Genomic DNA, 124,752 nt, shown 5'->3' with positions numbered 1-124,752 from the left:
TGACCAAGATGGTCAAGGGTCTGGAAACTAAGCCTTATGAGGAACGGTTGAAGGACCTGGGTGTGTTTAGCCTGGAAAAGAGGAGACTGAGAAGAGATGATAATAATAATAATAACAATAACAACAACCACAAAAACCACAAAAACAACAACAACAACAACTTTTATTTAACAATGGCGGATTCCCTCTAACTCAGAGGGAGACAGCTCCGCGGAAATCGGGTCCTACCGCTGCAGCGAAGCGGGGACCCTTTAAAAACCGCAGGCGGAAGAAGCCTGCGGACCTGGGACTCGGCGGGCACCGTTTGCGCCCCCCCGTTTGGCAAAGGAACCCTATAAAGGGCTCCAGAGGGAGACGGGGGTTGGTGTGGTGCTGAGAGTCAATCGCTATCTCTGTGGAGCGAAGCTGCACAGCTGTTGTCGGAGAGCGCTGTCCTTCTTCCTATGACAATTCGGATTCTAAACAACAACCCGTGAGTAGGACAATTGAAAATTTTGCATTAAAATACAGCCTGGAATTTGACCTGAAACGGGAAGGTGTAAAAAGGAAGTCCACCTCCCGTCCTTTGTATAAAGATCAAAGCAAAGATTTTACAAGCTAAAAGCCGGGAAAACAGATAGCCTGAAGGTTCCTGCACTTTTAACCATCAAAACCCCCCTTGACAGCAGGAGGAAAGGGGGGGAAATTTGACTTTTTAAGCCTGCAGAGAGAAAGTTAAGAAAATAAGTTTCCACTGTCCCTAACCTGGGGACGGAATGACAGGAAAGAAACGGTCGGTGATATTTACAATTTGAAAATAGAAAAATTGATATTTAGAACTGGAAAAGGGAAAAATAATTCCAAAGCCACTTTCTGCCTGTTTGTTTTATATTGAAAGGAAATAAACTATCTGGAAATCGAAAGGAATTTTTCCTTGTTGGATACAATTTAAGATGGATGCCAAAAAGTAACTACACCCCCTAGAGGAAACCAGCCAGTGTGTCTGTTTTTCAGTTATAAAGAGAACATTGTATCAGGGAAAACTAGACTGTGGGACCAGCTCCCTGACCTTGACAGAAATGAATAGAGAGGAAGTCTTATCTGCTCTGAACAAAATATATGATGGGCTGCGACAGCTGGAGGAGAAAATGATTCTGATGAATCAAAAGAGGGACAATACAGCAGTTAAAGTTAGTAAAGAGGCGCCAATGGAAAATGCAGCTACAGAAACTGTACAACAATCTTTGCAGGAGACAGATTCAACAGGGCAACTGCAAGGTCAGAGAAAGATGGATGGGATTGTGAATGTATTTCAAAAGACACAGAGGATGGAATTTGGAGGACACTGGCCAAACTTTGGAGTTAAGAAAATTTTTATCTTTGGTGGGACTGTGAAACGAGTGGAAGAATTTTTTCGGAACAATTACTTTTTGGATTACAAACTAAACACTGGGGAGTGCAACACCGGGGAATTGGACAATTGGAGAAAAGGAAAGGAAGAATGTTACTGTACGGAATCACCCGGTGATTGGACCCCCAAGGAGAAAGAGAAGGAAAGGCGAAAGAACTCAACAGGGACCAAGGATGTATGTAGCTATAAACAGGAACAAGAAAACTCGCAGAAGGGGCTTGGAAATGATTTGAGAGCCTCGGACATTAGGACACCTGACTGATATGGATATAATGATATATGGACTGACATTGCTGTGAACCAGGAAAAGGGGCACTGGACTAACCTAGAATGAGAAATGTCTTGTATAATTAACCTATATTTATGGAATTAGTTCAATACTAATGAAATATTAAAAGATGTTGGGAAGGATGTAATTGGCTTTAGCAAAATTTAGTCTAAATTTTGAAAGTTTAATGATTTGAAGACAAGATAAAATTAATGAAATTAATGAAATTATTGTAAAAAAGAAGTGGTTTGAGTAATAAGGTGAAATAAGAATTGGTAAGAACGGTTTGATTATAAATGAAAATATGAGGATATTATATGGGGATATATAATCAAGGGTAAGATAAGAGGTATGAATTTGCTGAACATATCATTAATTGGAATACAAAGAGGGAGGTGGGAGGGAGTCAGGAAAATAAGTTAAAAAGGGGAAAATGGTGAGAAATTGAAAAGAGAGATTTCTGATTTTCTTGTTTTTTCTTCTTCTTTTGTTTTTTTTTCTATGTTTTTTCTATGTTTTTTGGGTTGAATTTATTGTTTAAGATTTTGCAAATTTTTTTTCCTGTTTTGTTAAAATCCAATAAAATATCATTAAAAAAAAAAACAACTTTTATTTATACCCCGCCCTCCCCGGCCAGAGCTGGGCTCAGAGTGGCTAACACCAATAAAATCACAGTAAAAACATAAGGGGGGGGACCAATTTAAAATACAGGTAAGAATGCAATTTAAAATGCAGCCTCATTTTAAGAGTAGCCAATAGATCAAGACCATAAGGGGAGGGAAACATAAGGGTCAGACTGAGTCCAAACCAAAGGCCAGGCGGAACAGCTCTGTCTTGCAGGCCCTGCGGAAAGATGTCAAGTCCCGCAGGGCCCTAGTCTCTTGTGACAGAGCGTTCCACCAAGTTGGGGCCAGTACTGAAAAGGCCCTGGCCCTAGTTGAGACCAATCTAACCATCTTGCAACTTGGGACCTCCAAAGTGTTGTCATTTGTGGACCTTAAGGTCCTCCGTGGGGCATACCAGGAGAGGCGGTCCCATAGGTACATGGGTCCCAGGCCGTATAGATGCAATAGCCATCTTCAAATATCAGAAGGGCTGTGACACAGACGATGGAGCAAGCTTGTTTTCTCTTGCTCCAGAGAGTAGGACTTGAACCAATGGATTCAAGTTACAAGAAAGCATATTCTGACTAAACATCAGGAAGAACTTTCTGACAGTAAGAGCTGTTCAACAGTGGATGCAGTCTCCTTCGGGAGGTTGTGGACTCTCTTTCCTTGGCAGTTTTTAAGCAGAGGTTGGGTGGCCATCAGTCATGGGTGCTTTAACTGAGATTCCTGTCTTGCAGGGAGTTGGACTAGATGACCCTTGGGTCCATTATGATTCTATGGTTATCTGCTCAAATTTGAGGGCACTGAAAACTGAAATGCATGTTTCACCTCTTGAGACATCTGCCTTTGTCCTGCACTGCCTCCCAGTTGTAACGTATCTCAATAAACTTCTACAACGCTGAGTTTAGTATAGGAGGAGGTGGGGCTACAAGTGGAAACTCCCAAGAAATAGCAGAGGAAGGAAGAAAAGAAGGAAGGAAGAAAATGGTTTTTTAAAAAGAGTTCTTACCCCATTGTTCCATTTTGTTCCCACTGAGCATACTCTGTCCTTGTTGGGCTATTTGGGCATCTGTCGCCCTCCATTGTACTTGTACTTTGTACTTGTACAAAGGCTGAGGTTCTCCCATGCCCACTGATATGTTCCTCCTTCTTGTGATGGGTGCTATAAACAGACACTAAGAGAACCATTATTGGTATATATCAGGTTTCCTAAACTTGGGTCTCCAGCCGGTTTTGGAATACCACTCCCATCACCCCTGGCTAGCAGGACCAGTGGTCAGGGATGATGGGAATTGTAGTCCCAAAACAGCTGGAGACCCAAGTTTGGGGAACCCTGGTATATATGAGAAGAAGCTGCAGAATGCTCAGAGTTAATTCTGTAAATGTAGTGGCCAAGAATTATATATTGAGGTTTTATGTGAACTCACAAGATCCCAAATAACTAATTCTGAATATTTTTGTCCATAAAGGAGCTTTTGTACATGACACCTTCCTCCCCCCCCCCCCGACTCTCCAGTCTTTAGCCACTGTTGTGGCTGCACATCTCTCTTGTCTATGGGCTTCTAAAGCCCTCTATTTAATTAAACTTATTTTTAAAAATCTTATTGTTTGCTTTTTATCTTCCTGCTATGCTGATCTGCAGCTCGACCGAGCCTTCTCAAAAATCATGCTTACTCTTTTAATATTCATACGAAATAGATTGATGAATAATTTAATTAGCAGAAATAGGAGAGCCAAATGTTGTTGTATTTATTTATTTAGACCTGTTTGCCCCACTTTTCTTTACAAATAAATTCAAAGCAGCTTACAAAATTACTAAAAACGCATTGAGACAAAAATAAATAAATACAATTAACGTAATCGAAAGAAGTTCAGCACAACTCAGCACACACTCAGACACACTTCCCTCTTCTTCTGCAAGCAAAATGGGCTCCAAAATGTTCCCAAGGAGTGAGAGGGAAAGATACCAGCAAAAGCAGTATATTGTGGGTGGGCCTCCAGCTTCTTGGGGAAGGATCATGTTCCCAATGAGGACAGCAAAGGGACTACATGTCACAGGGTGTCCATTGGGAATGTAATACGTCCATTTCCACCAAGAAGGAAAGGATCAAGTCTCTTTGGGGGTCCATATGTCTCCACAGACAGCAACGGCACTTGTCCCTGAACCTTAAGGATGGGGGACGGATTCAGCTAACAAGTCCTGCTAGCAGAAGCCCACACCAGGACTTCCACTAACACAATGGGACTTTCCCTCTCTCCTGGGGGATGAGAACCCCCAGAATAGTACACAGAGGAGGAGAGAGGGGATAGTTCTCTCTGGCAAATGTAACTGCTTGCACTGAGGGAAGGATTGCCATAGTGCTGTGCTGTGACTATGGGTGACCATCAACTATGTTTGTACACAGAGTGGACCTATTGAAATTGATGGACTTAACTTAAAAGGTATTTATCTACTTGCACTTTGATGTGCTTTCGAACCGCTAGGTTGGCAGGAGCAGGGACCGAGCAACGGGAGCTCACCCCATTATGGGGATTTGAACTGCCGACCTAGGCTCTGTGGTTTAACCCACAGCGCCACCCGTGTCCCGGACTTAACTTAGTCATGTTCATTAACTGCAGTGGGTCTACTCAGTGGTGAAGCTGATGCACAGAGGAGGAATAGGCCCCCCTCTACCTGGAGAGGCTGGGAACTGAATCTCACACCTTCTTCTTGCAAGGCAGATGCTCTGTCACTGAGCTACAGCCCTTCCTGAGCAACAGTTGACTACCAACCTATGGCTTGGATCCTAAGCTAACTTTATTCCAGAATGCTCATGGAAGGAAAGATTTCTGTCTTCTCCTCCCGCTGCAGCTACCACTCAGGAATGCAAAAGCCTCTCTGGGCTGCTGGGGGACCCACCTGAACAATGTGGAATGAGGCTTGAGGGACTGTGGGACATGGGGGAACTGTCTCATATTGTACTTGCATCCTATGATCATTTAACTGGAGGACGTTGCATTCACAGTACGAGCATTTGCTGGGCTCTTCTCCACCTGCAACCTCCTCCTTCTGATTTCACATTGTTCAGGAGCTCCCCCTGCCCCCCAATACTCCAGAGATGCTTTTCGGGAGTTTCATGTGGTGTAGTGTTTAAGAGTGGTAGTCTCGTAATCTGGTGAACTGGGTTCGCTTCCTCGCTCCTCCACATGCAACTGCTGGGTGGCCTTGGGCTAGTCACACTTCTCTGAAGTCTCTCAGCCCCACTCACCTCACAGAGTATTTGTTGTGGGGGAGGAAGAGAAAGGAGAATGTTAGCCACTTTGAGACTCCTTCGGGTAGTGATAAAGCGGGATATCAAATCCAAACTCTTCTTCTTCTTCTTAAGGGAGTTGAGGATGAGAACTTCTTTAAGTCAGATTATTTTAGGATACAAGTCAATGGGCTGGGCCCAGAACAAAGTTAGTTGAGCTAAATTTCTCCTGGTATCAATGAGACTTCGGGTTATGTCATGGTTAACTTGTATCATTGATGTTAGGGGTCGGGGAGTACAACTAACTTAGTCTGGACTGGAGCTACAAACCCATTATTATTTATGACGTATCTGAGGTACCCCTGCCCGTGCGGGCCAGTCGTGTCCGACTCTAGAGTTGTGCGCCCATCTCACTTAAGAGGCCGGGGGCCAGCGCTGTCCAGAGACACTTCTGGGTCACGTGGCCAGCGTGACGAAGCTGCTCTGGCGAGCCGGCACCAGCGCAGCACACGGAAATGCCGTTTACCTTCCCGCTATAAAGCGGTACCTATTTATCTACTTGCACTTAAGGGTGCTTTCGAACTGCTAGGTGGGCAGGAGCTGGGACCGAAAGACGGGAGCTCATCCCGCTGCGGGGATTCGAACCGCCGACCATGCGATCGGCAAGCCCTAGGTGCTGAGGTTTTACCCACGGCGCCACCCGCGTCCCTTATGATGTATCTAAGACGTTTCAAAAAATTCAGCTTAAATTAATCATCTCCTCTTAAGAAAACCTGGTTGGGTTGACATGACCTGTTTTTTAAAGTCACCTAGCAATCTCTTCGCTTCAAAAGTACCCTCTGAAACGTCAGTTGTTGGCTAATCTCTCTCCATGCGACCTCCCTTTTTTTTTTTTTGAAAGATAAATGATAGACTTTGATCTCTCAAGGGCTTCCTCTTGCAGGAAAAGATAGCAGAGCTGCTCATGGATACCACAATGAGAGTGGACAGGCAGAAGAAAAGTCTTCAACAGATAGATTAGAACAGAATGGAAATGTCAAGTGAGCAAAAGGGTACTTGTCCTTTTGATTGTCTACTTTGTACCGTATGCTAAAGGTCCATGATTTAATATCTATCTTCTTCCTTCCCCACCCCCACCCCAATATGCCAATCTTTTCCATGTATGAGCATAACGAAAAGTTGCCGCTTAACCTTATGTTGCTGTCCTTTCTTTTTTAAAAACAGCATTTGCAAAAAAAAAATATTGCATATTTTTAACCTCTTAATCCTCAAAAAGCAGTGGGGGGAGAGAGACAGACAGACCGACAATTTGTATCCAGCTCTTCAGCCAACAGGGACGCGGGGTGGCACTGTGGGTTAAACCAAAGAGCCTAGGACTTGCCAATCAGAAGGTCCGCGGTTCGAATCCCCGCAACGGGGTGAGCTCCTGTTGCTCAGTCCCTGCTCCTGCCAACCTAGCAGTTCGAAAGCACGTCAAAGTCAAGTAGATAAATAGGTACCGCTCCAGTGGATAGGTAAACGGCATTTCCATGCGCTGCTCTGGTTTGCCAGAAGCGGCTTAGTCATGCTGGCCACATGACCCAGAAGCTGTACACCGGCTCCCTCGGCCAATAAAGTGAGATGAGCGCCGCAATCCTAGAGTCGTTCATGACTGGACCTAACAGTCAGGGGTCCCTCCTTACCTTCAGCCAACAAGGATACCAGAGCAGCTTACATGAAATCAAAACAAGACACTCTCTACCTGCGGGCTTACACTTAAATAAATAAATAATATTTTTAAAAAAGAAAAATACAGCACACAATGGAAAAAGGACGGGGGGGGGGGGAGAGAGAGGAAAATAAAACTCAACACTCATTCACCAATTTCTAGACAGTTGTTTCTGTATTGACCAGCTGACATAGCACAGAGGCAGTAGACCCCTACAGATACGGATCTAGATACAGATACAGATATATAGATATGGATATACTCAGCTCAAAGTTATATCAGATGGCTGGGCAGCTTGAGACTTTGGCAATATCTGGCAGCTGGACACCACCAGGGCTGTTTGTAGGCAATGGGAACTTCAGGCTTAGTTCCTGTTGTTGATCTGCAGCAGCAGCAACGCTGAAAATGTACTACAGCCTCCAAATATTGTGGGCCAATAAGCAGCCAATAAGGCCCGATCTGGTGTTGTCTAGCAGCTACAAATGAGCCAGATGTTTGCCTACTGCTTCCAGTTTGCTGCTAGCCCTGAAAATGACGCACTTAGGCTGCAATCCTAACCATGTCTACTCGGAAATAAGCCCTGTTGAATTCAATGGAGCTTGGTACCAGATAAGCAGGGTTAGGGGTCACAGCCTTAGATGGCAACGTGCTTCTTGCCTTGATATCCAGGGAGCATGACTTAAGGATCGCTCCTTCAGCCCTTCTGCCAAAGCCAACTGATGTTGAAATAAGGAGAGCTGAACTGATGACTGGAAAAATGAGAAATGGCGAGAAACCAGAACTGACACATTTGCCCATCCCTAATCTAACCCAGTAGAGGGACGCGGGTGGCGCTGTGGGTTAAACCACAGAGCCTAGGACTTGCTGATCAGAAGGTCGGCGGTTCGAATCCCGCGATGGGGTGAGCTCCCATTGCTCGGTCCCTGCTCCTGCCAACCTAGCAGTTCGAAAGCATGTCAAAGTGCAAGTAGATAAATAGGTACCGCTCCAGCGGGAAGGTAAACGGTGTTTCCGTGCGCTGCTCTGGTTCGCCAGAAGTGTCTTAGTCCTGCTGGCCACATGACCCGGAAGCTGTACGCCGGCTCCCTCGGCTGATAAAGCGAGATGAGCGCCGCAACCCCAGAGTCGGCCATGACTGGACCTAATGGTCAGGGGTCCCTTTACCTTTACCTTTAATCTAACCCAGTACTATCAATTCTGTTTTCCTAGTGTTTGCCTAACCCAGTGGCTTTTGAATCAGTGGATGACAGGTTACTACAGAGTAGGGTTGCCATATTTCAAAAAGTAAAATTCCTGACACCCGCAAAGTTGTTGAACTTTTTAAAGCATTTTTTAAAAAGCAAATCCAAATAGTTCCGCTTTTGGGGGGAAACCTAACCCCAAAACAGTGATTTATTTAGCTGTTTACACTGCTTTTTTCATCATGTTGATACACATCCAAGTCGGTGGCCCTCACAGCCTCTTGCAAGAGCAAGTTCCATAGTTTGGCATGCACAAGGCTGAGTAGCAGCATAGTTCTTCTGCAACGTGAAATGCAGGAAAGACACAAGCCCAGACCAGTGAACCTTAGTGTGATGACTGCGAATGTTGCAAGTTGGCTATTTTCAGCTGCAAAATTGTTGGAGGGTATGACATGCTCCCACTGCTCCTTTTTTTGGACGGAGGGGGAGGAAGCACAAGCTGCTGCAATACAAGTGACACTGTAAAAGACTGAAAGCCCACAAATGCATCAGATAAAAAGGCAGGTTTTATGACACTTTTTATAACCAGCATCTTCTGGGTGACCTGATGCTTCGTATCTAATTCCATCTCCTCAAGCCAAACAGCTTTGTTTAACATGGAAATATTTGGCTACAAGAGTGCCATCCTGCTTAACATAACTTGGGTCTTGTTGCTCCCAAAATGTGTCTCCTAGGAGATGGAAGCCTTCTGTCACAGTAGGGGGGGGGATTAAAAATCCAGATCATCTGCTGAGATACAAGAAACTGAGCACCAAAATGTGGAACAACTAATTGTCCGTTTTCCACTTGCTGGTATACATTAGGGAAGGGACGCGGTTGGCGCTGTGGGTTAAACCACAGAGCCAAGGACTTGCTGATCAGAAGGTCGGCGGTTCGAATCCCCGCGACGGGGTGAGCTCTCGTTGCTCGGTCCCTGCTCCTGCCAACCTAGCAGTTCGAAAGCACGTCAAAGTGCAAGTAGATAAATAAGTACCACTCCGGCGGGAAGGTAAACGACGTTTCCCTGCACTGCTCTGGTTTGCCAGAAGCGGCTTAGTCATGCTGACCACATGACCCGGAAGCTGTACGCCGGCTCCCTCGGCCAATAAAGCGAGATGAGCGCCGCAACACCAGAGTCAGCCACGACTGGATCTAACGGTCAGGGGTCCCTTTACCTTTATACATTAGGGAGGTGTGTCCAAAATTCTTTGTGTACCATGGAAAGCAGTGATAAATTCAGTGTTGCAATCTGTATTAACACTATTTTAAATTGTGGGGGGGGAGAGGGAAGCAGATGGTGTTGGACGGGAGAAAGTTAACGGGGCCAGAATGACTATGGCTTGCTGCAAAGTTGCCAGGGACATCTTCAGCTAGGGAAATTACAGGTAAATAGCCCAGGTAGGCCAGGACATGGTTGTATATGAACCATCTTTATTCTCCCACTGACCTCTCTTCCAGCACAAGGAAGGAGGCAAGCTAGGTGTGAATTGGGGAGACAGAGTACAGTTGCAGTTCTTTGAGAAAGACAGAAAAATATACACTGGGAGGGAGCAAGCTTGGAGTTCTGAAAGTGCCTTTGGGAAATGAGGCCCTTTCTCTCTGGAGGTCTGATGTGGGGCAGTGGCTTTGTGAGAAGTGTAGCCATATAAATGTGGGACTGTAACTGTGATCAGCCCCAGCCAGTAAGGCCAATGGTCACGGAGGATAGGAGTTGTAGTCTAGCAATATCTGGGGTCATAGGCATGCTCACTGGGTGTGCCAGGTGTGGTTAATTAAAAACAAAACAAAAACAAGGGGGATCTCAGTGAGAATAAGAAAATTCGGAGCAGTGACGCAGCTCCCTCAGCTGCCATGGCCCATGGGGAAGTGGTGGGGGGAGAGAGAGAGAGAAAGGGGGAAGGGAGGAGGGAAGCAGACGGAGGGAGACACAGACAGAATTAGAAGGAATACATATGCAGCTTCTGCCTGTGTCTGTCTCTGGAAGCAGCACAGATCCATTCCAGCCTTTTTCTTCTGCCTGTGTCTATCTCTGCCTCTCAGCTCTGTCTCCGTCTGAGCATCACATGCCACCTTTTGCTCACACCTGATGAGCGTCATTTTATGCAGTATTTTGTGTCCCATTTTTTAAGTTTGTACTTTTAAAATAAAGTTTAGCTGCTAATAAAAGGTTGAGTTTTAGATTCAGTTTGTTTGATAAATAAAAATAATGTCACTTATGATTTAGTATGAGTCATAGCTGTCAACGTTTCCCATTTTTTAAGGGAAATTCCCTTATTCCGAATAGGATTCCTCGCAAGAAAAGGGAAAAGTTGACAGCTGTGGTATGAGTATGTAGTCAATAAATGTTTGCCTTTAAAAAACAACAACCCTAGGTGCACACCCTAAGGAAATGTACTGTTCAGGCCTATATCTGGAGTTGTGGTGGGGAACTGGATCCATCTGGCAGGCCCAATCATGTTCTCCCCAACAACCCCCACAAAGCCAGGTCTGACAGGTGGGCAGTGCCATTTACCTGTCAATCACCTGGAAAAACAATAATATTAGGCAACCTGCTTTTGTCCATGTGGTTAGCATCATGGACCAAATGGGGATGAGCTGGATGGGGGCTGGATGTTCCCCAGGTTTTCCACCTCTGGTTTAAGCATGTGTCTCCAGCTATGTTCAACCTGTATGTTTGTACATTAAAAAAAATCAAAGAGAACCAAACCCAGGAAAAAGCTGCACCTGTGGAACTTCTTACCGCCCTCAGGGAAATGGAGCAAGTCCAAGAATACTGTCCTGGAAAATATCCATGCAGAGAAATGGTCTCTAATAATAGTCTTTTGGGGCATAAAATTAAAGGGGGGGGGGAGAGAAAAATACATACAAATGCAAGTAATAATTAGATCCATACCTTTTATAAACACATCAGTCATCCCAGCTGATTGTCAGTTTGATCTGAATTAAAGGCATTTATCAGCAGCCTCTCAAACAGCTTTCTGTAGATTTAAGAGTGAAAACGAAATGGGATTGCAGCTAGATGGCTAATCAAAACAAGATTGGGCATGGTGCTAGCATAGCAATTAGTGGAAATTGTAGATATGTTAAAGGAGAAGCCATTAATATTCAGAGTAGTTTTGCATCGACAATCAGTTGATTTGTTATAATGTGCCTCCCATTACTTTATGCTATTTGTGCAAATATGTTTTCATCTGTGCAGTCTCCAGGAAATGCTTCCTGAACAGTTACATAAACACTAGAAATGCAGCGTGGTGCAGTCCTGATTAACCTCTGTGTGACATACCTCTGCTCGCTCTAATGAGATTACACGGGTTCAGATACAAATCTATTAATTTCAGCCCACCAGCAGGGCTTTACAATGGGCACATTAACAAAGACATATGTCCTGGTGGGTAGTTCAGTTGACAGAGCGTGAGACTCTTAATCTCGGGTTCGAGCCTCATGCTGGGTGAAAGATTCCTGCATTGCAGTTGGTTGGATTAGAGGATCCTCATAGCTCCTTCCAACTCTTCAGTTCTGTGATTTTGTGACTATAATGTTATGAATCTCATGAACTAAGTGTCAGGAGTTCAGCCTACACTCAAGTAGGACCCTGGCAGAGACACACGCCCGACTGGCATGTTCCCTCCCTCCTGGTCGATCGTTCGGGAGCTTCATAAGCTTTCTTCAGCCCAAACATCATAGTGACCGATGCCAACCGACATTGGCACACTTAGGGATCCGCAGAGTTTGTGCATCATGCACGTAACAGACCTCAGCAACTCAGCATTTTGGCTAATCTACTTTATTTACATATAAATACACACGGAGCACTGCAACATGGCTCCCTCTCTCTCAAGCATCAGACAGCAAAGAAGAAAAGAACAAAGGACAATAGTCCCACTTCATGGAACACAGTAACACAAACATCCTGTTTCCGTCACTTCCCACTTTGTGGAGTCAAAACATATATCGTCATGTGATAGACAAAAATCCCACGACTGCAATCACGGAGCAGGAATTCTAACAGTAAGACCAGCGAGTTAGGTGAAAAAGGCGGCAGGTCTCAACCTGAGAGCCATTGGATTTAGCATCACTTTTATAGGCAGCGTTGGCCAAATTACTATCCCCGTCTCTGTTGTCTGGATTTGTTAAATGGGGATAGTGGCCTTTCTCGCAGGTGTATTATGAAGATGAAATACGCAACTTTTAGGGGTGTTTTCCATAATCGTGCCATATAGCAGTTCTGTTGCTGCAATCCGATCCAAGGTTTCCGATTGTCAGCAGGGCATTTCTCCTCAGGTGCCGAAATGCCTGGGAAAATGGTTCCCAGGATTCTTTGGGGTGGAATATGGTTTAAATGTACGGTGAAGAACTGACCTCCCTTTTCTCTCCACTCCACTTGTGAGTTTTTAGTTTGTAAAGCAGGGTGGCACGACCTATCTATCTATCTCGCCCTCTTAATTGATGCGAGCAGTTTTGATGAATTATAATGGTTTGAAAAATGGAATAAAAAGATAGCCCATAAATCTACAGAACACACACAGGGAGATCCTGTTTCAAGGGACACAGATCGTTTGAGCAGAACTAGGGGATCTTGATGGGGGCAAGAAAATGAGACAGCATAAAGGTGGACCTTTAACAAGGAATCCCCTCTTCCCTGCGCCCCCTCTCTGAAACCTTGCCTTCTCCCTTGGGCTGAATCAGTTAAGTGTACTCACGGGAAAGTGAGTTTTGGACTTTATATACTTCATTGATTCCTGGCTAGGTCTGTGAACTATCTCTTGTATTGCCTTTTTATTTTATCTTACTTTTTAAAAAAATCCAAAGCAGTACCAAGGAAATCTGATGCCATGCATCCCGAGGACAGTTCCCGAGTGAGTATATATGGCTGATCTGTGACAGTTTCCAAGCGCGTGCAATGCCTGGCTACAATTCATAATGCTCCTGCAGCTCTGCGAGTACCAGAGATTACAGGAATAAGGTGACACTCTCCGTTCAGTGTATAAATAGCTCCCTTGCTCATCTGCTGTGTCCATTGCACAACAGCAACAGAACAGGCTATGTGTGATGCCTCCCAGCCTCTTTGCCTCCTCCACACTGGGAACAGCTTTCCTTTCCACCAGCAACAGCTTTTCCCGATTGCCATGGCAAAAAGTACCAATGCAAAAAAGGGGCAGCTACTCCCCCCAACACACACACTTTGTTGCCTCTCCCTCTGGAGAAAAGACTCTGCAGCCTGGGTGACAGCATCAACTGCTAGGGACCAGAGATCAACAGAACGTCTGTTTCCTCCGAGCTGACATTTGTGCCATCAGCCAGCCCTGACTCCCATCTGCAACTCCTTCTGCCGCTGGAGGGAAGATGCTGGAACCTGGATAATGCCTCAGCTGCCAGGTGCTAGAGGAGGCGGCCATCAACACCTCTACATATTCCGAACACAGTGTTACTCATCTGTGGGTTTTTTAACTGCAAGCTACATTAGGAGAACCCATCTACTTATTTGGTTTTAAGATGCACACCTTGTCTTTTGATCAAATTACAGTGGTACCTCGGGTTACAGACGCTTCAGGTTACAGACTCCACTAACCCAGAAATAGTTGTTGTTGTTTAGTCGTTTAGTCGTGTCCGACTCTTCGTGACCCCATGGACCAGAGCACGCCAGGCACTTCTGTCTTCCTCTGCCTTCCACAGTTTGGTCAAACTCATGCTGGTAGCTTCAAGAACACTGTCCAACCATCTCGTCCTCTGTCGTCCCCTTCTCCTTGTGCCCTCCATCTTTCCCAGCATCAGGGTCTTTTCCAGGGAGTCTTCTCTTCTCAGAAATAATACCTCGGGTTAAGAACTTTGCTTCAGGATGAGAACAGGAATCGCGTGGTGGCGGCAGTGGGAAGCCCCATTAGCTAAAGTGGTGCTTCAGGATAAGAACAGTTTCAGGTTAAGAACGGACCTCCAGAACGAATTAAGTACTTAACCCGAGGTACCACTGTATTCTCAGGGCAACCTGCAAGGAACAGGATGTAAGGGGAGGAACTGAAGCTCATTGGAAGAGGCAGAAGCTCTAGGGGTACCTAGGGGAAGGCGAAACTAGCCCCTGCATGGGGCGCAAGCCTAGGATACGTGCCCAATAATCTAAGGTTACCAGATTTTTTTCAATGAATCTGGGGACACTTTAATTAATTAATTAATTAAATGCTACGTTGATGCTGCAGCGATGGTGGTGGCAGAGGGGCGGCCGCCACCTTGACCTCAACCGCCACGTTTCCCCTTCCTCTGAGGCTTCTATCTCCTTTCTCCATGAGCCTGGGCAGCCCCTGGGTTGTTGGTTCTTTGGTGGTGGAGGTGGGGAAGCGGTGCACGATGGGTCAGGCATGGAAGGCGGAGAAGGAGGGCCGAGAGCGGCGGTGGCAGCGAGGCTCGGGCAGCGAGATGCCTCCCTTCCCATTGGAGTAGCCCCAATCCCATTCCTACTTGCGTGCAAGCAGGAGGGGACGGGGATCCCTCAGCTGGGAAGGGAGAAATCCCTGCCCCGCTCCTGCTTGCACGCAAGTAGGAGTTGGGAGGCTGCTCCGATAGGCAGCGTGAAGCCTCCCTTCACAGCTTAGTTGCTGGGGTCAGGGAAGGTGGAGGCAGCCCGGAAGCTGCATCCTAGAGCCCCTGCACCACCATCATATGGGGACTTCCGAGCAGCTCCTGAAGCCAGCCGGAGCCAACTGCTCCGGGCTGCTGAGACTGCCGCCGCTGCATTTCCCGGGGACATTAAATGAAATCTGGGGATGGAATTTGTCCGGGGACTTATTCGCAAATCCAGGAACTGTCCCCGGGAAACGGGGACGTCTGGTAACCCTACAATAATCACCTATCAGACTATGGAGTGTATGACGCTGTCAGGGACTGGAAACCAGAAGAACAGGAATGGTGGAGCTCGCCTCCCCCTTCTCTTGTAGCTGACAGGGTGGAGGGAGGCCAGTTTGAATTACAGCTGAGCTATGAGATAACTGGCAAGGCAGAGACTAATGGCTAAGTTACGAAGTGTTAGAAGAAGCACTGGGGGAGATAGCCCCATCAGCGGACACTTCATTAGACAGCATAGATGATCCGCCGTCCCCTAGAACGCAGCGTTCATTAAGGGTGCAAGAGCAACGAATGCAAAGACAATTGACTACAGGGGGGCTTCCGTAGGGTGAAGTGCTGCTGGGAAAGAAGGAAGGGGGAGGAGCCAGAGTGGGCAACCCCATCATGGGGAAAGGACTGAATCCTTTGTCTTCTACCATAATGACTGAATAAATCATAAGTAAGAGCTTTCTTGTTTCTTCCCTGATTCTGGAAACCGTGGGGGGGGGGGAATTCCTCAAGCCTGACAGACTCATATGTTTGTGGTGCCACATCACCGCTATCGTGGTGAGATCAAATGCAAGAGGAGCTTCCCATCCTTCTTGCACTGCGGCTCAAAAATGTGCGGCAAAGGGGTTGTTGTTTTTTACAGGGTGCCAGTACAGCTCCTTGCCACACACACATGGACATTTTATGCGAATCTGCCCCCTTTTTGTCCCCTGCTATTTATTTATTGCCTTTGTCCATGGAGTTTTCTTGGCAGGGATACTGGAGTGGCTTGCCAGTTCCTGCTCCAGGTGGATCATGTGGTCTCTTCCAACTCTATGATTCTATGATTCTATGATTCTATGTTTGGTCAAAACTCTTCACTATGACCTGTCCATCTTGGGTGGCTCTGCACGGCATAGCTCATAGCTTCTCTGAGTTATTCAAGCCCCTTCGCCACGCCAAGGCAGTGATCCATGAAGGGGAGGCAGTGATCTTGCCAACAAAGGTCCATATAGTTAAAGCTATGGTTTTCCCAGTAGTGATGTATGGAAGTGAGAGCTGGACCATAAAGAAGGCTGATTGCCGAAGTATTGATGCTTTTGAATTATGGTGCTGGAGGAGACTCTTGAGAGTCCCATGGACTGCAAGAAGATCAAACCTCTCCATTCTGAAGGAAATCAGCCCTGAGTGCTCACTGGAAGGACAGATCGTGAAGCTGAGGCTCCAATACTCTGGCCACCTCATGAGAAGACAAGACTCCCTGGAAAAGAACCTGATGTTGGGAAAGATGGAGGGCACAAGGAGAAGGGGACGACAGAGGACGAGATGGTTGGACAGTGATCTCGAAGCTACCAGCATGAGTTTGACCAAACTGCGGGAGGCAGTGGAAGACAGGAGTGCCTGGCGTGCTCTGGTCCATGGGGTCACGAAGAGTCGGACACGGCTAAACGACTAAACAACAACAAAATTTATTTATTTACACCCTGCCTTTTTCCTTAGCAGGACTCAAGGGAGCTTACAGATAAAAACTAGAATTGCTAAAAACACAGGGCAGAAACGATCATAAAAAAGTTAAACAGTGATAGAATTAAAACTATATACTGTACGTATATGAGACCTGTTTAATACATGCCGTCCATCTTGCTAGGTTTTCTGAGTTCCAACATCGTTTCCTCTGTTGTTTCATGCCTGTAGTGGTTGGCACTTCAGTAGTGTTTCTGATACCTCAGTGGTTCTCATGTGCTCTGGGAACATGTGCGCAAGAGGCAGATGGGGCATTCTTGTGCTGCCACACTCCCCTGACAACGTTTGTGCCAACTCTCCCCTCTCCCCAGCACCTACAGCACAAATACCTGCCAAATGGGTTTTTTCTAAATATATTCCATGGACAGACTTTCGCTCACCTGCCTGGATTGGCTGGTCTTTAAGAAAAAGGACCAGGAACAAGCAGCCTAAGGAGTGCGGCTGCATCCGCACCACCCATTTAAGGCACATTGAAAGCGGATGGCTTCCTCCAGCAACTCCCAGGAGCTGCCATTTAACCCTCATTGAGCTATAATTCTCATCAGCACCCGTAGCAAACTACAGCTCCCGGGATTCTCTGGGGGAAGTCACGTGCTTTAAATGCACTGCAAATGTGTGGTGTGTTGATTAGACATACACATTGGCTTTTCACAGAGAACTCGGTTTGGAAACGGTGCAGCGAATGAGAAAAATATATAGCAGGAGAGAAACTAATGGAAGTGTAAGGCTGTATTTGCAATGAGCATTTTCCAGAAGGCAATGGCTGGAGCGCAGGGATTTATGTGGAGTCACCTTACAATCCTGCTAGTGTAATAAATGGATTGATGGGGTTGTGAGAACAAGAGAAAAAGGCCCATATCTGTTCCGGGAGGGGGGGGAAGGATATCTACACTTTCTGCTCAATAGGCTGGGGTGGTGATGGAGGAAATGGGGCCATTCTTGACATCTGCTTCAATCTGCAAATTACAAGGGATGTTGGCTCATGCAACACAGAGATGAAAACTGCAAAGAGTAGATTATCCAGAGTTCAATCTAAGCAACTAAGCAGGGAGGGAGCACTATTTAAAAAACACGCGCACACATTTTGAGTAGAATTATAGAAGTTGTAGGAAGGGGGCTTGAAAGTCTTGCTGTCAAAACTGCTACTCAAAGGAGGGAATCCAGTGATCCTGCAGCCCTGGAACTGGTTTGTGTTATTTATATTTTTCATTTCTATCCCAACTTTTGCTCCAATGAGCTCAGGGCATGCATGGTTCTACCCCTCCTCAATTGAACCTCCACAACAACCCTGTGAATAGGCTGAGAGGCAGTGATCAGCCCAAGATCACCCAGTGAGCTTTATCACCAAATGAGATTTGAACCCTAGTCCCCCAGATCCTAGACTGATACTCTAACCACCAAGGAAGTTCCTTTAGTGATAAATCAAAATCTACCCTCTTCTGACTCCTGTTAGATCTAGTTTTGCCCTTTGGCGAAGCAGATGATCAGCACCAGCCCACCCATGAGGTAGACTGAAGCAGCTGCCTCAGGTGGCAGAATCCCATGGGGATTCCACGCACCCCTACCACCACCAGGGTTCTGTGGTGATATCTTGCCAGAAGTTGCCACCACAGGAGCCATGTGACTCCAGTAAGTGAGGCTCTGGCAGCAGGGCAGGGAGGCAGTGTCTTCTCACTTTGCCTCAGGTGGCGAAATGGGATGGGCCGCCGTTGCAGAAGACAAGTCTTTGCCCCCCAGAGGCGTTCCCAGCTACTAAAAGGGCTCAGGGCACAGGCCCATGACACAAAGTCACAGAATATTTGTGTCAGGAGATGGCAGAATACAACACCACTCTCCATGCTTCGCCTTCAATGGCCCTACTAGGTAGAAGAAGAAGAAGAGTTTGGATTTGATATCCCGCTTTATCACTACCCGAAGGTGTCTCCAAGCGGCTAACATTCTCCTTTCCCTTCCTCCCCAACAAACACTCTGTGAGGTGAGTGGGGCTGAGAGACTTCAAAGAAGTGTGACTAGCCCAAGGTCACCCAGCAGCTGCATGTGGAGGAGCAGAGACGTGAACCCGATTCACCAGATTACGAGTCTACCGCTCTTAACCACTACACCACGCTGGCTCTCCAGGTAATGAGATGGGTGGATCAGAGAGAGACCCTGAGGACCCTGAAGACTTGGGGTGGCGATGGGGAACTTGCCACAATTTGGTAATTGCATCGTATGGGAATTTATATGCATAGATGCCTCTGGGAAATTAGAAAGAAAGGTGGTTGGGGTGTCACCAACACTGCTTTGTAGTGCGCCCATCTCAACTTTTCTAAGTTAAAAAAAGGAGGAAGGGCAGAGAATCCAGGTTGCAGACGAACCAGGGCTAACTATGTCCCATTGCCACCACCACCCGGCCCCATCCATCAGCCAGAGGACAAAGGGCTACTGTGTGGTATATTTGGGGTGTTTGTTTCTCATTGTATTATTGCCATCTATTTTAAGCCACCTTGCAAATCTTTTGAATCTTCAGGTTAAATAGGTCCGATCTCTATTTTAAAAGAAAGAAAGCTGTGTTCTACACTATCTGCCAGGAAAATGGAAATAAGAACTGGGGTCATTTATTACGATCACCATTGTTTTCATAAAACAAAATAAAAAACCACTCAAATAGCTACTGTCACTACACTGAAGGTTGTTCATAGCTTATAAAGTTCACGTGGAAAAAAAATCTTGACAGGAGGGTGGACATTAATTAATCTAAATTGCAACAGAGAACCTGGTATTTCAAATGCTCCAAAACAAAATGAATTCTTCCTCATTATTATTGATATCATGAATGTCAAAGGGATTAATAATTGTTAGCCAGCTGTCACTGGTGTCAAGTGAAATTTCTTCTAGGACATTTGAATTATTAACTATTTCTTCAAGCAGATTGCTTTGGTTTAAGGGGACCCATGCACCAGGAATCTTCAAATAATCAAGTAAGTATTCTGAGAGAGATCGTACAAAGAGGCAAAGACCCTGATGTGAAGTCCTTTGGCAGATCCCCACTATGGCCCATTGGCACCCTGAAGTACTCTGAAAATTTCAATCATGGTCAAGATCTGGAAGCCAAACCACTAAGTAGGCAAAGGTCCAATATATACCAGTACATGATTGTTAGACATGATTGGGTGGGAAATCTGGCTTCCCAATTCAATTGAGCTCAATACCATAATGAGCTAAAACCTTAAGCCTTAAGCCATGGTCATTCATGCTTCAGGTACCATCAAGGATGGATGACTTAGTTTCTCTACACAATAGTGTCTTTGAAAAACATCTGCAAATTTAAACCAATGCACAGTTTTTAGAGCATGTGACTCCTTATCGATTTCACCAGATGCTGGTCGACTTCTGAGCTCAATTCTATGTTCTGGTTATTATTATCTATATAACCCTAAACATCTTGGGACTCTTTCTCCTTGGGACCGCCTCCCCTCACATGATCCTGTCTATCTCCTTAAGTCAGCTGGAGAGGTGGTTTTGCATGTTCCACCTCCATCTGAGGTGCAGTTGGTGGAACATGTGGTGAACTGGCAGAATCAATGCAGTACTTCTGCGGGTACAAATTTTGTACCATGCCAAACTCGGTGCCATTTCTTACAGTGGTTATTTAAATTTATATACCTTCATCAAAAAGGCTGCAGGGCCATTTACAACATAGTGTAGACCAGGCATAGGCAAACTCGGCCCTCCAGATGTTTTGGGACTACAACTCCCATCATCCCTGACCACTAGTCCTGTTAGCTAGGGATGATGGGAGTTGTAGTCCCAAAACATCTGGAGGGCCAAGTTTGCCTATGCCTGGCGTAGACCTTGGGCTAGAAAAATTCTATAAACTGTTCTGCGGCGTCTATGAAAGAATGGTCATATTTCCAATATCATACATACAAAGTAATCCTTTTTTTTAATGATATTTATTAAAGTTTCAGAAAAGATTACAAAAATAAGAAAAAGAAACAAAAAAGAAACAAAAAATACAAAAAACAGAAAAATAAGAACAATTAAAAACAAATCAATCTTTCCATGTCTTGTCTTTCATTTGCTTGTTTCCCTGACCTCCTCACACCTCCCTTTTTTGTATTCCAGTTCAGTTAGTTAATTCAGCAAATCCTTTCCCTCTTTGTTTTTATCTTAATCCTTTATCTTAATATATTATAACTTTACATTCTCACCTGTTAACAATCCATTTTTACATACTCCTTTGTAGCATTACTGCTAAAACCACTTAACTTCATTCCAACATCATTCTAACATTCATTAATTTTGCAGTATTTCTGTAAATAGTCTTTAAATTTCTTCCAATTTTCTTCCACCGACTCTTCTCCCTGGTCTCGGATTCTGCCAGTCATTTCCGCCAGTTCCATATAGTCCATCACCTTCATCTGCCATTCTTCCAGTGTGGGTAGATCTTGTGTCTTCCAATACTTTGCAATAAGTATTCTTGCTGCTGTTGTGGCATACATAAAGAAAGTTCTATCCTTCTTTGGCACCAATTGGCCAACCATGTCCAGGAGAAAGGCCTCTGGTTTCTTCAGAAAGGTATATTTAAATACCATTTTCATTTCATTATAGATCATCTCCCAGAAAGCCTTAATCCTTGGGCACGTCCACCAAAGGTTAATAGAATGTACCTTCAGTTTCTTTACATTTCCAACATTTATTATCGGGCAAATGATAGATTTTTGCAAGCTTGACTGGTGTCATGTACCACCTGTATATCATTTTCATAATATTCTCTCTTAAGGCATTACATGCCGTAAATTTCATACCTGTGGTCCACAACTGTTCCCAGTCAGCAAACATAATGTTATCTCCAACATCTTGTGCCCATTTTATCATAGCAGATTTCACAGTTTCATCCTGAGTATTCCATTTCAACAGCAAGTTATACATTCTTGATAATATCTTAGTTTTGGGATCTAACAGTTCTGTTTCCAATTTTGATTTTTCCACCTGGAAGCCAATTATCTTGTCCAGATTATAAGCCTCCCTTATTTGATAATAATGAAGCCAATCTCGCACTTTATCTTTTAGTTTCTCAAAACTCTGAAATTTCAATTTATCTCCTTCTTGTTCCAAAATCTCCCAATATTTCGGCCATTTGGCCTCCATATTGAGCTTTTTCTGAGCCTTCGCTTCCATCGGTGATAACCACCTTGGAGTTTTATTTTCAAGTAAGTCTTTATATCTTATCCAGACATTGAACAATGCTTTCCTGACAATATGGTTTTTAAATGCTTTATGTGCTTTAACCTTGTCATACCACAGATATGCATGCCACCCAAAAACGTTATTGAAACCTTCTAAATCCAAAACGTCTGTGTTCTCAAGAAGCAGCCATTCTTTCAGCCAGCAAAATGCTGCTGATTCATAGTAAAGTTTAAGGTCTGGCAGGGCAAATCCACCTCTTTCCTTTGCATCGGTTAATATTTTAAATTTTATTCTGGGCTTCTTGCCCTGCCAGACAAATCTAGAAATATCTCTCTGCCACTTCTTGAAACAGTCCATTTTGTCCAAAATTTGCAATGATTGGAACAAAAACAACATTCTTGGCAATACATTCATCTTTATAGCAGCAATACGGCCTAGCACATACAAAGTAATCCAATCAGGCAAATCAGTTAAGCTTGTGTTCAGATAGACGGGAGCAAACTCGAGTCATTGATGACAGTTCTTTTGATCAAATTGCAGCTTAAGAGCTAATTAATTGATTGAGCGGTTGCAAGAAATTGAGTTTGATGGCGGTGTTGACAGACTCAGGGAAACGGATTGATTTGACTTTAAATAATATTTATGAGGATGACAGCATGGGTATAGTATAGGTTGTCACAGCCCTCATCAATTGCCCCATTCTCTTATCCACCCTCATCATTCTGTCTCTGATACCTGTTATGTATTAGCTTCTAATAATAGGTGATAGGCCAGCTACTTCCAGGTAAATATATACAGTCATACCTCGGGTTACAGATGCATCAGGTTGCATTTTTTCAGGTTACGGACGCTCCGAAACCCAGAAGTACCGGAATGGGTTACTTCCGGGTTTCGAAGGTCATGCATGCGCAGAAGCTCTAAATCGTGCTTTGCACATGCACAGAAGCACCAAATTGCAACCTGCGCATGCGCAGACACGCCGCTGTGGGTTGCAAACGTGCATCCTGCACAGATCACGTTTGCAACCTGAGCACCCACTGTATATATAGCAATCTTAGTCATACTCAGTGTGGATCCACTGAAATCAATGGACTCTACTCTGCGTATGACTAACATTAGCTATCACCCAATGATTCTGTAGTCTTACATTTATATATATTCTTATTTCTTTTCTTAAATCAAGCTGTGTACAAGTCTGTCTTTCAGCTTCTCACCCACACCAGAGGTGTGAGAAATGATGAGATCAGGATCTTCCAAAACCTGCTTAGGAACTGTCAAGGACTGGGCAGAGGAGGAATGGTGGAAACCACCTCCCCAACTTGACCGTTTCAGGGAGGTGGAAGACGAAGACAGTTTAGATTTACAACAAGGGTTTGAGGGAGGGAAACTTGGGAAATAATGGAAGAGGAGGGAGAGGAAGAGGAAGCACCAGGGGGGGTGACAGCTGACGGACCCAGTGTCTTTAGAAAGCATTCCAGACCCACCCCCAAGAACCAGGAAAGCCTTGAAAGTAGGAGAGCAAAGAGCTCAAAGACAGAGGGAATATAGCAGCACCCATAAAAGAGACCATGTGAATGACGAATGAGAAAGTGGGAGAGATGGGGAGTGGAGATTCACTTGGGGCAACGCTATTATCCAAGACGCTGGGTTCTATAGCCTCTCTCTGTAAATACTGAATAATAAGAGGACAGTAAGAAACTTCTCCATGTCTATGTACGTTCCTGGGCAACCAGCCGGGAGTCGCTGGCAGCAGCCTGACAGGAATGATCGCTCAAATTCAAAATGGCTATTTTTAAACACAGTGGAGAGCTTTGGGCTTTCAAATTTTAGCATTGTGGAATGCTAAAATTCGGCACCCCCTGCCTCCCACACTCCGTCCGATAGCATTGTTGTGGCACCCAGTGCATCTGAGCTGGTCACACTACCCTAAAACCACCTCTGCTAAACATATTCACAAGTTGAAGTGGAAGGAGGAGCATGTTGCTTGTGAAGAGGGGGACCATCACACAGGAAACTGCATTCACTTTTTTCAGATGATTGGGACTCCTTAAAGGTCTGCTTCAGGTTCTGCCAAGTGTAAGGAATCAATCTTTCGCTGTGGCAACACCTACCTACCCTGTGACTCAGGCGGCACTCAGACAGAACTTCATTCCATTTTTCCAATGTTAATTTTCATGGTTTTTTGGGGGGGAGTTGATCTTTCACATGACAGAAAAGTCACTTCTGGAAACCTAGCGGAAGTTTGCCACTCATTTTTGTGTTAATTTCCTTCAGGGGGGATTACAACCCTGTTAACTCAGAAAATCATGGTGGTTTGGGGCTGTCCCCGCCCCCCCGCTCTTTTCACGGATCACACCACTGTTGTGATGCAATCCATGCAGTTATTTATCAACATTTTCATGGGAGAACAGAAGGGCACATGCACATCAAGGTGTGTGTGTATGTGTGACATGTCTGATGACACCCACTGTCGTGTCACACCGCAGCCACTGGTATGAATGACATTAATAATAAGAATAAGAAGAATAAGAATAAGACTAATTTATTCTTTATACCCCGCCCATCTGGCTGGGTTTCCACAGCCACTCTGGGTGGCTTCCAACAAAATATTAAAATACAATAGACTATTAAACATTAAAAGCTTCCCTAAACAGGGCTGCCTTCAGATGTCTTCTAAAAGTCTGGTAGTTGTTTTTCTCTTTTGACATCTGGTAGGAGGGCGTTCCATTTAGTGCCATGTACAGTGGTACCTCAGGTTACAAACACCTTGGGTTACAAACACTTCAGGTTACAGACTCCACTAACTTGGAATCAGTACCTCGGGTTAAGAAATTTACCTCAGGATAAGAACAGAAATCGCGTGCCAGTGGCACGTTGGCAGCGGGAGGCCCCATTAGCTAAAGTGGTACCTCAGGTTAATGTGAGATTTTGACCAGCTTCGGCCCATCTGAAGCTGATACAGGCTCATCTTATCTTGAGCCCAAGCAGAGTAGTCCACACAGCAGAAGGATAAGCAGTATGTGCCACAATCTTAACTTTATTTCCACTCTATGCTGAGAGAATACAAACATGCATCTTGCCTCTGTGAGAGCAGAGAAGCAACCGTCTCTCTAACAAAGAAACCGAGAGAACAGTGAAAAACAGGAAACCAGTGAACGTCACATCCAGTCTCCCATTCCTGTGGGAATCCAACAGTAACTTGGACTGTGGAATGCAAAACAATGTCTTGTGACTGCAGTTGCTGCTCAGTGACGGAAATAGAAACCAACAGTTAAGAACGTTTTCAGGTTAAGAACGGACCTCCAGAACGAATTAAGTTCATAACCAGAGGTACCACTTTAGCAGTGTATTGATCAAAACATCACAGGTCCATAACACAAAAGGTAACACAGGGTGAAAGGAATGTTATAAACCAGGACTATCATTATAACCAGGAAAACTAATACAATAATCCCCACATCTGAATGCAACTTCAGGATTAGGCAGTATGTGTTTCTATGTCCACACATGCATGTGCAAAAAGATGTTCAATTAGACCGCTTGCCACATAATTGCCTGATACCTCCAGTATTTCTAAATTCATCTTACGCTTTTGATAATCTACCTTCCTCTTCTGGGACTGGACTGCTGAATATTTCTACATTTCTTTCCACTTTACATTTAGAACATATCAGGCGGTTTGTTAGCAACAGACGCAGTCCTGGAGTGAACTACACCATCCTAGCTTTCATCTGCTGCCATGTCAAAGAACACCCGTTTGGTTCATTTCTTATCTATTAGCACATGCCAGAAATGCAGCCTGTGCGCTGGAAGGAGCCAAACCATCTGGGAATCTTGTCTTCGAATAGAAGAAGAAGAAGAAGAAGAAGAAGAAGAAGAAGAAGAAGAAGAAGATTGTCAAAAGTAAACTGTTAAATCATTATTTAGTCATCTGTCACTCCGAGTGTGGAAATAAACAGGCCACTTGAACAGTGATGGTTAAATATTTCATGTTATTATTATTATCAGCATTTATATCTTCCTCCAGGGAGCTCAGGATAGTACACAAGATTCCGTCCCCCCTCCCTTTGGCTCAGCCAATCACATGGTGGTTGGCAGCTCAGGATCAACCAATGAGATTCATAACTGAGTCAGGATTTGAACCTGGGCCTCCTCATGCTGATACCAGCATGCTAACCACAATGGTTCCCAATGCTTAGCTTCAGATCTATTGCTTCAAAGTCAGTGATTCCAAAGGTATCAAGACCTAATGCCCGGTTAGTGCCAGCAAGGTTAATCCAGTTCCCATACATGGCAACATGTTCATGCGCCTGCATGAGTCATGTGACCTGCATGAGATCACAGAGCCCCAAAGACACACTTTTGGGGGGACGTGCTCTCATTGCAGGGTGCCATTTGAGATTGCAGCCCCCCAAAGTGCTTTTGTTGAGGTGCGATATTGGGGCAAAATCACATGAAATCCTGGAAACCAAAATGGCCGGCATGCTCTCGTGGGGGAAAATGGGATGTCTCAGTTTTTCAGGAACACTTGTGGATTATGTAGTTCAGTTCCATCATGGACTGAGTCAAGAAACAAGCTGCTCAGCCCCACTCCCTTGAATTGGAGGCCCTTGCATGACACCACAGAAGAACAAGGGCAGGAAATGCCACCTGAATACATAGGAAGCTGCCTCATACCAAGGCCACATTCATACCGTACACTGAATGCACTGTGATACCACCTTAAACAGCCATGGCTTCCCTCAAAGAATTCTGGGAGCTAAGAGTTGTTAAGAGACCCCTCTTTGCCTCACAGAGCTGCAGTTTCTGGAGTGGTTTAACAATCAATCCCTCTTCTCAGGGAACCCTGGCATTCTTGTAACCATTGGTTGGAGAACTGTGTCGTATTATTCAGATAACTGCATGTTTTGAAGGTTAGCTGGTTTCAGTGTACATTTTAAGAAAGGGCAAATTTGATAGATTTGCCCTGAAAGATGAACAGAGTCCAATATCTCCCCCATCCCTAGATAGAAGTATTCTAAATAAATATATAGGGCATGCTACTGTACTTCAAGGTGTGCTGTGGTGTGCCTTGAAACAAAAAGTCACCATGTTGGATAATTATTATTATTATTATTATTATTATTATTATTATTATTATTAATTTGTTCCCCGGCCACTCTGGGCGGCTTCCACAAAGACCAAAAATACACTAAGATGTCACACATTAAAACTTCCCTGAACAGGGCTGCCTTAAGATGTCTTCTGAATGTCAGGTAGTTGTTTATCTCTTTGACGTCTGATGGGAGGGTGTTCCACAGGGCGAGAGCCACTACCGAGAAGGCCCTCTGCCTGGTTCCCTGTAGCTTTGCTTCTCGCAATGAGGGAACCGCCAGAAGGCCCTCGGCGCTGGACCTCAGCGTCCGGGCAGAATGATGGGGGTGGAGACGCTCCTTCAGGTATACTGGGCTGAGGCCGTTTAGGGCTTTAAAGGTCGACACCAACACTTTGAATTGTGCTCGGAAACGTACTGGGAGCCAGCGTAGGTCTTTCAAGACCGGTGTTATGAGGTCTCGGCAGCCGCTCCCAGTCACCAGTCTAGCTGCCGCATTGTGGATTAGTTGTAGTTTCCAGGTCACCTTCAAAGGTAGCCCCATGTAGAGCGCATTGCAGTAGTCCAAGCGGGAGATAACTAGAGCATGCACCACTCTGGCAAGACAGTCCGTGGGCAGGTAGGGTCTCAGCCTGCGTACCAGGTGGAGCCGGTAGACAGCTGCCCTGGATACAGAATAGATGGATCTTTCAGAACGAGATCAGTGTCTCCATTTCTCTGTCAGTATTAGGGCACTGACATCCCTCTGAGATGGAGAGAAGGGTGCACTTAGTTGACATAGGACTAGCCTTTGGCAACTGATAGGCATGAAAGAATTTCAGAATTATTTCCCCAAGGAAGTAGCTATAACAGCTTCTCTCCGATAACCACTGAAAGTATCCTTTGTTGCATTTTGTGACGCATTTGTGTGCGGACTCCCACAGAAACCGCCCTGCTGTGCCTAACACTGCAATTTTGTCCCATAAACATTTCGGGATTATTATTTTTTAGCAATGCTATATCTTTGGCTCTTCCAAGCATAGCTTTCTCTGTGCACGTGCAACTCAGTGGCAATTGCCAAACCGAAAGAATGTAATTCACATTAAGTAAGTATGACCTTCTGTTCTACAGAGACGAGAGCAATCATATTCATCACCGGCTGAAGGAAGTCAAAGCGAACAGCCCTGGGTAGAATGGAACACTGCCATCTTCTGTTTTGGCTCAGCAGTTGATCTATGGTTCTGCTAGGATTGAATTATGAGTGTATTACAGGAGGCTGCTGGGTTTCTCCTTTGAATTGTTGCTGTTTAAAGGCTGGTTTGTTCATTCAGCAGAATCAAGTGGCAAAGCTTTTTCTAGAACTGCAAAACTGGGTCAGGGAGCTCATTCAGCTCAGTGGGTGTCCATTTCCAGCTTCTCTCTCACACACAAACTCACCCTACCATTGCAAGCGCTGCAAGCAAGGAACTCCCATTAACATTACCATATAACAAATAGAATAGAATAGAATGCTATTGAAGGCAGGCCAAGGGATAATGTTGTTGTTGTTTAGTCGTTTAGTTGTGTCCGACTCTTCGTGACCCCATGGACCAGAGCACACAAGGCACTCCTGTCTTCCACTGCCTCCCACAGCTTGGTCAAACTCATGCTGGTAGCTTCGAGAACACTATCCAACCATCTCATCCTCTGTCATCCCCTTCTCCTCGTACCCTCAGTCTTTCCCAACATCAGGGTCTTTTCCAGGGAGTCTTCTCTTCTCATGAGGTGGCCAAAGTATTGGAGCCTCAGCTTCACGATCTGTCCTTCCAGTGAGCACTCAGGGCTGATTTCCTTAAGAATGGATAGGTTTGATCTTCTTGCAGTCCATGGGACTCTCAAGAGTCTCCTCCAGCACCATAATTCAAAAGCATCAATTCTTCGGCGATCAGCCTTCTTAATGGTCCAGCTCTCACTTCCATACATCACTACTCGGAAAACCATAGCTTTAACTATACGGACCTTTGTTGGCAAGATCACTGCCCCTTCATGGATCACTGCCTTGCCGTGGCAAAGGGGCTTGAATAACTCAGAGAAGCTATAAGCTATGCCGTGCAGGGACACCCAAGATGGACAGGTCATAGTGGAGAGTTTTGACCAAATGTGATCCACCTGGAGCAGGAACCGGCAAGCCACTCCAGTATCCCTGCCAAGAAAACTCCATGGACAAAGACAACAGGCAAGGGATAATACAAGGCTCAAAAAGGAGAGGAAACAAACTGAATCAGAAACATAGAAGCAAGGTGCTGGGGACTGTTTAATTTTGAAAATGCTCCAATAAAACTTTTTTGTGCTATGTTAATTGAAGTATATGTTAACATAAACATTAGCCAGGCTTGGCCACTCCTGGTCTAGGAACACAAATCTTGAACCACCCTGAGATCTAGGGATGGAGGGCAGTATACAAATTTAAAGAAGAAGAATAAGAAGAGGAGGAGGAGGAAGAAGAAGAAGAAGAAGAAGAAGAAGAAATGCTTGCTCCAAACACAGAAAGAGGATTTCAGTCCTGAGAAGCCCTCTCTGTCTTTGTATTTTTACCATGTTGGTTTCTGCTCCAATGATGGGCAGTGGAACAGAGCAAAATCAAAGACCAGCTTTACTGGATACCATGTTGAGATTTTTTTTAATGTGGATGTGCACACAATGGACACCTCTATCCCCCCAATCCTCAAAAACCTGTCATCTGTACTCGCTCTCTGCTTTGTTGTTTTAGCCTTCTGTTTGAGAAGGTTGGATATCACCAGAGGAAATCCTAGAGGTAAGTGGAAAGAGCGCGACAGAGTTAAGTACCAAGGATCCTCTGCAAAATGTTAATAGTTCTCAGCATGATATTTAGGAGAGAAGGGGATTTGTTGTGGAAGCTTAAGCCAATGACAGACAGTAAGAGTGCATTAATTAAACAGCGAGATGTCCTACAGAGACTTGCACAGTAAGCAGAGGTTATAGCCAAGGTTATTTTAATAAAGGACAAAATGGACACAAGAATGCCGTGCAAAGGGGGGTTGCCAAGAAAAGTTCCTTTCTTCTTAGTGAATACCCCCCCCCCCCGCCACCACCGTATTTATTAATGGAAAGGACAACGTTGAACTCTACCAGGGCTTGAACTATGGGGAAATGGCATGAAACCCACAAGCCAAGCCAAGCCAAGCTGCTCCGAAGTTTAACCTCACCATATTCCCCTGGAATTTCTCTCATGTCGCAACTTAGAAATGGTGCTTTGCACTCTTAACAAACTGTGTCTTGAATGCACATATGTGTCTGCTCATCCACTGGATGCAATCTTGAGCAGAATAAGGGTTGTACTCAATGCTCATCCTACTCAGAGTCGACCCATTGAAAGTAATAGACCTAAGTTGGCCACGTTCATTCATTTCAATGGGTCAACTCTGAGTACAACCAATTCAGCCCTAAATCCTCCTCTGCTCCTCTGCCCCGATTTCCACACAAGAGCATCAAGTTACGGAAACGGGTACTTTGACTCGCCCATCAATCAAAGCTCAGCCACTAGTGGCACAGCCCCAAATGAGAACCAGCTCCCTTCTTCCTTTGTTTCTTCTGTTCCGTAGGACAATCAGCTTCCATGAAATATACACCGATCCTTCAAAGAGGATGGACTTGCTCCTTTGAAAGGTCCCACCAAGGGATTCAAGGTGGGCTTTTGTCAACTCGCTTCCACTTTTCCACCTGCTTTGCAATGCTCAGTCTGCCTCCCATGTCGCTGTCACTAAGGAATGTCTAGGCTGTCCATCATAATGGAGACATTCAAGTTATACGTTATGATATTATTCATTTGAGCACATTAATATTCCTTCCCTGCTTTTGCCTAATGAGTTTCTGATTTGTAAGCTTTCCCTACTCCCAACCTGGCTCTGCCACTGCCCAGGCAGCTATTGTTTACTTCCTATAATCCTTCTCAGGGTGCCTTCCGTTGTCCCTCCTCATATCTTCTCAATGCGCCATTCATCCTGGAAAACATTTATCGAGGATTAATTTGCAATAAATTGCTGCCGTACCCTCATCTTACTGAAGTCTCTGGTAGGATATAGATTGTCCTTCTGTCAAAGAGCTAAGGGTAAAACCATTAATCTAACTCTGTCCCACCCCTCTTCTTCCCGCTTCCACAGAGGACGGGATTTGCATTCTTTAAAAATAAAATATGGCTCTGATCATTCAGCTTTGAGCTTTTTGTTTAGCGTCAGGCTGAAAACATTTGCCCTAATCCAACCGGTGGAAATGTGCCTGGCAAGGGATGCTGCCCATGTATTTTTCTGGGCTGAACTATCAAAATGTCAGGGCTGGGCCACAGTAATAGTCTGAGATAGGAGCTGGGGATAAATTCAATTCAGGTTACATTTAAAGACAAATCTGTCAAGTTCACACTTTCTGAAACAATTTGAAGACAGAACCATGTCCATCCTTCAAAATTTGCTTATATGAAAATATTACGATATAGTACTCCAATCAAAGAATTCCCCCCCCCCAAAAAAAAAACATATCAGAGGGAATTGTGCATAAAATTCAATATATTCATGAAAATGACATTTGTTTGCAAAATTGTCACCTATTTAAGCCTGAGAGACGTTACTGAGACAATTTTTACCAAATTTTTAGGTTAGCATGGCTAACTGTTCTCATTATAAATAACCTAGAAATGGGACAGCAGTTATTGGGGGTGTATTTATTTAAATCAGTTAGAGAAACATCATTAAAATTGGGGAGGGGGACTGTCATGTGAGTGCAGCTTGTGTCAGCTGCTGAGCCTCTACCATTACTTGACTGAATAAAATTCTCTCCCATACTTACCAGTAAGAGTCGCTTTCTGCATGTGTTGGAGCGCAGTCAAAACCTCAGACTTTCTTCTTTCTCTTACCCCCAATGCCTGTGTTGGGAGCCCTGTCAGGAAGCTGTATATAGCCTTGTGCAGAAGTTAGTAACAACTGTGCATAGCCTGCATTCAAGGGACACCGTCTGCCAACAACAAGCATTCAACTTTGTTTGACTGGTCATGTTGTGCAGATGCCTGATTATCATCTTCCAAAGCAACTACTCAATTCTGAACATAAAAATGGAAAGTGTAATGCTGGTGGTCAGCAAAAGAGTCTCTCAAGGAAAATCTAAAAAATGTAGTATAAACACCAACAACTGGGAAACACTGGCCTGCGAGTGCTCCAGTTGGAGAACAGCCTTTACCAAAGGTATCATGGGCTTTGAAGACACTCAAACGCAAGAGAGAAACGTGCTAAGAGGAAGGCACGCTTGGCAAACCCTCACCATGATCAACTCCCGCCTAGAAGCCTATGTCCCCACTGTGGAAGGACGTGTGGATCCAGAACTGGCCTCCACAACAGTGGCGTAGCGTGGGTTGTCAGCACCCGGGGCAAGGCAAGTAATTTGCGCCCCCTAACCCATGGATTTGCGCCCCCTAACCCATGGATTTGCGCCCCCTAACCCGTGAATTTGCGCCCCCTAACCCGTGGATTTGCGCCCCCTAACCCTAACCCCCAGATGTTGCGCCCGGTGCGGCCGCCCCCCCTGCACCTCCCACGCTACGCCACTGCTCCACAATCACTTAGGGACTCACCGTTAAGACCATGTTCATGGAAGACAATCTTACCCGGCTATGAGTGATCACCAGAAAAGAAGTTTCCTTCCTGGAACCAACATGACAAGGTTGCTTTCATTTGTTCATGAACTGCCTGGGTCTTTCTTCTTGAAATGAAAGACAGCATATAAATTATTCTATTAATATTAAGTAAATAATAATTGAGGACGAGATGGTTGGACAGTGTTCTCGAAGCTACAAACATGAGTCTGACCAAACTGCGGGAGGCAGTGGAAGACAGGAGTGCCTGGCGTGCTCTGGTCCATGGGGTCACGAAGAGTCGGACACGACTAAACGACTAAACAACAACAAAATAATAATTGCTGACATCTAGTAAACTGATGATGAAGCACACCCCCATATTCAGGCAGAGGACAAGGATTGCTGGACGTGTCTCGGTCGATTCTGGCTCAAGAACTTGCATTGGCACATGGATGCATCCTTCACCGTTTGATGAAGTTGATGAGCTATAAACAGTCACAGTGACTGCTTTTGTTTGGCTTCATCATGTGTTGTTGCGACCTCTGCAGTACATGAACAATGTTTAGTTTCAGGCACAAAGGATGTTGTGGTCATTTAGTCGTGTCCGACTCTTCGTGACCCCATGGACCAGAGAACGCCAGGCACTCCTGTCTTCCACTGCCTCCTGCAGTTTGATCAAACTCATGTTCGTAGCTTCAAGAACACTGTCCAACCATCTCGTCCTCTGTCGTCACCTTCTCCTTGTGCCCTCAATCTTTCCCAACATTAGGGTCTTTTCCAGGGAGTCTTCTCATCTTATGAGGTGGCCAAAGTATTGGAGCCTCAGCTTCACGATCTGTCCTTCCAGTGGGCTGATGGAGAGGTTTGATCTTCTTGCAGTCCAGGGGACTCTCAAGAGTCTCTTCCAGCACCATAATTCAAAAGCATCAATTCTTCGGCGATCAGCCTTCTTTATGGTCCAGCTCTCACTTCCATACATCACTACTGGGAAAACCACAGCTTTAACTATACGGACCTTTGTTGGCAAAGTGATGTCTCTGCTTTTTGGCACAAAAGTTACCGCTTCTTTTATTTTTAAAATAATATATCAACTCTGCCAAACACAGAGAGATCCTGTGGAGGTTCTTTGAGCCGAGATCTTATTCGCCCTTGCTGCGGGAAGTTTGTCTGCACACACGCTCCCCACCGCCACAACTTTAAAAAAAAAATTAAAATGGCCGCACCGTGGTACCTGCAGGCCCATTCCACCCAAGAAGAGGGAATTGATCACCCCAGAGCAACCACTTCATGCAGCATTTAAGGACATTAAGGACCCAGTAAATATGTTGTTGCAGCTTACGCTTCCGGCATGCTAAGTAACTGCCTGTGCTGCTCCCCACTGCATATCTTAATGAAATGCTGGCAGTTTGGCACCTCATTGGATAACAGCATTCCGGAGTATCAGTCACAACTGACAGCTGTTCAGGAAAAGTGTACAAAATAATCTCAGAGACAGGAGCTTCGCCACGGCCGCACGGTGCATTATTTATATCCTAGTTATTGGTGGCAATAGAAAGCCAACATTTTAGGCACAGAACATCTTTAGATCTAGCAGGAAACGATGCACCACCCATTTGTCACTTGGTGCAGAAGGATCTGTGCAAGGTTTTAAAAGCAGCATTTGCAACTGCCCCTGCCTCTGGTGCCGGGCTGGGCGTAAGGGGAAATGGTGCTTTTTTTACTTGTAAGGAGCAGGCAAAGGGCATCATCTCGAATCTCAGGTCTCTAGTGCTTGGTGCTAAGGCAGGAAATAAAAGATCCCGCTGGCTGGCCTTTAGAAAGGATCTCGAAACTTACAGCCTGGGGAGCCTGTTGGCGCTGTTTGTTGGTTTGTGGGGAAGGGCAATGACTGCTGTAGTTGGAGGTGAGGGATGATGTAGGAATAACGGAAACAACAAGAGGTTGGGTGCAGGTGAGCTGTGCAGAAGCACATTGGCAAACATGCTCCAAGCAAGCTGCTGGCTAGCTCTGCCGAGGCTCCTTTTATTAGCAGAAGTCAACAATTGGAAACAGTAGTGAAACCACCCCAAACTTAACGTATTTCCATCTAAGCATATTTCCAGGATTAGCAAGTACACGTGTCAGCAGGTGTTTCCCTCAGATGTTCCCCCCGATACTTGATTACGTCTGTGTCCCCAGTCATACTCCAGCCAAGCGATATGGCTAACAAACAAACTGTGAAAGGACAAAAGGTCAGGGGGGAAACCCTGTTTTCTAGCCAAGAAAGCAAAAGGTCAGGGAAAGTAGGTGCAATGCTCCTTGACATACTGTTGCATGTCTGGTTCGAGGTTTGCCTTCGCAAAGCAGAGTGTTACCTCCACAGGATGATCCTTTTGCAAGATCTCAGCAGGCCCTGCATCTCATGCAACCTGGCAGGATTGTGCAGCGGCCTTTAAAAGGACCAGTCACAATCCTGCCTAGGCTTCTTGATTTGATTTATTATATTTCTATATCGCTTTTCATTCAAATCCCAAAGTGGCTTACAAACAGTGAAAAACAATAACATGGTAGAATCATAGAATCATGGAACTGTAGAGTTGAAAGAGTTGAAAGAGTTGAAAGAGTTGAAAGAGACCCGAGGGTCATCTGCTCTAACCCCCGCAATGCAGAAATCTTTTGGCCAACGTGGGACTCAAACCCATGACTCGAAAACTACAACTAATCCAAAATGCGGCAGCTAGACTGGTGACTGGGAGCGGCCGCCAAGACCTCATAACACCAGTCTTGAAAGATCTACATTGACTCCCAGTACATTTCCGAGCACAATTCAAAGTGTTGGTGTTGACCTTTAAAGCCCTAAACGGCCTCGGCCCAGTATATCTGAAGGAGCGTCTCCACCCCCATCATTCTGCCTTCTGGTGGTTCCCTCACTGTGAGAAGCCAAGTTACAGGTAACCAGGCAGAGGGCCTTCTCGGTAGTGGCACCCGCCCTGTGGAACACCCTCCCACCAGATGTCAAAGAAAAGAACAACTACCAGACTTTTAGAAGACATCTGAAGGCAGCCCTGTTTAGGGAAGCTTTTAATGTTTAACAGACAAAGCATTTTAATACTTGGTTGGAAGCCGCCCAGAGTGGCTGGGGAAACCCAGCCAGAAAGGTGGGGTATAAATAAATTATTATTATTATTATTATTATTATTATTATTAACTCTGAGATTAAAAGTCTCATGCTCCACTGACTGAGCTAGGAAGAGCCAGGTAGATCTAGCAGCAGCAACAACAACAGCAGATTTAGGGTGTAGTGAATTAATTGTAACTATCCCTCTGAAAACAACCCAGACTCTGGCTTCTCTCTCTCCTTTTGGTCTAGTAGAAACCCTTCTATTGGTCTGTACCTTAGAGTCCTGCTGGGGGGTTGCATATAACCCTATTAAATTGACTTGTTTTATTATATAACATGTGTGCGAAGCCAGAATCAGTAGCTAAGTTTCAACAGCCAATGTTTGGTGCTAGAGCTTTCATGGCCACCTTGTCCCGCTGGAAACAGACCACAAACCATCAGAGAGTATACTCGAAAATAATCTCACTTCAGCGCCACCGAGACCTCAATGTATGATTCCAAAGCTCTGCAGAGTCAAACACAAATCTGGAAAGAAGAACAGAAAGACTGCAATCCCCCATCTCACAGTCTTGCACAGAGGACCAATTTGCTAAAGAGAAACATTTGGGCCAGGTGACCAAGAACCACTGAAAGGTTGTACCTCCTGCCTAATGGCAACAGGCACTCAGTTCCGTAAGGCAGGTCCTGCTGCGCTAAAGGCAGAACATCACAGCAAGGGAAAGACTCCCCTGACCCCATCTACTGGCCTGAGAAGGAATAGCTGCCGGGAACGGGAAGCTCCCATCCTTGCCAAAGGCCAGCTTATTCTTGGTCTGTAATACATGTTCTGTTTCCATCTATCATTCAGAGGGCTAAAATGTATATTGTGCTTGTTATTATTCGTATGAGCTTCTTGTAAGCTGCCTTCAGAATCATTTCACTGAAAGGCAAGGTATAAAATCTTCAAAATAAGATGGGATAGCTCAGTCAGTACAACATGAGGCTGATGATCTCAGGGTTGTTTTCTACTGAAAAGTAGAAGCAGCAAGACTGGCACATTTCACAAACCCTTTTCAGTGTTTTCAGCCAATAAGTGAAGTCATTGTTGTGATTGACAAGTGAGATGTTTGGACACCAGGTGATAAGAATCACCAAGGTCCTAAAGCACACCTTCCAAGTGTCTCTGCTTTCCAGGGACTTTGCTGCTTTAGGGAAGCCGTTCCAGTTTCTGATTTGATCCCAGAATGGCCCACTTTTCCTTAGGATGTCCCTATTTTCATTGGAGAAATGCTGGAGAGTATGGAGTTATCTGACCCTCGAGCTGTCTGAAGGCAATCCTGTATAGGGAAAGGTGTTTTTTATGTTTAATGTTTTATTATGTTTTTATATATGTTGGAAGCTCCCCAGAGTGGCTGGGACAACCCAGTAAGATGTGTGGGGTATAAATAGTAAAATTTTCATTATGGGATCGTTATTTTCACTGGAGAAATGTTGGAGGGTATGAAAGAGCTGCTGTTTTCCCCTCCCCATTGCATTTTCACTGCTTCTGTCTCATATTCCACTCCTTGAAAGCTGGAAGTACAAGTGTACATTGTCCCACAACACTTCCTCATCTCCACCAGTCCGTCAATGGAAATGGCAAAGACAAAGGCAGAGAGTGCTGTTGAATTGAGCTTTCCTGCCCAAAAAACCACCACAAGGACAGAATGGCCTGCGCAAAAACAACAGGTTCCTAAATCAATCAACAATCTTGAGCAGGTGATAAACACAGAGTGTTGCCCATGATCAACACTCTAGTAATAAAGTTTCCAGTTGCTTAGGAATTCTAAGAAACCAAAAGATTTCAGTGCGGCTTTTAAATCAGTGGTTAAAATCAGAGCAGTTTTGATAGGTTCAATCTGCCATCTTGAATCAAAATGGCATCCAAATATATTCAGACATAGACGAAAACCTCCTCCTTGATCTTAGGAAGAGTGGCTGGGGAAACCCAGCCAGATGGGCAGGATATAAATTTGTTGTTGTTGTTGTTGTTGTTAACCATCATGCAAAACGTAATTATAGCCTAAGAACATAACGAACACACAACTTTCCTAAATATAAGTAGTTCATAATTTAGGATCATTTTGGTGTGCTCATCCTCCATTCTAACCCATAAATATCTTTCCCAAATATTTGACAAAGAAAACCAAGGCTCAACCCTATATTTAAATGATTCCTATTCCTAAATTTTGTCTGTGAGCCTCCCAGCCATTGGGCAGGATTGTTCCTTGTTGTTGTTTGGTTCTTGCCATCCCACAAAAAGGTTATGCCTTTCTTTTCTCATACCCAAGTAGGCCATTTGGGCCTTATTTTTAGAAAGGATTTATTCAGGTAGTAGCAGGTGACCTTTCTTACACACTGTATTGATTGCACTGCAATGTCTCAGGCTGACAAGGTGAAAATGGCTACAGTATTTTACAGTTTACAGTGCTTGTTTATTTACCTGCTTATGTAATACATTCGTGCACTGCCTGGGCTTGATTGATTTATTGCTTGCAGCCTGGCTAGGGGAATTTCTTCAGCTGCTTGCTTATATGCGGCGCTCTCTGTGAATTAACAAATTACGGATAAGGAATTCACCCAACAGCATTGTGTCTGTGCTTTGTACACGAACAGCAGGTGTGGGTGTGAAAACTGTTCCTAGAATCATAATGCTGGACTGGGTGATCCTTTAGTTTGATCTAGTTCTTACTGCGGAAGACTGCAGCTATTTATTATCTATTTCATAAAAGTATTTATTTGCCACCCTCTCATAAAATATTAGAGAGGTGTATAGCACAAAAAAAACACAAAACGCTGTTAAAAAACAGTGCAAAAGAATCATTAATGTGGTTAGCTAATCAAATAATGTTTTTGTTATGTACTGAAGTTCTCACCCTGGGCCAACAGGGGGATACTGTAGATAGTTTTCACTCAGGTCCACATATGCAAATAAGGGATTAAAAGTGATGTTCAGTGATTGGATACTTACAGAAAGTGGTTACTGTTGCGTTGTAGTGGAGCTCTATATAAGCAGGCTGGCTGAACCCTTCAGTTCAGTTCAGTTCAGTTCAGGCCTGTGAATAAACAAGAGCTGTTTGAAGAATCGCTGTGTCATCTGATATGTTCACCCACAACTTAACAGTTTTAACAGCAGCAAAGGGCTGTTGTACTTGCAGTTTCCAAGTCGCCTTCAAAGGTAGCCCCACACAGAGCACATTGCAATAGTCCAAGTGGGAGATAACTAGAGCGTGTACCCCTCTGTCGAGACAGTGCGCGGGCAGTTAGGGTCTCACATACCCTCCAACATTTCTCTGATGAAAACAGGGATGTCCTATTCCATCGTCATCATTGTTGTCATCATTTTATTATTTATACCCCGCCCATCTGGCTGGGTTACCCCAGCTACTCTAGGCAGCTTCCAACATACAGTGGTAGGTCGGGTTACATATGCTTCAGGTTACATACGCTTCAGGTTACAGACTCCGCTAACCCAGAAATAGTACCTTGGGTTAAGAACTTTGCTTCAGGTTGAGAACAGAAATCGTGCTCCGGCAGTGCAGCAGGCCCCATTAGCTAAAGTGGTGCTTCAGGTTAAGAACAGTTTCAGGTTGAGAACAGACCTCCGGAACGAATTAAGTACTTAACCTGAGGTACTACTGTATATAAAAACATAATAAAACATTAAACATAAAAAACTTCCCTATAGGGGGCTGCCTTCAAATGTCTTCTAAAGGTTGTATAGTTACTTATCTCCTTTGCTTCCAGGCTGCATAACTCTATACCCCCCAAAATTTATCCAATGAAAATAGGGACGTCCTAAGGGAAAGTGTGACCAAATTCCGGGATCAAATCAGAAACCAGGGCGGCTTCTGTCAATCCGGAACTGTCCCTGGAAAACAGGAACATTTGGAGAGTCTCAGCTGACATAGCAGATGGAGCTGGTAGACAACTGCCCTGGACACAGAATTACCTGTGCTTCCATGGACAGCTGGGAGTCCAAAATGACTCCCAGGCTGCACACCTGGTCCTTTAGAGGCACAGTTGCCCCATTCAGGACCAGGGAGTACCCCACACCTGCCCACACCCTGTCCCCCAGAAACAGTACAACAGATTCACCCTCTATCCATTGACTGCCATCCAACCTCCAACCACCTCCAGATACCTACACAGGAAAGAGTTATCGCCCTTATGTCCTGCTTATGAGCTTCCCCAGAGACATCTTGTTGGCCACTAAAGGGGAAAGGATGCTGGACTAGACAGGTCTTTGGTCTGATGCAGCAATGTTCTTTCGATATTCTTATGCACAGTGCAGCTCTCAGGTATGTGCCCAGCCACAGTCCCACTGATATTTTTTTAGAATGTGCTCCAAGCTAATACTTTATTAATGCATCTATTTGCCCTCCAATGTGAGCGGCTGCTGCTGTATGAGAAGCTATCGATTATTATTTTGGCCTGCAAAACAACAATTTTGAATCTAATCACTCAGAAGCTTTGGAGAAAAGTAACACGAGTAAAAGGGAAAGCATATTGCTGAATAATAAATGAAACATAACCATTCAGATTATGGTAGCGAGTCAAAGAAAGGTGACTCATATTTCTTCTTAGTTTTTAGCAGAAGGTTTAGACTTCAGCTGGGCAGAAGTAGGACCTATGCCTCCATTCAGCGATCTGACTTCTTCCACAAAATACTACTATTATCGAAGAGGGATGCGGGTGGCGCTGTGGTCTAAACCACTGAGCCTCTTGGGCTTACCAATCAGAAGGTCAGTGGTTTGAATCCCCTTGACAGAGTGAGCCCCCGTTGCTCGGTCCCAGCTCCTGCCAACCTAACAGTCTGAAAGCATGCCAGTGCAAGTAGATAAATAGGTACTGCTGTAGCGGGAAGGTAAGCGGCGTTTCTGTGCGCTCTGGTTTCCATCACAGTATCCCGTTGTGCCAGAAGAGGTTTAGTCATGCTGGCCACATGACACAGAAAGCTATCTGTGGACAAACGCTGGCTGTCTCAGCCTGAAAGCAAGATGGGCGCCACAACCCCACAGTCGTCTTTGACTGGACTTAACCATCCAGGGGTCCTTTATCTTTTTTACCTTTACTATTATCAAGGAGACATGACTTTGAGACTGCAATGACATATCAGAATAAAATTACATGCTTATGCGGCAAAGAGTAACCATCAGGTATAATTCCAAAGCCCATAATTAATCAATGGAATGGAATGTTTATATTTACAGCAACAAACCAATAATAATAATAATAATAATATACTTTTAAAAACCTTGGTATGTCTGAAGCCACTAAACTTAATCCTGGTTGCTGTCAGCGCCTCATCCCTGCAGCCCATATGGCTGCAAAGGAATGAAGCCTGGGCAGTTAGAAAATGAAACCAGCATTAGGCAAAACAAGCTATGAGTACTTTGTCTGCAAGGCTAATCCTGGTTTGTGCAACAAAGACTCTCCTCCTGCAAGAGAGGGGAGTGGTTGTAGTCGGGAGCCAGACTCTGCCTCAAGCAGGGGACGTTAGCCCCCTGCCTCCCACTCACCTGGCTGGCGCCCACGCCCACAGGCAGGCACCCAACCAGGTGCCTGCGAGGGGGCGTGTTTAGCAGCCTAAATTGCTGCGGCACCAGCCTTCTGGCCTCACTTTTCGTCGTCCCGTCATGAGTCACCCACCCTCCACTCCCTTAGAGCTCAGGGTCTCAGTTTTCTTTTGGCCTTGCTATGGACCTTAGGTTGGTCGCCCTGGTTGTCCGGGGGGCCTGGTAGGAATTTTTCCATTTGGCATTAGGCTTTTTGGGTTTTTTGCCTACCTCGTAGCAATCGTCACAACTTTCGTGGTATTGGTGGGTAGGTTAGGCATTGGAATAATGTGTTGTGGTGTGTCGAAGGGCTAGGTGTGGCCATTGCCTGCGCCTTCAATTTTGGGTATTCCGTTAAAGGAATCCGGCGGTCGTGCATTCTGTCCGATGCCTGCGTGGCAGGAGGCCATGGCACGACCCTCGGTGACATCAGGAGAGAGCTTATAGTTGGATTAGCATCAACAGGCTCCACCTACTGGTGAATAAACCCCCCCTGTTTTAGACTCACCCCTCTCTGAGGGGGTGGAGTCAGCTGACGTAATCCAATGCCTAAGCCAATACCTTTTCACTTGCTGTAATCAAGAAAGTTGTGGCCTTTTCTTGTCCTTTAACCTTATATCACGTGTCCTTGTGTTTTCATTCCACTACGCGGGGATCGGGTCCTCGAACCACAAACCATAGTTAAAGCAAACCACAGTTCAGCATTACATGCAAACGCAGCCAGTCTAGCTTTTAAACAAAACTTTTAAAAGTATTTTTGTGTAATATTTTAGCAGAATCTATTATTCTCTGACCAATTGTTCAATTAAGTGTTGCTTCTCTAGTAAAGATTTTTCAAATAACCTTAGAAGAGGACAGGTGCCTTTCCCAAGTCATATCAACTTGCTCTGAACAGGATTAGATGACGCAGTTAGCTAGATTAGATGGCTAAAGCATTAAATTGCAAAGTTTAAAAGATCTACTCCTTGCTTTAATATCACAGCTTCTGTTTCTTCTGTGAAGCAGCACCACGGAACAATGTACCAAAGTGATTTTTTTTTTCTGCCATAGGTGAAATCCTGGTGGTGATTTATGATCCAAGCTTTAACAGTGACTTGGCAATGCTCTTGGAAGCTGAAATCCAGAGCACATCTTTCCTTTTGTGCTCTGTGATGTGAGTGTAGTGCACATTAACGGCAGGCATAAATTGTAATTTGTCCAATATAATTAAGGATAATCTCCAGAAAAGAATTAATAAGTTTGTGCTGAATCAAGAGGCACTGCAACGATGGCAAGGTTGGTTGAAACTCCACACCGCATTTTAATCACAGTAATGCAATTACAAGCTTTTTTTTCTTTTATGCTGTCCTTTGAAAAGAAGAAAAAGCCAAAGAATGCCATTAATTATTGGTAATGATTTTTTATCTCTCTTCTAATGGTCGAGCAAAATGAATGTGAAATGCAGGCCCGTAATTAAAAGAGGCTCCCAAGTGAAAACATTGCACATCTCCAATGCAAATTCTTCCATTCCCAAATCATCGTTACCGAAAATGATGCAGTGCTTCCCATTCAGGAAATTCTACAAGATTTTGTGGTAGAGATGAAAACAAGAAAAAAGAGTCATGTAGGCAGTAGTGATGAGTGCCCGCAGTCTCTTTGTGATATACAGTATTAACAAGCGTGGGTTTTTAAACCATGACACTTTGACATCAGGTGTCCATTTCTCCTAAGCAGTGATGAGGTGCCAGCTGTTCAGTAAGTACAGTAGAGTCAAATTATTTGTGTGTGTGTGTGCAGTTTTTTTAATGCATTGTACTTTATTAAATGTAAATGTAAAAATCAGCTTGTTGTCCTGGACTGGTTGGACTCAGAGAAATGGTGCAAAGAACCAGCTGGGAAACCCCCAAGACTGTGGATTGGTGGTTGGACGTTGATGAGTGGTCAGAGGGAGAAGAGGGAAAAGGAAGCTGAAGAGGTAACAGGACTTAGTGAGTGGAGGGAGTCTGTGGCAGAGAGCAGTCCAGAATCAGGGGCAGAAGCTGAAGCTGCAGAGGAGGGAGGCCAAGAGGCAGAGATGAGTCCAGCTGGTGAAGAGTCACAGGTGTCTCCCCTTCCTGCTGTTACAAGCTCCCCTCCCCCTGGTCTCCCAGAACCAGGAGAGGTGTGAAGAGGGTGGTAGCTTCATGCAGACACAGTCTCTGATTGCTTGGGGGAAACCCTGGAGAGGAGACTTGGGCAGCTGTGGGGAGGTGAGGACATTCAGTCTCAGCAGCTGCTTCATGAAGGCAAGACCTACCAGAGAGGAGTTGCTATGCTCATTAGGCCTGATACTCTTGTGCAGATCCTGTTTTGGCTATTAAAATGTTAACTTCGATTTACTTGCTATGTTTTACTGCCGGCTCACTCCCATCACTCATTCTGCGTTACTCTTGTAACCCATTCTTTGTAACTTTGGGTTGGGCCTGTAGCTCGGTGAGTCAGCATCTCCAGACACGACTGAGAGAGACGCCTGCCTGAATGGATGGAAAGCTTCTGCCAGTCAGTGTAGAAAACACTGGCCTAGATGGACAAGGGTCTGGAATCAGTATAAGGCAGCTTCCTACGTTTCTAACCCTAAAATATTGTGCGATAGTGAAGCACGCACAAAAGGTGCAGAGGAAGAACAACCGCTGGGCAGATGTGCCAACATTACGAGGCTGAGGAGCCTTGGGCCCTGGCCTATGCATGACACAGATGGACGTCAGCAACTTGTACAGCCGTTAGGGTTGGAAGGAAATATCCTGGCAGAGTTTTGCATATTAGAATCATAGATTTGTAGAATTACAAAGTTGGAAGGGAGCCCTAAGGTCATCAAGTCCAACCTCCTGCAATGCTTGGAATCTCAATTAAAGCACCCTATCGACAAACTATTAGCTTGTATCCTTTTCTGATACCGGCTGCGTTTGCCACTGCAAAAGTAACCATTGCTCCACAGACTTGCACCATACTACAAATCATGTGGCTGGCGCATGAGAAGTGAAATGGAGCATTGCCGTACCGTTGTCTGCGCCGTTGATGCAGTGCATCCCACCAGCCGAGAAGGCAGTTGGAAAAGCTGCGTTATAATAATGCAGATATCAGTGGAATCCTGTAGGGTTTCAGGCTCGGTGCACCGCCAAGGCCCTGTAGAGATCTTTATAGTTCACGTTTTCTGCTCCTGTTGCTTTCATTATCATTTCTTTTCTCCCTGTCGGAAATAAGATATTTGGAACGCGGGGTCTTAAGTGATGGTCCCAGAGCAGGTGCCATTCAAAAGCAACAGAGATATTTCATGTAGAACAAAATACCGCAAGGTGTGTCAAGTACCAATTTTTTTTACAAAAAGTTGCTTGAAAAATGCATCAGTCTGAAACCAATGAAATAAAATTCTACAAAGCAATACATATTGTTTACAAAATATAAAAGAGCAGAAGCTAAGGAGGAGAGAGAGAGATGTATGGCATAGAGAATTTGGTGGCTTTGGGGGCCTCATTAGGTGCAGCAGGGGTCCTAATTTGGCTCATGAGGCCATTTCCCCCAAGCCACACCCACACACCCAACATCTAGTTGTTACGATATGAAAGCAATGCAGCTGCAAACTGCTAGCTTGAAAAGTAAATATGATGGGAATGTTGGGACTGTCCATGGGAAACAGAGGGACAGTCAATTCACAGTGCGAAGCACTGGAATTAGCTCAGAGTGTAATATGAGCTCTTCCGTTTGTTCCTGTCCAGGAAGTACAGGAAGTGTTTGTTACTACACTGCTGGAGCTTGAAGAGAGCAGTCATGTTTTTTGTAACGCTGCAAAGACAGAAATAAAGGCATGTAAATACGTTTCTGTCTATCTCTTTCCCCTGCCAGGGGGGGCAGGAAAGAGGGGGTGTGTTCGTCTCACGTTTGAGAAGAATCGCCTATCGAGACCTTGCCTGCGCTTGCTGGAGAATGCAGCCAGGGAGGTCAACAGGGAATCAAGCCGGGTGCCTGGGATTGTTGCCAGTTTCTCCTGATATGGGCTTGAATCCCGACACTAGTATTATATATACATCGAAATAAAAAAATGAAAAAAATAAAATTGTCCAGTAGCACCTTATGGACCAACTAAGTTTGTTCTGGTATAAGCTTTGAAGAAGTGTGCACGCACACAAAAGCTTATACCAGAACAAACTTAGTTGGTCTATATAAGGTGCTACTGGACAATTTTTATTATTTTTATTTCGACTATGTCAGACCAACATGGCTACCTACCTGAATCTAGAATGATGTCAGATTCAGGGCAGGTAAAGACACAGCTGCATAGGAACCGTCCGGAGCCTGAGAAAGAGCTCCGGCTTGCTCCTAGCAAGTGGCACTTGTGTTCAGCATCTGTTGAATTTGGCAGCCAATGTCAGTGCTCCTGGGACCGGTTTCACGTGGGAGCTCCCAATCAGAGCTCCTGAGTGGCTCCAATCTCTGATGAACAGCAGGGAGCAATGTCAGCGCTAATCAGCCAATTAGCTCTTTTTTAAGCCTCCTTGGGCCCGGCTCCACTCCAAAGGTTCTCTAATCAAGAACTCAAGAGCACAGCTGATGTATGTGTGGCGTTTTGTGTCAGCGTTGCTCGTGCGGGTTGTCTTTACTACAGTGGTACCTCTGGTTGTGAATGGGATCCGTTCTGGAAGCCCGTTCGCAACATGAAAGGAATGCAACCCACAGCAGCGCGCGGGTTGCGATTTGTCGCTTCTGCGCATGCGCATGACGTCATTTTGCATGTCTGGGCATGCGCGAGCGGCGAAACTCAGAAGTAACCCTTTCCGGGTCGCCGTGGGATGCAACCTGAAAAAATGTAACATGAAGCAAACGTAACATGAGGTATGACTGTATTCGCTTGTGTTCCTTTGGTGGTTGGGGTTGGCCCAGGGTGTGGTTGTTTGTTTGTGATTGGCTGCGGCGAACTTTGTTTTCATGTGTGAGTGGGGTGGGTGGGTGTTTTTGAATCAGGTTAGACATATTGATTCGTATACTGTTGGTGGATTATTGTCGTCATCTTGTTGGGCTGTGTATGTGATAAAGGGGAGCCATGGCAAGGTGAAGGCACCTTCTTCTATTTGTCCCCGTGTCAGTTTCAGTTTATTGGTTGGTTTTTCTAATAAGGCTGTTTCCCACACTATTTGGTACCATTGCTTGCTCCTGACAAATCTCTCCAGTGTCTGGCTATGATGTTTCTGGCTGCTGAGAGTAGGTGGGTTATGAGCTCTTTATGACGTGAGTGGGCATTATTATCTTGGAAGATGTTGTGATACAGGTATGTAGAAAATGTAACTTGAAAAAAGAGACATTGCACATACTTTTGTAAACCAAGAAATCTTTAATAAAAATTATGTTTGTTTGTTTTTAAAAAGAGCACAGCTAATCCAAACCATGATTTCAAGCCCTGGTTTGATTAGATGAGGTCTTCCTTTGCAGCATGACTCGAACTCAAGCCATGTTGCAGATTGGGCGGCGGGGGTGGGAAGGGTCATCTGGCATCACAGTCGGAGGCTCAGCCCACCTCTCAAAGTGGCTCCCCAAGGGTGAGAGGGAGTTCAGAATCCAACCCACTGGGCTGAAAAGGATCCCTACCCCTGATGTACAGGGACAGATGTAACCCTGAGGTCCTCTCTTTCCAGATACATTTCTCCATCATCTGTACCTTTTCTCTTTTTGAAACATTTCCAGCAAAATGTTGATAGGAGGAGGACTGGCCTAGCTGGGTCTAGTGGGGATGGGTGAGGGGGAAGTGTAACTCTCATCAGAGTTTGGTTTGATTCCACTTGCTTGCTCCTGTACAGAAGTTAACAGTTCTCTCTGCCACGGCTCAACCTTGATATTTATAATGTCCCTGTGCACCCTACCATATGGCTGTAATGATGAGTTAGTCTTCATACTTTGCTGAAATGAAGCCTAGGTACGTATAACTGCATCTGTGAAACATTTAATCCCTGTGGCTTCTCCATTCCTCCTCTGTCATCGGCCCCACGGTCAGTGTCTAGATTGTAGGGTTAGAAGAGACCCCAATACAGGAATCCCGGCTAAAGCATCCATGGGCATCCAACCTATGCTTATTTGCTAATATGCCTCTTCTTTACTTTCCCACAACACCCCCCTGTTCCAAATTTTCACAATCACCAAGGTTGGTGCAATCTACGTATGTGTGTTAGTTATTAACACCAAATTCCCGTGCTAAATTGAATTAAAGTTAGAAGACTCATTGAAGGTTCTGCATAGTTCAAACTCATGGCTTCGTCTCCTGTCTTCAGTGGAGAGTGCGAACATTTGTTCCCTCACTTCTTTCTAACATCCTTGTAAATATTTTAGAACTGTCAACATATTTCCCCTACGCTCATCTGTTCTCTAGACTAAACAGACCAAGGAGTGATTTGTCTTCTAACCCTTTCAGAATCCTCAAAGTTCTCCCCTTGTAACTTGTCAACATCCTTCTTAAAATGGTGTTGTCCCCCCCAATAAAACAGACAAGGCTTGGAACAAATGAATGTTGTTTTTCTTTAAAGATCCGGATCTGAAATAGATATGCTTGCAAGGATGCAGTGTTTCTCAGCAGGCATGTAGCAGCAGGGAGGGAAAAAATCATGGATATCTGAATCACTGATATCCTGGTCAAAGAGACACTTTGTCCTAGAGTTTGGCAGGTAAACATATAGACTGCAGTGAAGCTGATGGGAAACTCACCAATGGGGATGTGAATTGCAAAGATAATTTACAGGTTTTGTTGCAGCAAAGGCTTAGGTAGTATCAATGATGTTTTCCTGCTTTTTGTAAACAGGTGTGTTTATTCTGGTCCAAATAAGAGTTTCTTCTTCTCTCTGTTTCTTGAATGGACACCAAGGTCTGTAATGCCGAGAACCAAATCAATTTGCAAATCGAAATGCAGCCACCCTCTGAAATTCACACGTCTCCTAATTTTGCAATGTGAACAGCAATATTATTTTGGGAACACGTGTGCCAAAAAGCATTATACTGGGGAAAACTGCTTTGCAAAATTATGTATGTTCACAAACGGATGCTGAAATGTGGAGAAGTGAAGGGTGGGGAAATGAGAAACCAAAACTGACATATTTGCTCAGCTTTAGTCATCGGTGCGTCTGTCTGTTGTGCAAACTGTGACTGCTGTTCTGCTGCATCTGTCTCTATCCTTACTCCTTTGCAGAACTCACAGCAATCTATGTGTGGCAGAAAATACAATCCCCTCTCATGCCTTCTAATTTCATTCTAATGGCCTGAGGGGAGAGAAACGCCTGAGTGATCGTTTAATTGTTTCTCGCAGAGCAGCAGGCAGAGCAAAAGTATAAATATGCAAAGGCCACTTCATTTCAGAGGAGTGTGGATAACTAGCAGATGGGCAGCTGGACGTGAAGTTCTTTCTTATCAAGAGAAACTGCCCTCCCCAGCACAAATGGCACCCATCTGGCTGGATACCACAGCCCGCTTGGGGAGAAGGGGGCCAAAGGATTATGGGAGATCCTAACTTCATTTGCATGTGGCAGCAATGATAATAATCAGTATCACCGTGTGCAACTTTTTCCATTTCTTCACTAGCACACAACGATGCACGCTTTGGTATTCTGGAGAAGCATTCTGTACTCCTTGCAAGCGCTGCCTTCATGCACCTTCAAGAATAAAAAGCATGTAGCATTATGATTTTTATTTAACCAAAGTTATAAACCAGTTAATGAGATGTGTGTGTGTGTGTGTGTGTGTGTGTGTGTGTGTGTGTGTGTGTGTGTGCTTAACATAAAATAATATAAAACATTCAAAAGAAAATGCAGATAAAATCAAAAGACTTTCTTTTAAAGGGGGGGAGGCATAATGGTTTGTATTCGAAGTAGCACTAAAGAGAATATTCCAGCAGTGCAAGGAGTTTCCTAGAAGTTTCTCCCATCTCCTCCTGCCTCTTGCCCCCTAAATCTGTTCTGGGGGCTCCCCTCCAACCTTCCAGAGCTTTCCAGCCCAGTCAGCTGAAAGGCCTTCAGCTTTTTCCACCCCAGCTGATCAGTAGATGAATGTATAACTAAGAACTACATGACTTTGTTTGTTTCCTCCTCCCTCCTGATCCATTTTCCTTTGGTGTCGTGTCTTTTTAGATTGTAAGCTGCTCTGGGAGCCCTTTTCGCCTGAAGAGTGTGATAGAAATCCAACAGCAACAACAATAGGATTCTCTTCCTCTTTAATCCAAGAGCACGCAGTTCTGGCCTGCAGCTTATCCTGCAGACCAGGCCGTCTAAACTGGTATTAAACAAACTTCCTATTTCCCTACCAAGTCACTGGAAAATGAAGAAACTTGAACTGCCAACATAACTGGTTAGTTTTTGTATTCTCATTGGCCCTCATCCAAACATTCTTATGTGCGGCAGTGAGCTTTGTGGTTGTTTCAGAGGGCAAAGAGCTTCCAGCTTAGCAGATGGACTATTCTATCAGCTTTGACAGGACTGATCTCCTATTTGCAGGGAGAGAGAGAAAGAGAGAGAGTGCTTTTAATTAGTCCCACCTGTAGTTGTCTCTGCCTCCGGCAGCAGTTAATGTCTGAGCCATTTTTGTGCCCACAGATCACCATTTACTGGGACAGTGGGAAAAGCACAGCTGCATATCCTCCAACATTTCTCCGATGAAAATAGGGACGTCCCATTCCATAATGATAATTTTACTATTTATGCTCCACACAACTTACTGGATTGCCCCAGCCACTCTGGGCAGCTTCCAACATATATAAAAACATAATAAAATGTTAAACTGCCGTGTCATGCTTATGATAATATTTTATTCTCTTGTCCTTTGTAATGTTTTATTTTGAAATCTTTAAAATAAAATTTTAGTTTCCTGTTAATTATGTTGCCTTGACTGTATACTTTATATTTGACTTCAGAAATGTTTGGTTCTGGATTGTTTAACTGATGTTTAATATGCTGTAAACCACTTTGAGATTTTTCTTAAAAATATAAAGTGGTACAGAAATGAAAATAATAAATAAATAAAATAAACATTTTAAAAATTTCTCTATGCAGGATTGCCTTCAGACGGCTTGCGGGGGTCGGATAACTCCATACCCTCCAACATTTCTCCAATGAAAATAGATATCCTAAGGGAAAGTGGAATATCCCTTTTCAGGGACATCCCTGGAAAATAGGGACATTTGGACGGTCTGCAAGCTGGAGAGAGGGTCAGTGCACAATGGCTGGTGTCTGTTTGAATCCATCACAGCACCTATGGAAGAAACAAGACACTCTTGGGGTGTTAATGCTGTGAACCCCTCCTCCGTAGGCTCAGGTTGTATATATGTGTAAATAAACCAAAGACCACAGTCTCTGCTGTTAAGTTGTGGGTGAACATATCAGACGACACAGCGATTCTTCAAACAGCTCTTGTTTATTCACAGGCCAGGACAGAACTGAACTGAAGGGCTCAGTCAGCCTGCTTATATAGAGCTCAACTACAAGCAACAGTAACCACTTTCTGTAACTATCCAATCACTGAACGTCACTTTCAATTCCTTATTTGCATATGTGGACCTGAGTGAAAACTATCTACAGTATCCCCCTGCTGGCCCAGGGTGAGAACTTCAGTACATAACATCCGCTATGCCTCATTTCCAAAAGGAAACGCGAACCCTGGGCAAAGTGTCTGGAAACCCCTGGAGTCTCATACTGTGTTTGGCATGCAAAAATAGTATAAGGAATTCACACTGAAATGCTGATGAGAGGCCTTTCGAAAAGTTGTAGAGTGTTGTCAAAATGTGACCTTGGAAGATTGAAAAAATGAGAAAGGAAGAGAAACGGACATTGACAGCTTTGCTCACCCTTACTCACAAGGTTTTTCCACTGTAGGATTATTTGGCTATAAGATGAATGAGGATAGCAGCAGAACCTGTAGATTTTTTGCTCTCCTCTGCCAAATATATTATTTCTTCTTCTTCTTCTTCTTCTTCTTCTTCTTCTTCTTCTTCTTCTTCTTCTTCTTCTTCTTCTTCTCCTCCTCCTCCTCCTCCTCCTCCTCCTCCTCCTCCTCCTCCTCCCTTTCTTTGGCTTGTTTTCTGAGCTCTCCATCAGTACTGAAGGCAGAAATATGATTTTTAGTTTTTTTCTACTCCGTACCCTTCATCCAAGGATACATAGGCTGCTGTCCTTGAAAGTTGCCACAGTGCCCTCTAGTGCCTTCCTAAATATTTTCTTTCTATATTGCCTCTGCCTTACTGTGTATCACAACCTTTTGATGCAAAAGGGATTTCTCTGCCTTGGAAGGTGATGAAGTCTCTTTCGTAGAGGTTTTTAAAGCAGAAGGCTGGCTGCCCAGGTCTCAGGGACGTAGTAGTAGAAGATTCCTTCACAGGCCATGGAGCAGGGAATGGATTGGGTGATCTTTGAAGCACCTAACAAGGAATCATAGAGTTGGAAGAGACCCCCCAATGGTCATAAAGTCTAACCCCCTGCAATGCAGGAATCTCAGCTAAAGGAAGAGAAGGTAATTTTGCCGCCACTGCCGGGGGTGGGGTGGGACTTGAGCATGAGACAGGTCTCTTTCTTTTTATTGCGTTTTATAATTTTATGGAGCTAAAAATGAAAATAAGACGTAACAGAAAAAGAAGCATCCCATAATCCCCACCCCCTCACCTCCCTAGCCCTCAGCCATACAGTTAGATTACAAGTTACTTAATAATTATTAGGCTCTTGGTTTTGTTTTGTTACTTGGAGTCATTGGAAGGAGTCTGGGTAGAGTTTCGTTTCTCCATTGCAGTGGAGATTGTCAGGAGATTGTCCTACACTTGAGTAGGACCTTGGCAGAGACACATGCCCAACTGGCATGTTCTCTCCCTCTTGGTCAATTATTCGGGAGCTTCATTAGCTTTCTTCAGCCTGAACATCACAGTGACCCATGCCAACAGACATCTGCACTCTTAGGGATTCGCAGAGTCTTCGCAGCTTGCGTGACAGACCTCAGCAACTCAGCATTCTGGCTAATCTACTTTATTTACATATAAACACACACGGAGCACTGCAACATGACTCCCTCTCTCTCTAGCATCAGACAGCAAAGAGAAAAAGAACAAAGGACAATAGTCCCACTTCACGGAACACAGTAACACAAACATCCTGTCTCCGTCACTTCCCACTTTGTGGAGTCAAAACATATACTGTCATGTGATAGACAACAATCCCATGACTGCAGTCATGGAGCAGGAATTCTAACAGATACAGAAGAAGACCAACAACCTGTTCTTGTGATGCTATTTGATGCTCATACATTGATGCTATGATAGCCATATCTGTCTCTGAATGGATGGTAATTGGTCTGCCCCGTGATTGTCATTAGTATATTTAATAAAAGGCCACCAAACCATAAATAAAATCTATTTGCTTTGAGCGACATGGATGTCTTTAAAAAAAATATTTCCCTCATTGAAATGTTCCTCCAATTTTGAAGGAAGCAGTCTAATAAGCAACCAATAGCAGCTTGTGGGGTGGTTCGAACACCAGCACTAAATGCAGCATACTTGGTGTGGCCGAGTGCTGGAGCCAATCCTGTGTCCCTGTCAGTTTGTCAATACAGTCCCAACCTTGGCCCAGCTGCATCCAGATAAAACCCCTAGTCCCCACATGGAGCTACAATTCTCAGAGCAGTTTAACAGTCAATCCCTTGTCCCAGGGAACTCTGGGAATTGCAGAAATGGGGGGAGAATAGGAGTCTCCTTAAAAAAACAGCAGAATATAATGAGATAATAAATCAGAAATGGAAGTTGAGGGAAGTTCAAAGGGAGGTAGGGAGGGATGTTCTGCAAATTGTACATTATGGCAATAAGTATATTTGTGATGTGAAAAAAGAAAATCAATAAAATTTAAAGAAGAGAGAGAGAGAGAGAGAGAGAGAGAGAGAGAGAGAGAGAATAGGAATCTCCTTACAACTTTCTTTGTGGGAAGCAACAATTGCCTGGCAATAGAAATCTGAGAGAAGCTTTCTCAGCATACTCTCCAACATTGCTCCAATGAAAATAGGGATGTCCTATTCAATTATTATTATTATTATTATTATTATTATTATTATTATTATTACAACCCACCCATCTGATTGGGTTGCCCCAGCCACTCTGGGCAGCTTCCAACCTATATAAAAACATAACAAAACATTAAACAGGGCTGTACAGGGCTGACTTCATATGTCTTATCTCTTTTGCTCGAGGGTCACATAACTCCATACCCTCCAACATTTCTCCGATGGAAATAGGGACGTCCTAGGGAAAAACAGGATATTTCGCTATCAAATCAGAAACCGGGATGGCTACTGTAAATGCGGGATTGTCCCTGGAAAATAGGGACCCTTGGAGGGTCTGCTTTCTGTCCTAAGAAATGTATTGGACTATAACTAGAAGTAAATACATACTCAGGTCATAAAAATACAGTCAAGGCATCTGCTATGGTGTTACTAGGCAGGGAGTTCCAAAGTCCCTGCACCACCACAATAACAGACTGATTTCTCACAAGAGGGGGAGGAGGAGGAGGAGGAAGAGGAGGAAGAGGAGGAGATGGAGTTTGGATTTGATATCCCTAAGTAGTCTCAAAGCGGCTAACGTTCTCCTTTCCCTTCCTCCCCCACAACAAACACTCTGTGAGGTGAGTGGGGCTGAGAGACTTCAAAGAAGTGTGACTGGCCCAAGGTCACCCAGCAGCTGCATGTGGAGGAGCGGAGACGCGAACCCGGTTCCCCAGATTACGAGTTCACCGGTTCACTTAACCACAACACCACACTGGTATTATGGGGCACCTCTAATTGTGCCATTTCTACAGATCAAATGATTGAGTTGGCATAGGGTAAGGTGATCCTGAATGTAAACTGGTACCAAGCCTTTAAGGGTTTTATACTGTATACTAACAGTAACACCTTGAACTTGACCTGGTAGCAAAAAGACAACCAGTGGAGGCCTCTAAGCAGAGGTCTTATATGCAGAGATATGCAAACACTGGGGTTTCAGGGTAGGATACAGGTATCTATTCTGCAGCTCATGCTTACAACAAATCAATCAGAGCACAATCTCTGCTATTAAAACATGTTGTGAGAAATAATCCCTTAAAGAAAATAAAGAAAATTAATTTCAGTAGTGTTATTTAAGACTGCAGTCTTATACATTCTTTTCTGGAAGCAAGCCCTGTTGAATATATTGGGACCTACTTCAGAGTAAACATGCACAATCCCCAGTTTGGATAGTCCTAAAGATGCTACAGAACCAATACTGTTAACATTTCTATTGTTAGTAGTTATCAGAAATACTCATGACTACCCACTAGAGGACACCATCCCATAAGCTTAGAGAAGCAAAAACAAGTGAAATGCCAGCTCGTGTTGCATTTACTCCTCCTCCTTTAAAACCTTACAAGTTTGCTTTTGATAATGGGCAGAGTTGATTTCAACAGGAGAGATTTTGAGCAGATGCTATATTCTCCTGTTGAGATCAAGCGTACTTAACCATTTCATCTGATCTTGCTTATGCCTTAATTTGTTATCCGTGGAGCAAAAGTGAGAAGGCCCTCTTCATTTTCAAAAATTCTTCTTTCTTTAGTAGGGTCTGTTTTCAGTTTTATCATAGAAGCAGCAATCTAGCACAGGGGCGTCCAGCTTCCAAGAGACTGTGATCTACTTCTTGTTGTTGTTGTTTAGTTGTTTAGTCATGTCTGACTCTTCGTGAACCCATGGACCAGAGCACGCCAGGCACTCCTGTCTTCCACTGCCTCCCGCAGTTTGATCAAACTCATGCTTTGAGAACACTGTTCAACCATCTTGTCCTCTGTCGTCCCCTTCTCCTTGTGCCCTCCATCTTTCCCAACATCAAGGTCTTTTCCAGGGAGTCTTCTCTTCTCATGAGGTGGCCAAAGTATTGGAGCCTCAGCTTCAGGATCTGTCCTTCCAGTGAGCACTCAGGCCTGATTTCCTTAAGAATGGATCAGCTTGATCTTCTTGCAGTCCATGGGACTCTCAAGAGTCTCCTCCAGCACCATAATTCAAAAGCATCAATTCTTCTATTGATGTGATCTACTATCACTATAAAAAAGTGGCAGTGCTCTACCCATTGGATTGACCATAGTTGTTGAGCAGGGAGGCTATTTTTAGGGGAAGAGACCAGAGTTGTTGAGCTTTTTTGGGGGGGATGAGCCAAAGTTGTTGAGCTCTTTTATTTTTATTTTTTCAAATGGGGGGGGTTTCCGATCAATGGAGATCATGTGATCGACCAGGGACAGCCCGCAATCGACCAGTGGGTAGCAATCGACCGGTTGGACAGGTCTGATCTAGGCCATTCTGTTTTAATTGGATGGTCTCAATGCAGCTGAGGAATCGCCAAAGTGGGGCTGCCACGAGTCCCATTCACCCTTTTAAGCCAAACCCGCCATATCTTATTTATTATTTGAAATATTTAAGCTTTCATAAAAATGCAGCAAGGCAGTATGCAGCATACGAATTACAATTAGATATATAAAAACATCAATAAAACATTGGGGGAATCAATAAATAATGATTGTTAAAAGAAAAAAAAACACTACACATTGCAAACGCTTGTGTTTTTCGGAGACTTCTCAAAGAAGGCAGGAATTTTCTTTTTCCTTGTCTCAATCTTCAAACACTTTGACTCTGCATTTGGCATCCATATTACAGAAATCAAACTGGTACAGCTGTGATGATTAATTGAAACAACGGGACTGGTGGTATGTGTTGACTGTACTAATATTTTGTGTGTGTGGTGGCCACTTCATGTCCCACTCCAAATGTCCCAGAATGGAGCAATGTGCAAAGTCCAGTGCATGCTGGGGAAATTAAATGGCAGCAACCAAGAGGCCACTGGTGAAATCTGCTCCCTTGTCAGTGTCACAGATGAGAGCGAGTGGTGCAACTACAGGTATGTAGCTGAATCCATCCTGTTGGGTTTGAAAATCCATTCCGTTGAAAACAAAAAGCTCTCTCTAGAGAATCTGACTGATTCTCAGTATATTCATGTGATTATTTAACCAGCTTGATGACAGCCTGTTTTTAAGTTAATGCTTAATGTTCAGAGCCCACTCAGAGGAACTTGGAATCAATTCATGCACTTCTCCAAGTGTCTTTCTAATGAGAACATTTTATTTATGCTCTCAAACGGATGTGGTTACTCATCATTTCAGGCTCTGCTAGGATTTTACTAAGATGTCACATTGGTAAAGGTAAAAGGTAAAGGACCCCTGGATGGTTAAGTCTAGTCAAAGGCGACTGTGGGGTGTGGCACTCATCTTGCTTCGGGCCAAGGGAGCCGATGTTTGTCTGCAGACAGCTTTCTGGGTCATGTGGCTAGCATGACTAAACTGCTTCTGGTGCAATGGAATACCTTGATGGAAGCCAGAGCGCACGGAAACTCTGTTTACCTTCCTGCCGCAGCAGTACCTATTTTTCTCCTTGCACTGGTGTTAGGTTGGCAGAAGGTGGGACAGAGCAACGGGAGCTCATCCCGTCACGCGGAATCAAACTGCCAAGAGGAAGCAGGTGGCGCTGTCATATTGATATAACCCATCTCTGCCTGCCTGCCAGGAAAATCCAGTAAGCAGGCAAAGCCTAGAAGCCTACAGATCTGCAAAGCAATGTTACCCCTTCCTTGTTATTGTTTCAATAACGACAACCCTTTGCAAGGCCACTGACTGATATGCTCTTGTAATGCACCCTTCCTGTTTTCCCAGCATAGCAATGACGTTGTTTGCTGAATGACTCGTTTGCTGAAAGCGAGAAGAAAAGAAAATAATGCTTTTAATGTTGTCCATTCAAACACCAGAAGCCTATGCAGGCAAGCAGCAGAAAAGTGGGGGTGGATGTTGTTGGTTTTTTAAAAAATACTTTATTGTCACTTGTACAACTTGTATACAGTGAGATTACACGAGCACCCCCCCACTCAGCTCTCTTAGTCTTAATTTCCCTCGTTTACTAACGCACACCCACCAAACCTGAAAGTCAGTTGCCCTGTCGTTATCTTTTCATTCAGCAGCCTAACAGCCCACGGATAGAAGCTGTTCTTTACCCTGTTGGTGCACCCTGTTGGTGCAACTAATGATGCTTCTATATCTTCTATATCTTCTGCCCAAGGGCAGGAGATCAAGAAAGTGCCGGCCAGGGTGTGAATCATCCCTGAGAATTTTCCTCTCTCCTGAGGCAACGTTCTTCCACGATGTCATCCAGCGTATTCACGGGACAGCCAATAATAATAATAATAATAATAATAATAAAGGTAAAGGTACCCCTGTCCGTACGGGCCAGTCTTGCCAGACTCTAGGGTTGTGCGCTCATCTCACTCTAGAGGCCGGGAGCCAGCGCTGTCCGCAGACACTTCCGGGTCACGTGGCTAGCGTGACAAGCTGCATCTGGCAAGCCAGCGCAGCACACGGAACGCCGTTTACCTTCCCGCTGGTAAGCGGTCCCTATTTATCTACTTGCACCCGGGGGTGCTTTCGAACTGCTAGGTTGGCAGGCGCTGGGACCGAACGACGGGAGCGCACCCCGCCGCGGGGATTCAAACCGCCGACCATGCGATCGGCAAATCCTAGGCGCTGAGGTTTTACCCACAGTGCCACCCGCGTCCAATAATAATAATAATAATAAAATAATTTATAATTTATACCCCGCCCATCTGGCTGAGTTTCCCCAGCCACTCTGGGCGGCTCCCAATCAGGTGTTAAAAACAGTAGAGCTTTAAATATTAAAAACTTCCCTGAACAGGGCTGCCTTCAGATGTCTTTTAAAGATAGGATAGTTGCTTATTTCCTTCACATCTGAAGGGAGGGTGTTCCACAGGGTGGGCACCACTACCAAGAAGGCCCTCTGTCTGGTTCCCTGTAACCTCACTTCTCTCAATGAGGGAACCGCCAGAAGGCCCTCGGCGCTGGATCTCAATATCTCAATATTGTGCTGTATTCACCACCCTCTGTAGGCACTTCCTATCAGTTGATGTCAAGCCAGCATACCACACCGTGATGCAATATGAAAGGACACTTTCTATAGTGGACCGGTAGAAGGAGATCATCAAATGTTGATTGACATCGTTCTTCCGCAATACTCTGAGGAGATGGAATCTCTGTTGGGCTTTCTTAACCACCTGGGTTGTATTGATTTTCCAAGTAAGGTCTTCACTGAGATAAACTCCTAGGAATTCAAAGGAAGAGACTCTCTCCACACAGCCCTCCCCAATGTACAGCGGGGCTAGTTCTCCTCTCTTCCTCCGAAAGTCCAACACCATCTCCTTTGTCTTGCTGATATTAAGGTGTAAGTTGTTAAGAACATAGGAAGAGTCTGCTAGATCAGACCAGTAGCCCATGTAGTCCAGTGGCCTATTTTCACAGTGGTCACCCAGAAGCCTATGGGAAACCTTCAAGCAGGACCTGAGAACAAGAGTACTCTACCCTTCTGTGGTTTCCAGCAACTGGTATTCAGAAACATTGCTGCTTCCAACTGTGGAGGCTGAGCATAGTCATCATGGCTAGTAGTCATTGATAAGCCTTATCTTCCATGAATTTGTCCAATCCTGTTTTAAGTAGTACAAGTTGGTGGCTATCACTGCCTCTTGTAGGAGAGAGTTCGACAGTTGGTGTTATGTACTGAAGTTCTCACCCTGGGCCAGCAGGGGGATACTGTAGATAGTTATGCAAATAAGGGATCGAAAGTGACGTTCAGTGATTGGATAGTTTTAGAAAATTGTTACAGTTACATTGTACTGGAGCTCTATATAAGCAGGCTGACTGAACCCTTCAGTTCAGTTCTGTCCTGGCCTGTGAATAAACAAGAGCTGTTTGAAGAATCGCTGTGGCGTCTGATATGTTCACCCACAACTTAACAGTTCCGCCATGTGCTGTGTGAAGAAGTACTTTCTTTTGAATTGCCTCTCAGGCTATATGTCAACTATTTGTCAATTCAAAACAAAAATTTATGGAAAAGTGGGATAGATATAAGATATATGTTCAAAAATACAGTCAAGGTTCGCTATCTATGCTAGCATTCGATTGGCGTTGGAGAGAGACTGAGTTGAGAAATAAGACCAAGGGTACATATTGATATAGGAATGTATTAGCTAAAATGTAAAGAAATATACAATAATAAAAGTACATTCAAAAAAGGAATATACAACGTGATAAACAGGAAGTCCAAAGTGTTGGTACATATATGATTTTGGAATAGTTTTTCGTCCTTGTTTTTTTTCTTTAGGTATATAAACTTTGTATATAAACTTTGTATACATGCTGAAAATTATATTATAATATGCCTTGTAATGTAGTATGATAACGTTTACCGATGTAACATAAGAACGTTAATAAATAAATAAATAAATAAATAAAACTCAAAAGAAAAAAGAAAAAGAAGTACTTTCTGTCCTGAATCTTTTAACGTACATGAATACTAGTGTTATGAGAGAGGGAGAAAAAGCTTTTCTCTATCTACCGTATTTTTCGCCCTATAGGGCGCACTGGCCCATAGGACGCACCTTGTTTTTTTTGGGGGGGGATGAATAAAAAAAAAATCCCCCCCAGCCACGGGGCTGGGGCAGGGGAAGCCCGAGCTTCCCCCGACCCCAGCCCCCAGAACAGGCTGCTATCCGCAAGCCTTGCAAGCCCGGCGGCAACTCCCGCCAGGCTCGCAAGGCTTGCGGATAGCTTCCTGAAGCCTGGAGAGCGAGAGGGGTCAGTGCGCACCGACGCCTCTCGCTCTCCAGGCTTCAGCGAAAGCCTGCATTCACCTCATCGGATGCACACACATTTCCCCTTCATTTTTGGAAAAATACGGTAATTTCTCCATGCCAGGCATAATTTTATACACTTCTATCATGTCACCTCTCGCTCACCTTTCCCCTAAACTAGAAAGTCTCAAAAACTGCAACCTTTCTTTTGGGTTGCATGCCTGAATGCTCCTAACCACCCAAAAAAAAAAAAAAAAAAGACACCCCCAAAAATCCTCTGCACCCAGCAAACAAGCACATCAAGGAGAAAAGCATTCTGAATCCTTCTCCTTAACATGCTGATTTTCTAGGTGTAGGATTGTCTTTCGCAGGGGAACATTAAAATATAAGCTAATAAACACACCATTATACTATTTAAACTTGCATATTCCAGGGAAAGGTTTGGTAACTGATTGTGCTGTTTGTATACTCTGTGTTGATTTGACAAGTTCTGGCAAGAAGTTGTTTTAGATCTTGATATCTATGGCTGCAATCTAGCTGGGAGTAAACCTCGCTGAATTCAGTAGGGCTTACTTCTGAGTAGATGTGGTTATGATTGTCCTGTACATTTCCTGTTATATACTGAAGTTCTCACCCTGGGCCAGCAGGGGGATACTGTAAATAGTTTTCACTCAGGTCCGCATATGCAAATAAGGAATTGTAAGTGATGTTCAGTGATTGGATAGTTTCAGAAAGTTGTTACTGTTGCCATGTAGCTGAGCTCTATATAAGCAGGTTGGCTGAACCCTTCAGCTCAGTTCTGTTGTGGCCTGTGAATAAAGAAGAGCTGTCTGAAGAATTGCTGTGTCGCCTGATATGTTCACTCACAACTTAACATTTCCCACCCACCCCTTGTGGAGCCACAGGTGGGGGATCAAGTTTCAACAGGGCTCAAGTTTCAACAGCCATCAGGATGCATGCCAAAGAGAGTAGAAAGAATAAGGAAAGGAGGAGCAAATGCCCTTTAAAAAGGGGGGGGGGGAGTTAGCAAATAGATTTAGAAGAATACGCATCTTTTATTGCTAAAAAGAATTTGAACAAAAATGCAGCCAAGTTCCAGAAACCAAATAGGAATGTTAAAAACTCCTTTTAAAATAGGAAAACCAGGTAGTTTTCTACTCATAATGAAGACTCTGGGATGCATGTCTAAGAAAGCAACAGGTTGGGGGGGGCAGTGTGTGGCAGAAAAATACAATGCCTTGCCTTTGGCCTTCACAACTAAGACTCCGAGATCTTAAAACCAACCATCTATTGAAATGACAAGCCCCAAAATAATTGTGCATGGGGCTTAAAAGCTCCCATAAAAGCAAGCAGAAAATTGATGACAATTACTTGTGAATGGCAGGTACACTCTCCCACTCATTGTGGGGGCAGAAGATATGGAAATTTAGCTCATCATTCCCCTTTGTTTCATGGATCTTGTTCATCAGATCCTCTATGAACTCATGAACGATAGGGGCTTTTAACTGAACAAGTGGAAGAAGTTATGACTACTATGTAGTTATGCCTATTCTGCACCCCCCCCCCGCCCACTGCCCCACCATGGTGTAAGTTGTTATTCTTTTCCCTGAATGAAACGTCCTGGCACTTCTTCCTTGGGAAAATATGGACATCTCATGAAGTCCATTAACAGAGGCAGCGTTTATGTCGTGTGTGTGTGTGTGTGTGTGTGCGCGCGCGCGCGCGCGTGATGAGTGACAAATCCCATACATATGAGGCTCTCTTAAAGAGAAGTGGAGCTACTTGAGGGAAAGGAGGCGATGTTGGCTCTGAACAACTAGTCCTCCTCCAGCATTTCACCTCACCCGGTGTTCCAGCAAATAAATATTTCATTATCTGAAAATAATGAAGTTCTATAGATCCATGAAGAAAAGAGGTGGTCTTGGCTCTGGGCCATATGTACTTTTGAGTCTCAGAAATACAGTGGTACGTCAGGTTCGTTCTGGAGGTCCGTTCTTAACCTGAAACTGTTCTTAACCTGAAGCACCACTTTAGCTAATGGGGCCTCCTGCTGCTGCTACACCACCGGAGCACAATTTCTGTTCTCATCCTGAAGCAAAGTTCTTAACCCGAGGTACTATTTCTGGATTAGCGGAGTCTGTAACCTGAAGCGTATGTAACCCGAGGTACCACTGTACACGGACTTTCTCAGAAATACATTAAGAAAGGAATGAGTGTGAAAAAGAGAGTAGCGGAAAGTGACAATTGATCCACTCATCAAAAACCATCAAAACAAATAATCTGTCACCCTAAATGGAAGTTTGGATCCCAATTTCCCCCAGCCTTTGGGATTATCCCCATATCAGATAAACCCGAGTTTACAGAGGGAAAGCATAAAGATTGGTGTCATCTGAGAGCTAACGTCATGTGGACTACACAAATTAAAAGGAAACACAAACAGCAGCAAACACGCAGTAAACTCTGGTTTGGACAAACCTTGGGTTTCCTTCCTTTCAGCCTAATGTGCATCCTGGGGAGGCTGTAATCATAAAAGGATATAAAGATCAATTGGTATCTGTTCTTTATATAGTTCAGATTATGTCTGAAAGAGATCAAAGTTGCAGAACATGGTTTTTAAAGGGTTGCTATCCCCTGCAGATGTTACAATCTCCTCTGACATGATTATTCACTGATAACAATGTTTCTTCCCAGAAGTAATGACATTGATTAGATCTGAGTGTCTATAAGGCTTTCTTTTGGTGATTTTCCCCTCCTGCTGATTTCCCCTTTTTAAACTCAGGCAAGGCGATTAAACCTGACTCATCTATAAAACACAGGCACAAAAACATAGGGCTCACACGCTTGCTTTCCTTGAATACAACGCTAACTATCTTACCATATTTGTAGATTACCAAATAGAACAGCTACCTTAAAAAAAAAAAAAAGAACTGGAACAAGCTGTTTTTAAAAATAAATAATCAGTTTCATGCAATCTTTCCATGTACTCTTTTTTAAAAAAAGCTATTAGGGCACTTATTTTGAAAAGGGTTCTATTTTATGGGTTTTTGTCAAGCCATTTTTTCACTGAGATCCAAAAGAATTGAAGCAGGAACAGAGTACAGTGGTACCTCGGGTTAAGAACATAATTCGTTCCGGAGGTCCGTTCTTAACCTGAAACTGTTCTTAACCTGAAGCACCACTTTAGCTAATGGGGCCTCCCACTGCTGCCGCGCTGCCGGAGCACGATTTCTGTTCTCATCCTGAAGCAAAGTTCTTAACCCGAGGTACTATTTCTGCGTTAGCGGAGTCTGTAACCTGAAGCATATGTAACCTGAGGTACCACTGTATACACTTGTCCTCACATGTTTTTCATTCCCAATACAGTGGTACCTCAGGTTACATACGCTTCAGGTTACATTTGGATAGAAATTGTTTCTCAGGCGGCTAGTCCTAGTCTTTATAACCCTGTACCTTCTTCCGGTAGTGATGTATGGAAGTTAGGGATGTATGGAAGTGAGAGCTGGACCATAAAGAAGGCTGATCGCCGAAGAATTGATGCTTTTGAATTATGGTGCTGGAGGAGACTCTTGAGAGTCCCATGGACTGCAAGAAGATCAAACGCATCCATTCTTAAGGAAATCAGCCCTGAGTGCTCACTGGAAGGAAAGATCATAAAGCTGAGGCTCCAATACTTTAGCCACCTCATGAGAAGAGAAGACTCCCTGGAAAAGACCCTGATGTTGGGAAAGATGGAGGGCACAAGGAGAAGGGGACGACAGAGGACGAGATGATTGGATAGTGTTCTCGAAGCTACCAGCATGAATTTGACCAAACTGTGGGAGGCAGTGGAAGACAGGAGTGCCTGGCGTGCTCTGGTCCATGGGGTCATGAAGAGTCGGACATGACTAAACAACAACAACAACCTTCTTCCAGAAGGCAGAAGCTGAAAGAGATAATTTCTGGGGTGTGTACTAACCTGCACTATCTCTGCAGCTTTCTTATGACACCTGGAAGCATAGATTTGATCCAAGGTGGGAAGAGTGCACCCAATTATACTCTCTGCAGTCTTTACAACTTTGGACAGCATTGGTTTTTCCCCTGACCGTGCAGCTCCCAAACCACACAAACAGACCACACAGTGTGCTGCAGCTAGAGGCTGTGGGGAAAGTGTTACTGTTTAAAACAAAGGTTCCAGTTTGAAATCTTTCTAATCATATTTTGCAATATGATTGCAACAGAAACTCTTTAGAAAAAGAAAACGAGGGAGGCCTCTGGTCCTGCATAAAAGAGGAAACCATTGCATCCAGGAACCAAATTATTCATGGCTTAAGGAGCCTTCCAGGAACTCATGAGGAGGAAAGTGTTAGAATTATTAATGTGTAGAATACGTAAACAGGGATGAGAGATATTCTGCTCACGGGAAGGCTGCTGTTGTGGAAAATGAATATACTCTGTTGTTTTTTTTAAAATGAATTTTTATTAAGTTTTCCAATTTTATATAAACACAAAAAGAAAAAGAAAAAGAAAAATATTAAAAAACAATTCAGTTTCAATAACAGTTTTTCAGTCACATATTTCTTTGACTTCCTCATACCTCCCCTTCTTGTTCTCTAGTTCAATTTGTTAATTCAGCAAATCCTAATCTCTTAACATTCCTTTTAAAATATCACCTTATTTTCCACTCAACTTTTTTTAAAAATTTAATAACAAAAACAATTATAATCCCCATTATCTTTATCATAACAGCTAGAGACCACCTAAGTTCAAATCAACATCTTTTCAAAGTTCATTAATTTTATAATATTTCTGTAGATATTCCTTAAATTTCTTCCAATCTTCTTCTGCTGACTTTTCTCCCTGGTCGCGGATTCTGCCGGTCATTTCTGCCAGTCCCATACAGTCAATCAACTTCATCTGCCATTCTTCCAGAGTGGGTAAATCTTGAGTCTTCCAGTGCTTTGCTATAAGTATTCTTGCTGCCGTTGTAGCATACATGAAAAAGGTTCTATCCTTCTTTGGCACCAAATGGCCGACTATACCCAAGAGAAAAGCCTCTGTTTTTTTCAGGAAAGTATACTTAAATATCTTTTTCATTTCATTATAAATCATTTCCCAGAAGGCCTTAATCTTTGGGCACGTCCACCAAAGGTGAAAAAATGTACCTTCAGCATCCTTACATTTCCAACATTTATTATCGGGCAAGTGATATATTTTTGCGAGCTTGACTGGGGTTATGTACCACCTATATATCATTTTCATAATATTCTCTCTTAGGGCATTACATGCCGTAAATTTCATACCTGTGGTCCGGAAAATGAATATACTCTGTGTCAGGGTCAAGCGCAGCATATAATATCCTTTCCAAATAGCCAGCTGACTGGACGCTCTTACATATCTGTCATTACACAACTTTACATTTGATGCACAACTGCAACAAATCAACCAAAGTTCAGCACTTTCAAATCCCTTTGATTTCAGCTGGAGCATATAGAATCATAGAGTTGTAGCATTGGAAGGGACCCTGAGGATCATCTAGTCCAACTCTCGCAATGCAGGAATCTCAACTAGATCATACAAGACAGATGACCAACCAAGCGCTGCTTTAAAATCTCCCAGGAAGGAGAGTCTCAAGGGAGTCCATTCCACTGTTTGAACAGCTCTTACTGTCAGAAAGTTCTTCCTGATGTTTAGTCTGAATCTCCTTTCTTGTAACTTGAAACCATTGGTTTGAGTCCTACCTTCCAGAGCAGGAGAAAACAAGCTTGCTCTCTCTTCCATGTGACAGTCCTTGAGATCGTTGAAGATGCCTATCATATCTCCTCACAGTCCTCCTGATGAGAATCCCTTCAGTTCCTTCATCTACATCATTTACATCATCTGATAGGACGTGTCTACAGAGCGTGGTGAATACAGCACAAGATATTATGGGCTGTCCTGTGAATCCGCTGGATGACATTGCGGAAGAACGTTGCCTCAGAAGAGTGAGGAAAATTCTCAGGGATGATTCACACCCTGGCCGGCACTTTCTTGATCTCCTGCCCTCAGGCAGAAGATACAGAAGCATGATTAGTCGCACCAACAGGGTAAAGAACAGCTTCTATCTGTGGGCTGTTAGGCTGCTGAATAAAAAGATAACAACAGGGCAACTGACTTTTGGGTTTGGTGGGTGTGCGTCAGTAAACAAGGGAAATTAAGACTAAGAGAGCTGAATGGGGGGTGCTTGTGTAATCTCACTGTATACAAGTTGTACAAGTGACAATAAAGTATTTCAATTTATAAAGATGTTGAACAACAACGAACCCAGGATAGACCCCTGTGCCACCCACCACTTGTCACTTTTTTCCAGGAGGACAAGCAACCATTAGTCAGCACTCTTTGTGTTTGTTCAGCCAGCCAGCTACAAATCCACCTCACCATTACCTTATCCAGCCTACATTTTACCCCAGCTTCTCCGCAAGAATATCATGGGGGGGGGGGGCTTTGTGAAATCAAGATACACCATATCCACAGCATTCCCCTGATCCACCAAGCTTGTAGCTCTATAAGAAAGAAAGAAAGAAAGAAAGAAAGAAAGAAAGAAAGAAAGAAAGAAGATTTGTCTTGCATGACTCGTTTTTGAGAAACCCATTCTGGGTCTATTAATCACAGCATCCTTTTCTAAGTGCTCACTGACTGCTTAATTACCGTATTTTGCGCTCTATAGGACGCACTTTTTCCCCTCCAAAAATTAAGGGGGAAATGTGTGTGCGTCCTATGGAGTGAATGCAGGCTCCTTAGCTTCAGCGATAGCAACGCGAAGCCTCTGAAGCGCAGAGGGAGAGCAAGACTCTCCTGGCTTCAGCAGAGAGGGAGAGCTGCATAGCGCCCCTTCAGCGAAGCAGGAGGAGAAATGGAAGGGGCTCCGTTTCTCCTGCCGCTTCGCTGAAGGGTGGCTGAGCAGAGAGGGGGATAAAAAAATTTTCTTCTTCTCCCCCTCTAAAACAAGGTGCGTCCTATGGTTGGGTGCGTCCTATAGAGCGAAAAATACAGTATCTGTTCTAGGACCTTCCCTGGTGTCAATGTCAAGCAGTGGCGTAGCGTGGGTTGTCAGCACCCGGGGCAAGGCAAGTAATTTGCGCCCCCTAACCCGTAGATTTGCGCCCCCTAAACCTAACCCCCAGATGTTGCGTCCGGTGCGGCCGGCCCCCCCTGCACCCCCCATGCTACGCCACTGATGTCAAGCTCACCAGTCATTAGTTACCTGGATCTTCTTAGGCCTGCCATGAAATGGATAGTACCTGAAAGTGTTTAAATTTGGTTGGATTGCATCTATACTATGGGACCCTGAACTTCATGGAAGTACAACATGATAATAAAACAATGGCACTCTCTAATCACACTAATTCAGTGGTGTACACTGAAGCAAATGCAGTCATGCATCCCAAGAATACACATTAGTGCAGATGTCACCAACAAATCTGTGCTGGAAGAGAGTGTTCCACAACATGGGACTGGTGACACTAAAAGCCAAATTTCTCATTGAGGCCATTTGGGCCTCTGTAACATGGGTGACAGGGACGCGGGTGGCGCTGTGGGTTAAGCCTAGGACTTGCCGATCAGAAGGTCAGGGGTTCGAATCCCCGCTACGGGGTAAGCTCCCGTTGCTCGGTCCCTGCTCCTGCCAACCTAGCAGTTCGAAAGCACGTCAAAGTGCAAGTAGATAAATAATGGGAAGGTAAACGGCATTTCTGTGCGCTGCTCTGGTTCGCCAGAAGCGGATTTGTCATGCTGGCCACATGACCCGGAAGCTGTATGCCGGCTCCCTCGGCCAATAAAGCGAGATGAGCGCCGCATCCCCAGAGTCGGCCACGACTGGACCTAATGGTCAGGGGTCCCTTCACCTTTACCTTAACATGGGTGACAACTAAGAGTGCTCCTCCATATTATCTCAGTGATTGAACTGGGCTTGAGGTGTCCAGAGCTTTGTGTATGAATACAAGAACATTGAACCAGTCCTGGTAGGATATGGGCAGCTAATGCAGAAGTGTCACATGCTGTCACACAATATAAAGGGACAGAATTGCAAGGGCCTAGAGTACAGAGGCTATTAAGTGTATTTCATAGTCCTCAAAATACAGCTCTGTGCAAGTATTCATGTAAAAGATTGTCACTGGAAATTATATAGAATGGGTTGTTTTGCAACACACCCAAATCACTGTCACCTTTCATCCATGACAACCAAAACCAGAGAAACAAATACTTTCATTATTTTAAGACCTATTTCCCATTCCTGGCATGAGTTTAAGCGCTCTAATTTGTGCTTTTCTAATGCTGTCAGCAGATGTTTGCTTTTTTCTAACAAAGAACATTTTATTATTTGATGCTGGTTTCATTGATACACAAGGGACAGTAATTGTAGGGTGTTTTGATAGATGAGCTATCTACCTTGACAAGGAACACAGAAATGCAGTAGCAGCCTGCTTTAAGATTATAGTATAATTATTCCCACATTCTGAATGTGAACCCAGAGTGGAACAGGAGGTTGTCTCAAGTGGCAAAACATCCCAGACAAGCCCTGGTGAGGGGAGTCTTCAGTTAACTATAACCACCAGGTCTTCAATTAATACAGCTTCCCATGTCATCTAAATGGAGAAAGTATGGTTAACGGCTTCTGAACAAGCCAAGATATTATGCCATGGTTTGAGTTGGGCTAGTATCATGGCTTGTTCCAAAGCTGCTGACCATAGTTTCACAGTTCAGACAAAATGAGAAACTATAGTTAATGAAGTACTTCCTGGTTTGTTGCTTACATTGTAAATGAAAGATTTCTTTGATTATTTGCTGACTCACGCAAAGAGAAGAACAAGGCAGCTGCACCCAAAGCCAAAAAGATTGCTCCTATCTCGACATTTCAAACTGAAGCTACATACCCACTATACCTTTAAAGCACATTTCCCCTCTCAAAGAATTTTGTGCAATGTAACTCATTAAGAGTTGCTAGGAATTGTAACTCTGGGATGGGTAAACCACAATGACCAGACTTTAAAGAGTGCTTTAAAGGTATAGTGTGTACGTCTGATTGTCTGTATGTGGCTGTTGCACTTGACACCTCTGAAATTGCATTCTTTGGGTCTATAAGATGGTTGGCAAAATGTCAAGCATACAACAATAATTCAAATATATGTCTTTAATTATTTGTGTGTCTTTTATGTTGTTGCTGCTTATTCTTCTTTTAGGGTGATATCCAACTTCATGTGAGCAGACTTCTATTTGCACAACAGGTCTTCTCCTTCCCCTTCTTCCCATCGCAGTCCTCAAATCTGCTCCAGAGGATCCCCCAACCCTTAGGAAAATATTCTGGGAGGTGTGCAGGCATTGTGTAGCCAGGATTTATTTTAGTGGGGGGGCAGGCTTTATGTTGGAGGGCGTATAAACAAGTTATCTGTGATGCAATTGGTCAGGTAAGTATTTTTATTTATTTACTTGATGGGGGGGCAGCTGCAAAGAGAATTCTGTTTCATTCACACCTGGATGCCACTGAATTCAAGCCAGTTTTGAAATTGTTCCTGTAGACTCCCTTTTTTAAAAGTGTTGAGATCCACCTTGAATATTATATACAGGAGGCAACCATTTTGCTCACGTCTAATTGATTCGCGACTGCCGACACGTGGGTCCTTTGGGACCCGAAAGAGGGCAAAACAGGGGCAAATGCACACAGGGGCCAGGAATGTAACCCACACACAAAATGGTTGCCACCTGCACACTAATAATAATAAAGGAACCCGCCCATTCTACTTTTCCCTCCATAATTCAGTGATTCCAAACATAAATGTGGTAGCCGTGTGAACCAGCTTGGATGAATATTTGGATGAATACACCTATCCAAATCTTATTCTAGTTTTCAACTGATGTTAAGCATTTTGGTAATTTAAAGTGTACTGATAGGCATAAACAGTCCCATAAATGAGACATTAACACTTTGAATTAACTAAGGCAGCTGACCTAACGTTGTTGCTGAACCATCCTGAGATCTATGGATGAAGGGCGGCCTACAAATTTAATAAATAAATAATTTCTGCAATGAAAACCCACCAGAGCTCAAGGCCGGGCTGGCCCAAGACATTTCGGCATCTGAGGTGGACCCCAAAATGGTGACCCCTTGCCTGCCAGAGAAAAAGGGGTGAGGGAAGATGGGGGGGGCGGTAAAGAAAAATCAACATTGGGATCTGCTGCTCTGGTGGATCCTGCTGCCTGATCACTTTGCCATATGGGTGGGCTGGGCTCGACCTGGCTCAACACTTCTTGGACGACACACCCTCTGATCTAGAGCTGTGCTCTTCTTACTTCCAGCTTTGAGGGAGTGGTTTCATAGATTGTAGAATTGGAAGGTACCCCCGAGCATAGCAGTCAACTTTTCCCTTTTCTCGCGAGGAATCCTACCTCGGAAGAAGGGAATTTCCCTTAAAAAAGGGGAAAAAAGGGGAAAAGCTATGCCCCTGAGGGTCATCCAGCCCTAGGGAAAGAAGAGGATTTGTTAATGCGGAAAGAAAAGCAGTTTCTTCTCTCTTGCAATTTCACCTGCTCCGTAAGTGAGCACTGATGCTAAAAACAAATGATGGGCTTTAGCTCTAACAAGCCTCCACAGACGTCTTAGGGTGCCAGTCTGTCCACACCCCACCCTACGCCAGGCACCCCGCTATGTTGTCACTTTGTCAGCATTTGTGTTCGGATGCAATTCTTACCAACCTCCCTCCAGCAGGAGGAGGTTTAGCACTGAGCTGAGAGAGCAGCTTTTGAGCACTGCCTTCCCTTGGCAAAGAGGAAGCCTCCTTTTACTAAACGGCGGCATGAGAGGAAGCAAAGAAGCCAGCATGATGCCTCGCAGGGAAGAAGGAGAGAGGCTTGTCCCAGAGCCCTGGGTGCTACAGGAGAGAGCATTTAAAAAGGTCCCCCGAATCTGCTGCTGACACGAGCCAGTTTGGGTTCCCACGTTCAGTAAGGACTCGCTTGGGGCTTTTTTCGGACAAGAGCGGGATGAGGAATTATTGGGATGGGGGCAGGTGCCGTGAGGGGTGCGGGGTGCTCCGTCTGCAAGCCCCACCTCTTTATTCTTCCAAATTTTAACCAAATCACGACCCTCCCATGGCTTTTGTAAAAAAAAAAAAGCATCCTCACAAAAGGTCCCCCGTCTGTAATTCGAGCACTGGCAGAAAGGATCGAAGGGCTGGACGACTCCCATGAGAATCCAAGGGAAGAGGATGATGGAGGCAGAGACCCATAGGTAAGGGGTGCTGTTTGGGGGTGGGGCCGTACAGCAGGTAGAAGAGGGGAGCAGAATTGCTGGGGCTGGATAAGTTTGGGGCGGGGGGGGGTTGAGGTGATTTAGAAGCTTATGGTCCGCGATGTGGGGTGGGACTGTGTGCTTTGAGAGATCAGTGGGGAGATTGAAGTTTTTCTGGCAGGGTGGGGCGTACAGAAAATGTGGGGGAAGTCGGTTCCTGGACGTGGACGGAGATCACGGGGGGAGGGAGGTTCGGTAGAGGGAAAAGCTTCCAGGGATCCAGTTCGTGGGAATGCAAAGGAATCTTCTGGCGCGTGACGGGTTATAGGGTAAAAGCAACATTTGGGATCCTGAAGGTGGGCGGCAGAGCGGGGCAAGGCATGGGCTGGGTGGCAGGGAGTGTGGGGCCGTCGGAGGGCAAAGGCGCGCACCCAATATTGGGTGAATGAGTGTAGGGACAGTGGTGTAGGGACAGGCAGGGCGAGTGGGCTTTCAAACCATGCCCTAAGCATAATAAATATATGATCTCCGCCAGTAATTTCAGAGTGCAGTCTCAGAGGGTAGTAATGCTGGGTTGATTCATTCATTCTTGGTGTGTCACTGAGTCTGTACGTGTGGCAAGCAAGGGATGGGCTGCATGTGCCAGAGCTCAGCCCCCTGGCCTTGGAGCATGTGCAGAGTGCCTCAACCACACCAACGCTCGGGTCACCACCACAAATGTTGTTGTTGTGTGTGTACCCATCCCCGTCCCCCCAGGTCTAGGACCGTGGCTCACTTTTTGTGGGGGTTTGGGGCAGTTTACATGGGGAGCGCCCCACTGATAGCCCCCACGGCGAGAGCAAGAGAGGAGAGGGAGGCGGACGCCATGGGGCCCTTCCTTCCCCCTGGTTTATTATAGCTGCCCCCTTCCTAGCAGGTGGCTCCGCTGGGAGGTGTTTGGCCGAGGAAGGCCGCCGCCGCCGCCGCCGCCGCTCCGGTGGGGCGAACGAGGCCCTGGCGACGGGGGCGGCGTCTGGAGCCGAGGAGGCCGCGGGCTTCCCCTTCGCCGGGTGACCCTGTCCGGGTGGCGAGTGAAAGCCGAGGCCGCCGGGAGACTCTTCCCGTTGCAACTGGGCAGGCGGGAGGCGGTCCTGCGGAGGCCCAGCCGGGAGAGCGCCGGTGGTTTCGCAAGGCCGAGGCGGGCGCCGGCGACTCCTCGGGGTCGCGTAGGGGAGCTTTCCCCGGACCTCCGGCCGCGAAAAGGTCGTGGCGCGGACAGAGGCCGGGCTGCAGCCCCTCCGGGAGGCGGGGAGGAAGAGGAGGGGGGAAGGGCCGCTTCGCCTTGAATTTCAGGAAGGTGAGAGACCGTTTCCCGAGCCTCTCATATATAGCTCAGGGACTGGACAATGGCGCTTTCCCTCTTTTTCTCCGCCACCCGCTAACCTGCATTTCCCACCCCTTCAGCTGCAACGCTTTTTGCCCATATTCCCCCGGAAAGTTTGTAGGGTGTGTTTTTTTTCTCTCCTAGGATTTTCCCAGGCCCCCTCCTCCCAATCAGGCTATTTCGCTTCAAAATGAATTTATTTGCTTCCCCCCGCTCCCGCTTCTTAAGTCCTTTGATTCCTTTATTTGAGGACTTACTCGCCTCTCCACCAAGGAGCTGTGTTTTATAGTATAAGCTTGGATAGGAGTATGTCACAATGAAGTTGTTATTGTTATTATCATCATCATTTACTTGATTATTATTATTATCTTCTTCTTAGTGAGTCTGGTTATAGGATTGTACTGGTGGGCAGAAATCCTGAATGTTCACATACTTGGGAGTAAGCCCTATTGAATTCATTATTAAATTGGGCTGCTAGGGGCACACAGCTATCCTGCAAAGTAGGTCACACTCAACTTTTTCCTCTTGGATATCTTGGGTATATTTTCCTAATGATAATCAGTGAGGTGGAGGTGACAGTAGTTGGTTTGGGGAATCTGTTTTTAAAACCTCACTCAGCCAATGTGGGATTTTGCAGCCAATCTCATTTTGAATTACTTCATAGGTTTGTTGTGAGGATAATAGAGGTGAGGGAACAGATAAATCAACCTGAGCTTCTTGGAGGAAGGGTAGGATAAAAAGCTAGTGTTTCGATTTACGGTGTGATAAAACAGTATTTGTAAATGTGCATGCACTGATTTGGTGCACATGTGTTGATATTGTGCCAGAATGCAAATTGTGAATCAGACCCAAGAGAGTATAACTTGCTCAAAGCCACCTAGCAAACTCATAACTGAAGTCTTGAATTTCCTTAGCCAGTGCAACATTCTGCCCACAACCGTATTTCCTCTGTGGCTGTGTGAAAATCAGTGGGTGCTCCACCTGACCCAGTATCTAAATGACAGAATTATTGAATAAATAGATTATATTTCAACATTCCATCCCCTTTCAAGAACTAAAACAGAATGATTAGTGTTTCTTCATACACAGAACACACAGGTGATCAATGCAGTCCATACATATTTACTCAGAAGTAAACTCCATTGACTTCAGTGGGACTTACTCTCAGATAGGTTTGTGTATAGAACCACAGCCTTAATTGGTATCTAGTTTTGAGAGAGAGAGTTGGAATGTGGCAAATATGATTCTAACTCAATGACTAGCTGTACTACACGTTGATATTAACAAACATGACTAAGTTCGTTCCATTAATTTCAGTAGGTCTACTCTGAATAAAAAGTATAACACCACCCAATATTTTTAACAAGTGTTCTTTTGAGGCTAATGTATAAACTATTTTAAAGTGTGACTATTTTAGGAGTAAAAATCAATAGTAAAAATATGTATCCATCTGATTAATAGCACTATTAAACATTGTATTTATGCAGTTTTTGAGAGTTGCTTGCTGTTCTGAATGATAATTGGAAGTCTCATCTTGTGAAATTATATACAGGACTCACAAATATTTGAGATGCCATTTGCTGATACTTTTTGTATAGATGAAAGTTCAATACTGTATAATGAATTTCAATTAAGTTGGTGAGAACTGCATCTGCAATGATTGTAAAGATATCATGATTTGAGCTGAAAGGTTTTCTCATAAATATTTTTTTCAACTATAGTGCCTCTAGTCTTTTGTCTTTAAAAAGGTATGTTCCTTAGGTTTAAAAAAATGACAACTGTGATGAATCCCCAAAGTTCATGTTCTGCTGTTGTTTAATTGTCAATAATTATTCAACATAATTGGATAGTATCTTTATTTGTCTTTTTTTACTTTCTTCTGCGCAGTAAAAACTCTTCAGATAGCTTCATTTGGAGCTCGAGGGACAGAATTTTATTTCTCCCAGTTCTGTTGTTGTTGGGAAAGTATATATCTAAGAGAACTTTTTAAAAATCAGCCCAGGGTCACTGTGGTTTTGTTTGTTTGTTTGTCCACAATCTGCATTGGGTCTTGGGATCTTGCAAGCATTTTCATAATTATATTAGCTATTACCGTAATTTTAGTTTTACAGATCTTGATACCTCATGTGGAATCCAGAAACAAGGCATCCAGATTTATTGTATATGCCTACCAGAATCAAACTGCTTTAAACAGGCGGTGAAGTAGCTGGGTGATTCATTGCAATCATGAGCAGATGGCAGAAATCTAAACAGGAGATCGATCTGGGTTTTTTGTGCTATCTGAGCATACTTGTCCACAAGTAGACATGCATTACTTACTTAATTAGCCCTGTGGCACATGTATTTTTTCCCCTTTTCAGGATTGACTGCCCAGCTGTTGCATGTTTAGGTAGAGGCAAATGCTTTTAGAAAGTGTAAGGCTGAGCTAGATGAGCTTATTCTTTCACATACCTTATGAAATAAACTCTGTTTCCACTGATTCAACATCAGAGCTGGTTTGATGGATGAAGGTCAGTGTGGCAAATGGTGGTTTTCTAAGGTCGGTCAGTTTTTCTGCACCAAATATAACTACCCAAATACAATACAATCACTATATTTCTTCATATTTACTGCCCTACCCCAAATCTACTTATATGGCCAACTATCGCCCAGTCTCAAATATTCCATTCTTGAGCAAGGTGACTGAGCAGGTGGTTGCTGAACAACTCCAGGTATGCCTGGAGGATGCAGACCATTTGGATCCCTTCCATTCGGGATTCAGGCTTCATCATGAGACTGAAACTGCCTTGGTTGCACTGGTTGATAATCTCTGGTGGGCTAGGGATGAAGGTGAAAGCTGTTTCCTAGTTCTGATGGATTTCTCAGTGGCCTTTGATACCATCGACCATAACATCCTTCTGGACCGTTTCGAGGAGCTGGGGGCACTGTTATACAGTGGTTCCGCTCCTTCCTCCTAGACCATGTCCAGAAAGGGGGGGATGAGTGTTGAGACCCCTGGGCTCTCACTTGTAGGGTGCCTTAGGGTTCTGTCCTCTCCCCCATGCTTTTTAGCATCTATATGAAGCTCCTGGGAGAGATCATCAGGGGGGTTGGGCTGGGTGTTCATCAGTATGTGAATGATACCCAGCTCTACCTCTCTTTTAAATCAGAACCAGTGAAGGCGGTGAAAGTCCTGTGTGAGTGTCTGGAGGCAGTTGGAGGATGGATGACAGCTAACAGATTAAGGTTGAATCCTAACAAGATAGAAGTACTGTTTTGGGGGGATAGGGGGAGGGCAGGTGTGGAGGACTCCCTAGTCCTGAATGGGATAGCTGTGCTCCTGAAGGACCAGGTGTGCAGCCTGGGAGTTATTTTGGACTCATAGCTGTCCATGGAGGCGCAGGTCAATTCTGTGTCTAAGGCAGCTGTCTACCAGCTCCATCTGGTACACTGGCTGAGACCCTACCTGCCCGCAGACTGTCTCGCTAGAGTAGTGCACGCTCTAATTATCTCCTGCTTGCACTATTGCAATGTGCTCTGCATGGGGCTACCTTTGAAGGTGACCCGGAAACTACAACTAATCCAGAATGCGGCAGCTAGACTGGTGACTGGGAGTGGCTGCCAAGACCATATAACACCAGTCCTGAAAGACCTACATTGGCTCCCAGTACATTTCCGAGCACAATTCAAAGTGTTGGTGCTGACCTTTAAAGCCCTAAATGGCTTCGAGCCAGTATACCCGAAGGAGCATCTCCACCCACATTGTTCAGCCTGGACACTGAGGTCCAGCGCCAAGGGCCTTCTGCCGGTTCACTCACTGCGAGAAGTCAAGTTACAGGGAACTAGGCAGAGGGTCTTCTCAGTAATGGCACCCGCCCTGTGGAATGCCCTCCCATCAAAAGTCAATATCTGACTTTTAAAAGACATCTAAAGGCGGCAGACCTGTTTAGAGACATTTTTAATGCTTGATGTTTTATTGTATTTTTAATTTTTTTTTGCTGGAGGCCACCCAGAGTGGCTGGGGAAACCCAGCCAGATGGTCGGGGTATAAATAATAATTATTATTATTATTTAAAAATCATTTTTGCATTTTGCTCCGGGATGGGATCAACACGGGTCTCCACCTGCAGGGAAACAAATAACATTTCATTTGAGCCAGGAGTTGAAGGGTGTCAGTTTCTCCACGTGTCTGTGTTTTGTGTCAGTGTGTTCAAACTTGTGATCATTCCTCCTGCCTCAAATTATAGTGTTACCTTGGTTCTCAAACTTTATCCGTTCTAGAAGTCCGTTCCAAAACCAAAGCATTCCAAAACCAAGTCATCCTTACACATAGAAAGTAATGCAAATCTGTTCCAGGCTTTTAAAAGCAACCCCTAAAACAGCAATTTAACATGAATTTTACTATCTAACGAGACCATTGATCCATAAAATGAAAGCAATAATGTACTGTACTATAAAATAAACAAGACAGTATTGTAGATGATAAAAAAAATCTTACCTGCACTAATGATAGTCACTGTTTGGATGGGGAGCTTTTATCCCTTTCCACAGACAGTCAATCAATCAATCAATTGGTAGCTGAACACAGTCACAAAAACAAATTACTAGAAAAAGCCTCAAAAACAAAAACGCTAAATAAACAGCAAACTTAATCCGTTCTGGAAGTCCATTTGACTTCCAAAATGTTCAAAAACCAAGGTGCAGCTTCTGATTGGTGCAGGTGCTATGGAAACAATAGCGGACAGCCGCATCAGACATTTGGCTTCTGAAAAACGTTCGAAAACTGGAACACCTACTTCCGGGTTTTCAGCGTTTGGGAACCAAGGTGCAACTGTACTGTTTCAGTAACTGCCTCAAATGTTTATCTGAATCTGCAACATGCAAGTATCCTCAGTGGTTAGAAATGTGATAGCTAAAGGGAAAGCCCGTAGCTCGATAAGAGTATGCATATTATTCGTGCATGCAAGCATAAGACCTTGAGCATCATTTGATAGATCTTCCTGAGCCCTTCTGTCTCCAAGACTTTTTGAAGTCCTGCCAGAGAGGAGGAGCCATATATTCTGAGCCATATAGGCAGCTTCATATGTTCATCTGTAATATGGCCTGATCCTATGTGTACGTTTTGAGGGTCTGGCAACTTAAAACTTGCAACCCTATCCCGATTGTGTTGGCTCAGAAGTCTCATCTGTCTCTCTGTTATAACCTAATGACCCGGTTGTGATTCTGCAATCCTAAACATGTTTGGCCACTGCTTATGTAATTGGGAATTGACAAGTGATGATCAATTGTTTATACACTGCAACTTTGGTTGCCCCAACCTAGTCAGATGGGCAAGGTACAACAAATACTATTAAATTATTATTATTATTATTATTATTATTATTATTATTACTTGGAAAAAATCCTTCTTATTCCCTGACATCTTCACTATAATAAGTGAAACATATATTTCCCCAGATAAAGAGGAAAGGGCATGGGGCAAGGTTTTTCTTTTATTTATTGACATTAGCAGTGGCAAAGTTTCTATTGGTGGTTGCAAGAACAAATAATCCCCATATTATGAACAAAATGCTTGTTTAACCTGGAGGTAGGCTGTATGAATTGTGTATTGCTTTGTAATGATTTGTTGGGTCTCTGGACCGTAATAAAGATTGAAACTTATTTATTGAAGGATACACACACCACACACTTTCTCCCTAAAGACAAAAGGCTCCCAGGCTTACAAATATCAGTAATAAAAACCTGCCCTTGGGCTTCCAATCTAAAAGACATGTCACAAAAGGAAAAGTGATTGGAAGGGAGGAGGAAAACAAAGCAAATCCAGGTACTAGCTCTTAGGGGGTTCCTGTATAATGGAAAAAACCAAAGAGAGGAGGATCCAAAGTTGATGGACCCTCAGCTGAGCCAATGAAGAGGCCCTGCACTAGCTCCTCTCCCTCTGCTATAGCTCGATAGAATGGCTACATCAGGGTTAGTGTTTGAGGTGTAAGAACTTATTGTCCAGGATACTTGTTTCCTATTTTAAACTTTTTGATCAAGGCAAAAAACCATTGTGAAAGTTAAGTGGATTTGTACTTTGTGTCATCAAGGTTATTTTTATTTGCGGTAGAATTTCAATTTCCTCCCCTGCATAACTGAAGATGAAACCAAGGTATTTTGCATAAGCTTCAGCGAAAGCATATCAACTACCTTATTTCCTCGTGGTTTATTCTTTTACAGGAATATTCATATGCACAACCTACGCTGTGTTTTCCATATGGTAATCAGTAGCCCACATTTTCTCACAAGACGATTCTTGCAAGTTCAATGGGATGGAACTCCAGAGAACGAGATGCTAGCATCCAGTATGATGGTCCGTTTGCCCTGAAATCCATTCAGCTAGGTAAGAACATCTGAGATGTGGCAGGAAGGGACCCATGCTGGTCTTGAAAAGTACTGTATGTGCAAAATTAATATGTAAATATAGCTGTGCTGGTGATGGGAAAAACCCAGTATCTTTGCGGTTTATACAGTGGTGATCTAAGTGGTTCAAGCCCTGAGTTGGCAAGTATTTACAGCAGTGGGCCTGTTGTTTACCAAGATGCTTAAAAAATGCAATTAGTTTTTCTGACTGTATTTTCTAATTCATTTTGGCAGTCCCTAATGTCAGTTGAATAGCTAGTCATTCAGATGTTATTAGAAAAGATTTCTATATGAACCCAACAACTAAGAGCATGCAGAAAACACCTCCATAAATAAATTCACCATAAGCAAGTTGAGTTTTCTTTCTTTCATCCACAGCTCTTGGCTAGAACACACAACTGAGAACAGTTTCCTAACAAATGTGTGTATTTCTACTGTGATCAAGGGGCTGCAACTCAGCTGCATTATAAATTCTAGAATTTCACTGAGTTACTTGTAAATTGTAATGTTTAGACTATTTAAGTAATGGTTCAGCTGAGTTGATGGAAACTATTATCATTTCTATTTAGTTCACAGAGAAACCAAATTTGATTGTTTATGTTGTTCGAAAGGGATATCTGTATAAGCAGGTGATGTTGGAAACTCAAACTATGGAGGATTTTGTGCTTTAAAGGATTTCAGTAGAATTTGAGGAATTGAAAGAATTGTTTTTTGTTTCTTTGCAAGTAAAATTAATGCTCCAAATTTCTCCTTTTGGCACTTGCCTAAATCTAAATTTTCAGTAAAGAGAAATGAATATGATTGCTGGTTCCTTGAGACTAACTTTTTAGAAGCTTTCTATTGTAAAGAATTGGGGAAATAAATCTGACCACGAGAAAACATTCCAAAGTTTTTAAAGGGACAGTAATAACATAGGTCATATAAAATCTTCGTTTATAGTCTACAAAGAAGCCAATCTCTTGTTAAGGCCCCAATTGAAGAGTCAAATTTCCTCCTTGAAATATGTCCAGAAGCCAGCTAGCAGCCAATACAACAGAAAGTACATTAACGTCACAATCTTAGGCATGTTTTACCTGAAATCCTTGAATGATAACTTAGGGCAGTCTGCTATCTTGGGTGTTAACACCTTAATGGAGAACATTTCCCATCATGTTGTCCCATATATAGAATCATAGAATTGCAGAGTCATCTAGTCCAACCCCCTGCAGTGCGGGAACCCTGCCCACAGCAATCCCTGGGTTGGCTCAAACCCCCAACCTTCTGGTTAACAGCCAGACACACTGACCCATTTCGCCACAGGAGGGCTTCATCTCCTCGACAACTTTCCTTGAAGTGAGTTCTTCCTTAACTTGGAAAAGTACTTGGAAAATAAAATAATTTTTAAAAAATTACTCTTAAGAACCCCATTTCACATGATAAAATGTTTCCGTGGAAGTTCCCCAGTCCTTTGCAAAAACAATCATGGCGCCATCCGTATAGTTTGACTACTCGGCTGGTGAGGATTTGTGTGTTATCCAGGCAACCAGTCAAGGAGAAAATTTCATGGCAGACATAAAGCTCTTTCAGTGCAATGCAATGCATCTCTCACCAGAAGGAAGGCATATTTGAGTTCAGTTAGCTTACTTCCAAGTAAACAAAAATAGGATTGTAGCATTTTATGTTTCTGGGCATATTTGAAGCTGCTGCTTCTGCTTCTGCTGATGATAATGCTTATACCCATTGTATCAGGCATGGGGAACCTGTCCATGGACCAAATTATCCTATTTGGCCTGCAGAGCTATTGTAATTATGTTAGGTGTGGGGCAGGTAAAGCCTCGGCTGCAAAGCAACAATTGAGAGCCTTAAATTGTGCTCCTGGTTGTTCCTCTAAAAGTTTGCTGCCAAGTGCAAGGCCTGGCTGGGATCAACGCCACTTGGGAAATCTCAGGTGGAGCAAACCCTGCTGCAAAGGAAGTGCTTCACCTGACAGGCATTGTAGTATCAGGTGACTGCCAGATGGACTGCCCCACATCCTGTCAGCATGGCCTGAGGCAGCTGGACGCATGAGGATTCAGCCTGCCAAACAGATTCAGTTAAGCCCCCCTGAGTTCTATCTTAGGACAACCTTGCAAAATAAACACACAAAATTACTAGCCTGCCTGCTGTCTGTCCTTGTTTTAAAAACAAAGCCGGAAAGCAGAATACCACCTTGCAGAGAGCCAAATGTGTGCAGAAGTCAGTTAAGACAAGCATTTATGGAGACAAGGAACATGTGTTATTTCAGACGCTTGCAAACACAGAGAGCCCCATAGAAAACATTACACATGCTCTACTCGCAGGTGCATTCTGCCACAACACAATTTACATAGGGGTATGCAATCCACAAGACATGTAACAAAAGAAAGAAGATGGCCATATTCAGCTACCCACTCACTAAATGACCACTGACACAAGCCATAAGTAAAACCAACTATGCTATGTAAACCAGGGGTTGAAACCAAAGTTTGAATTGGGTTCGCAAGCCATGGTTATGCAGAACCTCTCCCCCCCTTTTTTTTGTAAATGGTGAATTTCATCTGGTTGTTGTTTTTTTTAAAAAAAGATACATTAATACAGTGGTACCTCGAGTTAAGTACTTAATTCGTTCCGGAGGTCCGTTCTTAACCTGAAACTGTTCTTAACCTGAAGCACCACTTTAGCTAAGGGGCCTCCCGCTGCTGCTGCTCCGCAGCTGCACAATTTCTGTTCTCATCCTGAAGCAAAGTTCTTAACCCGAGGTACTATTTCTGGGTTAGCGGAGTCTGTAACCTGAAGCATATGTAACCTGAAGCGTATGTAACCCAAGGTACCACTGTATTGGGAAAGGGGTGGAAGGGGAAATTACTGTCGAGAGGGCAGGAGGGAGTGTGCACAAGGCAGGTCCTCATTTTGCAGAACCATGCCTTGACAAAAACTAGTTTTAGATTAGCTGCGAACCTGAATAAAGCCTAAAACAGACTGTTACTTGATAACGGGAAGCATTGGCTTGAATCCAGTGCCACACTACATAATCACCCCATCAGTGCAAGGAGTTCCACTTGTGCAATGGGACTTTCCCCGTTCTCTCCCTGGGTGCACCATGCATCCTCCCCAAACCTGTTCTGAAGGGCTTGGGGGAAACCCCAGAACAGATTTAGGGGAAATGGACGTCCTGAGCACTAGATTAGATACAAGCCATTATTAAACATTAGAGAGGGTGGCACAGCCCACTACAGACTGACTTCATATTTGATACTGATGCTGAACTCTTAACTTGGGATACTAAAAGAGAGGGTTGTTTAGTGAAATGTCTTGCAATGAGGTGGCAGTGCTATTATCTTAGCTTTCAGAAATATGACAGAAAAGGAATGCAATAGTTAGAAGTTTTAGATCAGAATCGAAGGAACTACCTGCAATGCACATACAATATATTATTGCATATACCATTAGCTATAGCTCATATACAGTTATATTTCATTTGCCTGTGAAAAAAGACAGCCCATCAGCTTCTGGTGATAAGTACTCTTAAAATCTTGATAAGATCTACACGCCATGCTGTTCATTTAGCACTTACAGTGTTTATCTCAGTGCAGCTGAAGAGCACTCAGAAATGTGTAGGTTTCTCCCATGGGTACAGAAAAATGGGTAAGTTTTTTTTTTAAAAAACCCACTGAACTCCCCCTTCTTTTATAAGAAACAGCTTTTATTAACACTGGCCCACCAACCATCTGTTGATAGTCGGGATTGGTAGTGTAAAGAAACGCTTGAATGTCATCTCTCTGCAATGCAAGATGTTGTAAAAATTAATATATATTGATGTTAATTGAATTGCCATTTCTAGTTTCGAGGGAATGGTTTCCAAATGCATTTATCATTGTCAGGAAGCTGGCAAGTGTGAACTTTTTAAGAAGTACGGTTGAGTCGAGAACAGAAAAGAGAGGAATAGAAGGTGTACATAAATGCAAATATCTAATAAATATTCTGAATGTGATTTTGCATGCTCAGTTTTCTACAGAGAAACTTTATGATGTGCTGACAGTAAACAGATTATTCAACAAGACAAGGAAGTTTCCATGTAATCTTAAATATGTTGGGTAAATTGATCTTCAAATCAATTTTGGTTGAGAGAAATTTTCGACTATTAGAAGCAGCATAAATACAGTGCTAAAGCAGCAAAAATCAATTATCTAGGTCTTCAGGCAAAATTTGAATCAGAAAGAAATCTAATTTCCTACCTTAATTGATAATATTTTAGCATGTTTGACCATATTTAATAACTAGAACAGAAAAGCATATTAATTTTATGTGCTGTATAAGTTTCTGAAATATCTTCTCATAGCTAAAATAGTGAAACTGAAATATTTTCTGTATCCAGTCACTTCAGTTAGGGGTGCAGTCATGACCTCCCCATGTTAATGACTGAAGGGGTTGTGAAGGTGTGTTGGTAATTTACTGCTGTTGTTGAGACAAGGGTTGCCCATTGGGGTTGTGGCGCCAGTCGCCTTGGATACACGGGGTTCAAACCTCTGAAGATTCTGCAGCTACACCAAGCTGGGTCTGGTATAGTGAAAATGACAAGAAAAAGTGCTTCTCCAAACTCCACTTAGGATTGCTCTGAAAGTGAACCTTGTATGGTTCGAGTGTTGTATTCAGACTTGTACATGGAAATTACTCACTTTGGAATGCTTGTAAAAAAATTTAAAATATAGCATCTCAGTAGCATACACTACATTATTTAGATTTTAACAGCACAATCCAATGCATGTTAATTCACGAGCCAGTCCCATCGAGCTGAATGTTTTTGTGTTGTTGCCTACAGTCATAAATATATGATTTTGCATTCCTATTCATAAGAGAAGAAGAGAAAAGGACAGCTGGGAGTGAGGGGAGAGAAGCCCTGACAGAAGTTGTGAGGTTTGAACACAAGTTGGCAGGGCAATGTCTGTGCATGTTTAAGTGGCGTACAAGAAATACTTTATTGAAGGGCTCTCACCCTAATTAATATACACTCTTCATATTCTATTTTGTGATGGAAAATAGCAGGATAAAGTTTGGGAATCTGAATAAATCAGCAGAGATTTTGCAGATGATCTATTATTTTCTTTAATAGAAACTGATCATTATTCATAAAGTAAACTTTAACAAAGAGGCTTTTTGTATAATCTCCCATTTATACTCATTTGAAGTATTAGAATGGCAGGGGGCATATGTATAATTCAGAAAAATGTGCGTCTTCCCCACCACTTTAAGTCTGAGTTTGGTGAAGGTATTTCTAGACATCAGAAAGCTTAAATCTGAATTTATTTCAAAGGATATTTTCTACTCAAAAGTAAAAGTACATGTTGATTATAAAGGGTCACCGAATATATTTTTCACATTTGTTTGCTGAGGCGAGCTTACTTGGAGAAATGCCTTGACAGTTGTCTGACAGTTTTGCCCTGATCTAAAGGACTGACCGTATCTCATTGGACCTCTGAGACAACTCTTGGTTGAGAAATGGTCACTGCTACATTTATAGAATGTAGAAACAGTATGTTACAAACAAACTGTAAACAGATCAAGACATTGGCAGGATTATTGTAAAAAACCTGCAGTTTCAAAAATGTATATAAGAGAATAGATGATTAAAAGAATAAGTTAAGGCAATTTGGAGTATGCAGGATAGGTCGAAAACAAATGTAAGGAAATGCAGAAAGGGGAAGGGAGTCGAAATTGAAAATGTTAAAATTATGGTTAAATAATGGTTGTAACGTACAGTGGTACCTCTGGATTTGAACGGGATCTGTTCCGGAGCCCCATTCGCATCCTGAAGTAAACGTAAGACGCGACTGCGCGGGTCGCATTTCGCCGCTTCTGCGCATGATGTCATTTTGAGTGCCTGTGCATGCACGAGCGGCGAAACCTGGAAGTAACGTGCTCCATTACTTCTGGGTCACCACGGAGCACAACCTGAAAATATTCATCCCGAAGCTACTTCAACCCGAGGTATGACTATATATAAATGAAAATTATAAATAAAAAGAAAAAAGAAACAATATATACTTTCACCAGTGTATGTTCAGAACAGGTCCAGAGCAGCAGACGGTGTGCTGAATTTTGGTTCGCTAGACCTTCCTTCAAAACTCAGCTCTTGGTGTGGGCATGAACACTTACAAATATTATTGTGACATTATTACAAAATGTTATTGTTTTCCATGTTGAAATCTCTGTTTCCTGAATGAGCATCTATACTGCTGGATATTGTAACCCTTAAAGTTATTAGTTTGCACTAAATATGACTTCTACAACCTCAGATCATAACCTGAAACCTTAGGCATTCATTGCAGAATAATACTGGCGTAGAAACCCAGAGAGGCATTTGTTTGCCTGTCCTTGTGCACATGTAAGCATTCAAAGTAAGATAAGGCTAAGGCTGCAAACTTATGCACCCACTTTGAAGTATTTTCAGGTACTGAACAGGGGTGGAACAGAGTCAGCTTTTGGATCCTCTCAAGCCTGGTGCAGGTGTAACTAATCCCCCGCTCCATTGCAACCAGTGGCAAGAGGAGAATAAAGGGGGGATCTCTGCATGATGGGGAGGAGGTAAGTCATTATCCTCATTCTGTCCTGGCTAGTGCAAGCCAACAGGGCTTGGGATATGATGGAGACCCACATGTGTGAGTGAACAACAGAAGAATTGCCTGGATGCCTGGATTCAAAATGCAGGGCAAGCACACAGAGAGCCCCAGTAGCAGGGTATTAACCTCATAAAAATAAGCAGCACAGGACAGCGTTAGGAATATAGGTTGTTAAGCCTTTTTATCCTGTTCAGCTGCACACAACAGCTGATCTCTTTCTACCTCATGCAGCGAGCAAACCACACACTGTTAAGTAAGTTTAAAATTCTTTACTTACAGATTCAAGGTCTGTATCATACATTGTTCCATGCAACAGCAAGGATAATACAGTGGTACCTCGGGTTACATAGGCTTCAGGTTACAGACTCCGCTAACCCAGAAATAATACCTCGGGTTAAGAACTTTGCTTCAGGATAAGAACAGAAATTGTGCTCTGGCGGTGCGGGGGCAGCAGGAGGCCCCATTAGCTAAAGTGGTGCTTCAGGTTAAGAACAGTTTCGGGTTAAGAACAGACCTCCGGAACGAATTAAGTACTTAACCCGAGGTACCACTGTACAGGCAAAATAGCATTGGATAGAAAAGTCACTTCAAACATGTGATCTGGGCTTGGGAATAAGCGCAGACATGTCCTTCTCATGGCTTACATGATGCAGAGAGAGAGAGGAAGAAAAAATAAGCTTCACTTTCTCTCCAGAGGAGAGGGGGCATGATCTAACTGCGACTATCTAGCAATTACAACCATGTGGTTCTTAGCCCCTTCATGCACTGACTAGAAATTATGCATAGTTATGTTTGCAGTCTCCTACCCTGTTCACCTCAAATTTGCCTTTAGGGAGATACGGGATCTTCTGCAGCAAATGTGGCAGGAGGACACTAGGACAAGAGAGAACGGGAGTCGTGGAAGCAGAATCGCCTTGGTGCAGCATTGGATACAGCCAACTGTTCTTTCTGCAACCAAAAGCAACTTAAGAATTTTAAAATATTTTTTTCACTAGTGATTTTGTTACATAGGTAAAACTCTCAGCCTCAATTACTGTTCAGCTCTTTGTGTTTTGCAAGCTTCCGTTAGATGGGTTTGAATAAGAAGCGTGCTTTTGACTTCCTCCAACTAGAGGATGGTCGCAGAGGTGAACAGTAGTTTTGCCTCAGGGCCTGTTGATAAAAGCTGAGGTCATAGAAAATCTAGCTCCCTGCACAATACTAAAAAGGCAGTGGGGCCAGGGAGGGGAGGGGAGGGGAGAGTATTAAGGTTTCTCCTAAGGCAATCTGCTCTGGCTATTGTGAGAAGCATAATATTGGATTAGATGTGAATGTCGCTTGTGCTGCGTTTGCAGTGCCACTTACTGAAATAATTGAAATCTACCCAGTGACACTTGCTGCTTTGCTTCTAGAGAGCAGGTTTGTGTCTTTCTTTGTGGTTTATAAATTGTAAATTGATTTGGCGTGTCCCTCTTGTGTTAACTTTAAGATTCAGTCTTTGTCGAAACAAAAACATGCACGCCTAATAATTTAATCTAGGCCAAAACTTGCTTGTTTAAATACCTGGCGAGGCTTTTGACTGTTCTGGATGGAAATTTGAATTTGCTGGAAGTCCATTTGGCGACTGGCTGCCCAATGTTCTCAACAGAGAATACGATTTGAATTCCTCACGCTATAAATTAAAAGCGCACTGTTAAACATAAGGGTATTATCTAGAAACCATTTAACGCTGCCATATTTGTGTATAAATCAGATTAGCCCTGCTGAACTTGGTGAGACTTACTGATCCAATCCTAAAATTGTTGCAGCAACAAAGAATCACTTAAACTGGGGTGCATCAGCTGCTGCACCAGCAGTGTCACAAGCCGACGTCATAGTATCAGTGTTCTTCCTATGTTGCCAATCAACTGGTGCAGCCTATAAGTAGGAGCCCAATTTGTTTAGCCATTATTTTTGGCATCCACTTACCCCTCCCCTGGCAGTAATAATAAAAAGAACTGTGCCCCTCTGAGTTCTCTGCAGTTCAGGAGATGGGAGGGATGTTTTCTCTGCCTTTATGATAGGCTGTTGCAGGAGGGAGGCAGCAAAGCACTGCTTGTACCTTCTGCAAAAGCCCAGCCCACAGACAGAGAAACCACTCCTTTCCTTTCCGTGTTCAAGTGCAGAGAAACTGTCCACCTCTTGCCCAAGTTCTCTGCAGTAAATAGAGAATGTGGGAGTTGAGATATTTGCGCTAAGTGTGCAGGGAAGGGGCACTGGCCCAGGGTGCATGTGTGAGTGGCGGTCACTCTGGCAAACGACTTGTGGATACACATCCTTTTAGCAGTCTTCTAACACTGTGGGTTAAACCACAGAGCCTAGGGGTTGCCAATCAGAAGGTCGGCGGTTTGAATCCCCCAATGGGGTGAGCTCCCGTTGCTTGGTCCCTGCTCCTGCCAACCTAGCAGTTCAAAAGCACGTCAAAGTGCAAGTAGATAAATAGGTACCGCTCCAGCGGAAAGGTAAACAGCGTTTCTGTGTGCTGCTCTGGTTCGCCAGAAGCGGCTGAGTCATGCTGGCTACATGACCCGGAAGCTGTACACCGGCTCCCTCGGCCAATAAAAGGAGATGAGTGCCACAACCCCAGAGTCAGTCACGACTGGACCTAATAGTCAGGGGTCCCTTTACCTTTACCTTTAACTATTCTGTGACTTGGGAGCGGGGGATATCAAGGGCCAGATAGCTTTGTAGAATGTGGGTCATGTGTGACTAAAGTTTCCACCTGAATTGTAAGCTATTTTCTATACCCACAAAACAGTTTGCTGCCTATAACTGTATTATCAGTGTCAGGCATTTAGATGTTTTACCATGTGTGTGCCTATGTGAAAACATAGTTCCTGGTGGCTCCTTTGGTGGAAATGCATTTCTCAGATACGCCTGACAAGTGCCAGTATTTATACATGTCGGGTCCCCCAACACACACACAATCTGTATCATGATTAGAGAATGAAATAGCTAGTAACAATGATAGCTAAAAATGGAGGCCCACAATTATAGGCATGGAATCTCTAGGGTCAAATCACGCTAGGGACAAAAAACAGCCAGTGGTGATCACTGTCTTAATAGCCTCCTATGTTATCTGACTAGTAGCCATTCTCAGAAATGAATGCTAGATTGAGTGGACCTTAGACTGAGTTATCAAATTCTTAGGTGGTATATTAAAATCTTTATTATTCTTATACACACATCCCAATGTAATTCAGGGCAGAAGATGCAAGCTGGTGTATATATTTGTCAGTTTCTTTGTTTTGTTTGATTGTCCCAGCAAAAACAAACAGAGGAGAATCTCTGGTCCCTTGCAGAAGTGTGCATATCCACTCTGCAGGCCACTTTTTCCGATGACCTGGAGTAACCTCTTGCATTTCAGCATTGTGTTTTAAATATAGCAGTGGGATAATGGCTAGACTGCTCAGTTTGCTGGATCGGAAGGCTTTGGTGCAGAACTGGAGCTTTCTTTGTTCCATCTGCTCTGTGTACTTTCTGGTAATGCCATTATACCCTGCCACCAATGTGACAAGAGACCCACATTGTTTCCTGCTTAGGTTTCTTTGTTGTCCTTGATGTTTCCAGTAGGAAATCTAGTATACTAGTTAAAACTCTTAACATTAACGCTTTTACAGCATGATTTAATAAAATTGCACTAACATTTGTGTGTGTGTGTGTGTGTGTGTGTGTTGGCCATTGTCCAGGATCTCTAGGAAGAATTTAGAAATGACTCAGAGAAAGCTATCAAGACACATCTAAATAATATAGTAGCAATATGGTTTGTTAACTTTATCATATGCGCAAGTGTGCTGATTGTAAATCACCCACCCACATACTGCTCAGTTAAGATGTTACAGTACCCAATTGGAGAACCATGGTGCGGAGATCATGAAGCATGTGCTTTCTCTCCTTCTTCCCCTTTCGTGTGAAAGTTCATTGTTGTTTCCATGGCTTGTGTTAATCTTCGTTTCCTGCAACACCTGACTCAAAACGAAACAGCGTTATGTGTTAGCTTTAGAATTTCCTCCAAATCAGGCATGTTTAGCCTGGAGAAGAGGAGGTTAAGGGGTGATATGATAGCCATGTTCAAATATATAAAAGGATGTCACATAGAGGAGGGAGAAAGGTTGTTTTCTGCTGCTCCAGAGAAGCGGACACGGAGCAATGGATCCAAACTACAAGAAAGAATATTCCACCTAAACATTAGGAAGAACTTACTGACAGTAAGAGCTGTTCGACAGTGGAATTTGCTGCCAAGGAGTGTAGTGGAGTCTCCTTCTTTGGAGGTCTTTAAGCAGAGGCTTGACAACCATATGTCAGGAGTGCTCTGATGGTGTTTCCTGCTTGGCAGGGGGTTGGACTCGATGGCCCTTGTGGTCTCTTCCAACTCTATGATTCTATGATTCTATGATTCTAAATCATGGTTTGAAGTGGGCTTGAAACCATACTTTTGATGGAGCCTCATTTAGCCCTTCAGTGTAGCTTGCACAGTTTAGATGTCGCAGCAAAGTATAGTTATCGCGAACCATGGAGGAAGGGGAAAGGCAGAATGCATGAGCCTGCATGCATATCTGTAATCTCCAGCCTATAGTTGCAAGATTTTATATTGTTATGCCCAAAATGAGCCGCTGGCCGAAACGTTCCGAATTTGATCCAGCATGGCATTACATACCCAAAGGCAATAAAAAAATTGAACTATGAACTCCTTCTTTCCTTCTGATTTCCTCAATTTGCAATTCCTGGGCCCTTTAAGAGCTGGGACTGAAATCCCGTTTGGAAGTTTGGGCTCATCTTGTCATGGGCTTATACCATCCAACCATTTAGTTAATTGACAAAGGGAGTGGAACAAGCAACTGGAGGCATGACCTGAGAGATCTTATAAGCCTCATCATCAAGGCCAGCAGTCTCCAGAGCAGGATCAAGCATGTCCATTGCTGAATGGGAAATACAGTTTCCAGTGCAGCCTTGTGTTCAGTGGATTAGAGGGGGACCATAGCTTAATGGTGGGGTACATACTTCACAGGCATAAGGTCCCAGGTGCAGTCCCTACCACCTTTAGTTAAAAAGATAATTGATTAGCCTGTGGCACAAAAGACACTAATGAGAGTCACTGTATGGCAACAGTGGGTTAGGTCACTGGTCTTCAGCCTTGATCCGAGATGGGTCTCCAAATTCATGTTTGGGTTAAGAGTGGGTTCTGGGTCTGAAAAGTTAGAAGTCTACTGTTCTAGGCAGACAATTGGTCTGCAAAGCTACTGTTACTAGCCAGTCATTTCTGCCTCTCATAAAGTACCGTATTTTTCGCTCTACACACCAGACCACAAGACGCACCTAGTTTTTGGAGGAGGAAAACAAGAAAAAAAATATTCTGAATCTCAGAAGCCAGAACAGCAAGAGGGATCGCTGTGCAATGAAAGCAGCAATCCCTCTCGCTGTTCTGGCTTCTGTGATAGCTGCACAGCCTGCATTCGCTCCATAAGACACACACACATTTCCCCTTACTTTTTAGGAGGGAAAAAGTGAGTCTTATAGAGCAAAAAATACAGTAAATTTGCTTGGGGTAGGATGGGCAGGAAGGCAGAGGGTGAAATCTCCTGGTCCTTTGTCTCTCTGGGCTTTTAAAGAGCTCTTAAACAGACCCTGAGTTGCTGTTTGTTTGTTTCTTTGTTTGTTTGGAAAGTAATGCTAATTAGAAGGTAAATCAAGGGGACCTCATCACTAGAATAATCTTGTGAACTATGAATATTCAGGGATAGATTGTTTTAGAATGAAGCATTTGGAATCCTGTAACTGACGTGCTTTTAGAACCACCGCCACTCCAGCCGTTATTAGAGTTGCATGACAAACATTTCCAGTAACTTAAATCAAGCATAAATAAATAAAGCTATATTTTATTTTATTTTTGTAAAAGGTACATAATCTCTGCAAAATGCTGTTTACAAGAGTCCTGTGGCATCTGAAAGATGCATATATTTATTGTCACATTAAGATGCAGTGGTCTAGAGCTCAATCTGTAAGATGCAATGAATCAGATATGCACACGTGTGGAATAATAGTAAAAGGAATGATTTCTGTACGTGATTAACTTTGTATTCAATGTATACAATACTGTTAGCCTAGTCTTCGGAACAAGGATGAATGTGTGTAAATATATTTCATTGAGTCTTTAAGTATACTCCCAGAGGTAGTGTGTATATATAAAAATGCAATCTAATTTTATTTTATTTTCTAAAGTATACTCCCAGATGTCTTTGCAGTTGACAAGATTTATTCATTATATTTATGACAAGCCTTTCCTTCAAGGAGCTCAAGGTGGTTCTCCCCCCCTCCCCATTTTGTCTTCACAACAACCCTGTGAGGTAGGTTAGACTGGAAGATGGTGACGGACCCAAGGTCACCAGTGTGATTCAGGGCTGAGCAAGGATTTGAACCCACTCTTGCGGGTCCTAGTTTGACATTCTAACCACTATGCTTGTCTGTCAGCCTTTCTATCACTCCAAAGTAAGCAGTTCATCAATTTTATGTTATTTCAAGTACTTCTTCCCTCGCTCCCCTTGAATGTAATTCTAAGGATGGTTTTCAAAAATTTAAACACCACAATATGCACAGTAACAATGGCCCAGATTCAACTGACCCAGCGCACCAGCAGAGGGCAGTGTAAGAGCTTCTGCTAGCACGGTAGGGCTCCCCCCCCCCCCCCCGCCAAGCACCCATAGCTCCCTCAAATTCATAGAATTGGAAGGGACCCTGGAAGTCATCTAGTCCAACCCTCTGCAATACAGGGACCTCAACTAGATCATGCATGACAGATGGCCATCCAATCTCTGCTTAAAAACTCCCAAGAAAGGAGAGTCCACAACCTCCCGAAGGAGACTGTTCCACTGTTGAACAGCTCTTACTGTCAGAAAATTCTTCCTGGTGTTTAGTCGGAATCTGCTTTCTTGTAACTTGAATCCATTGGTCCAAGTCCAAGAGAAAACAAGTTTGCTTCATCCTCCATGTGACAGACCTTCAGTTTTTGAAGATGACGATCATCTCAGTCTCCTCTTTTCCAGGCTAAACATACCCAGCACTCCTTCATCTGTTCCTCGTAACGCTTGGTTTCCAGACCCTTGATCATCTGGGTTGCCCTCCTCTGCACACGTTCCAGCTTGTCAATATCCTTCTTAAATTGTGGCGCCCAGAACTGGACACAGTATTCCAGTTGTGGTCTGACCAAGACAGAATAGAGTGGTACTATTACTTCCCTTGATCTGGACACAATGCAGATAGAATGCAGAATAGCATTAGCTTCTTTTACTGCTGCATCACACTGTTGAATCATATTAAGCTTGTTGTCTACTAAGGCCCCTAGATCCTTTTCACATGTACCGTTGGCAGTCCAGGTGGCCCCCATCTTATATTTGTGCATCTGGTTCTTCCTTCCTTAGTGTAGAACCTTACATTTGTACCCACTGAAATAAATTTTGTTAGTTTTGGCCCAATCTCTTAAGGATATCTTGAATCCTGATTCTGTCTTCTGTGGCATTGGCTACCCCTCCCTGTTTGGTGTCGCCTGCAAATTTGATGAGCATCCCCTCAATTCCTCCATCCAAGTCTTTTGTAAAGATGTTGAACAACAATGAGCCCGGGAAAGAACCCTGTGATACCCCTAAGCAGAAATGATTGCAGTAGTGGAACCAGCAAAAGACCGTGATACTGAATTCCTCCCAATAACTGGATATGCTGCATTTTCTCAGGTGCAAAACACATTTCCTTTAGTTTCTAAGAGCACTGTTGAACTGTTCTGTTGTTCACACATGGAGAGGTAAGCAGGCCTATGAAAAGCAACTAGAAACTACTACACCAGAACAGTGATTCTGCTAGGACTATAAAGGTTTTTGCAGCTAGGTAAAACAGACTGGGATCCCTCATTTCACCTACAGATGTTTTTAATACGCTTAACATTATCCAATACCAGTAACTGAGGTAGTCTAAATACCACAGCAGGGACTGATTAGCTTTTTCAGATCACTGCCTTTATTTGCTGTTTGCAAAGAAGCTTAATCCAGTGCTGGCGACCAGGCTTCCTGCTGTGGTTTGAGGTAGTATTCTCTTATTCTTTGTATCCATAGTGGCAGAAATTAGAGAGGGGGACTCCTGCTCCTGATTGAAAACCTCAAAATAGTCAATGACAGTCTCAGGATCTGGGCGATTTTCTTTTCCTGGATCATTTAAAATATATTGGTTGGTTGGTTAGTTAGTTGTGAATTTGTTCACTGCCACCACTACTACCAGAGAGAGTACATACAACAGTGCCTATAGAAATGGATTCTGAAGTTTGAGATCTATAACTGTGAAGAAATGGAAGAGTTGCATATATTACATTGCATTGGATTGCATTGTATATGCAATAATTCATATTTTTATTTTGAATTTTTTATGATTCAACATTTAGCTGATTTTAATGAACGAGACCTCACAGTAAAAAAAATATCATTTTATCTCTTTCAGTTAAGCACCAATCATTATTTTTCTGTTGATCTCCTGTGCCTGCAGGGATAAGCAAAAGGTTATTTACAATTTTCAGAATTTATGTCTCTGTAGCATAGTGTGTTCTTAAATCCCATGCAGGAGGGTAAAAACTACAAGGTTCTTTTGAACGAAACTCCCCTTGAAGGAGTTGCTGTACTTGTCATTGCCCTTGTCATTCACACGTTCTGAATGTCAAAAACGAGTAGACGGTCACATCAAAACAGCATGTTGAATTTTGACTGTTACTTCTCTTACAGGCGTAGAGGATTTTAACCAACGGTGCCCTTCCATTTACGAAAGGTACTTCTGTCATCAAGGGGGGGGTAATTTTTGCAAATTCCCACTTCTCCTCGTAGCCCCCTGTGCAACCTCTCCATCTTTTCCAGAAGGTTTGGGGACCCATGGGAGGTGGTGTGAGGGGAAGAGGGAATAAGCAAAAAATTGCCTCTTTCCTCCTTCCACTGTCTGAAACCTCCACTGGATCAAATTCGAGGGGACACTGTTGGATAAAACCCATTAAACGTTATGAAGCCCACTAAGCAAACTCACTGTAGTATTATCTCCCCCTCCTCGAATGTTTCTTTATTTCCACATGCTGTTAGAAATTTCCTAACATAGAGACTGCAAAAAGTGGCGCTTGGTTTTCACGTTTGTCAGCTCCTGGTTCCATTGCTACTCGGATGCACCTAACCTCATGCGCGTTGCAGTTATGTAGGTTTTTCAAGAAACCACACAAACAAATGCTTCAGGAAATCGAACACTTTGGTGAGTAATTCCGCACATAAATACTCTGAGTGCTTTTCCCACTGCCTGTTTGATTTTACTTTTTCTTTTCTTTTTTACTTTTCTTTTTTAAGCCGGAGAAGAATGCAGGTATAATTGTGCGGCTGTTCTGGGTACTGTTGCGCTCCCCCGCCCCCCCGCCCCCAATAATAGAACCGAAATGTCCTTTATGATCGGCGTGGGCTGTGTTTTTTGTTTTGAGCTCTTCTAGTCGAACCTTGCAACTTTTACTATATAAAAAATAATTCCCTTTCTTTGTTTCGTGAATTAGAAACAATGAGGAAAAGCTGAAGTCTGCCCAGGCCAGGTGTTTCTTGTTGGCAGCCTGCTCCCTAATCACTCTGGCTCTCATACAGCAGCTGCCTGCTAGTCTCTTTTGTATGGCCTATTGTTGCTGCACACCCCTTGTTAATACACATGCTGCCCGGGGCAGACCCTGAGAATGACATCAACTTGCTTCTCTTAGAAACCTACAAACCTGACGCAGGGTGGGGAGTCTTTTCCTTGCATCTGCCTGGCCAACTAATTGTCAGCCTTTCCCGGCCTCCGATTGGCTGCTGTTCTGCTCGGTAATAGGTTAAGCAAAGACATTGCTGTTCCATCTGGTCAACCATTCATTGTTCTGCTTGCCTGCCTGGAAGTTTGCAGCTGAAATCGTGTTAAGGAGTTGCTTCTGGACCTGCTGCAAAAAAAAAATATTGCCTGCCTCAATATCTCTGTACTTTACAGTTAACGTAAGTATATGGACTTGCCTTTGCCAGGGATTAAACGCTTTTACTCCTTTTGACCCATCAGTATGGTCCTAAATAAAAGAAGCACAATATGTGTAAGGGATTTTTTTTTGGGGGGGGGGAGTTGTAAAAGCTGCAATCCCCCCCTTCAAAAAAAATGGCATTTGAAAAATGTGTTATTTTAAATCTCATTCATTCAAGTGAAGAAATGTAAGAGAAATAAGAGTGGCACATTACCAGAAGCTTGTACATAGCTAGTGGATAATAAAAAAAATTCATTAGAAATGAATTTGATTATTTTTTGGTAGCATTTGGCTGACTCGATAAACGTTATCCTTGGTAAAAATGAGCAGCTGGAAGAACACCAGTTACCTGTGTTGAAAGGATGGTTTTGTGATAAATTAACCTTCATGTGACAACATAAATTATTTTATGGTCAAAGAATTTAGTCCAGTTTCATGAAGGTGCAGGGAGGATGTAGAGTATGTGTGAGTGTCTCATATATATTGTGTGTGTGTTGAATTTTTTTCGGGTGGTTTTGATTTGCTGTTCAGCCTGTTTTATATTTTGGGCTCAGATTCTAGGCTGAAGAACACTTTTAACACTTTAATCTTTGAGCCAATGCCAGAGTTCCTCTAGGGGGGGCGAGGAGAGATATCTTCCTGGGAGGGGACACCTGAAAGGGTTAAAAAGAGGTTTGCATTTCTACCAAATGCCCTATTGTGTGAACATATGCATAAGTCTATTGAAAGTTTTCAGAAGATGGGCAGGCCACCAGTTGCTGGTCTCCTGCAGTTCCAGTAGACATCTGTTGCCCTAGAGCATTAACCAATCTGTTCAACGGGACATCCTTCCTTTGTTAGAGTGAGGGCTGTTGTCTGCATCACTCTCTGAAATACAATGGTAATTAAATACATAAAGTCGTGCAGCAGATATTTATTACATATTTATTTTTTTGATTTGCATTGTTACTATGTCTTGGCTATTTTAATAATGCATAACCTGAGCGATCCCTCCTTTCCCCAGCAAAACATATCATTTAAAGTATACTAATATTCTTAGCGTTGTTTATTAGTGGGAACATTTACTGCTGAAAAGCAATAGACAAGCCAGGCAGTTATGGCACATATTTCCATGAACTTACTTGATGTTGTTACTTTCCAACATACTGATTAGCACTTGCCTTTCTTGACTCAAGAGGCAAAAATGTAAATAAAACCCGGTAACTGGGCTTAAATTTTAAGTAATCATTTTAGTGCACATCCCTGTGAATTCAATTCAGGATTTCAGTTTATCCCAATAAGGCCACTTTCAAGATGTGACTGGACAAGTGCTCCCCTGCTTTTCAGTATATGGGCAATTGACCCCACTGCATTCATTTGTGACTTAAGGTTTCATTGGAGGTAATATACATATATATCATATAATGCATCAGAAATTGTTTCCAAAGACTAACATCTTAGGGAGGTGCAGCTGCAAATTTCTTGTGTAAAGTTACAGCTGCAGATTTCTTGGAAGAGATAAAATACACAGCTGTGGAATAGAGATGTACCAGTGGGATTGCTGTTTGGGAAATAGAAGCCATGGCATCATTAAGTTTTATTTGCAGTGGACTCTCAATAGATAACTACCTTAAGGCTATAATGCGTAGCACTTCCTAGTAAATCCCTTTGAAATCAGTGGAGCATACTTCTGAGTAAACATGTGCAGGCTTCTGCTGCACAAAAGGGGTTGTTCTTAATGTCAGAATAAAATGCTATGCTTTTCTATTTATGTTGGTTTGTTAGCTGTTGATCAGTACTTATCTCCTCAAAAAAATGTTCCAAAGTGTCTGAGTACAAGCATGTTGTCCATTATATTTCCTTAGTTCTGTTGTCAAATGTGTTACTAGTATGATTTGGAGGTATATTAAGCATACAGTTGCACGTTAATTGTAAAAAGCCCTCTTTGTAATGCCTGGATGGAGATATATGACTTGTATGCAATGGCTGAATTTGTAAATGCCATGCTCTTTCCTCATTTAGTAGCCATTTCACATTCTCTTAGAAAGTTTCCAAATGCTGAAAATTCCAGCGAAAGTTTATTTCTAAAATAGGCTTCCTTTTCTGGTCCGCATCTCTTAACTGACTTTACTCTGGATCAGACGAAAAATGCTTACACCTTAAATGGGTTACAATGGAAACCAATGGTAGTTGCTTCCAGGTGATGTTATTTTCAGTGCCCAGGAAGCATTTTGCAGCGCATGGGTTTGGCGAGTGAGCCATTATCTGAGTGTATTACTATTGCGATACATGAGCCAACCTAAACTTTTTTCCAGCCAATCTTAAAAGTGTTGCCCATTAAATATACTTCCTCCAGTCTGAGCAGATTGCAGGGTTTATGGAACAATGATGTCGGAGCTTCCAGATTGGTTTGGCAGCTGCATTGTTCTCCGAGGGTATACCAGACGCACTTAAGTCCCCGTCTTTTTTTTGTAGGCTTTGTTCATACCAAATTATTCTTGCACTCTGCTAGCATTCATGATGGCTTGTTAAAGGAGCGCATCCTAGCAACGAAAGGCCGGTTGCTAAGCAACATAGCTTTCCATAGGTTTTTCTTGTTTAAGATACTTTTTGGTGGTAGTTTTATGAAGGCCGCCAAAGTGTGGGTTTTGAACTGTATTCTTTCATTAGGATACTGTTGTGATTTGTTAGAGGCAATGGGGCTACGAGTGAATTGCAGCAGTTAGTAAATCACAACGTTGTTCAGCTCGGCTTCCTGAATTCACCATGTATTTGTACTGCAGCACTGTCTGAATGAACCTGGAGATCGTTATTTTTATAAAGTCAAGCCTGTTAGGGCTTATCAACATTGATATCCTCTTAACAGGTATTATTGCAGTTGTGCATCCATTAAACAAAATTAAGAATTCCAAGAAAATGGGGGGGAAAGTTATTTTTGTAAGATTAAAACAGATTGGACAGTAAAAATGCTTTTGTCTTTTTAAATGAGAAACTGTATATTTAGGATGGAAAACTTTGCTTTATTAACCACCATGATGCAACTTTTAGAACTAATTTTTAAAAGCTGGTGAGAAGCATCTATGAAGGACTTTGAGAGGAGAGGGGACAAAGAAATATTGGGGGTAAAAATGAATTCTGAAATGCGAACAAATTGTGCATCTTGTTTATTTTAATTATAACTGTTTGGATTCTCCCCCTAAAAAAAAATCCTCTAAATTACATAGATTGTGAGTCCTTTGGGGACAGAAATGTATGGTGATTTTAAAATTACTGTTACCCATCCTGAGTTTTCAGAAGATGGGCTATACCTTTTAAAATATGTCATCCTTTGGAACTCATTTTTAGACAGCAATTTCCCAGCTTTGTGTTATGATAATAAAAATAAATTTCTTCTCTATTATTGGCCTCAATCCACAGGCTGTTGTATGTGAAGATTTCCTGTGCCAAACAGATGGTAGGTACTATCAAGCATGGAAGTGTTAGTCACCTGTTGAGGAGAGAGGGAGTTCCTGGAATAAGTGCTGTTGCCCTCTCTCTCTCTCTCTCTCTCTCTCTCTCTCTCTCACACACACACACACACAGAGAGAGAGAGAGAGAGAGCGTGCACATATCCAGTAGCTCTGGTTACAAGGATTTTCTCCACACAGCACACGGGACTTCATCTGGAAGAATAGTCACCAAGCCCAAACTTCCTTTGCACTTATTGCCACATAAATGGCGTTATACTTTTAAAGAGGGTCCATTTTAAAGCAATCAGCGTGCATAGATGCTTGTGTATTCAAACATCCCATCCGTTGTATCAGGTGGGATGGGCACACAGTGTCTTGATGTCTGCAGTCCTGTTCCATCTTGTGTACAGAGTTGAAGCCTTTTGTTGACTACTTGCTAAAATAAATGAAGATTTCACAGCAGCTCTTGGAATTGCAGCCTTCTTAACCACTGGTTTGGCTTTATTCCCAAATATTCCCGGCTTGAAGTGCTGTAGGTTTAGACTTCCTGGTGTGTTTAAATCATCAAATGTTGACTTACTGCGGAAGGCAGTATTTTTCTGACAGTGGTAATTGTTCTGCTTTTGTATTAGAATTCTTACTTAAAAACAAAGTTAAAAGAAAATACAGGTAAAATGTCTTGTTTCCTTGCTTTGTGGCTTGAGACATCTGGAATTTTGTGAACACTGGGCATCCTTGATATTCCACCTGTAGTTTTTGCCTGCTCTACTCTTGTGCCTATTGCTTTCTCCTGAACCATAGTCTAGATCTTGTCGGTTAATATAGCATGAATGCTCAAAATAACTTCAACACTCTAAATGTTGAACACTCTAATCTAAATGTTTAGTAAATTCTGTCTCACTGGTAATATGTCGTAAGGATTTTGAGTCCTCTTGATTTAAAGTCCATTATGATTGAGCTGTCACATTGTTGAAACAAAAGAGCTTTATTGACTTGGGGCCTTGACATCTGCTTGAAAACCTTTACAAGGGTCAAAGGCCAGCACTAGTTTGGCCAAACTCATTTTGGAACCTTGACAATTTAATATTTGCCTGTGATACAAGTATGTATTGGATCTTTCACAGAGCTGAGTTCCAAATAGATCTCATCAGGAGGTGATTAAAAGAGAGTGATTTGAATCTCCCTTTAGGAAGGCAAAAATCTAAATCTTAAGACAAGTTCCAAATGGAAAGAAAATCCCTAGTTCTAACGTTATTATTTCTTCTTTAGGAAAACAGGATACTTTATATCCCGGAATACAGGAAAACCAACAAAGTGGAGTCAAGTACATGCAGCAGCTTCATGGGCTTGAAGGATCACTTGAGGCATGACCTAGGCCACCTCTATGAGGACAGCACTGAGACTCAAATAAGTGCCATTGCACCTTGGTCAATGGTAGAGAAACCAACCATGGATAAAGTTAACTCTAGGAAGGAGGATGCTAACAAGGAGACTTCTGAAGAAACTGGAAGCTCCAGTTGTGATTCTGAGGAGAGCACAAATTCCGATAATGAATTGGAACGACCAGCTATAACTGGACCAGAATCATGCTTCTTACCTAAGACTCACAGACTACTGTGCAGGTCTCCTTGCTTAGAACCGCATATATTAAAGCGCAATGAAATCTTGCAAGACATTAAGCTGGAGGAAGCTCAGATAGGGTCTAAAGAACTGAAGAAACCTCCTGACGTGGTGAAAGAGTATCAAACCAAACTGGAGTTTGCACTTAAGTTAGGTTATTCTGAGGAACAGGTTCAACTTGTCCTGAATAAGCTGGGTACTGATGCTTTAATCAATGATATATTGGGAGAACTTGTCAAACTTGGAAATAAAACTGAGACGGATCAGAGTGTAAGTAACATTAACGCTAGCATAATGCGAGAAGCATCTTCTGTTGAGTCTCAGAGATCTGACTCCCCGCTTCCGGAAGATGTGCCCGTGGATGGTGATAACCTCAGACCTATAGTTATTGATGGCAGCAATGTGGCAATGAGGTATGTTACAGTGGAATGATAGCCATTGTGTTTTGGGGTTTGAGTTATAACAGGTGAGCATATTACTGCCCTTCTGTTACTTGTGATGTTACATGATCAGGGGTAATCAATGTGGTGCTTTCCAAATGGTGTTGCATTACAGTTCCCCTCATCCCAGACGATCAGCCATGCTAACCGGGGTTGATGGGAGTTGGTGCTCTGACAAACGCGGGTCCCTTCTTCCAGCTCTGATTCTAACATCTGCACTGCTTTGGCTACCCCTGCATATAGGTAGACTGCCAGCCTAGCAGTGTGAAAGCACACTAGTGCAAGTAGATAAATAGGTACCACTGTGGTGGGAAGGTAAATGATGTTTCCATGTGCTCTGGCTTCCATCACAGTGTTCCGTTGCGCCAGAAGCGGTTGAGTCATGCTGGCCACATGACACGGAAAGCTGTCTGTGGACAAACACCGGCTCCCTCAGCCTGAAAGCGAGATGAGCACCACACCCCATAGTTGCCTTTGATTGAACTTAACCGTCCAGGGGTCCTTTGCCTTTTTTTACTTTTACCTATAGGTAGAGTATAATCTACTCAAAATAGTTCCCCCATCAAGTAAGAAGCAAACAGAATAGTAAGCAAACATTTACATTGCTAAATCACAATATGCACCATTAGTTCATGAACTTGAGCTACAACCTGTTAAAAAGAGTTTAAAATTCCAATGATAAAACTTACTGAAAAATATGAGAGGTTACCGAGTCCTTCATCAACTTCAATGTCACAGTAGCAAACAAAAGCTTGGTGCAAAGCATACTATTAGCAGTGCACAGGAGATTTCCTCAAATATTTAGACTATACACACGTTCTGTAGAAGGGAAAAATAAAAATTTTGTTACTGTTGTCTCACAAGATTAGTCACAGATTTCCAAAAACACAACAGTAGCAATAAAACTCAATCCTATACACATTTAGGGGGAAAAACCTACCTCCTGAACTACCAAGGGCTTCTAAAACATTCAGGAGACTTAGACTGCAATCATTTTCTCACTTATTTGGGAGCAGGCCCCATTTAATTCAGCACAACGTACTTCTGGGTGGACATGTATAGAGTTGCAGTGTGAAAAATGCCTAAATGGTTAATGGCTGGAGAGATATACCGCTTGAGAAAGCATAAGGGAAGCTGTATTTCACTATAGAGAGTAGCCATTCTCTCTGAGATGGTTATTTTGAATCCCCCTTGTGTTGGAAAGCCGTACATGTTTAACCAGAGAACTTGCTTTCCCTTTCCATGGGAAAGTGTATTCAGAACTGAGGAAGAGATTCCCTTGGTTTCAGCACTAGAACTCTTGGGCATTCAGTGAAGCTGACTGTTGGACAACTTAAGACAGATGAAATTATGTACTTCTGTACACAGTGCACCTTAAGCTATGAACTTGCTCTCAACTCAAATGCTTTAAAGGAGGAGTAGGCAAATTCAAAGAGGGCAGTGCTATCAGCTATCAACATTTACTAGCCACGATGGCTATGTTCTGCCTCCACCTTCAGAGGCAATATGTCTCTTAATACAAGTTTAGAAATTGCAGTTGGGTGTAGGGCCGTTTCACTCATGTCCAGCTTTGCAGACTTCCCATAGGCCCCTCTGAGAACAGGATGCTGAGCAGGATGGGCCATTTGCTTGATTCAGCAGACTTGTCTCACATTCCGTGTGGAGTTTTCTGTATTTTAACCGTGAGAGCAGAAATTTAATAGAATGAAAACCGAACTAAGATTCTTTGCGTGCACAAAGTAACGGCAGATATTCAATAGGGACGCGGGTGGCGCTGTGGGTTAAACCACAGAGCCTCGGACTTGCCGATCAGAAGGTCGGCGGTTCGAATCCCCGTGACAGGGTGAGCTCCCGTTGCTCGGTCCCTGCTCCTGCCAACCTAGCAGTTCGGAAGCACGTCAAAGTGCAAGTAGATAAATACCGTATTTTTCACCCTATAAGATGCACTTTTTCCCCTCCAAAAATGAAGGGAAAATGTGTGTGCGTCTTATGGGGCGAATGCAGGCTCCTTGGCTTCAGCGATAGCAACGCGAAGCCTCCGAAGCCTGCGCTCCGGAGGCTTTGCATTGCTTCCGCTGAAGCCAGGAGAGTCTGCTCTTTGAGGCCGGCGGTGGGGGAAAGCAGCGCCTCCTCCATCGCCAGCCCCAGAGGATGGGGGGCAGCGGGAAGGTGCGCGACGCCTTAGCGCTGCTCCCCGACCTGGCTTTGAGGCTGGCGGTGGTGAAAGCACTGCTTCCCCCATCGCCTGCCCCAGAGGATGGGGGGCAGCGGGAAGGCGAGCGACGCCTTCCGGCTACTCTCCAACCTGGCTTTGAGGCTGGCGGTGGGGAAAGCAGCGCTTCTCCCATCGCCTGCCCCAGAGGATGGGGGGCAGCGGGAAGGCGAGCGATGCCTTCCCACTACTCTCCAACCCGGGTTGGAGGCTGGCGGTGGGGAAAGCAGCGCTTCCCCCATTGCCAGCCCCAGAGATTGGGGGGCAGCGGGAAGGTGAGCGACGCCTTCCCGCTACTCTCCAACCCTCCTGTGGGCTTTTGCGGGAGATGGGTAATTCCCCCACCTCCCGCAAAAGCAGGCAAAAGTCGCGCGCTCTTTAAAGGGGCTCCCGGCTTCTGCTGGCTTTTCTAGGAGGTGGGGGAATTCCCCCACCTCGTAGAAAAGCCCGCAGGAGCCGCGCACCCTTTGAAGAGCGCGCCGCTCTTGGGGGCTTTTCCCCGAGGAGGGAGAAGGGACTGACTGGCTGTTTCAGTCCCTTCTCCCTCCTGGTCGAAAAGCCCGTAGGAGTCGTGCACGGCTCCTGTGGGCTTTTGTGGGAGATGGGGGAATTCCGCCACCTCCTGCAAAAGCAGGGAGAAGGTCTTGGAGTAGCGCACAGGCTGCGTGCAGCCTGTCCGCTGCTCCCAGAGCTGCGGGGGGGAAATCATATTTTTTTCCTTGATTTCCCCCCATGAAAACTAGGTGCGTCCTATGGGCCGGTGTGTCCAATAGGGCGAAAAATACGGTAGGTACCACTCCGGCGGGAAGGTAAACGCCGTTTCCGTGCACTGCTCTGGTTCACCAGAAGCGGCTTAGTCATGCTGGCCACATGACCCGCAAGTTGTAAGCTGGCTCCCTCGACCAATAAAGCAAGATTAGCGCCGCAGCCTCAGACTAGGCCACGACTGGACCTAATGGTTTTTAACAGTACTGCAAGGGCGAATACAGAAGGGAAAATGTACGTGTACACGTATAAATATTGAGCTAACCATGTTGGCTCAACAAAGCTCCTTATACCACTATTGGGATGTGCAAAACAGAATGTGAAATGTCAGGAAACATGATAGGATGATAGATGAATATAGCAGATCCAATTTATACATCACAAAAGTGTCCCCAGTCTGTTTTTATGACATATAATGTATTCAAAGTATTATATTAGACTGTACTGAACTAATCGCTTGTGACTGTTTCCATATTCTTCTTGGATGTTATTTGGCGTTTAAGAGCTCAGCAGAGATGAGCTTGGTGCAGAGTTCCTGCAGGAAGAGCATGCTTGACAATCAAACTGAGATTCTGACTTGGTAAAATGGGAAAGCTACATTTATTACTCTCAAATATGTGGTTGAGAGGAAACATCCCCAGTTCCTTCTAACTAAGGAAGAGATGGCCTGAGCCATGCTTGCTCTTGCAGCTCAGATGAAGAGAGATTTGAGAGTGTCTTCTGTCGCGAGGGAGGGATGAAGGAAAAGAGGCAGTGAGGTCAGGTTAGCAGCTGCAAGTCTAACACTGAAGGAACATCAAGAGGTTAGCACAAGCAGGACAGCTTCGGGAACTTGGAGATTTATCTCCATCTACCCTTCCCAAGGGACACGGGTGGCGCTGTGGGTTAAACCACACAGCCTAGGACTTGCCGATCAGAAGGTTGGCGGTTTGAATCCCTGCAACGGGGTGAGCTCCCGTTGCTCGGTCCCTGCTCCTGCCAACCTAGCAGTTCGAAAGCATGTCAAAGTGCAAGTAGATAAATAGGTACCGCTCCAGCGGGAAGGTAAACGGTGTTTCCGTGCGCTGCTCTGGTTCACCAGAAGCGGCTTAGTCATGCTGGCCACATGACCCGGAAGCTGTCTGCGGACAGAGGCCGGCTCCCTCGGCCAATACCTTTACCTTTTTACCCTTCCCAAGCAGGTATTTTGGCCTACAACACTTCTCATAGTAATTTTGTCCCATAATACACTGTTAGAGTTAGACATTATGCCGAAGCATGTCATGTTTTAGAATCCAAACGTTCAGACACCAACTCCTGGTTTCATATATGTCATTCCTCCCAGCACCTGTGGTTACTTAATTCAGGTTTCTTCGCCCTGTAGCATGGCAACCTTGCCTAAGCACAGTTCCCTAAGGAATTCCAGGATCTGGTAGATGAAGCAGAATGTTAATTGACACTCTTTCTGAAAAGCTACGTACTGTATATAACTAGAAAACTTCACTCCCCGCCCTCCCACCACCAAATTGATCTAGCCTGCCTCTTATTTTATTGGAATGACTCAAAGAACCACTAATGAAATATTGGATGGCATCCACTGGTGGATTTGCCCAGATAGAAAGTGCTTTGGCAAGTTGGGGCAGCCAGTTTCCACCGCTCCCACCTACCTGCTGTAACTCTCCACTGTGACCCTCCTGCTATGTACTGGAGTATCCTTTTCCAACTTGGTCCTTTTCAGATGCCTGAATTGCAATCTCCCTTATCTGATGATCAGCCATACTGGAAGTTGTAAGCTAAAACATCTGAGGGCAGCATGTTGGGAAAAGCTGTTTGGCATTCTACCCTCACCCCGCCCCCAGAGCAGCCTTGGGACGGGGGGCTTAACTAGTTGAGGAGAATTGGCATAAATTGGGTACTCCAACATGCAGAACCACTCCCGAATATAACCCAATATCTTTTATCTGCTAAAAGGACAATTTTATGTGAATTGAATGTAATTACCGTATTTTTTGCCCTATAGGACGCACTTTTCCCCCTCCAAAAATGAAGGAGAAATCTGTGTGCATCCTATGGGGCGAATGCAGGCTTTCGCTGAAGCTTGGAGAGCGAGAGGGGTCGGTGCGCACCGACCCCTCTCGCTCTCCAGGCTTCAGGAAGCTATCAGCAAGCCTGGGGAGCCCGCGGGAGTTCCCGCAGGGCTCCCTAGGCTGCAGATAGCAGCCTGTCGCCCGGCGCATAGGGCGCCCTGAAGCAGAGCGCCCCGCGCTTCGGGCAGACATCGGGCAGCCCCACATGCTCGGGGGAAAGCGGGGAGGCGCAGCGCCGCCATCCCGCTGTTCCCCAACCTGGTTTGGATTCCCCAACTTGGTTTTGGGGAGGAAATAAAGGGAAAATTTTTTTCCTTTATTTCCCCCCAAAAAAACTAGGTGCGTCCTATGGGCCGGTGCGTCCTATGGGACGAAAAATACGGTATATAGTTGACATTTGGCCGGAATGCTGAAGCTGATACAACCAAATTATTTTTTTAGTAAGCCCTATAGTAAGGATAAAGAACTGATCTTAAAATCCTAGTGAAGGTAATTGCAGACTCCCCACTGCCTTTAATGGAATCAGGCTTTCGTTGAGCTGACCTTATAGCTGCCTTCGGAGGACTGAACCACGCTAAGCTTGTTTTTAAAAGTACATCCAATTATGTCAAGTGACATGTTCCCATTTCCAAGAAGCTGCTGGTGGCTAAAGTAATCGACTTTTACATCCCCATGACATTTGTTTTCCTAGCTCAGGGTACAGAGAAGTACCTTTTGTTCCTATTGCTGCCAAAAGAATAACTCCCCGCCCCCCGCCCAAATAATCATGACTTTGCCATAACATCTCATAGCTACAAGTCATGGAGAAAACACAGTTATAAAATCAGTGGCAATATATTTCAGAGCTAAGCTGCTCACCGTTCAGGTATACTTTCTCTTTACAGCAGCAGATTACTGACACTTAATTGCATGAATTCAAAGTAATTGTGCATTTTGCTGGATACAAAGAACGAGGGTGACTCATCATTCATGTGATTTTTGCAAGAGCCTTGACTTCAGTTCCAGCTCCTCTGAGCCTTGCTTTCAGAATAACAATTTGCTCGCCCCACACCAAATTTCTTATCCATAAGAAATTTCTTATGAATTTCGTAAGAAATACATTGGAAAACAAAAAAAGAAACAATTCCTTGCAGTGCTTGATTGGTAACATAGAACACAACTGCTTTATAATGTGATCATAGGGCATCCAGAAAGTATAAAACAATGCAGTTACAATATTCATTCCAGAAATAAAATTATAAACAAGCCTCTTACATGTGTCCCTTAAGTATGCACACAAACTCAAATGAGAGGCGTGAGCTTGCTTTTGCCGGGTAATCTCATATATATTAGGTCTAATTTGAGGCAAAAAAAATCACCTCATCAACACAAAGGAGCCTTTCTCTTTTCTGATCTTTCATATTTGTCAGAGTTGAAAATCCTTGTTCACAACAACATGGCATGGAGAACTGTAGAAGAATAGTCAAGATACTCTCCAGCACTCTGTTGAAAGACGATTCTGGATCACAGCTAGGATTGTCCTCAGTATTGCTTGATGCTTTTGCTCTCATTTTGAAAAGTCTGCAAATAAAAAAATACCATGCTGGTAATATACTATACAGTACTACACTAAAATAGGGAGGCGGGTGGTGCTGTGGGTTAAACCACAGAGCCTAGGACTTGCCGATCAGAAGGTCGGCGGTTCGAGTCCCCGCAATGGGGTGAGCTCCCGTTGCTTGGTCCCTGCTCCTGGCGCCTAGCAGTTCGAAAGCATTTCAAAGTGCAAGTAGATAAATAGGTACCACTCCAGCGGGAAGGTGAACGGTGTTTCCATGCGCTGCTCTGGTTCGCCAGAAGCGGCTTTGTCATGCTGGCTACATGACCCGGAAGCTGTATGCCGGCTCCCTTGGCCAATAAAGTGAGATGAGTGTCGCAACCCCAGAGTCAGCCATGACTGGACCTAATGGTCAGGGGTCCCTTTACCTTTACTACACTGAAATGTTCAAATGTTTCTTTGGTTGTCCTTGAATCTTCCTGCCACACCTGTGCAGCTCCCCATGTCCTTAGACAACCACTGTTTTACAGTCATCATAATGTATCAAACAGATTAGGTTTTGTGCTTTATGAAAGCTAGAACTAAGTAGCGGGTTTTAAAAAGGAAACGTAGGACCAAAACTCACTATGCAGCCTTTACAGGAATAGTGCATTCCTTTCAAACCCTTTGGTTTGGGTTATGCCCTATGTTTTCTGGAGGAATAGTTTTGGTTCCATAGGCATTACAATGAAGCATTTTTAAGAAGGGTTTAGAATCAATTCAGGTGGTAGTCTTAACTTAAGTTTTACTCAAGAGTAAACCCATTGAAATTAATGAACGTGACTAAGTTAGGTACATTAATTTCAATGGGTGTACCCTGAGTAAAGTGGAATAACACCCTTTATAATTACCATATAAATCAAATCAGCACCTTTAAACCTGAAGCAACTATAAAACCCAAAAGAAAATGCACAGCAAAGTGAAAATCCCAAAAATAGTGGATCTGAATAAAGTTTCTTAGTAATAAATTATTGGTGTTTGCCAATGGGAATAGAGTAACTGGTAGGCTTCTCTGGTGTGAAATGATATAGTTGCTCCATGTAGTCCATCACAGAACTATCTGATGATTCCTTGAAAATAAAACTTCCGCTTCAAATGATAAAAAAGCCAGTTTGGTCCCTTATTCTTTGGAGTTTGCCGAAGTCTTGCATAGCTGATCTTGATTGCTTGAACTCCTCCCAAATGAGAACTTTATGGTCAATATAAAGTAGACATATATTAGCACATATTGGGATGATCATAGACTGCATTTCAGAACAGATCTTTTAGGAGTTTAAGCTGTACCTTTCTAACTACTTTGGCCGGGTGCTTTAAAGTTAGCACACATCCCAGCTTTTTTCTGGACCCATAATTTCAATGGGAAGTTTCCTTTTGAAGAGCCAGGGTAGCATGAATAGCATTTGAGATATCCTGCTAGCAGTTATTAGTGATTGGCTTGCTGAGTTCTCTTTTCTGATACCTTGGTTGAAATGAATAAACTTACAAAGGGAGTAAAACAACATCCCTGTTCTGTATACATTAAAGATGTTTCCAAACTTAAAGCATGGTTGCTTTTGGGAATGTATTGTTGGTGTTGTCTTGATAAATAACTTTTTATATACGTCTGACTTTTTCTAATGATGTGTGGCCCCCACATCAAGGAACTCAATCCCACCGCTCTTCCCGACTTCAGAATTTTATGCGTGGACTGGAAAGTGACTTCAACAGTTATGCATTAAGGAGAAAGTGCTAGTCAGAAAATACCAATATGAAATTCAACAGGGTGTTCCTGGACTAAGATTTGATGATATGAAAGTGAGATCATTTAAACTGATGTGTCATTAAACTAGAAAGAAGAAATTAACTGAAGCTTGAGTAAATACTTTGTAAGGGAACAGAGCACTTATGCCTCCTCCTCCTCCTCCTCTTCTTTGGCGATCACTCGTAGCCGAGTAAGATTGCCTTCCATATACTGGCTGAATGTTGTCTTAACAAGGAATTCTGTGTATTACATCCTGCTGTTTTTCCAAAACGCTCAAATCCCTAAGCACCACTGTTCACAAGGATGCTCCTCACGTTCACTTTCTGAGGATAGAAGTGTGCTTCTGGTAAGCATGGTTGTTTCTGAAGAAGTATATGAAATATTGGAGTTGTGAAGTGCACACCTGCTTCAAAGAGGAGCTGTTCTGAGGTATGCGAGTCTTCTCTCAGAAACATGCACAGGTAGTATATATTCCATTATTTGCTCTTTGAGCTGTCCAAAGACAAAAGTGCATATAATGCCACCTCTACCATTTTTGTGGTAACCCAGGGACTATTTCTGCATCTAGCTCAATAGTGGCTGGCAATGGTTCTGCAGGCTTTCAGACAAGAGTCTCTGCTATGTACTGAGTTGAATAGGATCCAAAATGCAGCAGTCTGATTGGTCCTAGACCAATAGGATTCAGAACTCTCAACTCCGAGTATATTTCAGTCTCCAAGCCCTGTCTGGAGCCACTGAACCTGGGCCTTTCCTCATTCAATGTGGAGCTGCAGCCCTTTCTCTTAACTTGTTAAGGCCTGCTCCTTGACTTCTGGTGCTGAGGGAGAAGCCACACTCTTCCTTGAGGGAGATGAAAGATGGCAGCCGGGTCACGGAAAGACGCTTGTAAATATTTCGTCCCTGGAAATGAGGAATTATCCTGCTGGGATAAGAAACTGCAGGTGAGCTGGCCCTGGAAAAGAGGCCACCAAGATGTTAGTATTCATTTATTTACTATTAATCACATTTCTACCCCATCTTTCCTCCAAGGAGCTCAAGGTGATACACATTGTTCTCCTCCCTGTTTTTATCTTCGCATCAGCCCTATGAGGTAGGCTAGGCTGAGAGGCAGCGACTGGCCCAAGGTCACCCTGTGAGCTTGGTGGCCAAGTGAGGATTCAAACCCTGGTTTGGCAGGTCCTAGTCCAACACTCTAACCACTACACTGCACTGGCTCTCTTTCGTACTAGCAAGACATTTTTCCCCAAGGGCACAATATTCTCCCAAGTTTTCAGTCGGGCAACCCATAACCCACTTATAAATAGCTCTAATATAGCTGTACCCCAGGTTTTATTAGGACAAACTTGCATAGTCGCTTGGAAGTATCCAAACCAGATTTTAGCCATATTGAAATACCGCATTTTTCGCTCTATAAGACGCACCAGACCACAAGACGCACCTAATTTTTGGAGGAGGAAAACAAGAAAAAAATATTCTGAATCTCAGAAGCCAGAACAGCTAGAGGGATCGCTGTGCAGTGAAAGCAGCAATCCCTCTTGCTGTTCTGGCTTCTGGGATAGGTGTGCAGCCTGCATTCGCTCCATAAGACGCACACACATTTCCCCTTACTTTTTAGGAGGGAAAAAGTGAGTCTTATAGAGCAAAAAATACAGTATGTGATCATAGAGGAATATCCTGATAAAACCTTGGCAGGGGTTTGCAGCTACACAGCACTTCTGCCCTTTCTGTGAGAGTTGCCACCGACCACGTCACCTTGGGAATTGCAGGTCTTGGCTGCAGTTCACAAAAGCTATGGATGTACCGTGAGGTAAATGTAACTTTGTGCAACACTCAGATGTCATCTTTTCAGATTTGAATATTGAGGACGTAAGGTCAAAATAAATTTTGTTGGATTCTAATAAATATAGTTTGTTCTGTAAGCATATGTATGTTCCTGCCTGCCACCAGACTCCCTGCTTTCTGTTTTAATTCCAATTCGATGCGGCTGTGTGTGAGAGGAACTCCCAAACTCATGTGCATTGTCGCGCGCGTGTGGCTTGGTTTGCTCCCTTTTTGAGTTGTTACCAGCTGGTGTGAAATAGGCTTCATGTTTCTGGTTTAACGTGAGAGGTAAATGTGTCCCGTTTTCAGATATTTGTGGGTAGTCGAGGTGACTTGGGCTCTGCATATGCTGACATTCAGAGCTGTAGTATCTATTGTATAAGTAGCATAGTCTTTATTAGATAATTGCACTGCTTTTGGGGGAGACACATTTTCCAGGTACTTTGAAATGAAAAGGTCAGTTGTTACGGGTTAATATTATTGGCTGTGCAGTATGTACACTACTTGCTGTTCACTTTGGTTTGACAAGAGCCATTCAGCTGTCTTGTACAGGTTCGATACAGCTTGTGGCCGGGTTACTTGAGAGACCCACGTTATCCTTTAAGTATCCAAGAGGTCACTGCTTTCAGCAGGGGAGTTCCCCATGGCATCTTGGAGCAGGACCTGCATTGTGGCTGCCCCTGCTTTCTTCAAACAGATACAAAATGCAGCCACTTTTTATAGTTTCCAGAAGCAACTGGATACATTTTTGTTTCATCAGGCTCTTCCATCTGGACGTTCTGTGTCTTGGGTGGTTATTTATACATTTCTTAAACCTATTTTAAGCTGGTATTTTTGTATGACTGCAAATCACCTTGGGACTTAAACAAAAGGCAATTTGTAAATTAATAAAACAAATGTAACAATCCAGTGTATTTGGTATATTCCATTCATATTCATATGGAAAAAGTGAAGGTTGTAATACAGGAGGACGGTGATTTTGGGGATGTTTATTTCAGCCATGGAAACAAAGAAGTATTCTCTTGTCGGGGGATCAAACTGGCGGTGGACTGGTTTTTGGAAAGAGGCCACAAAGATGTCACGGTGTTTGTGCCAGCATGGAGGAAGGAACAGTCCCGGCCGGATGCTCTCATCACAGGTATACTTTGCTCTGCCTTCAACAGCTTGATTTGGAAAGGGTTGCTAGTCAACCAACTTTTACTCACAGTAGACTATCCATTTATTTCAGTGAGTCTGCTCTGAGTAAAAGTTGAGTGCAACGCTATGGGACTCCAGAGTGCACAGTATTTTGCACGGAATACACATCAGGCTGGCCTCATACATTTTGCCATAGAGCAGTGAGTTATAATCCAGACACCATATGAAATAATATCACTACCTTGCTTCTGATCCTGCGATTTGCCTCCCCGCTAAAGTACTGCGAGACTAATAAATGAACATGTAAAGTGGCCAATAATTCATTCTCCTTATGGTTGTAACATATTGCTTGTACAGAGAAAAATTCATATGAATGAGTCTGTGCAGGATTGTAGAGCCTCTCAAAAGCTGCATGTTAATTATGTAAGGCCTTTTTGAACATTTTTCAGAGTTAGGACATCTGATTTTCAGTTTGCTTGCAAAGTTTTAATGAAAAGCCTTATATTCTAGTCCTAGGATTCTATTCTGTTTCTTGTATTTGAGTTTTACTAAATCATGATTATGAATCATAAATCCTTGGAAAAGGGTATGCACATAATGCCAATAAATTTTAGACTCCTCCCTTTAACACTCAGTATACACAAAGTGAGCAAAAGGTTGTTCTTTAGCATGCATTTTTCTGGGAAGATGTGCTTAATTATATTTTAAATGGGAAACTTTTTTCTGTTCTTCTGTTAAGTATCTTTGAAATCAAGAACCCCTGTTTAATATGTGTTACTAGAATTAACTTCAGTATTCCTTGCTCATGTAAGCATGACTGTAGATCCTGGCAAATGTAATTTATGTTTATATATTTTTCATGTGTTGCTGAATATTAGTCATCTTCTTCCAGCAGACTCAGAAGTGCTTTTGTTAAGTCATTCTTCTCTGAACATCTGCTCTCTTGTAACAGAGCTCAGTTGTAGGCCGAATTAAGCATTGACCTCAGTGCTCTGCTTTCCCACCTTTACTATATCTAGACCAAGAAATCCTGCGTAAATTAGAGAAAGAGAAAATTTTGGTGTTCACCCCATCCCGCCGTGTTCAGGGGAGAAGGGTGGTGTGCTATGACGACCGGTTCATAGTGAAGTTGGCCTTTGAGTCGGATGGCATAATTGTGTCAAACGATAACTACAGGGATCTTGCAAATGAAAAGCCAGAATGGAAGAAGTTCATTGATGAACGGCTGCTGATGTATTCATTTGTCAATGACAAGTAAGTTGTAGTTTTTTTATTAAAAAAAAAAATCTTGCTGGAAAATAATTGGCTGCAGGACTTGGAGCATATACTGGATTTTATAGGCATGCATGCACACCTGGTAACATTTCTGCACATGCAATAAGCTTAATGGATCTTGTGCTTCGGTGGTGGTCAGCTTTTTGCAATAATAAAAATGCAGCCTGCTCTCCTTTCATGCAGAGCATTTATGAGACCCCTGCCCCACTGAAAATTCTTGTAGCTGCATATAGAGTTACAGCTCTAATCTTTCTTCACCTATTCCAAGCCAAATCACTTCTTTACTGTGGTATGAGCAAGTGGTCTTTCAGTACATGAACCAAAGCAGCCTTTTCCCCCCTGGCAAATAGTTGCATGCGCGTATTCAATGATTACGTGCTTAGAACAGACCCATTGAAATTAATGAACGTAACTACACTAGGTCCATTAATTTCAATGGGTCTACAGTGTAAAGGTTAGTTGTATGACTCTATGTTCATGGCTGCTTCTAAAAACAAAGATAGGATCAATGTCTTAGAACACCCTTTGCCAGCCTCGCCCTCCAGAACAAAAAATGTGGACCGTACCAAGTTAGCAAAGGCTGTCTTGGAAAACAATTTCTCGAACTGATGAGACCTTTTCTCCTTCTGAGGTTTCATGAATGTAGATTGCTATGACATTCGACTCAAGTACTGCTTCCTCCGTTTTAAAGATTTCTAAATAGTGCTGACTGGTTAGGTTTTAAGTAAACTGCTAACCTTGACATTTGGTTTGAAAAGTCTTCTGCGTAGAGATCCACAAGCTGGAACTGAGTTTAAGGGGGAAATATGTAATGCTATGACACTAGCAGCTAGAGTAGCCTGGCTTTGTGAATTAATTGAGGGAGGCTAGAGTTTCAGTCTTAGAACATAGTCTTAATCATGTCTATCCAGAAATAAGTCCTATTGAGTTCAGTGTGGCTTACTCCCGGGTAAATTGAGTTAGGTTTGCAGCTCTAGTTTACAAGGCTGTTTTGTTTTCCAAAACAATATATGGAATGCATCTGAAATAATATGGGAATACTTAATATCCTATTTAGAAATAGAAAGAGGTAATTTTTTCAAGATGTTAAGACCGAGAATGTGAGTTACTGGATGCCTTGTTCATTTAATTATTAGATATGTATATATCTTGATAGATTTATGCCTCCTGATGACCCCCTTGGCCGCCATGGCCCAAGCCTGGATAATTTTCTGAGGAAGAAACCTATTGTACCAGAACATAAGAAGCAACCATGTCCATATGGTAACCTTTTTTTCCTTACTAAACACTAATTATATTTTAAGAAACAAGGCCCGATTGCTTGTTTGGGTCTGTGTAAAACGTGTCTTTGTAAAACGTTGCTGCGGAATTTTGTTACAACTTCCTTTCAATAATAGGTTCTTGTCCTGTTGGCTTTGCTGAAAGTCATTCCCAGAGTTGGAATGCATATTTCTGGAACTGTGGTTCACAAAACAATTGTGATCATGAGCGTATAATGTTCCCCAGACCTAAATTTAAATCCCTGCCTTATCAAGACAGCATGAGTTCCTCATTTTGAAAATGGGAATAATAGTAGCCAGCAATATAGTGGCTACATAGTTAGAAATCAGAATAATAAACAGCAAACAGACCAGCATGTGCTTTATTGTGCTGCTGCAAAATTGTGTACATGTGTGTATAAACACACACACACACACTGTGTTCAGCTGGTATTACTGATACCACATCTTATCTAACTGCAGAACGTTTAACTATCCTGAAAGCATCCTTGACCTGTGATTCAGTGTTATTTTCATCCCCTTTTGTCTTCATGCCGGTGTAGAATCACATTATCTCTTTCTCTCCCCCCCCCCTTCAAACGACAAATTTGCAGGGAAGAAATGCACTTATGGACACAAATGCAAATACTACCACCCGGAAAGAGGAAATCAGCCTCAGAGGTCAGTAGCGGATGAGCTTCGCGCCATGTCCAGGAGCACAGCTGCCAAAGCTGCTAGCGAAGGAGGTCTGGTGAAGAGCAACAGCGTCCCTTGCAGCACTAAGATAGATAGCACTTCGGATCTCAAGCGAGCCACTCCAAAGAGGCAGTCGGATCCTAGCATAAGGACTCAGGTGTACCAAGACTTGGAGGAAAAGCTTCCCACCAAAAACAAGTTGGAAACCAGGTCTGTACCTTCCCTAGTTAGTATCCCGAACTCTGCTGCTGCAAAACCCCAAAGTACTGCACCTTTGAGCAACGGCCTTCCCTCCGGAGTTCATTTCTCACCTCAGGATCAAAGAGCGCAGGGGGCGTATCCTCCAGTGTTGATGGCAACCAAAAACCACGGAACGCCAATGCCTTACGAGCAGTATCCCAAATGTGACTCCCCTGTGGACGCCGGCTACTACTCCATGCTGAACGCATACTCCAACCTAAGCATCTCTGGCCCGCGAAGTCCCGAAAGGCGTTTCTCTTTGGACACCGACTACAGGATTAGCTCAGTAGCTTCTGACTGCAGCAGCGAAGGGAGCACCAGCTGCGGCAGTAGTGATTCCTACATGGGCTACAGCGACCGGTCCTACGTCAGCTCTCCCGACCCCCAGCTGGAAGAGAATTTGAAGTGCCAGCACATGCACCCCCACGGCCACCTGAGCTCGCAGCCCTTCCTGCAGGGCTACCACGAGACGCTGACCAGGGTGCAGAGCTACAGTCACGAAGAACCAAAGCACCACCACAAATCTCCGCTTCCCTACATGGCGGTCCACCTCCAGCATCCTGCCGTCGGCGCTCGGTCCAGTTGCCCTGGCGATTACCCGGCTCCCCAGAGCTCGCCCCGCTCCAAGGGCAGGCACCTGGGGAGAGCCCTCGTGTCCACCCGAGTAGACAGCATATCGGACTCGCGTCTGTACGATAATTCCCCGCTGAGGCAACGGAAAACGTACTCCGGCCAGGACGGACTCGGCAGCTGGGACAGGCAAGCCTACGGGGTTGACGCGTACGGCTACCGCCAAACTTACTCCTTGCCCACCAACCCCAGCCAGCCGTGTTATGAGCAGTTTGCCTTCCAAAGTTTGCCTGAGCAGCAGGATCAGCCTTGGCGGATCCCTTATTGCGGGATCCCCCCGGACCCGCCACGGTACCAGGATAACCGAGAGAAGGTCTACATCAACCTGTGCAACATTTTCCCTCCCGATCTTGTGAGGATCGTCATGAAAAGGAACCCTCACATGACGGACGCTCAGCAGCTCGCTGCCGCCATTTTGGTGGAGAAATCTCAGCTCGGTTATTGAGGACATGAGGATGATGCATCTTTGCGGTGTCTTAATAGTTCCGTTTCAGCTGTAACGCTGAGGGAGGTTTGCTACAATAGCATGTGTGATCTCCTTCTCAGCAAGGAGGTTATATAGTAATCCATTTATGTGAAATAACTGTGCCATGGAATCTGTATGTGCAACCCCGTGCATTGGAAATGACAGGTTTTAATTTAAATTCTCACTTGGGTTTTATTTTTTATTTTTGAAGAATATTTCATGACTGGATAAGAATCTTTCCAGTTTAATATATTATTATATCTGTGGTCTCTTAATACGTTTCTTTGGTGCATTGGGGGGTTTTTTATGCAGCACTTTTTATAACGTTGTTACGTGTTTATTAAATTAATGGGTGTTTTTGTCCTTCAGAGTGCAAAAAAAGTTTTCTTTAAAAAAAAAAGCTGCAGAAAACTAAAGAGGATTTTACGCACCCAGCAAATGGTTTTTCCCCCAAGCTAAGCTTATTATGAACTTTTTAAAAATTGCAATTAAGTTATTTTATTGTGTGATCTTTTTGCTATAATCATTTTATTTATAGAAAACAAAGGTCTTTTACAGCACTGACTATTTTTTTAAACAATGTTTTGAGTTACCAGTTTTAATGTTGAAATGGGTAACAGTGTATTATTAGTACTTTATAGTATGGCACTTTTTTGTTGGTTTTTGGTTTTAAGGTGACATTATTTGTTTATCACTGTTAATTTTTGGTGCACGCAAAAGCAATCACTGATGGAGAAATCTGCCATGATTAATTTATAATGTAGAAGGCAAAAGCCTTAGATGCAGATTTTGAAGATGTTGCGCTCATCCAACTCACACTGTCTAGAATTAGGCTACCAATATATCAGTTTAGGCCACTTATCCACACTTTCATGAGTCAGAAACTGAGATTTGTTTTTGTCGTGTGTCTTGCTCCTCTAATTAATACGCAGGTATACTGGACAAAATGTGTGGGTTTTTTTCATACCTGTTTTTAAATGAAACTAATTGTTCTCAATGCAATTTTTTTTTTTTTTTTTTGTATATAAGATACTGTGTATTTTTCATGCTATTTATCAAGGCTGGCCTGAGAAGGTTTTATGTTGTGTTGACGATATGCAACATTTTTTATAAACTGCACTATAGTATAATATAGCATTGTAACTGAGAACAGTCCATCCTTTTTGTAAAATACTGTAGATGTTCTCAAAGTTAGTTTGTCTGGCCTGCTGTATTGTGCAGGCATGGCTCTTTCTGCAAACAACATAGATTTAGAAGCAGACAGAACCGTCTCTTCTAGTATTAGTAAGGGAGATTTCTGGTTTTTAAGTCGTGGGTTCTGCTAGCTCTTCTAAAATGTAATCTTGCATAGATAGAATAGTACTAGATCTTGCAGGCAGTAACTTATACATAGTGGGCGTAATCTTACACACTAGGATTCCCTGCAGAGTGACCTAATGTGATGTTTCCCTAGTTGAGCCTTCAGCAACCTGGCTCCTTCCAGATGTTTTGTACTTCCAGCCCCAGCCAGCCCGTCCAAAACATCTGGAAGGCGCCATCTTTGCAAAGGCTGCTCTAGTTTATCATCTTATTTCTGATAAACCAGGTGCACAGCTGCAACTTGAAGACCCTGTAGAACCAGAAAGTTACCTTTTACTGTTGATACAAATTGTATCTTTAACTATGATAATTATTTTGATTTATAGATCTAACTTTAAAAAAAAAAGGAAAAGGAAAAACCACGCACAAATGTGTAAAGATAATTTTAGACTTTGGGCAACATTTTATTCCTTATTTAAATGAGAGAGAAAAACCCCTGTAGATTTCAAATCCTAAACAGTCATATAGGCAATTAGTTGGGTTCTTATTGTAAACAATATTCTCTCTCCCCCACCCACCTATTTAAATATACCTCCTCTTCTTCTTCTTCTTCTTCTTCTTCTTCTTCTTCTTCTTCTTCTTCTTCTTCTTCTTCTTCTTCTTTGTCTTCTCCTTCTTCTCTTAAACCACGTTGAATGAGATCATATATAAAAAAATAATGATAAAATGCTGCCTGAAAAGAATATCCAAGCACCTTTTGAATAGGAAAACATTTTTCACTACTCGTGCAACACCGTGTGTTGCGAGAAGTAGGATTTTGGTATACAGTAAATGCTCCTGCAAAGCATTGTGCTTATAGATGTATCCAATAATCTGAACCATGTTCAGCTACTTTAATTCAGGAACTGTTCTTCTACACAGCTTTCACTGTTGACTAGTGAGACAGGATCTCAGTTCTGTCAATTCAGCTGCCCTCCTCTGGGTACTGTCTTAACACTCCCTCCGTCTCCCCTTGGGGAGAACTTCTTGCCCTGTCTGTTTTCTTTCTTCTCGGCTTCACTGTTTCTTGTCTATACGGAATGTGTTTTAAATGGAGAGGGTTGTACGCTGCATACCTCTTCCTGCGTAAGCCCTCCATTAAACGAATGTGGTTTGCATCAAAGCAGGTCTTGTTCATCGCAGTCGGCTTCCGGTGGACAGTTTCCACATGCAATTTGTTCATAGCTTATACTGTAACCTTGAACTTGTATTGACTTTCTATATTCCTTCTGAAGTATCGGTGGATTCCTGACCCAGTGTCTGCAGAATGCAGAACTCCTGTCTTCTGGAATGGCGCCATTTCGTATTTATTGTTGGCCGGCTTACCGTATTTTACATGTTTATGTCTGACTGCGTCGTGGAGCCTGATCCTGCACTGTATACTACAATGTGAAGTGAGCGTCTTCCGTGAATGTGTGATGCAGCTTGTGACTTTTGCTGGGCTAAAGATCCCAGAACTCCTGGAAGCTCTGTTTCAGCATCTTCCTTCAGTGTTGATATCTGGTCTTTTGTTATTGTGGCCTGCCTTGGGCTCCATTAAAAGCTGATGTAAAAAACAAAAACGCACTGTTTTCTGCTGCAAGAACTTTGCATGTGTGCTTTTTTACCTTACAAGGAGCTCCCAGGCTTTGAAGGACTCAAAGCTCCTGTCCTCCGTATGTCCTTTCCCTGAAAGCAAATGGTTGGCCAGGTATATCCACAGCTGTGCCATCTCTGAAGCGGATACTTAACTGTCTCCATTGATTTGACTATGACCGGTAGCAAGCTTTTCTGGATTCAGAAACTGCTTATCTGCTTCTCCAGGGAGCAGCATGTTGTTTTGCACACACCAAAAGAACTGGCGTCATTGGGCAGCTCTTGCCAGCAGGCAGCAGCATGGCTGCTTTGCATTTTAACCACATTTCTTTCTGCACACCACCTCCTATGAACCTTGGCTCTTCTAAGTTGCTCTCTTTCTCCTTTGACGTTCCAAAACTCGGGACCCGCTGCTGCCACCTCCCTCCTCCTGGGATGGCTTTCTGTAGAATATATATGGTAATAGTTTGCAGCAACTGTAGGACGACAAGGAAAAGGGAAATGCTAGGAAGGTGTCAGATCTGTTTTATGCCGATTTATTGATGCAACTTTTGGGTTGGATCCAAATTTGCACACCAAGTGTAAGTGAAAAAGCATGTCTACTCATATATGGGGGAAGGGACAAAATTGGCAGAGGCATTTTGTTCTTTGGGGAAGGTGTCTTCAGGGGATGGGGATGGAACTGGAAAGCAAGCAGAGTACCCATGTGTAGAGGGTGTTATAACTGTGAAGTTAAAATATGTGATATATGATCTTAGGAGGTCAAATACCTGCTTTGTTTTAATTTATTGCAACATACAGACATTGGTACACTCAGTCCAACTTTGAAATTTGAGCTGAGTTTTATGCCATTATTATCATCACTATTGTTTGGAAGTACTTAACAGAAGGGATGGAAAATTTACCTGGAAACATTTCAGGGTTTTGGATTTTTGGGAAAATCATATGTGTGCATGTATGTAATTATACAGTGTACTTATATCGTGCTCAACCACATAGAAGCCCCTTTTAGATCTACCTATGATGGCAAGGTTAAACTCCTTGCCATTTTGTGCATGCATCTCATTAATATGTTTGGAACTTCTGGCTTTTTTTTTTTTTTTTTACCTTCTAATATGACTCCAAAGTTACAAGAGTTTAACTCCGTTAGGTTTTGCGTGTGCGTGTTTAGCAAATTCTGACACTATGAACAGGTCCATGGGCTTCGTTTCTGAAAGTGGAGCTCTTCACTTTCCAGTCCTGCTGTCCTCTCCCAGTCTAAAAGACAGTAGTAGTTTTTCCCCCCAGAAGAAATAAGAATATATACTATGTGAATTTTCAAAATAAGGGGGTTTGTGGCATCTTTGGAGACTGTAGCAATTTCTGCAGCATCCATGATTACACCTCCTGGTGAGTCAGCAGGTTTAAATCCTTCCCAAGTCTTTTCTGAGAGACAACGCAAAGGTTGTATGTGTTATATTGCATTTTAAGTGTAAATTAAAATGGAACGTGATTAAGGACTCATTCCTTGTGTGCCTTTATTCTGCCTTTTATTTAAATTTCCCCCTTCCTACCATTTCTTTCACCTCCTGCCGTTTCTCTGTCTTTATGGCTTTTGCTGTTTTTATTACTCTCAAGAGTTTTCATTCCTCTGTTTTCCTTTTCAGTCTTTCCACATTCTTTTTTCCTGCCTCTTAGTGCCTGCTTCCTGTAAGGATTTGACTTTCTTTTTGCCCCGCATCCATCCTCTCTTGGGAGATCTTTCTGCCCCTTTGCATCTCAAATAGAGTATTCGCTGCTTTTCCCCAAGCCAACCACTGCTGTGGCCTCTGAACCCGACATCTTCCTAGAGAAGATACAGTTTAAGTTTTTGAAAATATCTGGATAAATCTGAGTGGATATTTCTTAGTAGTATTGGAATGGTAACTATCCAGTATGTTAATCGGATTGTTCATCTGTATTTTAAAAATAGCTTGTGGGAGTATTTATTTTTATATATTGCGTATATTTATTTGGGAAATTTATTGATCATAACATTTTGAGGGAGAATAATAGGAGAACTTGATCTTCTGTTTTAAAATTGGGGGAAGAGCAGAAAGGAAGTACGTATTTTAATAGATGGTTTTAAAACAAACCTTTTTGGCCATACATCTTAAAAGGGTTAAAATCCAAAAAGTGATTTGCATTTTTCATGCTTTGTAAATGACAGAAATGTTCACGAGATCACACACACACACACACACACACACACACACACACACACCTTATTCTGAGTGCAGATTGATCTGCATTCATCAGTTCTAAACGAAACTTTGCTTGATAATAGAGCTTTAATTAGACTTGAAACATTGTCGTTCAAAATTATGGAATTGCACTACTGAGGTGTTGCTAACTCGAGACCTTTGGATGTTTACCAACATTTACTGGACTTTCAGAGGCATGTGATATTTATCAGAATTCCTTCACAATTAGCAACAGTATTCAGATTTGGGGCATTGGCTATAGCGTACGCTTATGGGAGAACATTTTGTGACCTTAGGAATGTACATGTTGTGTGCCTGTGGGGGGGAAATAATGTTTAGAAGAAAGCCCAACAAAGTTCCCCAGGATTACAAAATAATAGCCTTCAAACTTACTGAAGTTTTGTACTTGTACAGCTTTAAAATACTTAATTATTTGGTATAGCAGTAGTTTGAATTTTCTTTCCATCTACTTGTATTCCTAGTTGGATGGGCATTTTGCAATTATCCTGGAGCTAAATGTAAGGAATTGCTTCTGGTGGTGATGAGATGTTTTAGTTACAAGTGTTCTTAAGGGGGGGGGTTGGGTGGGGGTCATCGTCATTGTCGTCCCTGCATATTCCCTTCAATTTGAACTGGTGGGATCTTGTCTATTTGGAAACTCATATCTGTAAAAAAAAAGAGGATCAAACATGTCTATGAAAAGTTTGGTGCAGCAATTGTGTACTCTTCACTGGCTGTTCTTAAGCTGTGGCTATTCACATCAAATAAAGCAGTACATGGGCATTACAAAAATAAATAAAGCATGTACATGGATTCTATTCTTGGACAAAAATAAAAAATGCAAAGCATGTATATGGACTCTACAAAAATATAAAAAATTGTTAGGTTCCCCCTCCCTTCATGGTTAGACTCTCCTTATTTCATACTGATGCTCTCTCCAGAACAGCATGAAATCATAAGAACTATTTGCTTGAGTTGTCTCAGAGAAATTCCGCAGAGCTAAAAGGATTTTGAACACTTTGCATGATATTAGTAGAAATCTGGATCATTTTAAGGTCAAATTCTTTGACACTTTCACTCAGCCTCGCCCCACCCCACCCCTTCTTTAGTAGCAAAAAGTGTAGCCTGGCATTTCAAATGAGAGGTGAACCATGCAGTAGGAGATCCTATATGAGCACCTTAGGCTAGAGAGATCACCTTTTCGTTCCTCTGTGCTGCTGACATATATGAAGTACACTATATCATGGACTCATTGTGTGACCTTGGAGCAAGCTATGCCTTTTCTTCAGCAGGGGTGAGGAATCTGAGCCCCAGTGGCTTCAGGATTCTACCTACATCCTCTGCAGCCTTGCTCCTTAACACACACACACACAAACAAAAACACACACACAGAGTGTTTTTGTGTGGCTGGAATATATTCTAGAACTGTGGTTGTGCCTCAGGCTTGCCTGAAGGATGCCGAGGTATTCATATTGGAGGAAACAAAGCTGAAGACAAATGATTCACTACCTGGAGAGATTGGCAGGCCAGAGATTTCTGCTCAAAAAGCCATTTCAATCTGTACGCTGCTGCACCGCTCTGGCTCTCATGTAATTGTACTCCTTCGCGTAGGGGCAGACCATTCACAAGCAGAGGCCAAAAGTGAATGTTACAAGCTGAGTCATCTCCTTGCCTCTTGTCGCTTGCTGAGGTTCGGACAATTATACACAGCAAGGTTTCCAGCAACTGCGTAACAGGAATGGGTCACATGGGGCCCTCTCAATGTTGATGAACGAACCCCACATCCCTGGCTAGGACTGGTGGGAGTTGGGGTACAACATCTGAAGGGCTGTAGGTTTCCCACTCCTGGCACAACAGCTACAGATAAGGAAGAATTAAAGTCACCAAGCAGGCACACGAGCATCAAAGATGCATTTATTCAAGCACATAGGTAGAGACAATTTGCATTATATGCATATAATGCCCATTTGAGCGATAGTGAGGAGGGGAATCAATCGGCTGTAGCACCTTAAGAGGAAAACTCTGAAAAGATTCACTTGCCTGTGACAAATCATGTTGATTTTTTTTTATGCCATCAAGGCTTAATATAAAATGTGTAAAAATGAATAATGTAAAGGCAAGAGAAACAGCAGTTACTTTTACATTTCTGATTCTGCCAGGGTTCATGCAGAGAATATTTAAAAGATCCCACTTTTAAAGAACAGCTTGCCATCTGCTATATTGATTTCCATTGTAGCTGCATAGTAAACAAAGGTTCTGATTCTCCGGCCTTTGAGGAAATAGTCACAGCCATATTTTGGGGGGGAAACATGCCCCCGATCCAACGCTTAGGAAAAAACCCAGTTACGAGAACTGAACCAAGAGATCTCCAAAGCATGAGTTGCTCTCCATCAAGAAAGTTGACATATACTTTGCACCTCTTGTGTGTTTAAAGGATTGTAAACTTTCCCGAATAACAGAAGCACAGAGGCAGGCCTGGATAGACCTCCGGTTCTTCTGCTGTTCCTGAATAAGTTTCTATCCTAAGGGTTGCAAGAGATCGTACTTTTGTAACCTGCACAAAGACACAGAAGAAGCAAATTAAATAAGGAAACAGAAAAGAGCCACACCCACCACATTTA

At 43.5% G+C, this 124,752-nt stretch overlaps 1 protein-coding gene across 9 annotated transcripts; it reads left to right on the top strand.

Moving 5' to 3' along the window:
• The first annotated feature begins 70,629 nt into the window (after window positions 1-70,629).
• Window positions 70,630-119,896, top strand: ZC3H12C (zinc finger CCCH-type containing 12C). 9 transcript variants are annotated; one of them, XM_083609045.1, is made up of 7 exons: window positions 70,630-71,215; window positions 78,777-78,939; window positions 100,325-101,088; window positions 112,292-112,431; window positions 113,450-113,684; window positions 114,862-114,968; window positions 115,579-119,896. In XM_083609045.1, the coding sequence occupies exons 3-7, from the start codon at window positions 100,397-100,399 to the stop codon at window positions 116,973-116,975; spliced, it is 2,571 nt and encodes an 856-aa protein (XP_083465171.1). In that variant the 5' UTR covers window positions 70,630-71,215; window positions 78,777-78,939; window positions 100,325-100,396; the 3' UTR covers window positions 116,976-119,896. The 9 variants fall into 9 exon arrangements, with proteins under 9 accessions (XP_083465171.1, XP_083465176.1, XP_083465172.1 ...); XM_083609046.1 differs by lacking the exon at window positions 70,630-71,215 and adding an exon at window positions 71,479-71,544; XM_083609047.1 differs by lacking the exon at window positions 70,630-71,215 and adding an exon at window positions 71,613-71,775.
• Window positions 119,897-124,752: the final 4,856 nt, after the last annotated feature.

This window comes from Podarcis filfolensis (assembly GCF_964270895.1).
Source record: "Podarcis filfolensis genome assembly, chromosome: 4".
NCBI lineage: Eukaryota > Metazoa > Chordata > Lepidosauria > Squamata > Lacertidae > Podarcis > Podarcis filfolensis.
This window is presented reverse-complemented; position numbering and strand designations above follow the sequence as displayed.

Bases quoted from the DNA above. Each gene is read 5' to 3' on its own strand.
- ZC3H12C (XM_083609050.1), top strand. From the start codon at position 100,397: ATGGGCTTGAAGGATCACTTGAGGCATGACCTAGGCCACCTCTATGAG. The intron at 112,432-113,449 runs GTATACTTTGCT...TACTATATCTAG, and splicing joins GCCGGATGCTCTCATCACAG to ACCAAGAAATCCTGCGTAAA. The intron at 114,969-115,578 runs GTAACCTTTTTT...ACAAATTTGCAG, and splicing joins GAAGCAACCATGTCCATATG to GGAAGAAATGCACTTATGGA.